At 35.9% G+C, this 144,179-nt stretch overlaps 1 protein-coding gene and 1 long non-coding RNA gene across 2 annotated transcripts; both read right to left on the minus strand.

Annotated features, from left to right (window-relative positions):
* Positions 1-12,927: 12,927 nt before the first annotated feature.
* Positions 12,928-105,692, minus strand: LOC131151766 (beta-galactosidase 9). Its single transcript, XM_058103167.1, has 19 exons — positions 105,228-105,692; positions 103,940-104,035; positions 103,707-103,819; positions 87,376-87,442; positions 76,568-76,660; positions 76,304-76,447; positions 76,011-76,099; positions 65,873-65,978; positions 65,053-65,140; positions 64,766-64,887; positions 64,000-64,203; positions 58,575-58,807; positions 44,974-45,089; positions 41,473-41,570; positions 41,170-41,280; positions 22,757-22,867; positions 14,304-14,512; positions 13,709-14,057; positions 12,928-13,384 (listed from the first exon to the last, which is right to left on the minus strand). Exons 1-19 carry the CDS (start codon positions 105,408-105,410, stop codon positions 13,244-13,246), a joined length of 2,673 nt encoding a protein of 890 aa, XP_057959150.1. The 5' UTR covers positions 105,411-105,692; the 3' UTR covers positions 12,928-13,243.
* Positions 105,693-119,350: 13,658 nt separating this feature from the next.
* On the minus strand, positions 119,351-122,315 carry LOC131151887 (uncharacterized). The gene is made up of 2 exons (XR_009135794.1): positions 122,112-122,315; positions 119,351-119,660 (listed from the first exon to the last, which is right to left on the minus strand). It is a non-coding gene; the product is annotated as an uncharacterized LOC131151887 (long non-coding RNA).
* Between the last annotated feature and the right edge of the window lie 21,864 nt (positions 122,316-144,179).

Genomic DNA, 144,179 nt, shown 5'->3' on the forward strand with positions numbered 1-144,179 from the left:
CTCTTTTTGCTTTCCATCTTTTAGAGCAATTCCGGTAGCCTTCTTGGGTGCTTCAGCTTCTGCGGTAGCATTTTTCTTTTTGATTTCATACGTCATGAGTGACCCAATCAACTCGTCAAAAGTGACCTTTGATAGGTCCTTTGCTTCTTCAATTGCTATGGATTTGGCATGCCAGGATGCCGGTAGAGAGCGAAGGACTTTCTACACATTATCTTCCATAGAGTATTCTCTACCAAAAGCTTTTAGTCCATTTGTGATATGTGTAAAGTGAGTAAACATAGCAGTAAATGTTTCACCCTCTTTCATTTTAAACATTTCGTATTCTTTAACTAACATATAAATTTTTGACCTTTTTACCTGGGTTGTTCCTTCATACGTTACCTAGAGCTTTTCCCACATCTCCTTTGCAGTGTTGCATCCATAGACTTGGTTGTATTTCACAGCACAATAGAGGAAGTTTTTTGTCTTGAAATTTAGTTGTGCTAGCTTTGCATCAGCCTCGGGAAGTTTTCCAATCGGTATGTTATCGCCTTCCTCACTTTTGAAGATGTAGTCTCCTTTGGTGATGACGTTCCACATTCGGTAGTCATAGACTTGGATGAAGATGGGCATTCGATCTTTCCAAGCCGAGTAGTTGATTCCGCAGAACTTGGGAGGATGGTCCATGGATTGTCTTTGGGCAAACATATCCACTATATTAATCTTTGCGCCTTGGAGTTACTCCGAATATATAGCAACTAGCGCTTTGATACCACTTGTTGGCCAGGATAAGCATCTAAAGGGGGGTGAATAGACGTTTTTCGCTGATATGCAAATTTTTTACAAACACAAATATCTTGCCTAGAACAAGAGTATTATATCACCATATAAAAATAAAGCAAATGGCAATAGATGAGCAATACAAGAGAGAAGAGAAGCTTAACGCAACGATGTTAACGTGGTTCGGCACCCCACCTACGTCCACGCCTTAAGACCAACTCAAGGATTCTCCAAATCCACTATACAATCCTCCTTCCGGCGGAGAAGCCTATATAAATAGTTGCTCACAAAAAGCTTTTACAATGGTTCTCACCTAGAGACACCTTACAATGGCTCACAAAGAGCCTTACAATACAAGTAGTTGGAAGAGAGGTAGATACAATCTTGAATGCTCCTCTTGAGCTGAATATCACAATGTAATTCTCACATTATATCCTCTTTTTCAATGGAGTGTAAAACAAAGGCAAGAGCAAGAGGGCAAGTGGATGCACAAAGAAACCCTAGAATAAATGCACAATCAATATGCTCAACAACCAAATAAGCTTCTTGTTCTTAAATCAATGGATAAGACCTCTTTTAAAGGCCAAAGGGGCAAGCTGGGCGCTAGAGAGCCGTTGGGCATTTATTGATATGAGACAAGGTGAAAACTAGTCGTTCTAGCGCATTAAATGGGGTCTGCAGCCCGACATTCATCGACGAGGTCTCTCCTTCATCGATGAGCCCTTTAGTTCTTTCGTCAACGAAGCCCTGTGTTCATCGACGAGTTACTGATTCAGAATTTAAGTAGGTCGCGGTTTCTTTTCGTTGACGAGTACCCTGTGTACATCGACGAAATGTGCACAGACTTCGTCGCCGAATCCCTTGTATTCGTCGACGAATGTGCTCATAACTTTTTGGTACTCTTGGTATATTCTCGTCAACGAGTACCCTATGTACGTCGACGAGGGTCTGTATTCTCGTCGACGAAGCCCTGTATTCGTCAACGAGGCCCCTTTCACTTATTTAAAAAAATATTCTAACCAGGTTTTTGTCGAAGTAAAAAGGTCCTTATCTTTATTTTAGAAGTGATCTTTGATCTACTTTAATATGTCTTAGGTTTAATAAAATATGTTTGAGGGTTTTAGACATCTTATGTAGTTTTACTTGACTTATTATATGTGTGTGGGACTGTGCCTGTGTTCTAGTGATATGTATGTGATTTGCTCATTTCTTGCTCGTTCTTTGGGTCACACCATACACAAAGGATTTACAGAATCCATCTCTCAATCTCTCATACTTAACTTAGAACATGTGCTTGCTATGTAGAATCCATGCGTTCTTTGGTTTAAGTGGCCAAAATCTGGTCATGTCATATGTTGCTTTTGGCTGATCTGAAACTTGCTTGCTTTGGAGTCGTTTTGTGCAATTGAGCTAGACTGTAGAAAAAAGGTTAGTAGCCTTAAAGAACTGCTAATGGGTTGTTGTCATCAAAACACAGTTGGAATGAAAGACCATTAACCATTTGGTCTAACATTGAAGATTATAAGGAATGATATATTTTTTATAATACTGTTGGGTTGTATAAAGTTTAAGTTTATGTTTTTATGTTTTAAGTCTGTTAAGAAATGAATGATTGTGAATACTAGTTTTGTGGATTGAGTTTTTGGAGATATGTGTATATATGGAAATGCAGGTGATGGATGGATAATATGGATTTTAGATAGGAGTACTAAACTCTGGTATTATAGTATTACATTTATAGAGATTATGTTTATGCTTTTCGCTGCGTATATATTGATTTATGGATTATCAGGATTTTATCTGGTATAATGCACCAGACCAGGGTTTAAGGGTTCGAGACGTTACATTATGGTATCAGAGCAATGATTTTGGGGATGATTTATACCAGAGTATAGGAATGAGTTAGGATGAAAAATAGGAGATGAGTAGGTTAGGTGTTGAGAAGTAAGTATGGTGTAGGGAAGTATAGGATTTTGTCTTATAGTTTGGAGGCAGAAATCCCTTGGCGGACTTATGTGATTTTCTGATTCAGTCGACGATCTCAGAAAACCATGAAAAATCCATTGACGGTGATGTCTTTTAACAGCGAGATTGGTCCTTATATGGAGATTTTGGATTTTTATTGGATTTAATTTAATGATTATGTTGTTTGGAGTTATGATATGGAATTCTTATCTCTTCTCTGTCCTATTTTCAAGATGGATTCTAGAGATGAGAATGTAGAGGCTAAAGGAAGGGAGGATTCAGTGACTTATAGTGAAGAAGGAATAGATACCTCTAAGGTATTGTCCACCTACAGGACAAGGCTGTACCATTAAAGAATTTATGAAGATGAACCCTCCAGCCTTTACCAGAGGGCCTAATCTAGTGGCTGCAGAGAATTGGATACAGGAAATAGAGGAGATCATGACTGTACTCGACTGCACGGACAAGCAGAAGGTCCGTTATGTTGCATTCAATATGAATGGAGAGGCGAAGTGCTAGTGGCTTTCTACGAAACTACTAGAGGATCAGAGTGTGGTAAAGATAGCTCTTACCTGGGAGAGATTTAAGGAGCTGTTCTTTGACAGGTATTTTCCTTCATCTTTTAGAGAGGAAAAGATTGAGGAGTTCACTAATCTGACCCAGAGGAATATAATGGTTGCAAAGTATGCGGCTATATTTGTGGAATTGTCGCATTTCACTCCATTTTTGATCCAAAATAAGGTAAGAAAAGCCAATCAATTTAAGAAAGGCCTAAAGCGTAGAATCTACAAGCTGGTGGTTGGGTTTCAAGTCTAGAGTTTTTCAAAACTAGTTGATAAGGCTTCGGTATTGGAGAAGAGTATCCAAAGCAGCACTGAGTCTTTAGAGCAGAAGAAAAGACCTGCACCGTCTAATTTTCAGTCTGAGGTCAATTAGGGATCAGCGAAGAAATGAAAAGAGACAGTGGACTCTGTATGCCCGAAATGTAATAAGAGGCATAGGGGCGAATGTTGGTTTGGATTCCGAATTGTTTCAGGTGCGGTAAGCCAGGGCATATCAAGAAGAACTGCTGGGAACCATTGCCTACGGTATCTCTTCAGAATCAGGATCGGGAAAAATAGCAGGTACCGTTGGGAAGAGGTGCTCCACCCCAATTGTATATTCTTCAGGCTGAGGAGGATGCCATCAGAGAAGCAGGTATGTGATTATATTTAACATAATGATGATTTAATTTAATGAAGAATTATTGAATGATTTATATGATGATATATATGTTAAGTTCTTATAATTGTAGTTAGCAAATGAATTCAAGTAATGTGAAAGGATGATTAGTTAGTAAAATTTCAAGAACGAAATTTCCTAAGGGGGGGAGAATGTAATGACCCGAAAATTAAAATTACTAAAATAATTAGGAAATATAATAAATGAAATGGATTAAGGGATAGTAAGGAAAAAGGAAGGATTTTAGAAGGAATAGCAGGCCTCATCGACGAATGTCCTGTCTTCGTCGATGAGTGTCCTTCTATAGATCGTCGACGAACTCTAGTTCCTCATCAATGAAGGAATCCCGAGAGAATAATTTTGAAACTCTGAATTTCGTCGACGAATGTATCTTCTTGTCGACAAAGTCTCTTTAGTGGTTCGTTAACGAATGCACGTGTTTTGTCAACAAAGCCCTACCTATAAATTGATTTTCTCTCATTTTCAACGAGGAAATTCAGGATTTCTCCTTTTCTCTCTCTAAAAAAAAGTGGTTTTCCAACTTTCTCTCTTCGATTTCAGGCCGAATTTGACCCGGTTTGACGACTCGGAACCACCACAAGGTTCATAGGATCATTCTCTGAAAGGCTGCAGAAGTTGATCGTCGGTTTGAGAGGTTTGGGAAACATCCCAAAATCAGGGTAAGTAAATTATTTTGAGAATTTCCTTAACAAATATTGTTATTTGGAGTCTAGGAAGCATTAAATAAGTATTTTTCCTAAAATTTGAGTCAATTGGAGTTTATTTTAATTAAACTACGATTTTTTATTTAAGGTCCAAGTGAACGTTGTGGGTATCAGTTTGGGAATCTTGCCAGTGTAGTTCAGAAGTCAGGTAAGGGGAAATCATATATTAAATCAGGTTTTCATAAATTAAAATTGATTATGTTTTATTTAAGTATATATATGTTTCCATGTGGGTATAAAATGTAAACCATGTAAATTATGTTTTCTGAGTTTAAGATTGCTTATTTAGCTATGTATATGTGAAAATGAACAGATGAAAGTGAAAAGTATTTCAGGATAAATTATGTAAGAAACGAAAGTATATTTTCAAACATTAAATGTTGGTTGGCTTATTTTACAGGCAACATATGAATTTTACTGTCAAAATGTATGGCATAAGTGAAAAGTAATGTTGTTGAACGTATGTTATATGTATAAGATGTAGACTATATAAGGAATGCAATGATAATGAAATATATAAGGATGATGTTGTTTGTGATTGATAATACAACCATGAATGCAGTGACAGCTAAAATGAGTTGTAGACTAATTAATGACAGTTAAAAGGAGCTGTGTTAGCAAATTCTAGCGCATATCTATGTGGACTAACTGATGTACAGCTAAAAGAAGCTGTAGTACGAATGAATGAAATGAAAATGAATGTAATGGAAATGTGAATGAAATAGTTATGAAATATGAAGTGTGAACAATGTAAATGTTAAAGGTTATGTAAAGTGAAATGTCAAGAAATGCTAAAGTTATGAACATGAACAGATATGGATGATTTAATAATGACAAAAAGAGTAATGTATTATGATATTAGAAGTATCTATGCTCGTAGAACATGTTACGATTGGGTGAGGCGTACTCTTCGCCCGAGAGCTTGCTGAGTAAAGCGAGTGCACTAGTAACTTCAGATGTGGCAGTAGCTGCATAACGTACTAGGGCAGAGGGAACCTACTTGCATGGGCAGGTAGATTTCCCTATCATTGTGGCCTTTGCTGGTAAACCTTTGTTTGAACTGTGTGAGTACAAGATCAATCTAATACTTGAGGGCTTACTGAGTAAGATGAGTGCCCTGGTATGCCTCAGTAGTGACCCTTGGGTTGCCTAAGTATCAGAGCAAATGGGTGCTACTTGTATGGGCGAATAATCACCCCTATCCTTAGGTAATCTCGAGGGTTAAATCTTCTTCATGTGTTTGGTTAAGCACAAAAAATGATTTCAGTGTTTATGATAACGTTTTGTAAATGTTATTAAAATGATATTTTTTTAATCTCATGTTAGCCACACGCTATTTTTAATATATTATTTCTTCCCTTACTAAGATGTGTCTCACCCGTATATGACTATTTCTTTTTCAGGACATCCTCAAGGTCTGGCCTAAAGAGCTCGATGGTTTATAGCATTTTAGGATTATAAAGAGGAAGGATATATTTTTTATAATACTATTGGATTGTATAAAGTTTAAGTTTATGTTTTTATGTTTTAAGTCTGTTGAGAAAGGAATGATTGTGAATACTAGTTTTGTGGATTGAGTTTTTGGAGATATGTGTATATATGAAAATGTAGGTAATGGATGGATAATATGGATTTTAGATAAGAGTAGTAAACTCTGGTATTATAATATTACATTTTTGGAGATTATGTTTATGTTTTCCGCTGCGTATATATTGATTTATGGATTATCAGGATTTTATCAGGTATAACACACCGGACCCGAGTTTAAGGGTTCGGGACGTTACAAAACATGGCTAACTCAAGTACTTAGATTTTCGAATAAAATTTGGTGTCTATAATATATATGTGCATTCTCATAAAAAAATAAAATTTTTAAATTTGATTATTGCAATGAATAGCATTTAATCCGTTCATATCGTTTTAAGAAGCATTATAAGTAAAGAAAAAAAAAAAAAAAAAAACCTAAAGCATGATAATTGTTAAAGTTGAAGAAACTAAAAAATTTCATGCATATGATTTTTGCTTAGTTCTATATGTTTGGATATTAAACTAAATTAACAATTCATTGATAGTGATGTCTTTTAACCGTGAGATTGGTCCTTATATGGAGATTTTGGATTTTTATTGGATTTAATTTAATGATTATATTGTTTGGAGTTATGATATGGAATTCTTATCTCTTCTCTATCCTATTTTCAGGATGGATTCTAGAGATGAGAATGTAGAGGTTAAAGGAAGGGAGGATTCAGTGACTTCTAGTGAAGAAGAAATAGATACCTCTAAGGTATTGTCCACCTACAGGACAAGGCTGTAGCATTAAAGAATTTATGAAGATGAACCCTCCAGCCTTTACCAGAGGGCCTAATCTAGTGGCTGCAGAGAATTGGGTACAGGAAATGGAGGAGATCATGACTATACTCTACTGCACGGACAAGCAGAAGGTCCGTTATGCTGCATTCAATATGACTGGAGAGGCGAAGTGCTAGTGGCTTTCTGCGAAGCTACTAAAGGATCAGCATGTGGTAAAGATAGCTCTTACCTAGGAGAGATTTAAGGAGCTGTTCTTTGACAGGTATTTTCCTTCATCTGTTAGAGAGGAAAAGATTGAGGAGTTCACTAATCTGACCCATGGGAATATAACGGTTGCAAAGTATGCGGCTATATTTGTGGAATTGTCATGTTTCACTCCATTTTTGATCCAAAATAAGGTAAGAAAAGTCAGTCAATTTAAGAAAGGCCTAAAGCGTAGAATCTACGAGTTGGTGGTTGGGTTTCAAGTCTAGAGTTTTTCAAAACTAGTTAATAAGGCTTCGGTATTGGAGAAGAGTATCCAGAGCAGCACTGAGTCTTTAGAGCAGAAGAAAAGACCTGCACCGTCTAATTTTCAGTCTAAGGTCAGTCAGGGATCAGTGAAGAAATAAAAAGAGACAGTGGACTCTGTATGCCCGAAGTGTAATAAGAGGCATAGGGGCGAATGCTGGTTTGGCACTCCGAATTGTTTTAGGTGCGGTAAGCCAGGGCATATTAAGAAGTACTGCCAGGAACCATTGCCTACGGTATCTGTTCAGAATCAGGATCGGGGAAAATAGCAGGTACCGTTGGGAAGAGGTGCTCCACCCCAATTGTATATACTTCAAGCTGAGGAGGATGCCATCAAAGAAGCAGGTATGAGATTATATTTAAGATAATGATGATTTAATTTAATGAAGAATTATTGAATGATTTATATGATGATATGTATGTTAAGTTCTTATAATTGTAGTTAGCAAATGAATTCAAGTAATGTGAAAAGATGATTAGTTAGTAAAATTTCAAGGACGAAATTTCCTAAGGAGAGGAGAATGTAATGACCCGAAAATTAAAATTATTAAAATAATTAGGAAATATAATAAATGAAATGGATTAAGGGATAGTAAGGAAAAAGGAAGGATTTTAGAAGGAATAGCAGGCCTCGTCGATGAATGTCCTGTCTTCGTCGATGAGTGTCCTTCTAGAGATCGTCGACGAACTCTAGTTCCTCATCAACAAAGGAATACTGAGAGAATAATTTTGAAACTCTGAATTTCGTCGACGAATATATCTTCTTGTCGACGAAGTCTCTTTAGTGGTTCGTTAACGAATGCACGTGTCTTGTCAATGAAGCCCAGCCTATAAATTGATTTCTCTCATTTTTAGGGAGGAAATTCGGGATTTCTCCTTTTCTCTCTCTAAAAAAAATGGTTTTCCAGCTTTCTCTCTTCGATTTCAGGCCGGATTTGACTCGATTTGACGACCCGGAACCACCACAAGGTTCGTAGAATCATTCTCTAAAAGGCTGCAGAAGTTGATCGTTGGTTTGAGAGGTTTGGGAAACATCCCAAAATCAGGATAAGTGAATTATTTTGAGAATTTCCTTAACAAATATTGTTATTTGGAGTCTAGGAAGCATTAAATAAGTATTTTTCCTAAGATTTGAGTCAATTGGAGTTAATTTTAATTAAACTAAGATTTTTTATTTAGGGTCCAAGTGAACGTTGTGGGTATCAGTTTGGGAATCTTGCCAACGTAGTTCAGAAGTCAGGTAAGGGGAAATCATATATTAAATCAGGTTTTCATGAATTAAAATGGATTATGTTTTATTTAAGTATATATATGTGTTTTCTGAGTTTAAGATTGCTTATTTAGCTACGTATATGTGAAAATGAACAGTTGAAAGTGAAAAGTATTTCAGGATAAATTATGTAAGAAATGAAAGTATATTTTCAAACATTAAATGTTGGTTGGCTTATTTTACAGGCAACATATGAATTTTACTGTCAAAATGTATGGCATGAGTGAAAAGTAATGTTGTTGAACGTATGTTATATGTATGAGATGTAGGCTATATAAGGAATTTAATGATAATGAAATATATAAGGATGATGTTGTTTGTGATTGATAATACAACCATGAATGCAATGACAGCTAAAATGAGCTGTAGACTAATTGATGACAGTTAAAAGGAGTTGTGTTAGCAAATTCTAGTGCATATCTATGTGGATTAACTGATGTACAACTAAAAGAAGCTGTAGTACGAATGAATGAAATGAAAATGAATGTAATGGAAATGTGAATGAAATAGTTATGAAATATGAAGTGTGAACAATGCAAATGTTAAAGGTTACGTAAAGTGAAATGTCAAGAAATGCTAAAGTTATGAACATGAACAGATATGGATGATTTAATAATGACAGAAAGAGTAATGTATTATGATATTAGAAGTATCTATGCTCGTAGAACATGTTACAATTGGGTGAGGCGTACTCTTCGCCCGAGAGTTTGCTGAGTAAAGCGAGTGCACTAGTAACTTCAGATGTGACAATAGCTGCATAACGTACTAAGGCAGAGGAAACCTACTTGCATGGGCAGGTAGATTTCCCTATCATTGTGGCCTTTGCTGGTAACCTTTGTTTAAACTGTGTGATTACGAGATCAATCTAATACTTGAGGGCTTACTGAGTAAGATGAGTGTCCTGGTATGCCTCAGGAGTGACCCTTGGGCTGCCTAAGTATCAGAGCAAAAGGGTACTACTTGTATGGGCGGATAATCACCCCTATCCTTAGGTAATCTCGAGGGTTAAATCTTCTTCATGTGTTTGGTTAAGCACAAAAAATGATTTTAGTGTTTATGATAACGTTTTGTAAATGTTATTAAAATGATACTTTTTTAATCTCATGTTAGTCATACGCTGTTTTTAATATATTGTTTCTTCCCTTACTAAGATGTGTCTCACCCGCATATGACTATTTCTTTTTCAGGACATCCTCAAGGTCTGGCATAGAGAGCTCGATGATATATAGCATTTTTTAGGATTATAAAGAGGAAGGATATATTTTTTATAATACTGTTGGATTGTATAAAGTTTAAGTTTATGTTTTTATGTTTTAAGTCTGTTGAGAAAGGAATGATTGTGAATGCTAGTTTTGTGGATTGAGTTTTTGGAGATATATGTGTATATATGAAAATGCAGGTGATGGATAGATAATATGGATTTTAGATAAGAGTAGTAAACTATGGTATTATAGTATTACATTTTTGGAGATTATGTTTATGTTTTCCGCTGCGTATATATTGATTTATGGATTATCAGGATTTTATCAGGTATAACGCACCGGACCCGAGTTTAAGGGTTCAGGACGTTACAAAACATGGCTAACCCAAGTACTTAAATTTCCGAATAAAATTTGGTGTCTATAATATATATGTGCATTCTCATAAAAAAATAAGAATTTTAAATTTGACTATTGTAATGAATAGCATTTAATCCGTTCATATTGTTTTAAGAAGCATTATAAGTAAAGAAAAAAAAAACCTAAAGCATGATAATTGTTAAAGTTGAAGAAACTAAAAAATTTCATGCATATGATTTTTGCTTAGTTCCATATGTTTGGACATTAAACTAAATTACCAATTCATTCAATTAGATGGAAAAATAATTTATAATTTTTTAAAAAATTATAAATTAAAATACATTTTGAGTTATTAACTTCGAATTAGAATACTTTGTTTTTCTAATTGTGTATAATGCATTTTCAATTTAAAATATATATGATATATCTCATAGGACCAAACTCGAGATTTCTGCGAGATTTAATCGAAGGAGGAAGGACGTTTAAATGGGCAAATTAAATCTTGCAGGACCAAGTTGTGAGATTTACCAAGCGTAAGCTCATGGGTCATCTTCAAAGAAAATCTCGCAACTTGGTCCTGCGAGATTTTCTTCTCCCACCTTGCCACGCGTCACCACTAGAAACGCTGCACGTTTAAATCTCGTAACTTGGTGCTACGGGATTTGCTTAAATTTCGCAACACCAAGTTGCAAGATTACGTAAGCATTAGATTGAAATTTTTTTTCTAAATAGAATATTATTTAATATTTTATTTTAAATTAATAATAAAACGGGAAAAAACTCCCATTTTGCCCAGCAAAAACTAAAAGGATTTATTCTGTGTCATTTTTCTGTCTAAAACAGCAACAGGCTCAAGGTGAAGTCCGCCATTGTTGCTAAAACAAGGTATTCTGGAAGAGATAATCATCTCAGGTCCAACCCTATTTTTCAAGTTCGAATAATGGGAGATAGGATTGATTGGCGTAGGCAAAGCTTATAAGCTACTTGTCCATTTCTCTCACTGTGGGAAAAAGAAGGGAAGAACAAAAAAAAAAAAAAAAAGGTTCAATCAGTGAGGAAATAATTTGCGTTTAAGTTAAAATTTTACATAAATTTATTTTCATCTTAGCCATAAAGATAATGCTAAAAAGCCATACAAACAAAGTTAAAAATTTAATTCTCTTACTTTGGAAATTTCACATGCTGGAACATCCATACATTTTTATAGCATTAAATTATTGCAAACTTTCTATGAAAATGTAATATTTTGTCAAAAAAATATCTTGTTAAATAACAATATCTTTTACTTATTTTTCAAATTACCTCGTAAATAAACACATGACAATGTGCACATCTTTTAAAGACTTATTTTGCTAGCCCACATCATATAATAGACCAATGCTTTTGAATAACTTATATTGACTTTATAAGATGTGGAAAAGCTATTTCCATATTCTACATGAAAAACACTTACAATAATACAATCCTTTTATATGGTAAGATGTTATCAAACAATTGATAGAGTCAAAATGTTATATGCAAGGATTGTTAAGTATTTCCAAGGTCTTAAATTTTGATTTCGATTCAAATTTTGAAAGCTCCAAAAGTAAGGAAATTTCAACGAAATTTTGATTTTGATGTCAATTTGGATTTTGATTTTTTAAAAAATAACAAAAATTAGTAGTAAAATATGGAATTCTTTGCGAAACTTTAGAAATGGCTCAAAAATATTATAATATAAGTTTTAGGACTAATATATTATAAATTAAATACATCAATGCTTTGTATGAGGTGTAAAAGTTGTAAAATAGTATGTGTATCAAACATATATGTAAGATAATGTATATTAAACATATTCAGTTAATACAAATGAAATTCATAAATCATTTAAATATTATTAAGTATACAAATAATGATAATTTAGACATGAATGGTTAAATAAAGTGTTACTCTATGTTTACTTTCTCATATAATTTCAAAAGCACTTGTAATAATATTTTGTTTCGATAAAATAAATAAAATTAATTAAGATAGAAATTTCTCATTTGAATTCTAATGAAATTTCATCATATAGTTAAAATTGCGACAAGTTTTGCTAAATTTCAAGATTTCAATAAATTTCAAATGATTAGTTGAAATGTTATGCAAGATGGAAATCAACTGTCATTTCAATTTTCTACAACTCCGTGAAAATTTAAGACCACGAGTATTTCTCATTTTATATTTCTTTAACTACGTGCCTTCTGCATTTAACTTTTCTAACTACAAGAGCTTTACTCATTCAATATTTCTTTAAGATATATGCTTTTGACAAAATGACTTTTTTTTTTCCTGTACAACACATTTGGATAATAGTACAAATTATCAATTTTGCATTTATTATAATTAAAATTGATATTGAGCTTTTTTTTTTTTAATTGTTTAGAATGAAATGGAATTCATTCACAAAGTTCTTCAGGTTGAATTTAATTATTTTATAAACATTATGTCTTTTAAAAGTCATCGATTTTCAATCTACAAACTAATTTACACTATTTGCATATTTTTTTTATAAAGTTTAGAAAGAGATGTAATTTTACTGTAATCCCACAAATTATGGAATACATATAAAATTAAATGATACAAATTGTAATCATAAATTAACCACAGAATATCATTTCATTAGTGCGTCTAAATATGGTATAATGTATTTTTATTTCATACAAACATATTCAAGTCAAAGCTCCCCAAGCAACTGCTCAGCCAAAAAAAGAAATAAAAATAAGAGTTCCCATGGAAAATGTTGGTATACAATATATACAACTGGAATAATTATTCAGCAGGCTAGTCCAATTGGCATGGCTTTGTTAAGAAAAAGAAAATGAAAAAAGGGGCATATATGCTGTGCCCTATGACTTGGGCTTAGGGCTTTGTATTTGCATCAGCTACTTGTCATCAATTCGTTATCATATCTGAGAGGAACCGATATATGATGAAGGCATGCACCTTGCCTCAACAGCCAACGTCTTAACAACATGTCGACAAGGGTCGCCTCCAAATACGGTATTTGAAATTTTAATTGAACATCTGCCCCTTCCTTGACAAGCCTTGAGAGGAGCCAAAAGAAAACAAAAAAGTTCGTCACATTCGGGGTAAGAACGCAGTCTTTTTATTACAGCATAAGCAGTGATCAAATAAATATCATTAATAAATTAATAATAAAGCTCTTGTGCAAAGCATCCATCCAATCCTCAACAAAATTTGAATTAACATTTGCTACCCAATGGAGTGTGGTGTTAGTAAAAAAACCATGGTGCAACTTCCAATTCAAACTAAATCAATATCCTCAAATCAGGAAGCTGTCAATTGCACATATTTCTACCATAATTGCCGAGGAAAAATACATAAAAGATTGCGAAGAAAACCCATACCTTAGACACCACAGACAATGAATTGGGTGCATGGCAATTGCCTTGGGAAAATTTCTGGCAGCTACCTTGAGGAGTTCCATAGCTAGCATAGTCTATGGAGGAAATTACATGCTCATCATCACACTGCAAGTGCATTTCCGGTGTTGTATCGTTTATTGAAATTTTGCCACCAACAGAATCTGGATGGGACCATTTCCAGAGAGGAGGATAGTGGGATTCGGACACTTGAGCACAGATGGTTTGAGTTGAGCGTGAATTGATTGAAATCTCAAATGGATTCCCACCTGTTTCCTCAAAGATGACAAGTAAATTGTTTGATGCCTTCAACCACGACCGTGGTATGTGATACCTGGAAATTGATCAGTAAGGACCACGTTAAAAACTAAACACTTAAATCCCATTTCTTTGTTGATTGTTCCTTTTGGAATCAAAGGGTGTCCCAAGACATATAAAGTTGAAGCAACATTGATGGAAAGAGTCGACATCCTTTGATATTCAACAAGGAGCTGACCTTTCTCAGGAAAATGATGGATCAAAAGTTTCAGCTTTTTCTTTTCAGCTTTTCTTAAGTACTTAAAACATGTTAAAAGTATACCAGATCTGTGTAGGCTTCCCACAATTTTTTGAACACTTGCCAGAATGATAGACTCCACGGTAATCACAAATTTCTGGACATCCATCTTTTGGAGCAACCCGAGTCCAATATCTTCCTATATGATTGCCATTAACCCAAGCTTGGCCCTTTCCCATGCTTCCCAAATCAAGAGCAACTGGGTTCACCCCATTGGGGGCATCAAAATATGTCTGCTTAAATGTGGAAAAAAAAAAAATTTTTTAAATAAAACCAGAAAACAAACCAGCAGATATTCGTTAATAGTTTTTAACAGCAGAACATGAGACAATACCAGAGGTGCATTACCAGAAAAGTTCTTTTCAGTTGAAAAACAAAAAAAAGAGAGCATATTTTGGCATAAAAGATCAAGTATTAGATTGATTTAGTAATTGCTCCATGTAGATCTATTCATCAGTAAATCTATTGACTTAAGAGTTGCAAATAATAAAACCTTGCACAAAGAAGCAAACATTTAGAACCGTATCTGTAATTTCTGCCACAAACATCAGGGTTTTTTTTGGATAAATTAAACTGAAAAGGGATAATTTTGTACATTTTTCTTTTTCTGCGATTTCCAGCTCTACTTCCATTAGCTGCATCAATTAAAAATTATTTTAAAAATCCAAAGCATTAGAATAAAAAAGGACATTTTGCATTAGAAGGGACTAAACTTCTATACATTTCTATAAGAATGACTGAAGTTCTCTTCCTCTATTTGAAGGAACAAACTTTGTAAACTATAAATTCAAATTAACCATCAACAAGCCTAATTACATAAATCACCTGACTTTAGCCCCACATTTTAAAAATATTTTTCAATAATTACATAGCACAGACCAGCAGCAGCACTATCATAGAAGCAGACGGTCAAATAAAATTCATAAATTAGTTACATACTAGTTATTATGCAAATACAAATATTTTTGACATAAAAAGTCCAATAAAACATTGTAGCTAATATGTAAGTTCAATTGTACATAAAATTTAGAAATATGAAAATAATAATTCATATCCTTCTTAGGTCTGCGAGTATGGGGGAATCTAATTTCTTCCCAAGCAAAAAGCATTTTATGTCTAGAAGGGTGCCTTTCACAAGATCACGGAGAAGAACGCATGATAGTTATTTCATTTGTTTCTTTCTTGGGAACAAAGGAGGTAGCTCACACGGGACAAAAGTGTTCCACTTTACAAAAACCAAGGTCTTAAATTTCGATTTCGACTCAAATTTCAAAGCTCCAAAATTACGGAAATTTTGATTTCTATTTGGAAAAATAATGGAAATCAGTAAGAATGCATAGAATTCTTTTATGAATCTTTAGAAATGATTAATAGAAATAATAAAGTAAGTTTTAGGACTAATATAGTAAATACATCTACGTTGTATATGAGGTGGAGAAGTTGTAATATATATGTGCATCAAGCACATTTGTAAGATAATGTACATTAAACATATTTAGTTAATCAGTTAATAAAAATGAAATTAATAAATTATTTAAATATTATTTATTATACAAATAATGATAATTTAGACATGAATGGTTAAATAAAAAGTTGTTGTAGGTTTATTTTTTTAAATAATTTAAAAAGCACTTGTAATAATATTTTTTTTCGATAAAAATAAATAAAATAATTTAGGAGAGAAATTTCACTTCACTCCTAAATCCCTCATTTGAATTCCGAGGAAATTTCATTGCGTAGTTCAAATTTCGACAAGTTTCGCTAAAATTTTGAGATTTCAAAAAATTTCAAATGATTCGTTGAAATTTTGATGGAAATTATGCAAGAAGAAAATCAACTGGCATTTCAATTTCGAGGTTCATCGAAACTGGAAATTTTGACGAAAATTTCAAAAATTCTGTGGATATTTAAAACCATCACAAAAACTACAAACCTATGGGTTAGGAGTTTCAAAGCCCGATCATTTCCTAATGATCAGGATGAGAACAAATCAAGTCGGAAGGTTTCTATCTCTAGAGAATTTTCAAGAAAAAGGCTCTATTCAATCAATTTATATCCTAGAAGGGAAGGAGGCAGGAGGTTGGAAGAAATTATTTGAGAAGGTTGGTGATAGTATAAATATGGGTAGCAAGGAGAACAATTGGACTGTTGATAATGAGCACAGAAAGATTAGGTCTTCTTCTGTTGTGCGGATTGCAATTCAACGAATGTACGTCAATGCAAACAACTTGCCATGGCATCAGGTGAGGCTGAGGACCATCAGCAAGAAGGATTTCTGGCGAAGAAACTCAAGGAAAGTTAATGAAAATATAATGATGACTGGTTTTGGGAATGGAGTGAGTCCTCCATGGAGGATTTATACGGCACCGTTGACAAAATTACAAAGGTGGGATCTCAACAGGTGGGTTTGGAAGATATGGGGAAATTATAGAATGTGCCTCCCCTCCTTGCTTTATGTGTGCCTGTTATGTTGATGTCGGACACATAGTAAGTGGGTCCCACTCATGATAAGCATAATGTTAAAAGAAGTGGGACTCGCTACATGTCTTACATCTAAATGATAGGTGGAGGGGCAGGAACACTATAATTTCTCGATGATATGGGCGCATAGGAGCTCAAAGGGCTTGGTGGCCAAATTTGAGACGTTCTGGGCCTCCTGGGGGTGGAGGGGGAGGGGTTACAGAGGCTTAAAGCCCAATAAAAGGATGCCCACATACAGCCAAACTTTTAAGCCATGTGAAGCCTGCCCAAAGCCATCTTTTACTGCACGATGCACAAGTGGAGTTTAGGCTCAATGGGTTATGGGCCTAGGTCAAGTACGTACTCACGAATCTTCTCTCTTAACTAATAGATTCTTTTTGGCTTGTAGAGAGAATGAGACAAGGAGGCCTACCAAGAAAATTGACGGTGACGAGGAAAATGAAGGGTTGGAGGGCTTCGACCAAAGGAATATAAAAGAAAATGGGAAGGGTTCACAGCACCAGTATGCCAGTTTGAACCCTGCAAAGGCTATAAGAGTGATTGAGTGAAGAGGAAGTTGGAGGAAGATAAAAGAAAAGGAGGTAATGTCTTCGGAAAGCCAAGATGTGTCATGACAATGAGGAGGAAAAATTGTTATATTCCAACAATTTATGGGTTGGCTTACTCGCATGGACTCTATAACCGGAATTGGGTGGTGGGGGTGGTTTCGATACTACCCCCGAACTTTGAGGGATAAGTTTGGGATTTCTAGGGTGAAAAATAGCATGAGGAAATTTTACTCTAGTGAGCATGCCCCCTTCCAATCATAGTTTGTTTTGATTTCAATTCCATTCAATAAGGTTTAAAAATATGTAGGTGATGCACTCTTCCTATCAGTACCAAATTTGTCATTGGTGGAAGGAGTGTCAGGTTCAATAGTGGGAGAATTTTAAGGCAATAAGCTAGCTAAAGTTTGTCAAAGGGAAGCTAATGTTTGGAATAAACGAGGAGTTTAGGAATATCAAGGAGAAGAAAAATAACAACTTAAATGATATGATTGTGTTGGAGTGCGGTTTTTTAGGAGAGGAAGATAGGGTGAGGAGAGTTCACCTTTGTAATAAATTGGAATAATTGTTGTTAAGGGAATAGAGGAGTTGGAATCAGAACTCTAGGGTTCGTTAGGCTAAGGAAGGGGACTATAACTCTAGATCGTTTCATAGGGTAGCCAGTGGTATAAGAAGAAAGAGTATAATTAAAGAACTAGAGTCAAAATTTGGAATAGTGAGGGATCTGATGCAAACTGGGGAGGGGAATGCTAATTTCTATAAAACATTTTACACTATTGATTGTAGGAACAGGGTGATGGTCATTAAGGGGCTTGCCTAGAAACCTATTAGGGAGGAGATTGCAAATTGGTTTGAAAGGCCCCTCAAGATGGAGGTTGGAAGGGCAATGTTTGATATGGATGGGGATAAAGCCCTGGGTCTGGGTAGTTTTACTATGGCTTATTTTCTAGATATGCTGGGAAACAATGAAAGATAATGTGATGAGGTTCTTTTGGTAATTGCATAGGAATGGTGTAGTGTCAAGAGTGTAACATCATAAATTCTAATTTCATCACTCTCATTCCTACGAAAGGTCTAGGAGAGTGAAGAATTTTAGGCTAGTAAATGTTGTGACGAGTATCTATAAGATCCTCACTAAGGTTTTGTTACGGACACTTAAGGAGGTGTTAGGGGAACTGTATCCATGGCCTAGTTCTCTTTTGTCAAAGAGAGATTGTTGAAGAGTTGGGTAAAATGGAATGCCTCATCACAATGAGTCTCTCCTTCCATTTATAATACATGTCATGTACATACCAATAACCATAACACCCTTACTAACTCACACATACCAAGATAACATTGACATGTACTAATAATGCTAAATAACCATTAAGAATCCCCCTAAAAATGGAGCATGTATATCATATGCTCCTAGCTTGTTATAGATGAATATAACACAAGCACCCCTCACGGCTATAGTGTGAACTAATAAGCAAGATGAAAATTATAATTTACATGAGTGTTTGTAATGAGCTTGCGAAGTTTCTTTTGAATAAAGTGGAAATCAACTTCAACATATTTTGTCCGCTCAAATAAGACCAAGTTGGAGGTAGTATGAATAGCAACTTGGTTATCCCACATCAACTCCATAGACCGAGAATGTGGAAAACACAATTCTTCCAACATGTTATTCAATCAAACAAGTTCACATGTAGTGAGTCATGCCTCTATACTCTGACTCAATGCTTGGCTACCACAATTTGTTTCTTACTCTTCCAAGAAATCAAATTACCTCAACAAAGATCTAATACCCGGTTGTGGATCTTATGTCAAAGTTGGCTCAACCCAATCTGCATATATAAATCCATCAATATAAGCTAAATAGAAGACCTTTCAAATATCTCAAGACACAAATTATTGCATCCCATTGACTAGTTATTAGAGAATCAATAAATTGACACAACACTTGATGCAAAAGATATATCCATTCAAGTGATTGTGAGATAATTCAAGTTTCCAGCAAGTCTCCAATATCCATAATGTTAGGATCCACGGGTGTATCAATAGGTTGGGTTCTCAACAGCCCAATCTCATCTAACAAATTAAGGACATATTTTCTCTGTGACAAGATGGTTCTCGTGCGAGATCTCAATGCTCATATACCTAAAAAGTACTTCAATGCCCCAAATCTTTGGTCCAAAACTTAGTAAATGCTTTAGGCCTTAGATACCTTGATCATCATCACCAGTAATTTCAATCATTCACATACACAATCAGCAAAATCCTGTTGGTTGGAGTATGATGATAAAATACAAAGTGATTTAGTGCACACCGATGGAAACTCAACTCAAGTACTACATTACTAAATCAACCAAACGATGCTTTGGGGGATTATTTTAAACCATATAATGATTTATTGAGCCTAAACCAAGCCAGACTCCCTATGAGCAATAAACCTAGATGGTTGCACCATACAAACCTCCTCCTAAAGATCACCATGTCGGAAAGAATTCTTCACATTTAAATGATGTAGAGGCAAGTGAGAGGTGGTGGCTAAGGATTTTGACAATTTTGAAGAAATTTAAGTTCACATTCCCACCCTACCAATGATTCCTACACCTCCTATGCACTCATCCATGTAAAAAAAAAAAAGAGATTTCATTGAAATTAAAAGAACGGACAAGAAGGAGCAAAAGAAATCCTCCATTGAGAAAAGAAAATAAAGAAGAAAAAATGACAATCAATAACACAGCTAGCTAGTCTCACTGCAAATCCAAGAAAGAAAACCTTTTTGAAACAACCAGCTGTAACAGCTCAAAGTGAAGCTAAATAATGAATATTATCCCAAAGCATAGAGCACGCCATCTTCTTCACCATAACAATACGAGCATTTTGTTCCAACCAAATACTGCCAAAAACATCCAAAAAAAAAAACAAAAAAACCCACACCTCCATAAGCTAATGCATCTCTACTTTCCCCAAAGCCTTTAAAGGAAAGCCAACAAATCCTCCACCAATTTTAGGCAAAGCCGGCTCTTCCCGGAAAAACCAAACAACTTGTTCTAGACTCTCCCAGACAAAGAACATGCAACAAAGATGAGATGCATATTCTGAATCGTCAAAACAAGGAGTAGCACGTCCATGGTCTGAAAAGTAACTTGGTAGCTAGCCTTAACAATGATTAAAAATAGCCCTTGGGTGAAATTATTCTCATCCATCAATTAAAACAAATTAAAAAACTGGACAAGGAAAAATTCCTTAGCCCTTACAACACTGTTACAATGGCATAAGAACCAGAGTGTCATAATAATGTGATTGATAATTTAAAATAGTGTCATTGACACCACACGTGATCTTAAGTTTCCATGAAATTGCCTAATTTTTTATCGAAAATTCCACTTTCTCATCACCCTTGTAATTTAAATGAAAAATAAATTCCATCTTACAAAATTTCCATCAAATTTTAATGAATCATCAAAAGTTAATTAAAATCTCTTTTTTTTTTTGTTGTCAAAATTTTAACTATAGAAAGAAACTTCCTTGGAATTGCAATGTAAGATTTAAATGCAAAGTGAAATTTCTCTCTCAATTGAGCTTATTTTTTATTGAAACCAAAGATTATCACAAGAGCTTTTGAAATTAAATGAAAAATTAAATCTAGATATTAACAATAAAATTTTACTTAACCATTTATGCCCAAATTATAATTATTTGTATAATAAAAAATACTTAACTATAACATTGATGAAGCCACGAAGACTATGGACTTAGAAATGGAGAGAAAATTGAAGAATAAGTTCTCCGATAATATTAGGAATTTCGTTAGCTTGAATGATTACCATGAGCATTTCTTAATTTTGAAAGGAAAAAAAGTAATGGCTACAAAGAGTAAAAGGAATAATTGATTATTTCTTTTATAGACCCAAACATGCCAATATTGAACCTGATCATACATAAATGTAATTTTTTGTTCAAACAACTATTCGCACCAATTTAGCTTATTTTTTATTGAAGCTAAAGATTATCACAAGGGGTTTTGAAATCAAATGAAAAATTAAACTTAGATATTAACAATAAACTTTGTTTAACCATTTATGCCTAAATTATCATTATTTATATAATAAGTCATATTTAACTAATTTAAGAACTTAATTTATATTAATTGAATATATTTAATATAAATATTATATTACAGCAACAAAGCCTCATACACAATAGATGTGTAATTTGATGTATTTAATTTACAAAATATCAATTCTAAATCTTGCATTATTATGCCTATCACCCATTTCTAAAGTTCATAAAATAATTCCACACTTTACTACTAATTTCCATCTTTTTTAAAAATTGTAATCAAAATTGATATTAAAATCAAAATTTACATACTTTCAAAGTTTCAAAATTTTAGCCAAAATGGAAATTTAAAACCTTGGTACCAGCTGGTCCAGCTGCAATAACTCCCTTAGAGTGGCATAGAATCACTGCACGATACCTCTAAAATGAAGTCCCCTTGCTAAATAAAGGTTATTAATAATAGCCAATACTAAAATTAGGTACACTACTAATTTATGGACCATAATAAAACTAGCTAAGTTTTACCCCATATGAATATCATTATTCACCTGTAAAGACAATCCCCTAAAGTTCTTTTTTCATCAACATATTGTTTATCGTTTTCCTTAATGTTAAGGAATAAAAATTTAGCCTTGAGTTTTTTAGAGCGTTGAAATATGTCTATGCAATGATTGCCTCTTTGAATTGAATCCTTGCCAAATGGACTCTTGCCTCCTCCTTGATGTTAGTATAATAACAAAAACAGATGCTACAGTAATAATCTTACTAATAAGGCAACAACAAACACACTATCTGATGTCATCATGACCTTCAACTTAAAAAAGCAAGGCACTCAAACTGTCATATGAAATAGAGAAAACAAGGACAGCAACTAATACTTGAATCCTTGCCAAATGGACTCTGCCTCCTTGATGTTAGTATAATAACAAAAGCAGATGCCACAGTTATAATAATAATAAGGCAAAAATAAACACACTATCTATCATCATCGTAACCTTCAACTTGAAGCAAGGCACTCAAGTTGTTATATGAAATAGAGAAAACAAGGAAAGCAACTAATACTTGCCAATCAAATAGACTAATGCAGAGATCATGGTGATCATTTCTATAGACAGGGACTAAATATATTTGGGACAAAAAGGCAAGCACAATGAACATTTTTTTTTTTAAAGTAAAACTCCAAGACAATGACTATCGGCTACCAGCAGGGGTCTTTGGTTTTTTTCTAAATTAGTTTGTTAAAACCAAGTAAACTAGTGCTGTGATGAGCAAGAACAATGTCCAACCAAAAAAAATAAAGAAAAAAATAATTAAGCAAACAGAACCTAGCCAATGTTCCCAATTTTTTTTCTTAAACAGGCAAAAAATTAATTAAGTTCATGGAAATCATGTCTTTACCTTGTACCAAGTAAATGTTGATGGAATTGCATCAATTGTCAAATCAGTCCACATTCCCTTCTCACTTTGATCAATGTCATATATCTTCAGGTACTCGCCCAAAAGTCCAACCTAAACCAAGATGAACAGAAGTCAATCCCTAATTCACTATTCTGTAGCATTACCAAGGGTAGAGGAAACAAGTACTTAATACTAAACAAGAGCAGAGTAAACAAGTATTTAATACTTGTTAGAAGAGAATACATCATCATCATCATCATCATCATCATCATCATCATCATGATTATGATTATGATTATATAAAACAATAATAGCAAAACTGAAGCTGATGCTCGAGAAAACTGCAGTGTCTTTTTTCTCTTCTTTTCTTCTTTCTTCTCTTCCTCTTCTCTTTTCCTCTCCTCCATCCATAACTTTACATAGCATGAATTATGCTCCATATGCATGTTCCAAAAGCCTTTTGGACTGATGCTCTTCTTACAGCTTGTTTTCTGCTCTTTGCCCACTAATGTTCTTTGGGGACATCGCTTCTCCTTTGTGTGCACCCAGGAACATCCAAGTTCTCTGCTGTGCCTCGTGTCTTTGGGTGTACCTGTTTTGTTCATGTTTCACATACGAGTCAGGACAAGTTTTTTCCTCATGCTATTAAATGTGTCTTTGGGCACTCAAGAACCCAAAAAGTTTATAGATGTTCTGATCCCCACATTAGAATGAAATATGTTAATGCCAATGACACCTTTCTTTGACACTCTATTGTCAGGTCCTCTTCAGATGAATCTTTTTCGAGTCCATCAACAATTTAAGGTCTCCCCCTCCTATGTTCATCCTCCTATTCCTGGCCTCATCCTTCTTAAAGAAATCTTATGCTTCTCTTCCAAATCCATTAGTTACTCACCTAGAGGAACAGTTGAGGATTTATTGACAAAAGGCAAACACAAACATCACTACCACCATGCAGCACCTCTTTTGCCCATCGCTGTTGTTAAAAGGGATAAGCTTTTTAAGTAATTGTGTGATGTAAGTAGGGGTATTTTTGTTTTTCAAGCCTTTTTTTATTATTAATGTGTAAAAGGAGAAAAATAGAGCTGAACACAAATCTCCAAGAAACTATTGCCTCCTTACTCTTTCTTTCTTCTTTTCTTCTTTTCTTCTTCTCACCTCCATCTCCAACTTTGCAACATGGTATCAGAGCATTGAGTTTTTTCTTGACACTTTGTTTTTTGTTTCCTTCTTGTCTTCTTCCCCTAATCAGCTCTCAAATCTAATTTGCTAGTTGGTTTGAGAGCCATTTAAGGTCATTTTTCATCTCAGTTTCGTTGTGCAGCATCCTTGGTAGGTTGATGTGTGTGTTCATGGTGATTTGATGATGTGAAGTGATGTGACACTCTGTTTCTGGTATCTGTTGTATTGCGTTTGTAACACCTGCATGTATGCATGTCATCACAATAATCCAATTAATCAACACATTAAATTAATTTAAGGAAAATTGTTAAATTAATAATTGTTAGAAATATAATTTATGACTTTATAGACTTCAAATAAAATTAAAATTTTAAATTTAATTTTATTTGAAGTCTATAAAGTAATAAATTATATTTTTAAATTTAACTAACTTTTTTTTATAATATTAAAATATAACTTATTAGTTTTAAACGTTTAACAAAGTAAATAAATATATAAATAATGATAATAATAAATTATTAAAATAATTGTAGAATTACTTTGTTTGTAATAGAAAACAAAATATTATTTTATTGCCTTGTTAATATGTATGTGCTTACATATATTTTATAGTATTAGATTTATTGTTTTAATGTCCTCAAAAATTTAAAATACTAGATTTAATTCGTATAAGAAGCCCTGTTTAGTATTGGTGATGGGAAATCCCCTGGACCTAATGGGTACACTGCAAACTTTTTTAAGGTTGCTTGGGATACAGTAGGGAAGGACTTCACTGATGCTGTCAAAGAGTTCCTCAAAAAAGGTAAGATTCTGAAACAAATTAACCACACAGCCATTGTGGCAATTCCAAAATCTCAGCATGCAAATTTTGTTCAAGATTTCAGACCAATATCATGTTGCAATGTTATATATAAAGTTATAGCTAAGACAATAACTAACAGAATCAGCCCTGCGCTTGATAAAATTGTTAACCCTGCACAATCGGCCTTTGTGAAGCAAAGTTACATGGTAGAAAACATTTATTTGGTACAGGAATTGGTGAGAAAATATGCTATAAAGAGGATATCTAAAAGATGTATGTTGAAGATAGACTTGAAAAAGGCATACAATTCTCTATCATGGAATTTCCTTAAAGATATGCTTGATAAGTTGAATTTTCCTGGTAAGCTGGTGAAGTGGGTGCTGGAATGTGTGACAACAACAACCTATTCAATTTCCTTAAATGGAAGCCTGCATGGCTTTTTTGAAGGTAGGAAGGGATTAAGGCACGGTGATCCATTATCCCCAATTCTTTTTGTCTTGAACCTTGAGTATTTATCAAGGCTTTTGAAGGGCCTAGAAGATGATGTGGACTCTAGCTTTCATCCCAGATGTGGTGAGTTGAAAATTACTCACCTAGCATTTGCAGACGAACTCACATTGTTTTCCAGGGATGATTATAGGTCAGTACAGAAACTGATGGATGCTCTGAATAGATTCTCAAATTGCTCAGGTCTGAAAGCTAATCCTGTGAAGTCAAATCTGTATACAGCAGTTCTTAATGTGTTTTGAGCTAGAAAGTATCAAAAGTCTTACTGGCTTTCGAGAAGGGTCCTTCCCATTTAGATACCTGGGCATACCATTGGCAGCCACAAGACTGAATGTGACTCATTATGCTCCACTTGTTTCCCAAATTAGTAATATTATTGAGTCCTGGTCAATCAAAACTCTGTCGTATGCTGGAAAACTTGAACTGATCAACTCAGTAGTGCAGGGAATGGAATGCTTATGGCTCTCCATCTTTCCTATTCCGATAGCTTTCCTAAAGCAAGTGATCAGAATTTGTAGAGTATTTCTGTCAGGTAGCAGAGCTAAACCATTGGTTGCATGGAAAGAAATCTCTTTGCCCAAGATCGAAGGAGGTCTGGGGGTGTCTGATCTGAAGACTTGGAACAGGGCTTTACTCACAAGAACTCTATAGAATATTCACAAAAAGGACACTATGGTCGAAATGGATAAACCAGATCTATCTTAGAAATGGCAGCATATGGAAGGCCACAACTAAACACGATGACTCGCCATTATTTAAAAAGATAGTGGAAATCAAGAATATGTTTTTACAGCAGTGCAGAAACAAGGACAATGCTGTACAACTCTTAAGTCAATGGGAGTTTGATGACCATTTGAACTGCTTGAAAGTTTATAATTTATGGAGATTAAAGGGTACAACAAAACCGTGGCACAATGTAGTATGGAAAAGTGGTTGCACACCAAAGCACTCCTTCATTCTTTGGTTAGGTGCCAAGAATAAACGATTGACGAATGATAAGCTATCTGGTGCAGATAGAGAAGAGCCGTGCGCACTATGTAAATCAGAAACTGAGTCAGTGGACCATCTTTTCTTCAAATGCAAGATAGCTAATGAGGTGTGGAAAGCCATGAAAAAATGGCTGGGATGCACAAGATCCATGAATACACTCAAGGCTGCCCTCAAATGGATGAAAAAAGAGGCTAAAGGGAAGATTGTTCAATCCGTGGCCATGAATGCTTGTCTAGCTACAACAGTGTATTGTCTATGGCACTTTAGAAACAAGAGTAAATTCGAAAAAGTGGACACACTGATTGAAGTTATTATCAAATTTATCCTCACACATGTATATAGAATTTTGTATGACAAATTCCCAGCTCTGGTACAGTTTGGGAATTAGTGATTTCCTTCACCCCAGTCATATGATTGTATGTATCTCTTATGAGGGTCCAATATGAGGGTCAATGTAACAAGCTTTTTGATAGGAAGGCCATTTGGTCTGTCCTTTGATTGTACTGCTTAATCAGTGTGATGGAGTAGATGCCCCCTATGGTTGTCTGGGTATGCCCAACAAATGTTGTATATATTCAGATAGATTAATACATTTACCTTTACTGATCAAAAAATAATAATAATAATAATAATAATAATAATAATAATATGAAATATATTTTTTTATAATTGATATATTTTTGTATCTTGATTATGTGATGAAGTTTTTACCTAATCTAAAAGTATTATATTTTGGAATTTTATACATATTAAGGGATCCTTATATTTATTTCAATAACAGTAATGTGAAAGAAAAAAAATTGACTTTATGGTTTAAGTCCACAGCTCTGACGTTCTAGTTATTACTGTGAATGGATGATAGAATTATTTTTATATCTATTTTAAGAAGCTTAAAATTAGTTTATGCAAATTTATCTTAAGGTTTACTTTTAAAAATCATAGTTGATATTAATTCTCTCTTTGCAATTACATGTTAGTTTGGAAAATTGACAAGAGCTACGTTATTTTTGAAAAAATGTTATTCTGTAATTATACAGCCTCTTGCGAAAATGCAAGGTAAGGCTGCGTGCTATAGACCCATTGTGGTCCGCCCCTTCCCCGGACCCCGCATACGCAGGAGCTTTGTGCACCAGGCTGCCCTTTTGTTTTTTTTTTTTTTTTTTAAGGATAAACCCAACTGTCTGATGTGCTTCTAAGATCTTGGGTGTGAGGACCTTTGTCCGCCTCATTCATTCTGATATATCTAATATTCTGATTATGATCCTTGTTTGCGCACATATGACTCTGATTTTGTATGTTCTGTTCTGTTTTTGTTAATGTGGCTCTAGCATAATTGTGTGTCCACCAGGTTCTGTACTCAATGTATTATTATGTAAATTGTTTTGAGAATATAAAGATTTATGTAATATCTAGATTTTGTATGCTAACAATGATATTTAATTGGTTTATGAGAAAACAACTACGTTTTTTTTCAAAATTCTTATTTTTTCAAAGCATATTGTAGCTCTTGTTATCTCTATTATCCATTCACCGAGCATTACCTCATCCCAATCATTTTCTTTTTGGGGAGTAGGTTGTTTATTGTTCCCATCCAGCCACACTGTTTTCAGTTTATTATTTTACTTATATTTTACTAGTGGGTCATAGTACTTTTTAAATACTCTTGACTTTGTTGGGACTCTTTTGATCAGAGTAGTTGGAATTTTGCTGATTTTTGGAATTGCATTACAAAACAATTACGAACTACATTTTTCTCCTTTATTTAGTACTTCATTATGTTATTTTTGGGAGAATATCTTTTGATTATTAACATATGTTTTAGGCTTGAAAGTTGGACTTTCTTGTAGTCCATCCTAACTCAAATAAGTGAGACCCGCTGGGTCAGGTGTGACACTTTTGTAGTATCAAAGCTTAGGTTATAGGTCCTATAGAGCCTTATATTCTAAACCTTTTGTCACTTCGTAGGTACCATGCGTACTCGTGGCCAATCCCATAGGATTCCTCATTATGAACCTCTTTCTTCTATTCATAGGGATCCAGAGGATGGTCTCGTTGCTTTTGTTGAGCATGCACCTGAGCCAGACATTAATACTACATGTCAAGCACCTGCACCTGCACATGCACCTGCACCTGCATTTGCTACACCTCGTGTGTTTGAGCTTCAACATATGGTAGATTTATTAGCTCAAACAATTGTTTCGGTTGCTGCAAGGTTACCCACCCAAGTTAAGGAGGAGAGATCTTTTGGACCCTAAGCGAGCTCATAATTGGGGCCAACAGATTTTACTAGTTCTACAAACCCACTTAAGAAAGAGTAGTGGTTTCAACAGATAGTTCAAGTTTGTGACCATATTGGTTGTATCAATAAGGAGAAGCTTGGCCTCTTTGCCACTTTTTTGCTAAAAGGCGAGGCCCTAAAGTGGTGGCAATTAGTAGCCCTTCATGCCCAGTCTTTGGCTAATTTCCAGCAGGAATTTTTCAAGGCTTTTCCTCGAAGAATCTGGATAGTGGAGAGACTGAGTGAGTTAATGAGATTGACCCAAGCTACTAAGTTGCGCAGTATGAGTAGAATTTTAGGGAGTTATCCCATTATACAAAGCGAATGGTGGAGAACAAGACTAATAGATGTAGGCAATTTGAGGATGGATTGCAACTGGATACCAAATCTAAGATATCTATATTAAGTTTGACCAATTACCGTTCTCTGATTCAAGCAGCAACAGAGTTGAAAGAGATTTATTAGCCTCGCACAATCATGTTGGTCAGCGGAAGAGGAGACATGAGTTAGCGGCAGATTCAGGAGGGCCCCAGCTGACATGCACCCAAGAGGGAATCCAATTCTTCAAACAACCTATCTTCTGGTGTGACCTGGAGTGATAGCGGATGCGTCTCGAAGGGTATAACGTTAGAGGTCACATAATGACTACAAAACCTTGTCCTAGTCTGTTGCCAACAATTCTAGAAGCTTTAAAGGAGTTTCTCAAATGAACTACACAATGGGATCTCAAGGAGTAGGATCACTTTAAGCACTCTATAGACTTGCCCTCGATGTCCTGGGTGTGGTAGATATTTATGATGGAGAATGTAGATGTTAAGATTTGATTAAAATGAATGACCTAACTTGAAGATAGGCCTCTCCCTCCATTTATAACACAAATTTAATACATTCTAATGACAATAATACCCTTAATAACTCCCACTAATTAACATACTAACACAATTAATAATAATAATAATAATAATAATAATACCAAAAAACATAAATAACCAACACTCCCGCTCAAGTTGGAGCATAAACGTTATATGCTCCTAGCTAGCTTGTTACAAATAAATTTAACACGATCATCCCCCAATGCTTTGGTAAACAAATCAGCAAGCTGCATATCCGATTTCACATATGCAGTAGTAATGAGCTTCTACACAAGTATCTTTCGAACAAAGTAATAATCAACTTCAATGTGCTTCGTTCACTCATGAAAGACCGATTTGGAGGCAATATGAAGAGCAGCTTGATTGTCACACATCAACTTCAAAGGCTAAGAATGAGAAGTACCCAATTCTTCCAACATGTTCTTCAACCAACCAAGATACAATACCCTGTTGTGGATCTCCGACTGGAAGGTGACCCAACCCAATCTGCATTTGTATATTCATGGATATAAGTGTGACCCTGATCACGATATAAAAGACCTCTCCTAGGTGCACCTTTGAGATATCTTAGATACGATTTACTACATCCCAATGACTTGTCCTCGAAGAATCTAGAAATTGACTCACAAAACTTGTTGCAAAAGATATATCCGACCGAGTGACTACGAGATAATTCAACTTTCCAACAAGTCCCTAGATTTATCTAGGATTAGGTAGCAAGTCACCCATATCTGACACTAACTTGCTACTAGGATCCAGGGATGCATCAACCGACTTAGATCCCAACAATCTAGTTTCATCCAACAGATCAAGAACATACTTCCTCTGTGACAAAACAATACCCATACGAGATCTAGATACTTCTATACCCAAGAATTATTTCAACGATCCCAAATATTTGGTCTAAAACTTAGTCTGTAGAAAAAATTTTGGGACTCTAAATACCTTTATCATCATCACTTGTAACAACAATATCATCCCCATAACAATAAGAAGGATCCTACTCGATGTAGTATGATGATAAAACACAAAACGATCCACAACACACCATCAAAGACCAAATTCAAGTACTACAACACTAAAACGACCAAACCATGCTCTAGGAGATTGTTTTGAACCATAGAGAGCCTTCATGAGCCGACACACTAAGAATGACTCCCCCTGAGCAACAAACCCAGGTGGTTGCTCCATATAAACCTTCTCTTCAAGGTCACCATGCAAGAAGGTGTTCTTCACATAAAACTGATGCAAAGGCCAATGGCAAGTAGTAACCAAGGAGAAGAAAAAACGTACTGATGTAAGTTTGAAAACCAAAGAAAAAGTATCAGAATAATCCAGACCATACACCTGAGTGTATTCCTTAGCAATAAGACGAGCCACAAAACCAATAGGGTTGACTTTCACGATGTAAACCTAACGGCAACTAAGCACAAGACTTGTTAGGAGGAAAAGGTACCAAGTACCATTGTCATGTAAAGCATTCATCTCTTCAACCATAGCATCCCGCCACCCAAAATAGACTAAGACTTCCGAAACAGATTTAGGAAGGGTAGTAGATGATACAGCACTAACAATAATAGGGTAATAAGGAGTCATAGCAAACATAATTGGAAATGGGAGTTGAGTACATATTCGTTTACCTTTCCGAACAGCAATAGGAGGATCAACATCATAGGCTGTATGATCATCAGATTAAGAAGCCAAAGGCATGGTAGTGGAAGCTAGAGGGGACTCTTCCTTGGAGATGCCATCGTGAACAAGACAATGAGAAGGATTCGAACTACGTGGAGACTCGGATGGTTGGGCAAGGGCAATAGAGTAGAATCTGAAAGACTAGGCAAAAGAAGAGACTCATTGAGCTTAGAAGCACTCAGTGACTGGGTGTAGTAAGGTGTAGACTCAAAGAAGGTAACATCGGCAAAAACAAAGAAGCAATGCAACATAAGACTATAGCAGCAATATCCCTTTTGAGTATATGAGTAGCCCAAAAAGACACATTTTATAGCACGAGGATACAACTTATCCACCCCAAGAGTTAGTTGATGAACAAAGGGCACACACCCAAATATACAAGGATGGAGAAAAAATAAAGGTGAATTAAGAAAGAGAATGGAGTAGGGAATTTTATCACTAAGAATATAAGATGACATTTTGTTGATTAGACAAGCAGTAAGCACAACATCACTCCAAAACACTTTAGGTACATGCATTTGATAAAGTAAGGTGCGAGTGACTTCAAGAAGATGTTTATTTTTCCTCTCTGCAACCCCATTTTGTTAAGGAGTGTGGGCACAGGATGATTGATGAACAATACCAAACTGAGTCATATAAGCAGTGAATTGTGCACCGAAATACTCTTTAGCATTATCACTTCGAAGTATTTGAACTGGAAAACCAAATTGAGTCTCTATTTTAGAACAAAAGGCACAAAATATATGAAATAACTCAGAACGATCTTTTATTATATATAACCAATTCATTCTTGAAAAATCATCCACAAAGGTTACAAAATACCTGAAACCCAACTTGGACACAACCCTACTAGGACCCCAGACATCATAATGAACTAGCATAAAAGGGCTTGCAACTTGTTTATTGACTCGAGAAGCAGAAGGAACACGATGGTGCTTTCCTAACTAACAAGACTCACAATCGAGACTAGACACAAAACTCAAACTAGGAACAAGACATTGTAACTTTTCTAATGAAGGATGACCATGGCGAATGAGTTTGAAAGGTGTGGCAGCAGCAGTGCAAGCGGTATAAGGAGATAGCGGTCAAAGTGGTAGTCCACCAGGTTCACACCCTTGGCCAATTGTCTCCCTTGTCTTCAAATCCTAAATAACCATAGCATCAAGGAAGAATGTCACTAAACAATTCATGGATTTAGTAATTTTTCTAATGAACATGAGATTGAAAGGAAATTTGGGAATATATAAAACCACAGGAAGAGAAATAGAAGAAGTGGGATTTACAGTCCCAATTCCCTTGACTGCAATGGTGGATTCATCAGCAAGAGTAACACAAGGTAAATTTCCTGAATATTGAAGAGTGGAGAAGATGCTAGGTATACTTGTGATATGATCAGTGGCAACAAAGTCTATAACCTAAGGATTAAGATGAGAAGTACTGGATGACAAACATATTGTGGGATTTCTTGTTTGGGCAAGAGATGCAATGAGAAGAGAATCTTGTTGTAACGCTTGATACTGCTAAAACTTGGAATACTCTTCCTCTGAAATGGATATAATACGTTGCTCCCCACTCGGCCTTTGAGTGAGGAGTTGGTGATGGCTGCATTGGCAGCCCCTAAAGATGTGAAGTTAGTGTTGGCTGCATTGCCAACATGTGAAGGTCTACCGTGAAGATCCCAACACTACTCAATAATATGATTACTCCGTCCACAATGAGTGCACTTGTGAGGAGTACCTCTACCTCATCCATCCCTACCACTACAACCACTTGAATTACCTCGATAACTTTTGTGGTTGTTTGGCAGAGAACTATAATCACCCTTGTAGCAAAAGCTGTCCTCTCAAAGCCAGATGCAAGAGCAAAAGAATGTGTGCTAAAGGAAGCATGAAGGACACAAGAATAAACATCAGCAAATGGTGGCAGCTCAGCACTACTAAGTATCTGGGACCGGACTGCCTCAAACTCGGGTCTCAAGCCTGCTAGAACATGAAGAACTATCATCTGCTCCCTCTGCTTCTACATCTTTCAAATGTTGATAGTTACAGGTTGCACAGCTATCATCTTCTCCTTGCACGTATCCAGATGCATACAAATCTGTGCAATCTATGGCTCCATTGAACTCCATAAGAGGGAAACAATCAAGGCATTTTCTTGAACACACACGTCTTTTTTTCTTCTCATCAGAAGGATCAAACTGGAGCAAATGGTCAAATTTTCCTAATCCCACAAAATAAACCCAAACAACTTTAGACCATCGAACATATTTCTTTCCATCCAAATTTTGAGTCGTTATTTGTGGCAGCAATGTAGTACACAGATTTTGGGATTCATAGATTCCATCCCAACACTCACAAATCAGCAACCACACCAATGCCAAACAAGAATAATCAAAACTGATTGGGACAATCACAAACTATGTGAAGCACTAACACAACCACGGACTAGGTGAAGAACTCACCGAAAGATATAGCATTGCCCCAACCTCACAACTGAACATACGAATGCTGCCACTGCTCCAAAAAAACTCACAAAGAAGCCTTCACAAACCCTGAACAGAGATTCGTGGAATATCGCAAGCACATGGTCGAAAGAGGTTGGATTTTTTAGCAAAAAAACAGACCCAACAGCTTGATAATATTGTCTAGAGAAGGAATAGAACATGGCAGAGGGGGAAAAAGGGGAAAAAAAAAAAAGGCAACCAGAATTCACTTATGCGCCGGCGCATGAGGTCAACATTGCTGGCATTTTTCAATTGTAGACTAGAAAAGTAACTGAACATATACTCTACAGTCATTAATTGCTTATCCTATTACTCGTTTTGTTTCAATTCAACACCTTCCTAGTCTTATGCTTTCTTTTGCCTTGTCAATGACCTTTGTCTCTATCAATTTCTCGCAAATGCTGAAGCACTTGCTAACCTTGGGGCCTAGATGGAAGCATGCAAAGGATGTAGAAATGGATGCCTTGACCATTCAAGGGACTTGGGACTTGGGACTTGGTGGATCTACCTCCTACTAAGGAGTTAGGTGTAGTTGGGTCTAGACTATCAAATATCTTCCTAACGGCTCTATTAAATGGCTTAAGGCTCGATTTGTTGCCAAGAGGTACACTCAAACATATGGCATTGATTATTTTGAAACTTTCTTTCCTGTTGGTAGACTAAATTTTGCTTGTGCATTGATATCATTAGCGGTTAATTTAGATTGGCCCTTATGCCAATTAGATATGAAGAATGCCTTCTTGAATGGAGATATGTAAGAAGAGGTATACATGAGACAACATCCTAGTTATGTTGCTTAGGGGGATGAATGGAAGATGGTAAGGTATGTAGGTTGCACAAGGCGACTTGTAGTCTTCAGCAATCTCCTCAAGCCTAGTTTGACAAATTCAATGAGGTGGTCTCTGCATTTGGTTTTATTCAGTGCTACTCTGATCATTTGGTCTTTATTTGCCAAAATGAGAGAGGCTAGTGCTTCTAGTAGTTTATGTTGATGACATCATCATCACTAGCAATGACCAAAGCAGGATTTTGGATATCAAGTAGAGGCTTCAAGTAAAATTTCAAATCAAGGACTTGGGTACTCTATGTTACTTTCTTGGTATAGAGATTGTACAGTGTAATAAAGGTTGACTCTATCCCAGCAAAATATACCTTGGACTTATTAAGTGAGACTAGTATGTTGGGAGCTAAACCGATTAATACTCCTATGGATCCCATGTGAAGTTGTCTATGGGTGTTGGACCAAACTTCGAAGATTAACGTTGATGACAGTTAGCTAGCAAGTTGATCTAAGTGATTGTCACTAGACCAAACATAACCTTTGTTGTGAGGGATGGGTGTCTCAGTTTATGGAAAGCCCCAAACAAGAACACCGTGGTGTTGTCTATAGGATTTTAAGGTATCCCAAAGGCTATCCTAGTAGAGATTTGATATATAAATGTAATACTATGAGATCATGAAGTATTTTGATGCAATTCGGGCTGGCTTAGTTGATGATAAAAGGTCAGGTAGTAGATACTATACATTTGTGGGAGGTAATCTTGTTACCTGGTATAGCAAGAAACAAACAATTGTAGCTAGATCTGGTGCTAAGCATAATACCAAGCTACGAATCATACTACAAGTGAGCTTATCTGGTTGAAGTATTTTGGCTCAAAGATGGGATTCTTGGTTAAAAGCCCAAAAATATGTTTTGTGATGATCAAGTTGTCATTTACATTGCTAGAAACCTTGTATTTTGAAAAAGCACAAAGCACATTGAAGTTGAGTGTCATTTTGTGAGGGATACTATGTCGAAGAAGGTTTTAAGGAGTCCATTAGTGATATGTGTGGGGCAGCTAGGCACTATTTCCATGAATGCTTTATTTAAGCATGGCTTGTCTAGTGGATGTAACAAGTTGCAGTTATGTGATATTTATGTACCTCCAACTTGGAAGAGAGTATACTGAGAAAAGTGATTATTTGTTGTAAAAATAGGGTAACTTTTGTCTTTCGAGCTTTTTTATTATTAACATATAAAAGGGAAGACTTAGAGCTGAACGTAACTCTCCTGGAAACTGCCACTTCCTTCTTTCCATTTCTTTGTTTTGCTTTTCTTCTCTTCTTCTCTTCTTTTCTTCTTCTTGCTTCCATCTCTAGCTTCACAACAACTGTTTTGACTTGTAGTTCTAGAGATCCATCCAATATGACTTGGATTTGCCCATTGCCCATTGCCCATTGGAGAGGTACTCAAACATGTACTTAGCAATCTTTAGTTGCTTATCCTATGGCTTATTATGTTTTAGTTCTTCACCTTCCTAGTCCTATGCCTTATTTTGCGTTGTCTATTTCCTTTATTTCTATCCTTCCCTCATATGTTCAAGCGCTTGCTACCCTAGGTGGAAGCATGCAATGGACATAAAAATGCATGCCTCAACCACTCAAGGGACATGGGACTTGGTGGATCTTTCTCTTGATAAGGAGTTGGTTAGGTGTAGTTGGGTCTACACCATCAAACATTTCCTTGAAAACTCTATTGAATGTCTTAAGACTTGATTGATTACCAAAGAGTACACCCAAACATATGGTATCGATTATTTTAAGACCTTCTCTCTTGGTGCTCAACAAAATATTACTCGTGTATTGATCTTACAAGCAGTTATTTCAATCGGTTCATATAATTTTGTATTATTTTTAATTCAAAATTACCATAAATTAAAATTGGTGTTTTGAAGGCCAAAGAAGGCTTTTTGTTTTTCTTTTATATAAATAATGTTGCTCAGGGGGAGGTTGGGGAAGTGTTTAGGTTGCAAAAGGTCATTTATGATGCTAAGCAGTCTCCTTAAGCCTCGTTTTGATCAACTTAGTGTGACGGTCCTTGTTTGGCTTTATCCACTGTTACTTTGATAATTTGATCTTTGTTCACAAAAAAACGTGATAGGTGTGGTACTTCTAGTAGTTTATTCAAGCATTTCAAATCAAGTACTTGGGTACTTGGTTTTACTTCCTTGATATTGAAATTGTACAGTGTAGGAAAGGGTTTAATCCATCTCAACAAAAAATATACCTTGGACATTCTAAGCAAGATAGGTTTGTTAGTTATATACTCTTTGTATCCCAACATGAAGTTGCCTAGGGATGTCAAACCAGACCTTGAAGCCAAAAGGTCAAGATAGGTAGTTGATTTGCGTGTTGATCTACTTGGTTGTCACTAGACCTGACATATCTTTTGTAGTGGGAGCTATTTGTTTATAGAAAGTCCCAAATAACCACACTGGGATGGTGGTTGTAGGATTTTGTGGTATCACAAAAGCTCCCTCGCAAAGTTTGATATATGAATGTAATGAAAATTCTGCTTTGATGCAAATTGGGATGGCTCTGTTGATGATTGAAGGTCTGCTACTAGATAAATTTGTGGGAGATAATCTAGTTGCCTAGTGTAGCAAGAAACAAACTACTGTAACAAGATCTAGTGCTAACGTAGAATACTGAACTATGACTCATTTTGTGAGTGAGCTTATGTGGTTGAAATATGTTAGTTCAAAGATTGGATTCTTGGTAATGAAGCCAATAGATAATGTTAAAGATTGATATACATTGTCAGACCACTACCTAAAAGCTTAAGTTTTTAAGTAAAGTGGTACGCTAACATGGTATCAAAGCTGGTAAACAAGAGGTCATGGGTCCTAGTCTTGTTGCTAGCATTTATTGTGAGGTGTATAAAAATTATTGTATTCCCTATAATGGATGTCATCTATTGACTGTTCATCTCTCCATGTGCTGTCGGGCTCCACATGCGAGGGAGTATTAAAGCTTGATATACATAATTGGCTACTTGGCTCACAACCTAATAGCTTAAACTTTTTGATAAAGTGGCATTCTAACATAAGTTTTTATAATCAAGCTGCCATTTATATTTACTAGAAATCCAATGTTTCATAAGGGAACAAAGCATGTTGAAGTTGAGTCTCATTTTGTGAGGGATGTTGTGTTGAAGAAGATCATCAGAACCTCCCTTGTAAAATAGCAGCTAGGCGATATTTTCACAAAGCCTTTATTTAAGCACACTTAGTTTAACGCTGTAACAAGCTTGGATTAGATGATACTAATATACCTCCAGCTTGAGGGGGAGCGTTTGAAGACAATATGTTATTTTTAGTAATTAGGTTGTGTGAATGGAGGTATTTTCATTCCAAGTCTTTTTTTTATTATTAATGACATATAAGAGGGAAGACCTAGAGCTGTATGTATGCTCCAGGAAAAGTGCCACTTCCTTTTTCTCTACTTTTCTTCTTCTCTTCCTCTCCTCCATCCATAACTTTACAAGAATACTGTTACAGACCATTTAGATATTAAATTTTTTTTTCCTCATGTTCCATCCAACCATTTTTATTTTTGAATCTTTAAACTTTTAACCTAAAATTGAGTTTTGTTTTCTTCCATAGAATTGATGTTGTGTGCACTCAGTACTTGAACAGGTCTTTAATTCAAAAACACACATAAGGCAAGGAAATGGAAGCCAAAAAGGACGTAAAGCGCACATATTCCTGGAATATTTTATGAAGTTTTAGAAGAGCAAAGAAGAAGAAGACTTATTGTTTATTTTGTATAATGCATTTTGTTTCATTATTTGGTTTGTAATATTGTAGTCTGTAATAACTACATCTCATGCATGATAGGTTTTTGCTCAAAGGTCATAGTCTGACCATATGGAACTCAATGACCATAGAAAAGACTTCGATCGACCTTCGGTCAATCGACACCAGATTTTTTGGGCTTAATTTAAAAGACTAGGCCTTAGACTGACCATAGGTCCCCATACACATAATGAAAAATACCTAGAAGATTAAAATCACACTTACAATTATAGGGACGAAACTTATGAAGCCAATCAGAACATAACTTGAATTTTGAAAGGGCTTCGGGCGACCGAACCTAGAGTGTTAAAAATGGTTCGGGCAACCGAATGTGCAAAGAGTCAACAAATTGACTGAGGCCCGGGCAACCGAACTTAAATTGAACTAACTATCCCCGGTTGACCGAATGCTTAAAAGCTACTTTTCCACTGTCCCTGGGCGACCAAACGTTTAGTTCAAAATCATCCCAAGCGACCGAATTGTGAGGTTCGGCGAACCGAACTACTCACTAGGCAACCGAACGTCGAACGTTTGGGAAATTGCCTTGGCTCAGCCACCCAAACTCACCCTCGGGCACCCGAAGTCAAAAAGTTCACTTTTCTCTGTGTCTATTCAGGCGACCAACCCTAAGAACCGGACGACCGAAACTATCAGGTTGCCTTATTTTTACCGTGCATAATTAAGGGTATTTGGGGTTTAAAATTTAATTAAACTTTTTCAAAATACCTAATGTGTCCCCAATGGCTATTTTTTGAAGGTACTCTATGTCTACCCCTCATTTTCCTTGATTAGCGAAGCGATTAGCAAAAGTAATTAGCAAAAATTCCTCTCAAATTTTTATACCTCTTTTGCTATATACTTTACATTCCAAGCATATTTTTTTAATATTCTCTCTTACACTTACTTGCAAATATTATTTTTGAAGTAGAGAGTTTCATATAATTCCTCTCTTGCAAATCAATTGCAAGTTTGTAGGGATTTGATTGTGGTTATTACGTGCATCTTTGAAATCATTTCCTTGGCATTACTCTCACATATTCATACATATATGAAAAATCTTTTCGAGAGTTTTGCTTGATTGTTTATTCCCATAATATTTTGTATATAAATATTTGATTGGGAATAACTTGTTTTAGCTTCCTAGTCTATACATTTAAATTGCAAGACTTGAGAGCTTGCTTACTTTATTTGATAAATCTTTTGCAAGCTTAAACCCTAAGTGTCTGTTGTGATTATATTTGATAAAATATCTTTGTGATACTTGATTAGGGTTTTGAGGAAACCTTGAATATTCATTTGTTGAATATATTGTCTTGAATTAAATTTTCAAGATCTCACTTGAGCATTAAATCTATATCATCTATGAGTGCATATATTTGGATCATATTATTGTACAAATCTGTTTGTGTTGGAAGCACTTTTAATTGTACGAAAAACTTAATTGACTGTAATTACAGGCGTGGCCTGATGGGGTGCAAATCTAGCCCGTAAGGATTGGTTGTAAAGGTTGAGGTCAGCCCTGATAATTTGACCTGATGTTGTAAACAATGTCGCTCCACTCAATAAGTGAGCATTAGTGGAATCCTCAGGCTTGCGAGCTGAGGTAGGGACGTAGGCAGTATTGGCCAAACCCCGATAACATACCGTGTGTGCACTTTATATTTCCGCAATTTATTTATTGCACATGTATGTTATTTTCAATAGACTGTGAATGTTGCGCATGATTTAATTTCCACACATTATATTTATCTGCGCATTTGGGATTACATAGACAAGCCCTAGGTTGGGTTATACTGCTGCTGATTAGATTGACCTAGGTAGAAAATTTTTAATACCCAAATCACCCCCCTCTAGGAATACACCAATTCCAACAGATGTGTCTTAACCATCTAGGCGTTCTTAACATTGCAATGAATCAAAAGAAAACCTCGAGATACAAGCAGAAACTGGTTTAGGATTAGTATGAACAATTTTCCCTAAATTGCAAAAAATTCACAGCCCAACATCCAACTTAAGCATGAATTTTTTTGAACAAAAAAATATTAAAATAAGGAGTGAAGCAGTGAGATAAATGGCAAATACCTCATCAAACAATGCGTTAAAGTAAGGAATGAAATGAAATCCCAGCTTCAGGTTGGGTTTAGTACAAAGTGAAATTTCTTTAAACAGCTGTTCAAATGATTGAGATGGATCATTATAGAGTTGGACTTTTTCAGTGTTTGATCATATTTCATGGAATACCCACTTGAAGTAAAAAAAAATAAACATATTAACAATCCAAAGAAAACAGATCCCAGCTTCCAACAAAATACAGAGTGCCACTTTCTGCTTTCTTCTCTGCTCGATTAAAAACTGCTCAAGAGGGAATGCATAAAATCTTCCCCTTTCTCAGCTTACTCCATGTTCGTGAAGTACTGAAAATCATCCAAAACTTGAATAACCCAATCTTTGATAACTTAAACAGGAAAATGAGAAAGATAGGGAGGCCTTTAGCTAGTCGACCATGTGCCATAAGATAACGACATTTCTATAGGTTACATAAGTCTGTTAGCAACCCTGGAGGCTATTAGCTTCTTCCTATGTCCCCTATGAGGACAAGCTATAGATTCCATTAACGGGTGAGCCTTAGGGCTTATTTCTGTTATTGGACATTGCACTGGTTAAATTTCTTTTGCAAGGCAGATGATGTGCTAAAGAAGAGCCAAAGCATAAGCATTTGTAATTCTGTGGTTTCAAAGCCCTTAAGTTTGCCTATCATATCAAATATGAAATAGACAAAGACATGCTGTGGATAAGTAGTCTATATGTTCAAAAACTAACACACTGCAAATTTTTGTGCATCAACTAAGTGAAAAAACATTGGGGAAAGGGGAAAAAATTGTTAGGGAGTGAAGAAGAAAAGCTAACATGGTGATTGCATTTATTATCAAAATTCACCATTGAAATTTGAAACGTTACAATAGTAATATACCTGGTAGGTCCATAATGACTCTGAGAGATCAATATCCCCACTTTTAAATCCAGTAAGCTTAATTTGGCCTTTAAATCCAGCTCCATCTTTCTCCAAGAAGGCACCATAGTTCTGTATGGTAAAATAGAAGTAAATGACATAGAAGAGTTAAAAATGTTCTTTATAGGCCCTATGACAAAGAAAACTTTGTCAACTAGAAACCACAAAAATTATGGGTAAGTGCACTAAAGTAAACTTAGGCATACACTGGTTTAACAAAAGGCATTATAACCAGCAAAATCCAATGGTATAATAAAATATTACCTGCAAACCCACAGTCTGAGATAATAAAACCAAGTCATTGTAACCCTGGAAAAACTGAAGAGGCTCCAGCACCTTGACCCAGTGACCAACCACGCTGCCTTCATTCCCAAAACACAATGTAGCATACTTGTCAGAGAGAGAGAGAGAGAGAGAGAGAGAGCAACAACCATTTTAGGAAACTTTCATTTAAAGAGATATAGAGTCTTCCTGCTCCAAAACATTGCACTTATCATAAAAGGCTATTTCTAGTAAGAGTAAAATTTTTTGGACAGTCCACCAGAAAGTACATGAGAAAATTCTGGCATATTTAATTACCCAAGAAAACAACAATAAAATAAAACAATATCTGTAAAATATTTAAACACGCGACTTTTCAATAGTTGAGTCTTACACGTTTTCCATGACACACAGTACGGAATAGGAATTCTTTTAGAATCTTGCACATTAAAAGACCAGGCATTGCATCCTCAACCAAAGAATGGAAGGATATTCTAAAAGGAGGATACCTATTACTCAACATTATGCCACAGCAAAGGTAAACTCCAGCGTTAGTTCATTTCTCTCCTCTGTCTCAAACTTCAGCGGTCATTCTATTGACCCCTTATTTTTTCAAGTCTTCCTCACTTGTGCTTCAAGATGATGGAGCTTAATGCACATTAGAAAGTTTTTGCTTTGCTCCCCCTCCTCCCCAAAACACACACACATACTTATAAATTGGCAAGACCCTTTTGGGATCTTCCTTCTCTCAATAATATTTTTCTTTCAAATTGCATTAAACATTTCTCTTTCATGGTTTTCAAGAAAAGATGAACAATTTTTTTTGAAGTAACATTAGAAAAAATAGAAAAAAAAAAAAAAAATTAATACTATTAGCGGCTTAAAAGCATCCACTCATGTTTGTAACCATTTGACACCATTTATAGTTAGTCATATCTAATAAAATAAAATAAAATAAAACTACTGAGTTTAAGTTACGTGTTAATACTTGCTCGAGCATAGTGTACGCTTAACCTCTAATATAGGGACAGAGAAAGAGATTTACTACTCCTTGTGCTCTTGTCAATCATACATAAACCAGCATATTTCTCAACCTGCAGAATAAAATTGGGCTAAAGGTCAAGTTGGAGGAGCTTTTTCAGCATATCTTCGATTGGTCTGACCTAACTGAAGATCCACTCATCATAAAAGATTGAGTTATAAGGCCCAAGAATATGTTTTATTTATATATACTTATTTGATAAACAAAGAATAGTGTTAAAGCTTGATATTTGTTGTTGGCCCACAACTTAACAACTTAAACATAGTAGTAAGATACGTCTTCAAAGTGGAGGAGCAGACCCAGTTTTCTTCAAAAATACTAAACAACATATCCCAAAGAGCCAAAGTAAACGGACACTGTAAAAATAAATGTGAAAAATTCCTCCCACTACTATAGAAAATGACACAAATATCAAGCAACAGGACCTTTAGGTGTCCTATTTTGAAGCAAGCCATTGACGTTGATTTTCTCAAGGATTGCAGTCTAGGAAATAAAAACCTCGATTTTTAAGGAATCTTAGTGCCCGTTTAGCTATGAAAACAGTTTTGTTTTCCATTTTGGCTTTCCAAAAAAATTAAAAAAGAGTTTCGCCACTATTTACATGTGTAAATAGTTTTATTTTTCATTCCTAATTTTTCAAATAATTATGAAAAAACCACCTTTTCCAAATTTATATAGAAAATTTGGAAAACATCTTTTTATTATTTTCCTAGATTTCTAACTCTTACTTTGCATATAAGAGCATGGAATTCAGATATTTGACTCTAATTTGTGTGGATTATGTAGTGAGTTTCTTCCACATCCACACAAATCCAAATTCAAGCCCCAAAATCCATGATCCTAAATAATATCTTATATAATTTTTGGAAAATTGGAGAACATGTTGTCTTTTTTGTAATTATTCTGAAATCTAGAAATAAAATCTGAACTGTTTTGCACATTCAAAAAAATTCTTTATTTTCTACCCTTTTAATAGAATCTTAAAAAATTTAAAAATAAGCTAAAATTTTTATAATTCTTTGGAAAACTAAAAAATGGAAAATGTTTTCCACACAAACCCTTAGTTTTCCAAATCAAAGAGTAAAGGGCAAGAGGAGTAACGGTAGGTTCAAGAATCTAATTAGGAAAAAAAAAAAAAGATTTGCAAAAAGTTCCCCGGAAGAATCTAAGCTCCAAACTCTTTTATCGCTCCCCAAATGAACATGAAAAGAATCAAGCACAGCAATCAAGGGGGCCAACTCATTAATTTTTCTTCTTAAGGTTCCTCACAAAATGGGAATCCCAAGAATGTCCATCATTTTGAAAAAGGAGGGAAGCAAACATAATGGTTTCATAAGAGTAGATAAACAATAAGAATACGCAGAAGCCAAAGGCACCTCCCCCACCCAAAAACCCTCCCAAAACCAAATTCTCTCCCCCATTACCAACTTTATACCAGACACTAGGAAAGAAGTAGTTATAAATCTCACATACAAATTTCCAAGGACTCAAATAAGTGATTTCCCACTTTAGCATCACATCCATTTTGTATAAGTTGAGATTTACTACAAATTACCTTACACGCAAAGGAAGTGCCATAACCACTTCCTTGGAATATGTTTTTAATATCTAACATGCCCACTCATGTGCAACTCAACTGGGCTTGGAAGTTTTGATAAATAAAAGACTTATTATTCCATCTTGAGATGAAATTAACGCAGGAATCAGACCCCTCTCATGTACACTGCTGCTAGAGCTTTCCAGCTCTGAATGTGCTGCCAGTAACTCATGCACTATCCAACATCCTGTCCTAGGCAATCCCATGTCACATATGAAGAAGAAAACAGATTGAACTTGAAAAGGTGCAGAAACACAAAAGAACAGTGCACTATATAAGACATAATAAGGGGAAGGGCAATACTAAACCTAAAATATCTAACTAGAGATCTGACACCATGTTAAAATCACAAATTATCCAACTTGATTTTATGAAAATTCAGACTGGGGCAATAAAACATTCTTGGGGTGGTGGGGAGGGCAGGGGTGGTGGCCAGTGCAAATTACCCTCACAGACAGGCTTTACCTGTTGTATGGGGTATGTTGGTCATGATCCAACTCACACACACACACACAGATGTGGGTGTGTTTGTGTGTATTGAATCATGACCAAAAATACCTTTAATAAAAGTAAACCCAAGCCTGCCATCACTTAACAAAATCAGTGACCATATATCAGTATATGATATATCAATGAAAGTCTTCAAAAATTTCATGGATCTCACTAAGACATTTATACTATAGAGATATCAATAAAACAACAAATAAAAATCAAAACCATATTCAAGGTGATATTCTGAATTTTTTTTTTCCCCACTCTAATTTTAATGTTCGGAAATTATAACATTTATAACCCAATGACCAAAAATTGTAATAGATAAAGATTTGCACACAGACTGAAGCAAGGGGGAAAAACAAACAAATACCTGTAAGCTGGCCGTTAATGAATACTCGCACAACATCACGCATGCTACCAATCATAAGTGCAGGATTAACTTTGTTGTTCTCCCAAAACGAAATGTCATCATCAGAAACATATATTCTACATTCCATTTAAGTATGATGCAGAGGAATTAGTACGCATTACACACACATTATAAACTGTGTTTATTATTTAAATCAAAAGAAAAAAGGTAATTTCATTCAAGAAAAAAAATGACATGGAGTTGCAATAAAGAAAACTTCACCATTTTCAGTAGCATGCTCATAATCAATGGTGACTACAGAGGGAATGCGTTTTAATTCTAGTGGCTACATCAACCTTTAAGTATTTATGTTCTGTGAGATCATGACAAGTTGCCATTTTTTTTATTAACACAAGAAGAAATTCCATTCAAAAATTAAGAATATACAAAGTGGAGAATAAGAGATCCTCCTAGAAATAATCTAGAACAAACCAGAAAGTCAAAAAAAAAAAAATAGAACATGAAAGAAAAATGTAACACAAAAATTCACGCCAGCAAAGCGAAGTCAATCCCATTGAATATCCAAGAAGCTCACTCCTTTAGGGCCTGTTTGGCATCATTTATGCTTTCTACTATCAGTTTTCATTTTTGTGCACTAAAGAAATAGATTATGAAAGCATGTTTGTTTCTCGTCTGCTTTCCGTTTCTGCTGTCAGTTTTCACTTGTTTGCGAAAAAACTGAAAACATGATTTTATGGTTTTCAGTTTTTCCACAACCTACTGCTAGAATATTTTGGTGCCCAAAATTATACTTTTTCCGATTAAATCATTTATTTTATACATATGTTTTAATTGAACTTAAAATTAAACAATCACATGAATTAAAAATATAATTAAAATTAAAATGTCCATAAAATTTGAAAAAAAAAACCATATAAGAAATATCTTTTACTATTTTTCAATATTACGCGCAATAAGATTGCTCCTATAAAGTGAATTTTGAAATATAATAATTAAACTACGATAATTATAATAATTTATATTTTTATTAAAGTATTTTTAATTTGAATTATTTTGTACTTTTCATATTTTAATCATATTTTTATATACTTTGTTTCAAGGACAAAAATGAGCTTTTTCTTAATCAAGTTCTTAATTTGTTTTGACTTTAGAAATATTAACCAAACAATTAGCTAGCTTTCTGTTTCTAGGTTCATTTCTGGTTTTAGTTTTTGTTTTCTGGTTCGTGTTTTCATAATCTTTGACAGTAAGATCAAATGACCCCTAAAAGCACTCATAGCAAACACACCAAATGATGCCAGGTAATGAATCTTCTCCCAAAAAGATTCAATTTCTTCCCAAAAAATACCACAATATGTTCCAATCACAAACCCCACAGCGCTGCAAAATAAGTGCATTTTCATAATGCTGCCCGGTCCTTTCTCGTTCCACAACCAACATAGTAAAATTACCAAGAAGTCCACTGTCTCTGGGCAAACCCAACTTTCTCCCATTAAATCAAAAAACTTATTCCACACTCTCCAACAAAATCACAAATTCTCAATGTAGAAATGATTGAGATTTGTTTCTATACTGTTATGGCAAAGAACGCAAAAATTTGGAAAAAGCACTTTCAACGGTCTCCTTATCTTTAACAAATTATTGGTATTGACTCTATTAAGTACAACCAAGAGGACAAAAGTCTTGATTTTGGGGGAAATTTTGGCTTTCCATATAGTTTTATAGAACCGCAAAGAATTTGAGCAGGTCAAGGATTCAGAGAAGGATTTGCATGAATATGCCCCCCCAAGGATGCAAAGACAACAACCACTCCCAAAGAAATATGACAGTTCTTCAACAAAATCAACAAAGAAGAAAGCTCATCCATCTCCCTACCATTGAGAGATCTCTGAAAATGAAAATCCCAAGAAGGCAAAGGACAATCCAAAATCAAAAACAAAAGAAGAAATAACGCTATCCCGCCCTAAGCTCAAACAATAAAAAGAAGAGGACAAAACAACATTCCCAACCAAAGATCCTTCCAAAAACAAATACAGGAACCCCCTCCCAACACATACTTAAAATGGGGAATGAAGAGAGGATAAATCTGTGAGATAGATCTCCATGGATTTTCTAAAGAACGCCTAGATCCTAAATCGGTGTCCCACCCATTCTCATTAGCCGAAGCTTATTTTTTATGACTATGCCAAAGGGAAGAATCCCCTAAAGGGAACCACCAAAGCCATTTAGCTAGGAGAATTGTGTTTTTAGACACCAAATTTCCTAGAGGCCCAACCCAGCCTCTAATTTTGATCAATGCACGTCACAATTCACCAAATGGTCCCTATTACCCCCAATCCAAAACCAAAGAAAGTCACTCATAATTTTCTCAATCTTACTATAAATTCCCATAGAAATGTTAAAAATAGACAGATAATACAATGGGACACTAGCAAGGCAAGCCTAAATAAGAGTAATTCTACCCCCATGAGGAAAAAATGCTTGGGCACCATTGCCACAACTAGATCCCAAAAGTTCATTGACTGAAGATTTCCCCCAAAAGGGACCCCTAGATAAGAAATTGCCAATCCAAAGTACCACAACCCGCTACTGAGGTCAACTCCCTAACTCGTTTAGACATGTTAATAGCAGCAAGACCACTCTTCCCTATGTTAATTTCAAGGCTAGAAACCATCTCAAAAATAAAGAGAGGATATCCTAAAGGAAGAACTATGGTCATCTAAAAAGAATATGGTATCATCAAAAAATTGAAGATATGAACCACCACTCCCTCTTCCCTGCATCCAAACCTTTTACCAAATCCTTGTCTTTTGCCCTCTCAACCATCCTACTCAAAACATTAGCCACTAAAACAAACAATAAATGGGAGAGTGGATCACATTGTCCAATGCCCCTCAAGGCACTAAACCAAGACTTAGGTTCACTTTCACTATAACCGAAAAGAACACATTAGACAAAGAACCCCTCATCCAACGATGCCTTCTCTCCCCAAACCCCTTTCTCACAAAAATCTTAACAAATAAATTCCAACTTACAATGCCATAACTTTCTCAAAATCCAATTGAAAAATGAGGCCCTTCTTTTTTCTCCTCCAAAGTCCTCTACTACCTCATTACCAATCAAAATGGCATCCACTATCCCTCTAATCCCAAGAAATTTGAGCCTGTTAGAGGATATTTTTGTCTTTTAGTATTATTATTAAGATTGTAAGTATGTTAATTAGTGAGTTAGTAAGGGGATTATTGTCATTACAATGTATTTGAATTGTATTATAAATAGAGGGAGAGACCTATCTTCAAGTTAGGTCATTCATTTAATCAAAATCTCAACATGGTATCAGAGCGTGATCCAACCTAAAACCCTATCATACTCGGTCACCACTAGAAAACATCTTCCCGTCGCTGCCCTTCTCAAATCCACCTCCACCCTTCATTGTTCCACAAAACCAACCATATATCCAAAAACAAAACCCTCTGAAGCCTACCCCCACAAAACCCCATTACCGGAATGTGCCCCACGCGCTGCCACGTGCCAATAGTGCCAACCCCATGCGTCTACACATGAAAGTTTCCGGCTACCTTTTTTTTATTTTTTTTTTCTACTGCCATGTTCAGATTCCTTCTATAAACCACATTGTCAAGTTGTTGCGCATGTTTTTTGCTTAAAGATGCAACCTATTTTTATCATGCACTTGTGTGATCCGTTAGTTGTTGTTCGGTGCTCGTAAAGGCTTCTTTGTGAGTTTCTTGTAGCTGTCGCACTGCTATATCAATTAGTAAGTCGTTCACCTCGTCCATGGTTGTGTTGGTGCTTCACATTGTTTGTGATTGTCCCGATTAGTTTTGATTGTTTCTTCTTGTTTGACATTGGTGCAACAGCTAGTTTGTGAGCATTGGGATGGAACCTATGAATCCAAAAAACATGTTTCCTTCTTCGCTGCCACAAATAACAACTCAAAAGTTGGATGGAAAGAATTATGTTTCAATGGTGTAAGGCTATTCGAGTTTATTTAGCAAGATTAGGAAAATGTGACCACTTGCTCCAATATGATCCTTCTGATGAGAAGAGAAATGAAGTGTGGATTCAAGATGATGCCTTGATTGTTCCTTTTTGTGGAATTCGATGGAGCCGCACATTGCATGAATGTGCATGCATCTAGATACGTGCAAAGAGATTTGGAATTATGCCAATCTTCTATAGTTTAGTAACATTACACGTATGTATGATTCATCCCAAAAGCATTTTCAATCACAACAAGGAGATAGGAGCTTGTAGATTATTCTAGAGAGATAAGACATATTCATGAGGAGCTTAATGTCCCGCAACCTATAACCACTGACATTCGTAAGATGCAGAAGCAGAGAGAGTAGATCATAGTTCTTCAGGTTCTAGGTGGCTTGAGACCCAAGTTTGAGGTAGTTCAGTCCCAGATACTTAATAGAGCAAAGTTGCCATCATTTGCCGATGTTTATTCTCTTGTCCTTCATGCTTCCCTTAGCACACATTCTCCTACTCTTGCATTTGGCTCTAAGAGGACAGCCTTTGCCACACAAGGTTGACTACAATTCTCTACCAAACAACCAAAAAAATTATCGAGGTGGTTCAAGCAATCGTGGTGGTAGAGATAAATGAGGTAGAGGCGCCCCTCACAAGTGCACTCATTGTGGATAAGGTAATCATACTATTGAGCAATGTTGGGATCTCCCCGGTGGACCTTCGCATGTTGCCAATGCATTCACCACCAACTTCACACCTTTGGGGGCAGCCAATGCAGCCACCGTTGACTCCACACCTTTGGGGCCGAGTGGGGGGCAACACATTATATCCATGTCAAAGGAAGAGTATTCCAAGTTTCAGCAGCATCAAGGGTCACAACAAGCTTCTTTTCCCATTGCATCTCTTGTCCAAATAAGTGATCCCATAGCATGCCTGTCATCCAGTACTTCTCGTCCTACTCCTTAGGTTATAGACTCCATTTCCACTAATTATACCATAGGTATACCTAATTTCTTCTCTACTCTTTAGTATCCTACAAATTTACCTTGTGTTACCCTTAATGATCGGTCCACCACTACCATCAAGGGAAATGGGACTGTAAATCCCACTTCTTCTATTTCTCTCCCTTCAGTTTTGTATATTGCCAAGTTTCCTCTCAAATTTTTGTCCGTTATCAAGATTACTAAAGCCAAATTGTTCAATAACATTCTTCCCTAATTCTATGGTTATTCAAGATTTGAAGATGAGGAAGATGATTGGCAAAGGGCATGAAGCTACTGGACTTTATCACTTTGAGCCGCTATCTTCTTCTACCGCCAGCAGTACTGCTGCCACACCTCTCCAAATTCATTGTCGCCTTAGTCATCCTTCACTAGAAAAGCAAAAACGTCTTGTTCTTTATTTGAGTCTTGTGTCTAGTCTTGATTGTGAGTCTTGTTAGTTAAGAAAGCACCATCGTGTCCCTTTTGCTTCCCGAGTCAATAAACGAGCTGCAAGCGTTTTCATGTTAGTCCATTATGATGTTTGGGGTCCTAGTAGAGTTATGTCCAAATTGGGTTTTCGGTACTATGTAACCTTTGTGGATGATTATTCAAGAATGGCTTGGCTATAATTAATAAAAGATCATTCTATGTTATTTTACATATTTTGAGCCTTTTGTTGTAAAATAAAGACTCAATTTGGTTTGCTAGTTTGAATACTTCGAAGTGATAATGCCAAAGAGTATTCCAATTCACAATTCACTACTTATATAACTCAGTTTGGTATCATCCATCAATTATCCTGTGCCCACACTCCTTAACAAAATGAGATTGTGGAGAGGAAAAATAAACATATCCTTGAAATCACTCGCACCTTACCTTACCAAATGCATGTACCTAAAGTGTTTTACAGTGATGTTGTACTTACTACTTGCTATCTGATCAATAGGATTTCATCCTTTGTTCTTAGTGGTAAAATTCCTTACTCCATTCTCTTTCCTAATTCACCTTTATTCTCTCTCTCCCTCATATATTTGGGTGTGTATCCATTGTTCATCAAATTAACTCCAGCCGTAGATAAGTTGGATCCTCGTGCTATAAAATGTGTCTTTCTGGGCTACTTAAAAGTGATATCGTTGTTATAGCCTTGCGCTACATCTCTTCTTTGTTTCTGCAAATGTTACACACCTTACTACACCCAGTGCCTGAGTGCTTCTTAGCTCAATGAGTTTCTTCCTCTACCTAATCTTCAAGATTCTAGTTTGCTGTCCTTGCCCAATCAACCATTTGAGTCTCCATGTAGTTCAAGTCCTTCTCATCATCTCGATTGTCCTAATTTGTAGAAGTATTCACGATGGCAACTCCAAGGAAGAGCGTTCCCTCTAGCTTCTACTACCACGCTTTTGGTTTCCTCATCTGATGATCATAGTTCCCATGATGTTGATCCACCCATTGCTGTTTGGAAAGGCAAACACACATGTACCCAACATCCCATTTCCAACTATGTTTGTTATGACTTTTTATCACCCTCCTATTATTGTTTTGTTATTGCTCTATCATCTACTGCCCTTCCTAAATCTATTTCGGAACGCTTAGCCCACTATAGGTGGAGGAATGCTATGGTTGAAGAGATGAATGTTTTATAGGACAATGGCACTTGAGACATGGTATCTCTTCCTCTTGACAAGTTTGTTGTGGGTTGTCACAGGTATACTCTATGAAAGTCAATCTTGATGGTTCTGTGGCTCGTCTAAAGGCCCGTCTTGTTGCTAAGGGGTATACTTAGGTGTATGGTTTGGATTACTCTGATACTTTCTACGGTTGCCAAACTTACATCGGTATGTTTGTTCATCTCCTTGACTCCAGTTGTCATTGGTCTCTGCATCAATTAGATGTGAAGAATGCCTTCTTGCACAGTGATCTTGAGGAGGAGGTCTATATGGAGTAACCATCTCGGTTTGTTGCTCAAGGGGAGTGAGGCTTAGTGTGTCAACTCAAGAAGGCACTACATTGTTTAAAACAGTCTCCAAGAGCATGGTTTGGTTGTTTCAGTGTTGTAGTAATTGAGTTTAATGGTGTGCAGTGAACCATTCTACATTTTATCGTCATACTTCATTGGGTAGGATCCTTCTTGTTGTGTATATGGATGATATACAAGTGATGATGATAAAGGTATTCAGAGTCTCAAATATTTTCTACACACTAAGTTTTAAACCAAAAAATTTGGGACTGTTGGAATACTTCTTCGGTATAGAAGTGTCTAGATCTCGTATGGGGGCTATTTTGTAAGAGAGGAAGTATGTTCTTGATTTGTTGGATGAAACTGGATTGCTAGGATCGAAACTAGTTGATACACCCATGGATCCTACCATCAAGTTAGTGTTAGATATAGGTGATTTGTTGCCTAATCCTAGATGACATTGGAGACTCGTTGGAACTACCTCATTGTCATTCAGTTGGACATACCTTTTGCAATGAGGGTTGTGAGTCAATTTCTAGATTCTCCAAGGACAAGTCATTGGGACGCAGCAATTCGCATCTTGAGATATCTTAAAGGTGCACCTGGGGTAGGTCTTTTATATCATGATCAGGTCACACTTATATTCATGGATATACAGATGCAGACTAAGTAGGGTCATCTTCCAACCAAAGATCCACATAGAGCTATGGCACACACTACTTGTGAACTTGTCTGGTTGAAGAACACGTTGGAAGAATTGGGTTTTTCACATTCTCAACCTATGAAGTTGATGTGTGATAATCAAGTTGCTCTTTATATTGCCTCCAACCTAGTCTTTCATGAGCGAACGAAACAAGTTGAAGTTGATTGCCATTTTGTTCGAGAGAAACTTGTGCAGAAGCTCATTACTACCATTTACATGAAGTTTGATATGCAGCTTGCGGATTTGTTTACCAAAACTTTGAGGGGGTGCTCATGTTAAATTTATTTGTAACAAGTTAGGAGCATATGATATTTATGCTCCAACTTGAGGGGGAGTGTTAAAGGTTATTTATGTCTTTTAGTATTATTATTAAGCTTGTTAGTATGTTAATTAGTGAGAGTTAATAAGGCTATTATTGCCATTAGAATGTATTTGATTTGTATTATAAATAGAGGGAGAGACCTATCTTCAAGTGAGGTTATTCATTTAATCAAAATCTCTACAGAGCCTTAGAAACCGTCTTACCAAGCACCACATTCAACCTAGTCACTAGTACCTTAGTGATAATCTTATACATGCTAGATAGTAAACTAATAGATATGTAGTCTACAATCTTGATAGACCTACTCTTTGTTGGCACCAAAGTAATGAAAGTGGAATTCATACTCTTACTCAGCATCTCATTCCCATAAAATTCATTAAATACCTTAAGCAGGTCCCCCTTAATCACTTTCTAGCAATCTTGAAATCCAGCCCCAGAGCCCTAACCCCCCCCCCCCCCCAAAAAACCCGGGGGGTGGGGCACTTCCTGCTCCTCAAAAGGTCCTTCCGACTAAGACAATATGATCCTTCTAGAAATGCGACTCCATTCTAACCCTTAGCTCATCGGTCTACAAGCATCCTCCTTAATATAAAGTTCTGTGCTTTTGAAGCCAGATTAGTCAAACTTGAAATTTAAAGCCTTGGATGCATGATAATCAAATTTCTATTCATCACTTTAAATCTTGTTTTTCATGAGAAGATAAAAGACAATGAAGTTGATTGTCACTTTCTTTGTGATAAACTATTGCAATTTATTAGGAGCACAGACCACCCACTTGAAGTAAGAATAAATTAGTTAGTATATTTACAAAGTTGTCAGCGGATTACTGAGCTAAGTTATCTTTTCTTCTTCAATGGCATCTTATGACACTTATTTTATACTCCTTTTAAAAATATTGAAAGAGAGAGAGAGAGAGAGATTAAGGAAGAATGGAGGACACGAAATCCTCAGGAAAAACTAAAACAATAAGAGAAAAAATAGAACAAAGGGAAAGGGAAAAAAAAAGTAACATGACCTAACTAAGCACTTTAATCCCTTGCCATCATAATTCATAGAACAGTGCAAATTAGCTAATTCCCACTGGCCTTTTTTCACTTTTTTGGCCCCACCATCCAAATGAACTTCATTTCCTCCAAGACCATACAAACATAACCCCATCTTATCCAAACGGTGCCACGCTGGTACATCCTTCCCATCACTTTCTCCATAGGGATAAGCAATATCTCTTCCCTTTTTTCCTCAAAAAGAGGAATCCACGCCAAGCCCTCCAACAGAGATGGAGGCATGTATGATAGCTCCTCAAGTAAATAAGATGATCAGACTTATAACCACGATGTTCTTGAACTTCGTCCAATAACAATCCTTTGTTCTCGCTGTTCCGAATTTCACCTAATAACAGACCTTCATCACAATCAAACTCACTAGATAGTAGAGACATCACTTTCATCCTCCAACATATCTCCTCATTGCATTTTCTCCTTAATATTAAAATCATTTTCTTTCGAATCCCTCTTTTGACCATTAATATCCACCTTCATCGCTGCCCAACAAAGATAAACCTTACTCTCCTTACACTTATCTTAGTTAATTCCCTTGTCTATAGTTTGTTGCCCCCCAACATCAATATTTATTTGAGCATCATCCCCACAAACTTTCTTAGCCTCTATCTACCTATCCCTATTGATATTGGGCAAAGGATGATCCTGAGCCACTTTCTCTTCATACCACTTTTATCACCGCTATAGAATTAAAAAAGTCACATGAATTCATCAATCTACTAAGTCGTTCCTAGCCTTTGCCACTTGCCTTATAATGCCTTTATATCCATTAGCTTGTCATGAAGATGAAACCACCTCCTCCTCCTATTTAAAGTCAACCTTTTAGAAAGATTTGCGCACCTGCAAATTTTGGCCCTACGTCTTCTTCATCTCATGATCCTAAATATTTGAGACATAATTGGCTGCAAATATTTTGGTGTTTTGTGCTCTGGACTAGCTCCAGAAAGCCCATTGTATACATCAAAGCCTTTTGTTTTTTAATACCCATGCTTTGCCAAATGCAAAGTAGTATTTATAATGCTTCGCTCAACCCATTTTAAACCCACATCATTTCCATTTAACTCATCAAGCCCACTTTTTGCAAGGCCCAGCACTTTCCTATGCATCTTCTTCACACAACCATTTTTAAAAACCCTAGCTGCTTTATAACAATCACCATCACCCTCAGACAAAATAAGGACCAACAGTAGATGATGATTGTCTAGGTGTCAAAATCTGCACTGCATACCCACCCAAAATTCCTAAACAAACCCTAGTCACCCATTTTATTTAGCCCTACCAGAAACAAAAATTGAAAATCTTTTACCCTTCCATCCCAAACGTAACTCCAAAAATTTTCCCATCTTTGAACAAATAGATAGCCAATATCTAACGCTTTCAACACTCATGCTTCAAAAACCACTTCCTAATCTTCCAATAACCGATGATATCCCCTCCAAAAACCATTTCACCATCAACAAAAACCCAAACCATCAATTTCAATTAGGAGTATGCTCAGGCATAAATAGAAACTCATTCTTTCCTACTCTATTCAAAGTGGTGTTAACACATATCTAGAGACAAAGCTTCTCCTACTCTAAAGTAGATTTTTGGTGTTGACTCTACTAAGGGCAACCATGAAACAAAAGGCTAAATCTTAGAAGGAGCTTTATAGTATCCCTAGCCCTGAAAATGAGGAAAAGACACATCAACCGTAACCATATAAAATAAAAAACAAAAATATTTGCACAAATAATCCCCTAATGAATCCAAAGTCCAAATTCTTGTGTCACTCCTGTTGGAGATAAAGCTTCCATCCATAACAATGAATAAAGATGCTCATTCCTCCAACTCTCTATCCTTCAAACCCCTCCTAAAATGAAAATCCCATGAAAAGGAATTCTTCTAAAAAAAATATAATAGGAAGAAATCAAAACATTGAAGAGAAAAAATACGATACAAATGAGGAAATGAACGATAGCTTACGCACTCAAACATCTTCCCGAAATGCCTTTATTCAAATGAAACTTTTTATGAGGAAGAAAGAAAGGGGAAAACTATGGTTTTTTTAATACACAAAAAATTTACTGTAAATAAGAAGAATGTACAGCAGAAAAGAAAAAGAAAGAAGAAAATAAAAAGGAGAAAATAGGGAAAATAAAAAAACCTCCCTTCACAACAAAAGAAACTAGTTACAAAGATCATAGCTTAAACCCAAAAACTAAAACTCAATGTAGTAGAGCCAACCAATCCCACTGCAGGTCTTCCAAAGAAACACAACAAAAAAAATTATTTTGCTGATACCCACAACTTCACAAGATAAACCACTCTACTGCAAAGCAAGTTGTAAGTAGTAGACACAACTTTGAAAGATCTAGCATTCCTCTGCAACCAAACACACCAAATAATGGCTATAACAGTGCATCATCCTAAACCTTTCTTATCGTTTTCTTCACCAAAACCCCTAAACATGATGATACAAAACATCTTCAATGTGGAGGGACAAACCCAATTTTCACCAAATGTACCAAATCATTTATTTCAAATAGCCACCCTGAAATGGCAATGAAGAAAAAGATGTGCTAACCATTCTTCAAACAAAGGACACAAACACTAGGTGACAGAGCTTTATTAGGTTTTCTCTTCTGAATTAAACCATTGGTGTTGATTCTTTCAAGTATAGCAGTCCAAATAAAAGCATTTAATTTTTGGGAGAGCTTTATATTTCCAAATTAAAGGATACAAAGCAAAAGTATCTGTAGTAAAGTCACAAGCCAAGTAGAAGAAAAAAGATTTACAAGACAATTCCCCAGAAGGATCAAAGCTCCAAACCCATTTATCATTCCCCAATTGAACATGAAAAGGTAAAAGTGTGAAATGAATGTCCAAAATTTCTATGAGGAACTTCTAAATCCCATATTTGCATCCCGCCCATTCTCTTGTAATCCCAATTTATTCTTTTTTGTGTGAAAGGAACTTTACCTTAATGGAAAAGCACCACAACCATTTTAGCCCAACAGGGCAGTGCTTTTACACACCAAATTACCCGGACCCAACCCCGCCTCCTCTAACCTAAACAGTAAACACCACCTCCTACTGAACTAATGAGGCACTTTGGAAAATACTACAACAGATGATTATGATAATTTAGAAACAAAATAAAAGACCACAAATTTAGCTGTTACTTTTTTTCCCAGTTCTTCAGTTAAACTCCCCATTTCAGCCGCTATCCCCAAAAATTTGGCTGAAATTAGAATTTTAACCTTCATTTTTTGTTCCAAGCCCTACCAAAATTTGAAATTTGACCATAATTTTAGTGAAATTAGAGAATTTTAAGACATTATGACTTGTGAGATACTGCTAAAAGGGCAATTTCTGATAAAACTCTGCAAAAAAAAAAAAATACAATTGAGAGGAAGGGATATTTGAAAAGATTCCATTTACTTCAAATGATTCACCCTATAGAGATATGTTCACATTAGTTTAAAAAGAAATAATCAACGACTGTGATGCCCATTATGGTGAAAATAGTTCACTGGAAGTTAAGAAACCCTTATGTCCTTTCATTAGACATTTTTAATTTGTAATACTAATTAATTTTGGCAGAAGAAAATAAGTAATTAACATTAGAGCGGAAGTAAATATGTGTTTTAAATTGAACATTCATGGTGGCATCCCAACCATTCTGCAATCACACTAACACTCCTGTTTCAAAACCTACATTGCTACCCCTTCTCAAGGAGTTCCAATCAACGACCTTAATGAAATAAACAATATAAGTCTATGCCATAACTTTGTTGACAAAGTTATATAGAATAAACAGCATTATTTTATTGGTTTGAAATATAAAAAAATAGATAAATAAAGAACTTGAGCTCTCGATTATGGCCAAATGGCAGCAAACTAACACACATGTATTACGTATGTACATTAACATGTTGGCACAGAATGATGCCAAAATCCCAGAACTGGTCTTCGTAGTCTATGAATTCCATTAGCCTAATCAAGAAGCGTAAAGATCAGGCTATTTTGGAACTTCAAAGTATGCTAAACCTGAACATTCCAAGTTCAAGACATCGAACAATCTTACCACAGAGTTCATATTCCAACAGTGATGAAATGGATGTAATCCAACAGACTTTGGAGAATACTAAACAGAAGCAAGGGCAATTTTAGCAGCATTTGTGACTCAGTCCGTGCGTGGGAGGGAGGATAAAAGTCAAAGGACCACACATTCATGTAACTGAATTGTAGTGTCAAGTAGCACTTAATACAAGCACACCATGCCTACCTACCCAATGTTGGATAGAATAACATCCCCTGCTCATTTATTATTTCAGTTTCTAAAATAATTTGGTTAAAACTGACAAAGCACCATAATGTATAGATGTGTTCCTTAATGGCATATTAAGAAATGGAGTCTTAATTAACAAAGTACTAAACCTAAAATTGTGTTGGTGCTGTTTCCGAAATGAGAGTATCAGCGTTATTATGCAAACCTACGAGGTGTCGATGCAACTTACCCAAAGGGATAAAAAAAAATTCTGTTATTTAAGAGTCTGACCCTACTTTAGACAGCTGTGAGAATAAGAGAATGAAGTACCTAGTGAAATGCCATAGATAATCAGAATGGTCCTTCGTAACATTTAAATGCTCCAATATGCCATGAACCGTGAAATTGTTCTCACTCCATAGGTCAATTGGCTCTTTTACAGTCATCCACGTTCTAGAAATACAAGAACTTTCTTTCTGAATCTGTAGTTGTTGAGGTACATGAATATGGGGAAAAAGAGGCAAGACAGGTTCTACAGTTTTAATGGAAGTTTGTGCCCCAACCTGCTCCAAACATGAAAGAAAGAAGGAGACTTGAGCAATTTGCAAAGAATTAAAAGGCTTACACCATAAGTCGAAAAATGATCTCAAGCTCATTTACTTTGTATTCATTTCATTAAGTATGAAAATCTATTATTTACCTAATATGGCATGTTTTCAAGCAAAGGTAACAACAAAAGCATTGTACAACTAAATGCTCACAATTTATTTTAAAAAAATACTAGGAATAAAATGGCCTCAAAATATTAATATTTTTCAAGGCAAGGTTTTCAGCATGACATTGTAAATAGACAAAGGAAAGGAATACAGTGGAAGTTTTCAAAACAGAAGAGCGAAATAAGCACATTCAATATATATATAAATACATTTTGCTTCGCAAGGTTTAGTCAGATAAGCATATTCGGACGTGCATTAAATGATGTTGTGTATCACCCATTTTTAAAAAATTCTTAATTATGCAAAAGAAAAATAACTTTTTAAGGAAAATTTGCACAGATATAGTTCTTCTAAAGAGAGCCGAACACCCCCCCCCCCCCCAACCCCAAAGGCCATGTGCACAATAAATAATAAATTTCACACATCGTGCCAAAAAGGTTTATCAAGCAAGAAAAGCCAACCTTCAAACCTAAAGTAACCTTCAAACCTATTCTGCCATCCCTTCTCTGTAACTCATGTAGACCAAAAATTCAGAAGTAATAATAGAGATTCTCCATGAACAAGAAAAGCCAGCAAATTTAAAACCTTTAAAGTAATTCAAGTGCATCAAGCGCTGAAAAACAAGGAGAGAGTGAGGATCCACCTTCCAGTGTGCATTACTAATGCCCTCTTCAAAAGTAAATCTACAAGTTTAGAAAGGAGGATAACAACTGACAAAGAAAGCTGACTAATGTAAACTAAAGGATAAATAGTGAAGGATGGGACGTTCCCTTAATACACAACCTCCTCTATCACCTTGACCACCACTTAAAGTAGTAAACTCAGATCTCTTTGGTTGATTTACTAATAGGGGTCCAGTCTGTTCAGTCAAGGTTGCTCTACAAAGATGAGAGAAACAGGGGCCAAAGAAAGAAGTTTTGGGCTCCCAAGAATTTGGTCACAAATGGGCTCATATTCAGTTCTTGAGACCCCATAAGAAGCATACTGCATTAAACCCATCACAGCTTAATCATCTTCATGGCACCAAACTAAATAGGCTAAAATATAATTCATCAAAGGTCCTCCACATCTCAGATAGTCTTCTGGACTCTGTTCCTCCTGCTCAATGATTCCGTCTTAAATAAGGATTGGTATGCCCAATCCACACTTTGTTATCGGGTTATGCCTTCGAATATTCTTCATATCCCTTTTAATGTTTTATGGCATCTCAAGGCATGTATCATTTTCCATCTTTCATCTATACTCCATAACAAAATAATCTAGCAATTTATTGGAAGTTTCTCTTAATCTAATGTTTCAGATGTCTGTGACCAAATCTATTGGGAACATGCATTCTTAGTGACTGTTATCTCATTAATCAATGATGCTATTCTTACTGACTGTTATCTCACTAACTACCAACCTTTTTTAAATCTTCATAATCAGATTCATTATTTCCATATCAAGATCCTTGTTCCCACGGTTTGCATACATTTGTATACGTATTTATGTCCATTAGGACCCCTGTATAGATAAACTTGATCCTAAATCTCTCAAATTTGTGTTTTTGTGTGTTGTTACCCTCCTTGTCGCCAGCTTATTAGTAAAGATGTCACATTCTTTGGATCATCTCCTAACTTCTCCAATGAGTCATCCCATTTGTCCTCATTCGTTCCTCTTCCTTCCTTTCACATCTGAATCAAGCATACAGAACTTTCCACTCCTTCCATCACTGAAGGATACCAGCACCGGAAGACCCTTCAATCCACACCTCCACCACGAGCTAATACATCTGATGGTCCATCTCCATTTGAATATTCTAATGATTCTCCAGGTAATTAATATTTTTCCATCTAGTAATCATGTAGCTACTTATAGCTCTTCAGAGACGAATTAGGTCTTGTACTCACATCCCATTCAAAGATTTTTTTGGCTGTTAAATCATTAAATTTCTTGTATTGTCACTATCTCATATCATGGTTTTCTTGCTTAGCTTTCATCACTGCCTCTTCCAAATGCAGGATGCTATGTTTGATAAGGGCTAGAGGATATCAATGGATAAATAGATGCATACTCTTCATCACAATCATACATGGGAACTTGTACCTCTTCCTCATTGAAAGACAGTTGTTGGTTGATGATATTTTTATGCCATTAAATATTTGCCACATGGATCAGTTGAACCGATGGAAGCTAGACTTGTATTTACGAATTTACATTCAAATTTACAAAATTGATTACTTTATTATAGAAAAAAGAATAAATTCATTAAAAGAGAATAGGAGAGTACAAAGTGAATGAGAAATCCTCACTTTACAAAATAAAAGAAGTACTAAAACTACTACAAAATAAAGAAACCAAAAAACTAGGCTAAATGGGCCAACGCCCCCAACCAATTGCACTGAATACCATAGAAAGCCATATTACCAAGCCAACCAGAAGTGAACCACCACAATGAAGACAAAAACACAACTCTATTCCAGATAAGATCTAAAGAAGCAGACCATGGAAAATCCTATCATTCCTCTCCAACCATATAAACCTTTGAAATTGGTTGTCCTAACACATTTTTCTCCAGTTGCCAAGATCGTGTTTATATGAGTTCTCATTTCCTTGGCTCCTAATCAGAATTGGACCTCATCTAAGTTAAATGTTAAAAATGCTTTTCTTCATTGTGAATAACAGGAGAAAGTTTATCTGGAAACACCAAGGTTTGTTTCACAAAGAGAGTCCAATGGATATGTTCTACAAAATACTATATATGTTTTGAAGCTGTACTGGTTAACAATGTCAATTATTGTGCATTGGATATATTATAATGAGAATAGGATATCTAACTACTCCCTGGTACTTCAGTGATTCCTCAACATGGTATCATAGCAAAGACCCAAGACCTAAAACACTACATGGCTGCTGCTACCGACACCAAACTCTACCTCTCTCAGCCCCAGGCCTCAGGCAAGTCATCTGTACCCAAGGATACTGGAATGACTGTTAGTCTCACTTGAGAATCATCTGGCGTTGCTGCCAGTTTGATTTGACAATCTCCCATGTTCTTTCAAAAAATTGACACCAGAGTAACCCTCAAACCTTGTCAATCAGATGACCCATCAAAAGACTTTCTCCAACAAAACTGCCCCATGTGACCTCATACATTGGTAGGCTGGCAGCTTTGATACCGTGAGTCAAAAGATGAGGCTTCATTGATATCCTTATTTAGGCCTCAATCAGGTCTGTAATTGTTTAGCTCTCAATGTGAGCCATGCTGAAATGTCAGTTTATATGTTATCTTGTCTAAGAATTAAGATCTAGTCGGTGATGCACCTTGTTTGCTCAAGATTTTGTAAACTGAATACTGGTAAGAGCAGGGAGTCACAGTTATATGACTGCCTGCTAGTCTTTATGTCTCCTTGTCTGTTTTGGGTGGGTAGTTGGTGTGTTGTTGGTTTCATTATGTCTTCTTGCTGGTGACTGAGAATTGTTGGCATGTTGTTAGTCTTCTTGTTTTTTATTTTCAGTTTTTCCTCTGGGATGGAGTCTATGAGTCCCAAGAGTTTAGTTTCCTCTTCGCTACCACAAATCACAATAGAAACGAATGGTAGGAATAATTGGACTGGTTTAAGGCTATCGCAACTTATTTAACAAGCCCAGGCAAGTCTGAATATCTCTCTCTTGACGAGTGATGACGAGGAATGAAATATGGATAAGAAGATGTTTTAGTTGTCCCATTGCTATGGAATTCTTGGAATCCTAAATTGCTAGAATGTGTATGCACCTTGATAGTTTTAAGGAGATCTGAGATTACGCTAGGCTCTTATATTCTAGTAGCCCAAAGCATTTGTATGATCTGTCCTTACCTAATGTTTGGGAGCTTGGAGTTCGGACCCTCAATTTGGATCTGTGTGGACTCGAACAAAATGAAGTATAAAATTGTATTAAGTCCACATCAGCAATTATCCAAATCCAAGTTTTGAAATCAGTGCTCCACTGCTCCCAAACACAACTTTGGAGTTATTTCAAGTACAATAGGGGAACAAGAGTGTTCCTTAGTACTTTGAGCTGAAATGTGTTTATACTATGACAATCAGAACTTGGTTTTACCCTGCCCTACTAATGAGATTATACTGTGACTATCAGGCTGCTATTCATATAGCTTCCAATCTAGTCTTTCATGAATGCACTGAACCTATTGGTTGTGTTATCTTATGAATGAGCTATTAGTAAGGATAGAAATGTAATTTCCTACATACATCAATATGAATGCATTTGTGAGAGAAAAATCGTTGGTCTCTCTGGAGATGTAGAAATCAAAGTATTCAGTTCAAATTTTTACAGTAGAAGTTTATACATTGGCGCTACATACTGTGGTACATCTGTGCAAATAATAAGCCAAAAAATAAAAAAATAAAAAACCGAAACAGGTAAGTTATCTTCAAGGTTTATATATTACTTGTACTATCAAAGAAATATATTTAGACATTATTCTACAACTTAGATTGAGTTCCCTGTGACCAGAAAGAACTACAGGCTCTGCTTAAATACTCCTTAGTTCATACACCACATCAATTTCAACTACACAAAAAACCCATTGCCAAGGCCTCCCGCCAGAGAGGAAAGGTGCAAAGAAGGAGGGTGGCTAGCAGGTTAAGCACGGGTACATGTTGCAGTTTGACATAGTATCACACAGCTAAAAACCCAGACATGATGACAATTGTAATATAAGGATCCTTGATAAAGTTCTACACCAGGTTGATTAAAAACCCAGATGTGATGACAATTGATGACTATCCACAATAAGACAGTGAAGAATAAAACAAAATAATATTAGGCAGTGGCAATGCATAACAATAGAGAATTTATAACGGGCTATAAATCATCAACCTCGAGAAGAAAACAAAATTAACTCTACTCAGGTAATAACTTAAAAGCAAATAAAGATGGATACACTGATAAATTTATAGCTGTTCAAACAGGTGTGGCTCAAATGTGCAAATGCTATGACAGTAATCTCTCCTACACTTCTTGAAAAATCAAGTATCCTACATATGATACAGACAAACCTTTGCTGTATTGAAAGCTGTATTCCTGCAGTCAGGCAATATACTAACTGACCATGGTGGCAAAGTATATACTTGACCATGGAATGTCACCACGGCGGTTTCATTTTCATCAATATTTGCAAGAAATGCTGCGCATTTGCTTTCATTTACAGAGTAACTTGAATTAAAGCCTCTGGCCTGAACATCTTCACTATATACATGGGCCTGAAAGCAGTCACAAACAGTTCAAAATTAAAATGTAAGGTACAAGAAAATGAATACCAATTTGCAAAAGATGCTCTTGACTGAGCTCGTGGAACACATATAGCACTGCCAAACCACTTTTCAGATTGATAAATAAAATGAGGTTTTAAGACAGTGTAAGCCAGCCAACTTTTTTATCTATATGAGCAAGAGGAAGGACTTAAGAGAGATTTTCTATGTGGGGAAATAATGAAGTGAGGTTTTAAAAGGCAAAATTAAAAAAAAAAAATGCAAAGAAAAAGAAGGAAAGGCAAAGGGAGAAATACTTTTTTTTGAAGATTTTGGTATGTGGGAAATAAAACCATAGAACAATAATCTTCTAAAACTTCCAGGTTTCGGTTGAGCTAGAATTGGAAGCTGACTTGCACAACACACAAGTGAAAGAAAAAAAAATAAACATCGAAACCCAAAAATAATGGAAAGGCAAAGAGAAATTTTACTTTAAGCCCAAAAAATTATAAGGAAAGAGGATCCCATGATATAATATATCATAAACAGTGGATAACTTTGTCTTCAAACAGACCTCCTGCTTTGGTCCCAATTTTATATACAGAGGAGAATCAACAGCAACTAAAGCAGGTTCACAGAGCTTTATGCCAGCATGCAGATCCTTGAAATGCCCCCATTTGGGCTGGTTCAGCATACCTACGAAAACAAAGCATGTCATTTTCTACAAGGACTTCCATGAGAATGTAACACTGGTAATAGTCCAAGAGACATTAACGACTAATATGAAAATTACTAAGACTTCAACTGACAGAGTTTCCAACTGAAAAATAAGTTTCATTTTTCCAAAACAATACAACCTACCATACTCATCAATTGGAGCATCATAATCATAACTCGTTATATAGAATGGGCCCCCAGAAGTCCGGCCAAAGTTCGTCCCGCCAAAAAACTACAAAGGAGCAGAAGCAGTAAAGCATCAGGTCATCAATATGTAGCATTGGTATGTCATATAATGGAGATCCAAATTTTTATGCTAGAAAACATGCTTTGAATCTGTCAAACATTTCATTATACTATATAGACAGGGAAGACCTTTGGTCTGTCTTTTTATCTCTCTCCAATTTTTTTTCTTCAAAACCCTTAGGTGCCCCTCTTTTATGCTTCTAAACCAAAAAGAACAAGGGATAAAGCAGTTGAATGTCACACTTGATAGCTTAAAACTACCCACTCACATTTGTAACTGCCAAACAACATACAACTACCTATATTTTTCTAAAGTTTTCAAATTATTTTTTAAGATCGTCTAGGGTCAAACCTAGACTAGCATAGCAAATTTTTGACCCGTGGTTGTTATTTAAAAAGAAAGCAGAGGAAATAAGTGTTTATCTACTACACTCTCGATATTTGAGCTCAAATATTTCCTACTACTTTTCATATCCCATTTGAGGTTTGGCCACAAACTATTAGGACGTGAAAGAAGCAGCAAGCCTTTCTGGATAGGAAAATGTAAACATCTAATTTGCTATAGAAGAAGCAAACTGGAATTTTTGAACCATGTAGCTTTCATAAGCAAAAAAACTACACACTGCACTTGCAACATTCTGAAGCCACGATGCATCACAAATTAGTGCTTATGCCCTATTTAGACAAGAAGGCAGTTTTTTTTAGCTTCATATCATACCATATAATAATTCTGAAAACTTCCTCCACGTTGAAAAAAGCGAGCAACTGCAAACGCATTATCTTCAGCAGGTCTATGTGGAATTCTTCCCCCCCAAGATGAATACCTTCCAAAAAAAACACACACACACACACACAAAAGCAATCCAAATGTGATTCTATTATACATTACCACACATGCCCACGCATGATAAGTTAATAGTCTTGGGAATTACATAAAGACACAACAGTTGTGAAAGAGCAGTAAATTAATGTACCAGATATGGAACAGGTAAGCAGAAAATTCCCTAGAGAGGTATAAATGGGATTCCTTATTAACAAATAAATTTGAACCAAAACATAGTGTAAAGAAGTATTCAGAGTACTCAAAAATATGATCTTCAGTGTAAAAACTGCAACAGAAAGTTAAAAATGGAAATGAAAAACATTGCATTGGACAGAAGCAGCATAGAGCTTTAAGCCTTTAATGTGAGCCAATCTTTGCATGGAAAAACTACAGAGATGTATCCTTGGAAAAAGAAGAATTTTATGGTTTCACATAATTAGTGGGGCTAATTATGAATCATCAAAAATTATTTATTAGTTGAATACTAGGATTATTAGGTCTTATTTAGAATAATAATTTATCAACCATGTAACCTTGAAGATGTTTACAGCAGTGGGAAAATTTGGGCAATTTATTTACCTCCTATGGAAGTACTTGTTAGAAAACCACTTAACCTTAAAACTTAAGCTATTAGGTTGTGGGTCAAAAGTCTCTTGCCAAGGGTGATTCTAATGTTGACACTTCAAGTGCAATTGGCCACTCCACTATGGGGTTGAGTACATCATCCATTGTGTCCCAAGAGAAGTACAATAATCTTGTCCACATGGTCCTACAACTCCAACTCAATCTTCTATATCTAGTGCTACCTAGCCATTCCAATACATGGGTTGTTGATGGGCATCCTCCATATGACAAGCAGTCCTAAATTTCCCTTAAACCTCTTACCAGTTAGTTAATTAAATATACTCATATTCCTTCCTTGATTGTGTAATTTAGGATCTCCAAACAAAGAAAAGTATTAGTTGAGGGCTTTAGAAGGACGGCATGTACTATTTTGATTGTGGCGGTGGTCAATCCAATTTCTGTCATACAACTACTTCAATTTCTACCCATGATGTTTCTATGGATCAGTGGACTGCTCGTTTGGATCCACCCATCTCGTCAAATTACAATAATGTTTTCCCTATGCTCAAGTCTATTTCTCATTTTGAGTGTTTTATGTGTCAATAAGGAAAGCATATTAGGAAATCTTGTCCATATAGAGTCGACTCGTGTGATAAATCATTGTTTTCTCTCATTCATTCAGATTTTCAGGTCCATGTATAGTCAAGAATTTTACACATCATCAATATGTTAAGCCTGTTATGGATAATGTTTTTGCACATCTGTCTAGTAAATAATAGATCTAGATTTCTTAATGTATTTTCACAATTATACCAAGAAATAAAAACTCAATTTGGCATTAGCATTCAAATTTTTCAATATGAGTGTTGAATTTGGTCAAACTGAGTTTTAGTCTTTTTCCTCGGCCAAAAGGATTATTCATCAAACCTCATGCATACATGTCACTCCTCAACAAAATGGAGTAGCTTAATAGAAAAATAGAAATTTACTTGATATAGCATGCTCTCTGCGTTGTCACATGTCTCACATCCATATTCCTAAAACCTTTAGGACTAATGCCCTTCTTATAGCTTGTTTTGCTTAAGAGAATGCCCTACAAGATTCTAGGAGGGCAAATTCCCTTCTCTATCATATACCCAAAAACATCCATGTTAAGTGTTGTGCCTCGTGTGTTTGAAAACATATGCTTTGTTCATGTTCCACATACTGGTCTAGACAAACTCCTTCCTCGTGCTATTAAATGTGTCCTTCTTGGATACTCGAGAGTTCATAAGGGATATAGATATTACAATCCCCAAAATCGCAAGAAATAAGTTAGTGCAGATGTTATCGTTCTTTAGGGTGAAGCATATTTCTTTAGTGCGGGATCCTCCTTGGACGAATCTATTTTGAGTCCCATCAACCATTTCTGGTTCCCCTCGATGTGTTAGTCTGTCAATTCCTACCCTTATCCCTCTTGATAAAACTTCCACTACTCTTCCAAATCCATTAGTTACTAACCTAAAGAAACAATTGGGTGTTTATGAAAGACAAAAAGTATAAACGAACATCATAACCACTGTACAACTGCCCCTACACTTCACTGATTCGACTTCAAGTTCTAAGGATCCATCAAATGTGACTTGGATTTACCAATTGTTTAAAATAAAAGTACGCAAACATGTACTTGGGAGTCATTAGTTGCTTATCCTATTTCTCATTATGTTTCAGCTCTTAACCTGCTTGGTCCTGTTAAAGCTTGATATGCATTGTTGGCCCAAAACCTAATAGCTTAAACTTTTAGGTGAAGTAGAAATCCAACATGGTATCAAAGCTGGTTACTATAAGGTCCTAGGTTCTAGTCTCGTAGCTTGCATTTAATGTGTGGTATTTAAAAATTATTGTATTCCGTGTAATGGGTGTTATTTATCATATGTTTATCTCTCTAAGTGCTATTGGGCTGCACATGCGAGGGAATCTTAAAGCTTGATATATATTGTTGGCCACAACCTAACAGCATAAGCTTTTAGGTAAAGTGTTAATCTAAAAATTTCTATGCGCTCTTTTTCCTTGTCTATTTCCTTTGTCTTTTGTTGAAGCACTTGCTAACCCTGGGTTGAAGCATGCAACAGATTTGGAAATGAATGCCTTGACCACTTAAGGGATGAGATTTGGCGTCTTCCACCCTATAAGGAGTTGGTTAGGTATCATTGGGTCCTAACAGCCCTATTGAATGACTTAAGGCTTGATTAGTTGCCAAAAAGTATAGTCCAATCATATCCTATTGATTATTTTGAGACCTCCTTCTCTCATGTTCCAGGGCTAACAATTAATTTGATTAGCCCTTATACCAATTGGACGTGAAGAATGCCATTTCGTATAATGATGCGAAGAAAAAGACACACACGAAGATGGAGCAACCTTTGGGTATTTTGCTCGAGAGAGGATGGTAAGGTATATACGTTGCATAAGGCCATTTATGGTCTTAAGCTATCTCGAGCCTATTTTGACAAATTTAGAAGGATGGTCTCTACAATTGGTTTTATCCGGCACTACTATCAGCCCTCATCCGCAGAAAGGAGACAAGTTTGGTACTTCTAGTAGTTTATATTGATGCTATCATCATCACTGACAGTGACAAAGCGGGATTCTAGATTTGAAGCATTGGCTTCAAGTGGAACTTCAAATCAAAGACTTGAGTACTCTGCATTGCTTTCTTGGTATTGAGATTGCACAATGAAAGAAAGGATTGATTATATGCCAAGGAAAATATATCTTGGACTTGCTAAGTGAGACTAGCATATAGGGAGCTAAACCAATTGATAATCCTATGGATCCTAATGCAATGTTGTCTCAGATTGTTCAACTAGATTTCGAATGTGAACATCAATATTGGCAATTGGTTGGCAAGTTGATCTACTTAACTATCAATAGATCTGAAATATCCTTTGCGATGTGGCAAAGAGTCAATTTATGAAAATTTTCAGGCAAACACACCAAGATGTTATTTGTAGTACTCTACAGTATCTCAAAGGCTCTCCTAGCAAAGGTTTGGCATATAAATGTAATAGAAACTATGAGATCATGGGATACCCTAATGCAGACTGGCATGGATTAGATGATGATCAAAGGTCTACTACTAGATAATGTCCATTTGTTAGGGGTAACATTGATACCTAGCATAGCAAGAAACAAACTATTGTAGCAAGATCTAGTGATAAAGTAGTTTCTTATATTGTGAGTGAGCATGTGGTTGAAGTCTCCGAATGGGATTCTTAGTAACGACACCCATATATATGCTTTGAGATAATAAAGCTAAGTTTCATGAGAGGGAAAAGAAAATTGAAGTTGATCATTATTTCATGAGTGATTCTATGTTGAAGAAGGTTGTGAGAACTACATTTGTGATATCTGTGGACTAGTTAGGAAAAATTTTCACAAACACTTTATTTAAGCTTGCCTCGTCTAGTTGTTGTAATAAGTTGTGGTTAGATGATATTTATACACCTCCAGAGAGTGAGTATTAGAATAGGCTATTTTAGTATTCCATGTTTATTTGTTCCTAATATATGAAGGCAAACTTAAAGTTGTATGCAGAGCCCCAGGAAACCGCCACCAGTCCTTTTCTATCCTCTTTCTCTTCTTCTCTTATTCTTTTCATCTCTTCTCCATATCTAACTTTACAACAATATGATTATGAGTGGGATTCAAGGTATGACTCTAGATTTAAGGTCGATGGGGTTCAGTTGAAAAAACAAGTGTTGATATAGAATTTTTGTGTGCAATGATGATGATTGATGAAATCCAGCAATGGAGTTCATCCATGGAGAATATTGATGAAAATCGGTGCAGTTTATCATGAAGTTCATTGGTGGAATCAACCACCTCTATATCCTGTAAATATTTTTTTTTCTTAGTTTGTACATCACAAAAAACCTTCACATTCCAAATTTTAGTTTCTCTCTTTCGCCAAATTCAATTTCTTCATAAAATAGAACTCCCGCCCTTCCACATTAAACTCACCCCACTACTCCTTGGCCAAGCCTTGAAAATAAGAATGTGTCAAACACATGAACTCAAATCTGTTGGGCCCCTCTTCACAAGATTAGACTCGAGCACCAAGGAGCAGCGATTTGACATCACTTTAGAAAGGACTTCTTGATATACTACGAAAAGAAACCTTCCAATCAGCAGTGAACAAGAATCTATCAATGCTAAAAGCAACCATCCAAGAATGATGCAGCATCTGTGGTGCAAATAGATTCCAGAATCCATCAATTAGAATTATACCAAATTAGGATTAGTTGGCAGGGATATTTTTTAGTTAGCAAAGAGAGAATTCACACAGAATAGCAGCATTGTAGGGTATGGAAGGTGACAGTGGGGATCTTCAACCCTGCTTCGCGATCTTAGCAAAGTTCAGAACTGGTAAACAAATGGAAAGAAGATATTATATATTTCTGCTTCATTATCTAGGCTAGCATAAACGGAAATACATGACAGCCTGGGGCAATGTGCCTGGGAAAATTATTATTACCGACTGCAGCTGATTTGACTTCTCTAGATTCAATGACCTCACAAATAAGCTTTGGCACTATAATCATAGATAAACTTTGTAGATAATAAACTTGAGCATGGGAAACGACACACTTGAGCAGACCATCTTAGTGACACTATAGATACAAATAATTAATAAATTTTATTGCAACTAACAAGGAAAAGAGTGGAGTAGCTTCTAGCTCTAGAGAAAATTAACTTCTACTTGACTTGTTCAGCTCAGCATCATCCCCCCCTGATAGAAATGTGCCTCAGTGGGAGTTGCCATCTTTAGTCATTCACACCTTTCAGCATCACTAGCATAAGCTCATGTTTTCTCATCCATAAGGTCTCATGGTCGGGCTTTTCTTTCAACATGGCTAGAAATCAAAAGTGAGTATAATTTTTTGTTAGATTTCCTGCACCTTGATTACCTTTTTCAACACATTCTCTCCTTTGTGGATAGCCATTCTGGAGATCTTCCCTTCAAGAATTCATTGTCATGCCCGCAGTTTGTGGCCCTAGTTCTCAGATGATCCTCTCTAAACCTGCAGTAGTGATTCAGCAGAAACTTTTTGGCTCATGTTTGTAGATTTCACTTGAGCTCCTTAAATATATTACGTATTTCCAGCATTCTTGGCTTCTGAAAACTTGTTTTTGTTGTTCTACTCTTGATTTGGCTTTGGTAGCAGCAATTACTTCTTCAATTTGTTGTTCAATATGTCGATCATCAAAAAGCAATGTGCCAACAATTCACGGGAACAGGGTCAACATCAGTAGGCAGCATGCTTTTGTTGTCACAACACTCATTGTTGGCCTTACAAGGTTTAAAATCTTGTTTTGATGATAACAAATAAGATGAACTTAACATATTTGGTCAAGTGATGATATTTCAGTACTCATGCATGTGAATACAAAGTCAAATGCTCATAAGAATCATTCAAAGCTTATACTTCAAAGAAAGATGATCAAATGAAGTTTAAAGAGTCAAAGCATGGATTTAAAGATGTCCTAATAAAGCTTGAAGATCATGAGAGCATGGATGTTAAAGAGGACTTGCTAAAAAGCTTAAAGAATATTAAAGCTTAAAGACAAGATGGAGCCAAAGAAAGACAAAGCAAGGGAGCCTAAAGAAAGGCATGAAGACTCAAGAGCTTAGAATGTCAAAAGTCATAAGAAGTCTTTATGTAAGTACTTCATATTTAAATATCTTATCGAAATATTATGAAAGCTCTTCTAGGGTTAATTATGGACTTAGAGACCTTATTTCAAAACCCGGAAAATGTTCTATAAGAAAGCAAAGCAAGAGAGCAAAAAGGATTTTTGAAACCAAAAATGAAAATTCTGAAGTTGGTCTGCTCAGACGACTAAGGTGTACCCTCAAAAGTCTGAAGATGCACCCTCAAACGACTGAAGTTTTACTTCAGACATCTGAAGAATTTCTTTAGAAGACTGAAGAATTAGTTCAATCAACTGAAAATTTATTTGTTGAAACACAGAACAGGCAGAACACCCTCAAAAGACTGAACCTTCAGTTTAGTCGTCTGAGCTGGGACTTCAGAAGTCTGAACTTACAGTTCAGTCGTCTGACCCTATGTCCAAACTATAATTTTTAGTGCTTTAAGGGACATTAGAAGACTGAACTCGATAGTTTAGTCGTCTAAAAACTGTTTAACGGCTAATTTTTTAAATGTTTTAAAAATCTGAATTAAGGTTTTTGGTGCCCCAAAATTAATGAAAACTTGGGAAATACTCGAAGTAAACTTGGGCAACACAAATCACTTTTAAAAGCCTATAAATACATGGTTTTGCAAATCAAATTACAGACCAAGAACAAAATAATTGAAAAATATGTTTGTAAGCTAAAACTATTTTGCTGCTCTCTTTTGCTCAACTCTTTGCTCAACTGAAGTGCTGAATTTCTGAGTTGCTAATTCTCATCCAGAAGGAACTCGGTGATAAATTCACTTGAGCTTCATGGTATTTCATATTGGTATTTAATATTGAAGTACATAATGATTGAATTTGTACTAATCTGCTCATTGTGAGAGTATCATTGTACGCAATTATTTCTTCTTGTTTCTTGACGATTCCAGGTTGTTGGATCGTTAACCGAGTGTGGGGTATCACTTGGAGAGGCACTGCTCTAGCCTATTGAAGGAGTGACCGAGTGTGAGGTATCACTTAGAGAGGCGTTGCTCTGGCCTACTTAAGGAGTGTTTGAGCATGGGGTAACGCTTGTAAAAGGTTTGTTCCGCCCAGAAAGGAATGGTATAGTGGAATCCTTTTGTGGTATTTGCCAAAGGCGAGGACGTAGGCTGGGGATAAGCCAAACCTCATAAAAAACGTGGTGTCACTCTCTTTCCCTATTCTCTTTAATTTTCAGCATATATCAACTGTGTGGATGATTTAAATTTCCTAATCATAAAAACTATGTGGATTGGATTTTAAATAAACTAAAGATTAATTTGTTTTTGAGACTTGTGGAAACCGAAAGGAAGTACGTTGGTTGATCAATATTAATTGCGGAAACCATAAGGGAGTACGTTGATTAGTCAACACCCAAAACCTATTAACTGAAGGTTTATTTGAAATCTGAATTTTGGGAAGAGTGTGGATGTCATATTGCTTATCATCTTGAAAGACCAATTTCATTCTCTACAAGGCTTGAATCAAATTCACATATACAAGGCTACAAAAGCTAAAACTTGTATAAAAGCTGGATTTCATATCTTGATTGAATATTTTGTGATTGATTACTTTGAGTTATTAAAGTGCTGAATCTTGAAAGCATTGCTGGAATCAATCTAACTTATATATCTTGTTTTGATAATTTTGGTTGAATTGGATTGTTGGAAGAATATCTGAAAATCTACTAAAGTGACCATACTTACACTTATTTATAAAGGTTTATAACTTAATTAATTTTCCACTAAACTTGTGATTATAAACCAATTTTGTTTGTGTTGAAGTATTGATTGATTGTCCAAATAAGGTTTGGTTGTGTGATTGCTAGATTAACAAGAGGTTAAGAATTCACGAAAGGAATTAAAAGAAATTTTAATAATCCAATTCACCCCCCCCCCCCCCTCTCTCTCGGGACAACTCCTTAACTTTCACTCATATCTTTAGAGTGAGTAAATATACCAAGAGTTTTATCTGCTATAACTTGTTTTCAGTTAAGCAGCTCCATTAAGCCCTTCTCATTTTGACTGGTATTGAGGGGCATGATTGTTTGTTCTATCAAACTACTAGCCTGCATTTCATCCTTCCTGTTTGTCACATCAACATCCTTTATGGGCTTTTAAACTAGCTTCCTCTTCTTGTCACCATTTTTGAGATAGAAAGAGTAAGAATTGCTACGTTCATCATGAACAGCTCTTCAACCAATTTTCCAACTACAACTAAGCAGAATATGACAAGTCCCCACTGTTACTATGTCCGCAACAAACAGACTCTTTATTAGAGATTCTGATTGAAAAATTGACCATGCACCTAGTTGTCACAAATACTTCCTTCCCTTTATTGAGCCAAAAACAAATGTGATATGGTTGCAGTGTTCCCACTTCAAGCTTCAATTTTTCCACCGCTACTTCAGAAATTTTTCCAACAGTTGTTGTCAATTACTGACTTAGAAAATTCTCTTCCTCTGCATTTTGTTCTAGATAAGTCTTCTGCAACCAACAGACAACCTTCATTTGAATAATTTCAAGATCTGTCCTTCCCTCTTCTACAGAAATTTTTATTGCCACAATACCCATTTTATCAACCAAGTTCTTCTTCTAATAGCAATTACTAAAGGTTTACTTGAAGCCTGAATAATTTATCTTTGAAATAGAGATGGGCAGCCATATTTAATGACTGAAGCTTGAATACCAGCATGCAAATCAAAGAAACCAACCCAATGGCCTCATTTTAAAAGGACAAGAAGAATGACTAAATGCGATACGTGAAGAACACAACTAAAACAACCCAATATGAAACATGGGAGCAAGCAGAAGAAACAAACCCAAGGAAGGAATTTCTCTGATACCAATTTGATGCAGCCTCCGTGGTGGAATATAGATTCTAGGGTCCATCAAATTATAAGTTTGACAGATTAGGATTAGTTGCAGAGACATTTAGTAGTTAAGAGAGATCCTTCTCACATGGAAACAGAAAGGTGGAGAGTATGGAAGGTGAATCCTCAGTCCACACTTCCAGGCCTCAAGAAAATCTGAACAGATCAGAGTTGATAAGGAAAGAGAAAATTATGAACTGCCTCTTCATTATCTAGACTAGCATAAATATAAGTAGATGACAGCCTTGGGCAATAAATGTGGCTGGCGAATTTACTTTTACTGACTGCAGCTGGTTTGATTTTCTGCTAAGCCTACTTGAGGAACATAAGCACTAATGATATTTATTATCTTTTGGCCTAATACTATCTTGATTTTTATAATTCTATCCCCTACTCTGTTTACATCAACAACACTATCTTTTACGTTTTTGTTTACAATAATTCCTACTCCATTCTTATGTTTTTCTTTTCCATTGTACCAAAGTTTATTTAATTTCTCTTTCTCCCCCGCCCACTTAGTTTCTTGAAGGCAAATTATATTAATTTTTCTTCAAAAAGAAAAAGATTAAAAAAAAAAAAATACTTCATCTAATAATGCAAATATTGGCTCTCAAATGCTTGAGAAATATTTCTCACAGAATACGAGACAAGTTTCTCCTATTAGACAGCTACCAATCTCTATAATTCCGTCTATTGAAATTGCCTCCAGTCTTATTCTACTTCTTCCAATATTCCAGTCACACATCAATTAATTCTATGAATAAATTTTCATTTTCATAAAAAATTCAAATGATCAATTATTTTCCTAAAAGGTAAGATCAAGTAGCACTAAAGGCGAAAGTGCCAATAGAATCTGCTGTAGTGAACCTGGTGAAATTTAAGATGTCATCTTACCATCCATTCCAATCCTCTGTCCAAAATATAGGTTTGTCATTAGAATTTGGCCCAAAACCATCACAATAAAATCCATTGCAGGTGTTTACCTGTGAAGCAAAATCAATAAACAAAAAAAAAAAACCTTATATTTAAGGGTTTTATAATGGTACTCCAAAGGCCTTAACATTTAAAAATTGAAACAGATGCATTCTGATAAACAAACCTAGCCAGCAATCTTGGCTGTTTCTATAAATGCAGGACTACAAGTGCAAAGGGACTTCAACACAAGATACACAAGGAAAAGAGTTTACAATAACATCTGGAGCATCATCCTGCCTGCACATAACCCATGGAACACCAGCCCCCAGCCCAAGAGCCATTCCAGCAGCCCATTTAACATAGTCCTTTCCCTTCTTGCCAAATGAGCTTTCAACATTGCCATACTCATTCTCAATCTGAAAAAACTCATTCCAATTATATCCTATCTAGCTATCAAAAAAATCATCATTCAAAAAGATAGAAGGTTTTGTTTATGCAAGTTGTAAACCCATGTCAGTTAAAAATTCTGCTACAACCTGCAACATAATGATGGGACCACCCTGCCAAGAAAAAAGCATCTCCTCTCGCATCAAATCCACAATCATTTTAACAAAGCGCTGCATCTCCTCCTGGAAATTATCGAACATAACAACCAAGATAAAATTTTAAATCAATTATCAGCAGGCAGCAGTTAACTCTAAGTACTCACTAACATGAGTAAAGAAGTGTAACATGCATGTTTATCTGATGCCAAAACTGGAAATTCACAATGACTTTTATAATCCAAAACCCCCACAGGATCCTGATTTATGGATCTCTCGGTTCGAGAAATAAAAATAAGAAGATTGAACCATTTCTTCCTACCTCAGGGCAGCATATGTGAAAAGCAAACAAACAAACAAGCAAACAAGATAATTCGTATCTCGAGATAATGACCAGAAAATAAGAAATGAAAAGTGAAATGAAGATCTAAAGCTCATATAGGATCAGATAATCATTAATCATTTTAGTAGTTCTTGTTTACAAAACACTCAATACCACTAGAAATGGTATTCAAAAGGTTCAGAAAGCTAGTTACTTAATAAGCATTGCTCAAATGGACCTCCAATCCATGCATGCAGACACATTTATACAACTGAAAACAGAAGGATCCTAAACATGTGAGAGATAATCCGAAGATGCAAAAAGAAAGCTTAAAAATTCTAACATTCAGCTAAAAACGCCTTCAAATATCTGATGGAGATACCCATGTCTGTGCTCAATCAATCAAGATCCTATCCCAATTGATCAGATGTACGTCCTCTCACCAAACTGAGAAACAACCCTATGCTTCATTTTTCAGGTACCTCAAATAACTCCAGAGTCATGGCTCATCAGATTTGATGTTTGATCAAAGTAGCATGAGCATTTTTTCTGAAAGTATGAAAGGACATCCTTGAGAGAGAGATCTTAATTTTTCCCCAGATCTTTTGTCATTCTGAGTTTTTTTCATATTTGAACTGTTCCTTGTTTGTATGAAAGTTGGCAGCTCTTGCTCCCTTAAATGTTTATCTTTTACACTTCATTTATAAAAGAAACTCCGAATAACAACAAAACTTACATAAACACTCATGATAATATCCATAAATCCTTAATTTTTCTCCAAATACAGCATTATGATCAAACTGAAGCCACTTTGTCAGCTTGACTTGGTATCACAGAAAGACCTGCTCTTTATTTTTACTTTATTTTGTTAAAAGAAATTTCTCAAACCAGATTGCTAACTAATTGGATCCAATCATAAATCTTTGTTCTCTAATTTTGTATTAAAAAATCATCGATATCATTTTAAGGAACATATTTATGCATCATTTGTCGAATTTGAAAATCAAATCATATAGTAAGAGGTTCAAGTTCATTTTGTTCCATAAACTCTGATTGCTTGGTGCATAGGCCTCCAATGTACTATATTATTCATTGACTATTCTCATCATTCCTGTCCAAATAGATTTGTTTCCAAATTTTATGATGTCTCCATTTTTCATTTCCATGATGCTACTTAGTAAGCATTGTCCATTTTTCAGCCAACAAAATATGAAACTTAAGACCTTCCAGGAAATTGTTCTGCTACTGTTTCTTTAAGCACAAAATGATATAACTCATGGATACTGATCATTACTTTTAGTAGTGTATTTCTACATGGAACAAGTTTTTATGTTTTTCATGGTTGTGTTTAATTTTTAATTGATCATCCCCTAATGGGTTTTTTTTTTTTATTTTTTTACAAAATTAGGGATTTAAAGGTTGAAGCAAGCAGAGTAAGCAAAAAACTATTAAAAATTGATTTTCTTTCTAACATATCACAAGTCGTTCGTATGTGTGTGCATGTGTGTGTGTGTGTGTGAGAGAGAGAGAGAGAGATCAATGGTATTCTTCTTTTCTCCTCTATATTTATATACAATGACAGGGATAGCACAATGTGCAAATATGCCCTCCAATACTCTCCAATCTGCATAACACTCCTCCTCAAGGTGGGCTATAAATATCGAATGGTCCAAGCTTGCTACGTAAAAACTTAACATGGCCTCAAGCTAACCACTTTGCATAAATCAGCTAGTTGCTTCTCCACAGAGATAATGAAGAGTGCAAATATCTCTACTCAAATTCTTTAGATAAACAAAGAATTTTAGTAGAAAGAGAAAAAGGAAAGAAGTGTGACAAAAGAAAAGGACTGCATGGAGAACAAGGCATCGTCCAACATGCCAATAAAACAATAAATGAAAAGGAAAGGAAAAAAAAAATCTAAAATACAGGCATACAGCTCTAGAGAACGAAAGCAATACTAACTTCTCTACAAATATTCAGGAGAAACATTTCTGAAAAAAAAAAAGTATTTGCAGAAAACCAAAGCAATGCAAGAAAGAGAACTCTTCTCCCAACCAAATTATGGGATGTAACAACACCCTTAAAAGTTCTGCATTCCTCTACCCAAATACACTGAATGGGAGCAAGAATCATGCATCTCCATAAAGCTTTACTCTCCTTACCCTTCCAAAATTTCAAAAATTAACAGCACAGAAATCATCCACAGATGAAGGCGCGAACCCAATTCTCATGAATTCCAAACAGTCTGAAGCCAGGAATGCAAGAACAGATGTGATTGCCCTGGTGAGGGAGCAAAAACATAAGACAGATACATCTAATGATAAGGCTTTATTTGGTCTCCATTTCTTAAGCAAGACATTACTAATGATTTTGTTTAAGGATCACAATCCAAGTAAAAGCTTTTATTTTTTAAGGAACTTTAGCTTTCCCAATAAGAGTACGCTAGAAGAAAGGATTACAATAGGAACATGAATCAAGCCAAAAAAATAAAAAAGACTTGCAAGAAAAATCCCAGAGGAATCTAGAATCAAATTCTTGTATTTTTTTCCCCTGGTACGAAAAAGAATCAAGCTCATTGAACAAAAGGACAAGACATTCGTCACGCTCTCATCTAGGATTCTCACAAAGTGGAAATCCCAATATTGCCCACCCTTGTGCAGGAAAAGGAAATCAGATATCAGAATATCATGAAAGGTAGCCAAAGGAGCCTCCCCAATAAAATGAACTTCCAAAAACAAATTCTCTCTCAATTATCCACCATACACCGAACCAAAGGGAGGAAAAGGTTATCCCTCAATGCAGATTTGCAAAACTCTGTAAATAATATTGGCTCCAACCTAACATCTCACTCATTCTATTAAGAGTGTTAGGCTCTGAAGGAAAATGACATAACCACTTCCTCACCAAGAAAATGTTTTTGGACACCAAATTAGCAAGACCAGAGCCCCCTGCCTCTTAGATCTTCACTAACTGTTTCCCATCCTATAAGATGATCGCTACCACTCTCATCCACAGTGGCCATAAAAAAATATTCACCAATATGTGCTATGCTCGCCAAATTTAAAATAAAAATAAAAATAAAAATAAAAAAGACAAATAACACAATGAAATGAGAAGAGACAGGCTTGGATAAAAATAAATAATATGAAAGAAAACTCCTTTCCACTCCCCCAACCTCTTAGAAACACTCTTTTAGTATTATTAAGTGTGTTAATGTTCTGTCAATTAGTGAGAGTTAGTAAGGGTATTATCACCATTGGAATGTATTTGATATGTATTATAAATAGAGGGAGAGACCCACTTTTGAGTTAGGTCATTCATTTAATCAAAAATCTCAACAAGGTATCAGAGCTATGGGTCACACTACATATGAACTTGTTTGGTAAAAGAACATGTTGGAAGAATTGGGTTTTCCACATTCTCAATCTATGGAGTTGATGTGTGATAATCAAGCTACTCTTCATATTGCCTCCAACCTTCCATAAGCGTTAAAAACAAATTGAAGTTGAGTGTCACTTTGTCCGGGAGAAACTTAAGCAGAAGCTCATTACTCTCACTTATGAGAAAGTCCGATTTGAAGCTTGCTGATTTGTTTACCAAAGATTTGGTTCGGGGGGTGCTTCTGTCATATTTATTTGTAACAAGCTAAGAGCATATGATATCTATGCTCCAGTTTAAGGGGAGTGCTAATGGTTATTTGTCTTTTTGTATTATTAAGTGTGTTAATGTTTTGTTAATTAGTGACAGTAGTAAGGATGTCATGGTCATTAGAATGTATTTGATACGTTGCATCATAAATATAGGGAGAGACCTATCGTTGAGTTTGATCATTCATTTAGTCAAAAACCTCAACAGTTTGAAAGATTTGTGTGCAAATCTACTGAAAATGCCGATGAAGTTGAACTCCCTCAAGACTTGGATGCATCACCAATCTTTAATGTGGCTGATTTATACCCGCTCAATGGTGATATACAAAGTGTTGAGTGCAAAAACTCCAACAAAATCACTTCTAGCAAGGAAAAAAAAAATGAGGCTGTCATACATGTGCAAGAGGTGAAGACTAGGGCTGGAATTGATTTCAGTTTCTCGGTAAAATGGGCTGGCAGACCTGATTATGAGAATTCATGGATCAATGAGGAGGAAATCATGAATATTGACCCTGATGGATGTCAGGCAGCCAAGATGACAACTTGCATGGAGGCGACTCCATTCTAAGAAGGGGGTAATGATGCAATCAGCAGCCCGCATCTAATTTTCTGCTTCTATCAAATGTTGGTATTGTTGGGCTAGGGGGTATTTTTGTTATTCCGAACTTTGGGGTCCATTTTGGTCAATTAGCTTTGGGGGCTCATTTTGTAATAATCAGGGGTATTTTTGTGATTGTAGTTATTTTTTTATGGGGATAAAGAGGATAAGTGGCTTTTAGGGGGAGTTATGTGTAGAATAGGAGTTGGCTTTTCTTGGAAGCTTCAGGCCTAGTAAAAATAGGAGTCTTCAGCCACTTTTTGAGTTTTATCTTTGAGAAGATTTTTCTCCAGAACTCAACTCCAGACCAGCTAGGGTTGTGAAGATTTGGAGGCTAGGGCTTTTAGGATTCGACCCTGCAGTGCCCATCAATCCCTCCATCGCAGCTAAAGGCACAAGAGGCTAGCAGAAAGCCGCCATTACCATTCTGAAACAGTGTAAAAACAGGCACTGATTTGAGGATTAAGTAGCTGTTGTGACTAGAAATTGTCTTATTTGCTTAACTGAAAATTCACAGCAGTCATCTCTTTATTATTTTACGGATTATGTAGTTATTTGAATCAAGAAAGGTTGCTGAAATCCTATCCTGAAATCTCAGTCTTTATTTTTGAATTTCTTTTTCTATTTCTACACCTATTTGCATCAACCTCTATCAACTCCTCTCTCAAACATCCTATTCAACTCATCTGCCACAATAATGAACAAAGAAGTGGGCAACAGATCCCCCTCCGCTCAAAATTTTCTCACACACAAAATGACAACCGACTTCAATATGAAACACAGAATTTGAAGCTACACAAAGAACAGCTCAGTTATGACAATGCAGCTTCAAGGGAAGAAGCAGATAAAAACCAAATTCCCACACATGATGCTTCATGCACGAGTTCACAAGTAATACCACTGCTTTCTATAACATTAAACTGAATTTTTGGTTTACTAATTTAGAGATTCAAATAATGATTTGTGATCATAAATTCAAGATCCAAGTTTCATGACTGGTGTCTAGAAATCCCATCAAGCAAAAAGGAAGTACAAAAAGAACAATATGGGGGCGTATGATAAATTTAAGCATTAAATGCTGAAGGCTGAATGCAATTCTACCAGGTTCTAAATATAACTAGAATGGGTCTTTGAATCTGAATGCTGTATTATTCTAGTCGTTTGGAAACTAACATCTAATATAAGTGTTTTTCTTGTTTTAACCATCTTGAACTCGCAAGAGAAAAATTATTTGTAATATAAGGCATTTTCTGAAATCAAAATAAGATATGCAACTCACAACACTAATGAAAACGGCCACAACTGTTTCAATCTCGGAATATGTCAAATAAGTTTGAGAGCCTCCAGCACCAAAAATTATTATCTGGATGAACTTAATCAATTTAATGTTCCCTACATAAAAGATACATTAGAACAAAACTGACTTTGTAATGAACAATGCATCTAAAACAAAACCAGTTTTGTAACACCTAATCCTATTAGTACCATAATTATCAGATTTCCTCATCAATCTCGTGTTTAAATTTCAATTTCAATTTTTGAAAGGCAGTTAATTAAAGGGTAGGTAGAGAAGTAAAGATAAAATAAAAATGAGAGAGATAACAGCTATGTAACTCAGCTAGCACCATTTATCACAAACCAAAAATAAGCTATAATGAAATGTCGTGCACCATTGCTTAACTCAATTTTTCCCTGTTTTAAGAATGCAAGTAGAACATATTAATCACAAATATCCAAACTGATTTTGGTTGACTTATGCAGAATTTTAGAACAGATGTTTCTTGCAGCTTCACTGAGGACAGGTATTATAAGAAAGTGAGTCCATATGTTAAGGAATCAAAATTAAAATCCAGTACATATGCAACTGGGAGGGGGGTATTCAAAACCAAAGCTTCCTCTATAGTCGATACACAAAATCAACAGTTGCATAACCATATTTTAAGATGAAATCCATAAAAAAAAGGGGGGACGAAAGAAAAGAAACAACAGGAACAACCTGCAATCCGCAGCATAGCAGCTGCTTGAACCTCCAAGCCATTTGTTTTTTTCTTTTTTTCTTTCTATACAAATCACAACATAGGCAGCCCCAAATATCTCTCTACAGCTATGTCACTCCAATACAAAACTCCCCACTACCTTTAAATTGTAGGCTGACAGTTTGCAAGTGTGAGGTGGAATTATACACAAAAGAAAGAAAACACACATACACAAAAGAAAGCACAGGAAAAATAGAAAAGAACACACATAAAAATGGGCACAGAATAGAGAGCCTATACAAATATATTTTCTATCCATTTTCTTTGTTCATTAGCACCTTCACTTCGATACATAAATCACACATGATACCCAAAATACAAAGAAGCTCCATATGTTTTTGAAGGAATAACTGATTTCAATTCCAAATGGAAGGATATACTTCTTCAAATATTCAATATATTGAATATTTGTGCTGGGAAAAAGGAACAATAAATGAAATGAGCTTCTCTTGTTTTACAGGATCATACAGAAGCCTTCAAGCAGCATTGCACATACAGAACAAACTAGAAATATGCCCCTTACGTTGCATAATTCTCTGACCTTGATCTGCATGGATGTGCAGTAAACCCACGTGGTTCCCCGATTTCATAAGCCACACGGTTCCCCTAACCCATCTCTCCAAAAAGAGAGCTGGGGGCAGGGAGGGGTGGATTTTGGAAAAAAAAAAAAATTGCAAGAGAAAGGAGCTAAACCATGTTTATCAAACAACATCATCAACATTACAATGTTCTGAAATCCCAGAGAGAGAGAGAGAGAGAGAGAGAGAAGGTGAAGGGGAAGGTGAGCTTACCAGTAGAATGCTCAAGGAGCAGGGAGGCTCTTGCATGAAGAGGAGAAGGTATTATTGTTCGGGGATTTTGTATAAAATTTGGGCTTGCTTTAGGGGCGAATGTGTCATAAAACAAATATAAATTGGTGCTGACCAAATGATGAAGGTGGCAAATGCAAAATTCCAGCTCAGTCAGAGCACATTCAGCACCCATTCAGAGTCCAAACAAACGTTGGTTCACTTAGTATAGACCATTAAGAGCCGAGTCTCCTTCTAAGTGCACAGCGATGCCATATAATTTATCCAATCACAAAGCAAAGAATGCAACATCTTTTTTTCCCAATAAACAGGCAAGCACTATGTTCCAATCAAATAGCCCAGAACACTACCAACAAAAAAAAAAAAAAAAAAAATACCTCCCTAATCCTGATCCATCCCTTCTTCTTCCAAAATAAGTCATGGAAATAGCCAGCAAATCCTCCACCAACATCGGACACACCCACTCTTCTCCAAACACAATAAACAACTTGTTCCACACCCTCCAAGAGAAAAAGCAAAGCCATCCAAAAACAAACAAGAAACAATCCAATAAAAGCCTTAATCTTACAGGGGATTTTTGCCTTTCAAATAACACGATGAAGTCGAAAGTACATATTAGCACAAATTAAACGTTCAAGAACACTAGGACTGATAATACCAGCTATTGGAAGGACAATAGCGCTCCAACAACAACAACAAAGAAGAAAGCTCCATCACTTCCCAGTCATTCAAAGCCACACGAAAATGGAAATCTCAAGAGAAACTTTGCTTGTGTGAAATTAAGAAAGAATAAATGATATCATTATGCACGGAAAGTGTTACAAATGAGGGAAAGAAGAAATGAAAAAACGATGACTCTCCCATCCAATTATTTTCTGAAAACAGACAGAACCATCCCCTGCAACAAATCTGGTATAAGAAATAATGAGGAAGCTGATATCTGAAATACACCTCCAAGGTACCACCAAAATTTGTATCCCACTCATTTGCCTGCATGCTAAACTAACTTTTAATAACTTTATGCCAGAGGGAACCACCTCCAAGGGAAACTGTCAGCCATTTTGTTTTAATAAACTTTTAATAACGTTATGACTAGTTTCTTTACTATTCCATAAAAACAGTTGGAATAAACAATAATTTTTTTTGCTAGGCAAAGGCAGGAATGGAGCAACCAGCACAGCAACAACCGCCCCCAGCATAACCATAGGAGCTCTCACCCTCTGTGAAATGTCCAGTTTGGGCTGTAGGTACTCGGCGTAAAGGCCGAACCCATCACCACAGTCCCACCAAAGCTCTAGAGATTTAGAAAGTCCTATAGTATTTAATCTGTAAGGTGATTAGATATTCTTGTCGGGAGTCCAAGATGTTAATTCAAGATTGAGCAAATTTCCTCTGCAAAATATCTCTCATGTCACAAGAAGCTAAGAAAGACACTAACTCATATTATAATACAGATCTTCTTAGAACCCTAATATTAGTGCTCTTATAAACGCACCAAAGCCACTGAATACGGAAGTGTAAACAAAATTGGAAACCAAAGGGCCATCTGGTATCACTGCCAAAAATTATGAAAATGAAAAATAGAAATGAAAACTAAAAACTGAAAACTAGCACTTGTTTGGTTAATTCCAAAACTATAACAAATTTAAAACCTAATTGAACTCTTGTTAATTTTCTTCCTTCATTCAAATACCAATTAAAAAATATGGTTAAATAATGAAATGCAAAAAAATGCAAATTAGAAAATTAATTTTAGTTAATTATAATATTTCTAATCTCACTCTTTAGAGCCCTAGAAAAATCCTGGTGTACGTGACAATTGAAACAAACATATTTTCATAAGCAGAAAAATGTGGATAGAATAGGCTTAATACAGAAATGTGAATTCTACACTGAAAACCAGAAAATCTGTTTCATTTTTTTGCCACAAGAGCTGTAAATCAACAAGAGAGACAAAAATAGCAACCTAAACAAACATATTGTCATAAGCAGTTGCAATGAAAACAAAAAAAAAAAATACCAAACAGCCCCTAGATCAATATAAATCAAACACATAAAATTCCCACAAAGATCCTACTTGACTCCCAAGAAAAATACAGAAATAATGCTGCAAATCTGCATTCACTATGATCACATATTAGCCTAAATTCCCCCCCCCCCCCCCCCCCCCCCCCGCAAAAAAAAGTTGGAGAAAACTCAGCCTTGAGTTGTTCAATTAAGTGTCAAAAATCACGAATGCCTATCTTATTCAAAATTAGACGTCTAGAAGTTGACTAGGCAAGAACAGATGCAAGAAGATAATCACAAGTTGGAACTTGTCCATTGCATCAATGAATTGGTTGGGAATGATGAACTCAGCAGTTCAAATGCCTTAGGGTTCTAAGAAATCCACAATTGCATGCTTGCCCAAATGTGGGGGGCCTTCATTTTTGGCAAGTTCGTACTTGCTTCAGTATTGATACTCTCTAGCCCATTGCAATCCCCATTGCCTTCTCAACATGCTCAACCTGACATACCTATCCTCAACCTCATCAATTTGATTGTCTTCCACGAACTTCATTCTCATCTTGTTAAAAAGCTGCACCAGTTGCCATTTGACAACACAAACACAGGTTACTTTACAAACAACTTCAGGAATCTAGTCTGCAAAAATGGCTTGGATGAGGGTTGTCAGCAGCAATAGGCTACAACTCTCACCAAACTACCGTAAGATGATTACTCATGCTAGTGCTGCAAAATATATTGAGGATGACAGTATGACACTGCCATGATGAGAAGCCTCGAGGGGTTAGGCTTTTTCAGCAATGAAGCTTGATGGTGAGTAGTAGTGCGACAAAAGAGTAAGTGGATGATTGAGAAAGGAGCTTCATCTTATGATTCTGCATTCGCAATAATGTGCAATCAACAAGGAGACCTGTGATGATTTGCAACTCTGGAGATAAAGTATTTTCAAATTTCAAACAATAAGTTTGACACTCTGATAACGAAATCGATGCAGAACTTAGAAGACAAAGAAACGGGAAAGGAGATAATATGGACAAAGAAATGGAAGAGAATATAATATGCACAAAGAATAAATCTCTAGGGCAGCAGTGAATTAATTCATTATTTAACTCTAATATGGATGCTCTTACATGCTAACCAAAAGATATCAAATGAGGAATTAATTCTAAACAAAGTAGGAAACTACAAATCATCCTAATCCAAATCTCCAAAAACCCCTAATTCCTTATCTACTTGACCTCTAAGAAAATCAAAATTACCAAATAATGCAATAAACCTCCAACCATTAAGATGCAACAAACAATGTATTTGAAAATTCTTCATTTGCAAATCATTAAGCAACAAATATATGTAGTGCAAACATAGATGCTCATATGCAAGGCATACCTTGAATGGTGCATTGTCAGTCCTAAATTCAATTCCAGGAATATCACGCAGCCATACAGGAAAGCCCCTGCATAGTTATTGGAGATTGTAAGACAAGAATTGTAAAGAAACCATAGCTTATGTTATTCATTGACCTCATTTAAAAATTTTAAAAAAATAATTAAAAAACAAACAAACAAACAACACACACACACACGTGTACATATACACTCTGTACATTCTTGACAACTTTCTACAATGATAATAAAAAGTTAAGGAATCATTTTTTTTATAGGTAATAGAAGTTTTTTATTTTTATTATTATTATTTTTAATTTAAATAAAAAAAATACAACACATCTGTGCGTGTGCGTGTAATGTATTTACACACAACATTACACACACACACACCAAAAGCCCTCTCAACAATTGTAAGATGGTGAGCACATTCAAAAATCGCTCTTTAGACCTTCTAGGAAAAAAACAATGTCATTTGCAAATAGAAGATGAGGCACCACAACCCCCTCACTCCCCACCCCAATCCCCCTGATTAGCCCTCTATCTAGAACACTATGAACCAATCTACTCAAGATACCCACCACAAGAACAAACAAAAAAGGAGAAAGGGGATCCCCTTGCCTAACCCCTCTCAAAGCCCTAAACCACAACTTAGATTCTCCATTAATTATGAAGGAAAGAAAAAAAAAAGCATTAGATAAACACCAACACATCCAACCCCACCACCTCTCACAAACCCCTTCCTCATGAAGACTTTATCGAGAAAACTCCAAGTAACGGTCATAAGCCTTTCCAAAATCCACAATAAACACAACCCCCTTCTCTTTCCTCCTCCAAACATCCTCAACTACCTCATGAGCTATAAAGTAGAATCCACAATCCATCTACCTCCTGCAAAAGCAGTTTTAGCCTCAAAACTCAACCTAATTGCAAAAACCTTAGCAATTAACTTATAAACACCGATAACCAGACTAGTAGGCTAATAATCTATTATTCTTAAGCTCCAACTGATGAAAGTAGGGTTAATACTCTTACCCAAATTCCATTAAAACAAAACTCATTAAATATCTTCATCACCCCCTAACCACATCCCATCTATCTTGAAAGAATGCCTACCTAGTAAACCCATCTGACCCATGCCTTGTCCCTATAAATCCCACACACAATCACCTTCAGCTCACTCTCCTCAAAAGGCCTTTCTAACCATGATTCCTAATTTTCTTAAATGTCACTCTGCTCAAACCCCTTAAACATAGGCCTACACACATCCTCCTCCACAAACAAACTAGCAACTATCAAGCAAGAATCATTACTAATCTCACCACCATCTCCCAAATCGTATTCTTCCTCATCTTGACATTAGCCAACCTATGGAAGAATTCAGAATTACATACCCCACCTAACCCATTTATATTTACTTTCTTGTCTCCAACTCCTCATTTTCATAAAAATCACCTCCTTGAGCTCATTTTTCAACAACACCCTTTTACACTTATCACATTCCACAAGATCCCCCTTTATTCCCTTCCTATCAAACATATCAACTCGTGAAGAATACTAATCTTCTTAACCATAATACCCCCAAAAACTTCAATATTCGACATTTGTTAACACTTCTTTAAGATGCTTAAGCTTTTTCATAAACCTAAAAGCTTTCCAAAAGAAAAGATTGAAAAGACTTAAGACCAAGCGACATATTTTCAAACCTGCACAGGGGCCTTCGCTAAACACCAAAAAGGTAGGAAAATGGTTTGACACTATTACCACCTGAGATAGATTAGAGAATTCCTCTCCCACTCACTGCAAAACAAGAACCTATCTAAACAACTAGCAACAAATATCCCCTCCAACACCCCCCCCCCCCTATTGATCAAGAAAATATACCATTACCTAAAGGAAGACCTCTAAAAATTTTACAGCCTCACTGAAATCCTACCTTCCCCTTTCTTCTCTCTAGGAAATCTCACCACATTAAAATCCAACCCCCCCCCCCCCCCCCCAAAAAAAAAGGAACCCACTTAGGATAGAAAAAACCATACACAACATATAGCTCATCCCTAAAATGGGACCTCTGAGCAGGCCTAGTAGGACCATAGACCAACAAAAACCACCGCTAACCCCTACCATCAACTTCTAACAGGACCAACAAAGAAAAGAAACCCATGAGGTTATCAATTTTAAAAAATAGAGCAAGTGCCCAAGAAATAAGAGATTAAGAACCGCCTTATGAGGGGGCAGAGCCTCCCACTCCTTACACCTACCCTTCGATAAACAACAGACCACAACCCCCACCCCCCAAATCTACCCTTTTAAGTTTGGTTTCTTGAAGACAATATTTGGGGTGCTTCTATAAGAAATTTCTCCAATAAGGTCACTTCCTCACATCCCCTAAACCTCTCACATCCCAATTGATGATCCTCATAATTTAACCAATTTACCCCCCTTAGCGCTCCACCTTCCCCCTCCATAATAATGCAGAGAAACCTTTCTAGTTTCCAGAGGGGAGTCCTAGAAGCCCTTGGATGAGGAGTGCTTGGTGCTAATTCCAGCTTCCTTCACATGTTCTGTTGACTTGAAGAGCTTGCAGGACAGCCTCCCATCTTCCTGTTTTAAAGAGCTTAAAGAGATGGATATTGACAGCAGCAGCTTCAAGAGCAGGTGTCTGACAGGGTTCTCCACAAAATGAAGCTGGTTATTAAGACAATTGTAGCATCTTTTGAAGATTTTGAAGACAGAGCCAGGTGTCTATTTGAATAAATAGAGAAGAAAAGAGAGGACGGTAAAATCACATGTAAAAACCCTCAAGGCAGCGGCCGGATGAATGATGCAAACAGGAAATTAAAAGATTGGAATGTCTCTAAAGTATAATAAGATTGGAGGGAATTCAGATCTGGTGGAGGCTGGAAGCAGCCAGATTACTGAGATGAACCTATGTTTAGGAAACTGATATCATGGAATGTAAGGGCCCTTAATACAAAGCTAAAAGGACTGTAATCAGGTTGTTTCTCATAGATTGGAAAGGAGATGTTATTTGTTTTCAGGAAGCAAAGGCTGATCCTTTAAATAACTGTACAATAAGAAGTTTATAGGTATCAAGACTGCAAGTGGGTTGCCATTGAAGCTGCTGGTAATGCAGGAGGAATTCTCATAATGTGGAATGATAATGTTGTGGAATTGATGTCATAGAATATAAGAGGGCTTAACGACAAAGCTAAAAGGACTGTAATCAGGTTGTTTCTCAAAGATTGGGAAGTAGATGTAATTTATTTCCAGGAAACAAAGGCTGATTCTTTAAATAACTGCACAGTCGGCAGTTTTTTATTTTATTTTTATAAGCAAATAAATTTATTAGAATAGATAAGAATGTACATCAAAAGAAGAAAGAGGAAAAATAAATAAATAAATAAATAACCTGGTAAATAAGAAATCCCTCCTTTACAACAAATACAAAAAAGTCATCATAATCTGAAAGCCAAACTCAATGAAGCAGAGCCAACCAGTCCCGCTGCAGGTCCTCCAAAGAAACATGGCAAAAAAAGCCATTAGCCAACACCCACAATGACGCAAGATAAACCACTTACTCCAAACCAAATTTATTGTAAATTACCTTATGCCAAAGAAAATTAGATTCTAAAGGAATGCGCCATAACCATTTCCCCACCAATGAAATGCTTTTGGACACCAAATTTACCAAGATGTAGACCTCCCTCCCTTTAGAACTACACAGAGTCTCCCAACCTACAAGGTGATCTCTATGACTCTCTCCCCCACTTGACCATTAGAAATCCCTCAATAATTTCTCAAGCCTGCATGCCACTCTCACAGGAATTCTAAAAAGAGACAGATAATACAACAAATCGGAAGATAGACTGCCATGGATAAGAGTAATCCAACCACCTAAGGTGAAGAACACTCCTTTCCACCCATCCAATCTCCTAGCCACTCTCTCAAAAACAGGATCCCACAAAGAACGAGCATTAGGATTACCACCTAAGGCAACACCGAAATAGATAATCATCCAAGTCAAAACCACACAACCCACAAGCCTAATAAAAGGGTCAATGTTAATGCCAAGGCCCACCAAACCACTCTTAGGAAAGTTAATCTTCAAACTGGAAGCTTTCTCGAACACCTTAAGGATAGTTACCAAACTAGAAAAACAACCCATGTTATCTGTGACAAAGACAATACTATCATCTGCAAGTTGGAGATGCGAAATGGTACGCTCCTCATACCCTACCTTAATCCCCTCCACCAGCCCTCTCTATACTCCTCTATCAATCATCTTGCTCAAACCATCAACTGCGATAGTAAAGAGAAAACATGAGAGAGGATCCCCCTGTCTTAGACCCCTAGATGCATGAAATCAGGACCTAGCTTCATCTTTAACTAAGATAGAGAAGATCACAGAAGATAAGCACCCCCTAATCCATTTCCTCCACCTCAGACCGAAACCTTTTCTATCATAACCTTGCCCAAGAAACTCCAGTTCACCTTATCATAAGCTTTTTCAAAATCCAATTTCAGCACTAGACCCCTTTTTTCCTGTAAACAGCATCTTCAACCACCTCATTAGCTATCAAGGCAGTGTCAAGGATCTGTCTATCACCTATAAAAGCGCTCTGACCAAGAGAGAGAGAGAATCCTCCAGCACAGTAGCAAGTCTCTTAGGTAGCAACTTAGACAAAATCTTATAGACACTCGTGACTAAGCTAATTGGTCTATAGTCCTTGAATTTAACTGCACAATCTTTTTTGGGCACTAGGGTAGTAAAAGTATAATTTATGCTCCTTCCTACTACTCCATTATTAAAAAATTCATGAAAAACTTTGAGATCTCCCTTCAAAATATCACAACAATTCTTAAAGAAGGCCATAGTAAAACCATCCGGCCCAAGGGCCTTCTGTCTATCCATTTGAAAAACCAAGTTTTTAATCTGTTCTTCCTCAAAGAGTCTCTCCAGCCAAGTTGCCTTATCAGCTGATATAGCATACCAATCCAGCCCCTTGACCATAACTCTCCCCTCTTCCTCCTTTAAAAAGAAATTCCTATAAAAATAAGAAACTATCCCCGCAATATGATCCGAATCCCTAATAACCTCACCTCTATCATCCTCAAGCTCTTTAATGAAATTCTTTCTTCTTCTGCCATTTTTTTCAAGTAACAAAAGAAGAGATTTCATTGATAGGAGGAGAATTTTAAAAAAGGGGAAAAAAAAAATCTCCCATCAAAGTTCCAGAAAATCCAGAAAAAAAAAAAAAAAAAAACAAAAACAAAAACTTGGAATAAAAAACAAAAAAAAAAAAAAACATAATATTCAGAGCAGAAGATTCCTCCATTCTTGCTGAACCTCTGAAAAGCTCACTCCCTTATAGTTATAGAAACCAAACCCAACACACCATAAAGAAGCTAGGTAATGAACCTTCTCCAAAAGCAGCTGCCAATTCATATTTCTCCCTGAAAAAACCCATGCTTTAAACTCCAACCATCATCCCCAAAATACTGCAAAAATACCACATACAGTGCAACCCTCTCCTTCCTTCTGTCAAACCCCTAAAAAAAAGTAGACAACAATTTCTCCACCAATTCCGGCAGACCCAAGATTCTCCCCGTCACACCGAATAAATTATTCCAGATTCTCCAAGTGTAATCACAGTGTAAAAATAGATGAGGTGCCGTTTCAGAATTCAAATAGCATAGCATGCAAACATCTGGAGATTAGGTCTTCAAAGATCTTCTGATCTGCAACAGGTTATTAGTGTTGATTTTATTAAGCACAAACAGCCATATGACAGCCTTAATTTTTGGGGGAGCTTTTGCCTTCCAAATAAATGAATATAGGGGAAAACAAGAATTGGAATGAGTCAAAAATTAAAAAAATGATTTACAGAAGTACACCACCGAATGATCCAAAACCCAAGACCAAGTATCCCTAGTTGGAGAAAAGCAACATTGTTCAATAACGACAACAAGGATGAAGGTTCCAACAGTTCTCTATCGTTAAGAGATCTTCTGAAATGAAAGTTCCAAGAAACCCGAGAGGCGCCCCAAGTAACCACAAAGAAAGAAATCATACTATCTTGCCCTGAACTCAAACAAAAGAGACAGGGAAAATATGTGGCTAGAATATCATTCCCCAATCACAACTTTCCAAAATTGAATCTGAGAATCCATCCTTGCCACAAATTTAATGTGAGGCATAAACAAGGGATAAATTTGAGAAATTTATCTCCATGGGCTCTCCGATGAACATCGCAAACTAACATTGGTACCCCATCCATTCTCACCGACCCCATACTTGCTTCTAAGCACACTACGCCAAAGGGAGTGATCTTCTAGGGGAAAACACCATAATTATTTAGCTAAAAGGGCAATAATTTTAGACACCAAATTTCCAAGACCCAGCCTTTCCTCCAATTTAGACCTACAAACCTCACCACCTCACTAAATGATCCCCAAAACCCCCAACTCCAAACTACAAGAAATCCCTCATGATTTTCTCAATCTTCTTAGCAATCCCACTAGAATCCAAAAAATAGAAAAATAATATAACAGGATACTAGATAAATAGGCGTAGAGAGGGTGATTCTACCCCCTAAGGAAAAAAAAAAACCCCTTCCAACTATCAAGCTTCTTAGCTACTATCTCCACTACCGGATTCCAAAATTCTGCACATCTAGGATTGCCCCCCTAATGGGCCACTCCAATGTAACACACCCACAAAGAAAACTGCGCCCTAACTCCATCAACAAGCACATCAATATGAAGAGCGTAGAATTCAACCCCAACTCCTGACCTAATTCATCCTAGATTTTTTTCCTCCAGCTCATCTCTTCACTTAAAACAACCAGCTCAAACTCATTGGACAACTGGATATGCCTTTAATGTCCTCAGAAATAAGGCCCTCCTCAGTTAATCTATCAATCACCCCCAATTCCTCAGGAATAATTTTTTACCCTAGATCTAACATCATTGAAGGTCTCAATATTCCAATTTTTCAACTTCTCTTTCAAATACTTCAATTTTAATATAAGCAAAATCCTTCCTACCCTTCTACTGTGCACTCCCCCCACCAACTCCTAACCAAACTCCAAAAAGCAAGATGAGAAGGTCACGTGGTTTCAAATCAAAATAAAGTTAGGCCCTATTTAACAGGATTAGATTCAAGAATCAAGGGGTAGTGGTCAGAAACAACTCTAGGGAGTACTTCTCGAGCAAGATAGGAAAAGCATGTTCCCAATCAATAGTAAACAGGAACCTATCAATCCTAGTAGATACTAATCTAGAGCCATCAGCAAACCAAGTAAAATAAGCATTTAAAAGAGAAATATCCCTCATGTCACAATCGCTAATAAATATATCAAAACCCCTCATGCTTGAGGTATTCTGGAGCCTCCCAATTTTTCATTTGCAGATCTAATGACATTAAGATCCCCCACCCCTCCCCTCCCAAAAAAACCAACTGGGGGAACACATTCCATGACGACAACTAGTTAATCCCAAAAAATACCTCTCGGTCAAAGATCATTAGGACCATACCAAGGAAACATGGTTAGCAATTTATTGGGGATCAAGAACTACAATTGGGTTGCCATTGAAGCTGCTGGTAATGCAGGAGGTACTCTCATAATGTGGAATGATAATGTTGTGGAACTAATGGACCATTCTCTCAATGCCTTCTCGGCTTCCTATCTATTCAAGGACTTGGAAGACAATTTTATTTGGACTTTCACTAGGATTTACCACCCAATTCAAGGCTCTTCAAGCATCTTCTGTGGAATGATGGGATGCCCCTTGGGTCATCTGGAGGGGGGGTTCACAACTTGGTTTTATATCCACAGGAAAGAAGGAGAACCTCTAGCATACAGGAGTTCTCTATGACTTCATCAATCACTGTGCCCTAATCGACCTTCCCCTCGTCGACGGCCCTGTCACGTGGTCAAACTCTAAGGAGACTCCCTCATTCTCAAGGATTCACAGATTCTTAATTTCCACAGATTAGGAAAAACATTTCCATAAAGTTGCGCGGTTATTGCTCCCCAAATCCATCATGGACCACTTCCCTATCCTTCTTGACATGGGAGGAATTAAGTGGGGGCCAACTCCTTTCCATTTTGAGAATATGTGGCTCAAGTATGATGGGTTTTGATGAACAGGTCAAGTAATGGTGTCTTGTTCTGCATTTTGAAGGAACGGAAATCTTTATGGTTACCACAAATTTGTAGCTGCTGGAAGAAACTAAAATGGTGGAAGAGGAATACTTTTGGTGACATAAACTTGGAAAAAAATGTGATCGTCAAGAGCATTAAGGATCTGGATGCAGAAGATCTTAGACATTGCCTTAATGGTGAGAGTAGGTCTAGAAGACTTACACTCACAAAAGAACTTGTTGGAGGGGATATCAAAAGGGGCATTCGCAATTTTTGCAAGAACCTTTATAGAGACATAGAGATCAACAGTTCATGGCATTATTTTCAAAAACCTCTTCCTTTCCACAGTGCAATGGCTTAAAGAACCCTTCGAGGAAGAGGAAATTGTTCAACCTATCAAGGGCTGCAATGGAAATAAAGCTCCCAACCATAGTTGTCAAAATCTTACAATTTGCAATTCGATTTGTTAGTTGTATCAGTGCCATGCCAAATCTATTCAAATCTTGCTAGAAAATCTAAAAATAATTGAATCTTTGCCATATGTATTGATTTGCTTTATGAATCTAACAAATTGATCTTAACCCATCAATCACACCATTCTAGACCTATCATATCCTGACAGGCCTAAGGAGTTTAAAAACCCAAAACAAGATTTCCTTTCTTCTTCTTCTATTTTGTCATTGATATTTCTTTTACACAATCACCTCCTATTCCTTGTTTAATTCAATTTTGGGCTATAAAAAAAGAGTAGAAAATAGAACTTTCGGTCTTATGTTGTCTACTTGCCTTCACAAAACCATTCTTCCCTGTTGGAGGAATATAGTGTTCTGCCACTAAGAAGAGGCAAAACACTCATCAACTAAGGTGGTACTCATGTTTCATCGAGTTGTTAATATTCAAAAGTTAGCTTCTTTTTTTTTAGTAGTTTGTTCAATTATTATCATTTTTTTAAGCTAATTATTTTTTTAATTATTCAAGAGAGAATACGCATTAAATATTTCTTTAATTGTTGATTAACATGAAAAGTTAAGTTTTTTATTATTTTTTCTTGGTACTTTCCCTTGAATAGCATAAAGATCATTTTTTATTAATATTTCTTGACTCCTTCCCTTACTTCTCATTTGTTTAGGGAAAGCATACACAAGAAATATGACTATTAGTATTGTCAAAATTTAAAATGCATTTTACCATTTTGCTTATCATTTGTGTATCAATATATGCATGTCATTCAAAATTGATTTTGGACATGTGTACCCAATCTTAAGATTTGATTCAATTCTCAATTCCCAAAATTGGAGTTTTGATTCGCAATTTGAATCTCAATATGACAACTATGCTCCCAACCTTGATGGCTTGACTTTGACTTTTTCTTCGAAGGAATTTTGGTCTTCTCAAACAGGATATAATCTATGTTTTCTTTTGAAGATTTTCACAGAACAGGCAAATTCATGACTAGCATAAACTCAACCTTTGTCTCCTTGATTCCCAAGAAAATAGAGGTTTGCAAGATCAAAGATTTTTGCCCAATTAGCCTGGCTGGCCACTTGTATAAGATCCTTCCCAAATTCCTCACAGCAAGGCTTAAAATTGCAATTTTCGAAGTTATCGGGAGGCACCAACATGCCTTTGAAGCAGGCAGGCAGATCATGGACGCAGCCTTCACTATTGTGGATGCCTATATTAAGGAAAGGAAGGGAGGGTTGTAAGCTAGACATGGAGAAGGCGTTCAACCATGTGAATTGGAATTTTCTGAAGTATATTCTCATAGGAATGGGTTTTGAGGAACTCTAGTACAGCTGGATATATCAGTGGCCATTTGGTATTACTGTCAAAAATTACAGAAATTGAAAATCATAAACAAAAAACCAAAAACTAGAAACTAACAACTTGCTTGGTTAATACTTGTAAAACTAAAATAAATTAAAAACTTAATTCAAAATTTATCATTTTTGCTTTTAAATCAATTAAAATTATAAAAATATGATTAAAATAATAAAATTTCAAAAGAATACACATTAAAAGATACTATAATTAAAATAGAAATTATTATAATTATTTTACTTAATTGTTATACTTTCAAATTTTACTTTACAATAAAAATTTTATTGGACATGACAATTGAAAAATGGTAAAAATATTTTGTAATTGGCTTTTTATTATTAGTTTTTGAAATTTATGTATAGTTTTATTTCAATCATATTTAAATTCATACGATCATTTTATTTTAATCTTCATTTAAAATTGTAAAAAAATAATAATAAAAAATAAGGCCGTACCCAGTGCACAAGGCTCCCACTTTGAATTATTTAATCCAAAAAAAACTATTTCTGGATATTAAAATTTCTGGCAATAGGTTGCCAAAACAATTTAAAACCATAAAATCTGGTTTTCATTTTTTTTTGCCAACAACAGAAACCAAGAAAAACTGGCAACATAAACAAATGCGTCTTTATAATTTGTTTCTTTACTGTGTAGAAACAAAAATAGGAAACAAAAAACAACAGCAATACCAAATAGGCCCTCAATGTATTTCTAACCCCTTGCTCTCAATGCTCATTAATGGCTGCCCTATGGACTTTTTCCCCTCATCTCAAGATCTAAGGCAAGGGGACCCTTTCTCCCCTTTATTGTTTATCACGGCTATAGAAGTATTAAGCCTTATGATAAAGGAGGCCTTCTCAAGAGGTTTTAGTATCAGAAAGAACTATACAAATCTAGTTGTCTCTCGTCTCCTTTTTACAAATGACACCATCATTTTCTACAAAGATGATCCTAAGAAAATCCTCAATCTCAGGTGCATTTTCCTCAAGTTCAAAGTATTTGCAAGCTTGAAAGTGAACTTTGACAAAAGTGAAACTATTCCAACAGGACTTATAAATGTGGGCCTCTGCTTGTGGGCCTGTTAGGGTGTAAGCTGAGGGCTTTTCCTATTACCTATCTCGGTTCTCCTCTTCAAGTCAAGTTTAAAGATAAAGGGATTTGGGAACTCATCATTGAAAGATTTGAAAGAAAACCATCTGGTTGGAAAAGGAACTACCTATCAAAAGGTGGAAGACTCACACACATTAGAAGAACTTTAGCCAACTTGCCAGTTTATTTGATGTTTCTTTTCCCTATTCTTAGTTCAGTAGCCAGGAGATTGGAAGGTACTCAAATGAGGTTTCTATGGGTGAACACAAGTGAGGATTTTAAATATCATCTTGTCAAATGGGGGTGGTTAAAAAAAAAATAACTATGTAAAAAGGAGGTTAGGTCTAAAATCTCTTCCCACTTCAATAAGGCCATCCTAGGAAAATGGCTCCGAAGATTCATCTAAGACCATTTCTAAAGGAAAGTCATTGCCACTAAATAAGGTTTACATCATAATGACTGGGCCTCTAAAGAGATGAGTGGAGCTCACCGTGTTGGTTTTTGAAAATTCATTGGGAGGTGATGGAATAAATTCTTCTTTTATTTTCAAGTGGGGAATGGGGGGGAGAATGTTTTGTGTTGGCATCATATGCGGTGTGGCAAGACCCCGCACAACCAAAAATACCCTGCTACCTTCAAGCTGACCTGCAACAAACATGCCCTTATTAGCCAGCACCTTGAGCTCACTGATAATGGGATGTTATGGAATATTACTCTGATTAGGAATGCCTTCGATTGGGAAATTGATAATTTGACACAATTCTACTGCAGCCTTTATAAAATCCAGCACCAGAACACAGTCAAAGAGCCCAACAGGATGTTGGATAAAGATGAGAATTTATTATCTATAAACACCTCATCTCTCCAACAGAAAACAACAGGAAATTCCATTGGAAACTCATTTGGAAAACCGCAGCCCCCACAAAGTTTGCTTTCTTCATGTGGGAGGCAACTCTTGGAAAAATTCTTACCATTGACAACCTTTAGGAAAAGGGCTTGCCTCTTGTAAACAGGTGCTACTTATACCTGGATCAGGCAAATCAGTTGAGCACATTCTCCAGCACTCCTCGTGGACTAGAAGATTCAGGTACGCCCTTGCCCTAATCAAGCAGAAGTGGACAATTGCCAGAACTGTGGAGGGTGAGCTATGGGCTTGGAAAGTGTCCACTCCAATTAAGTAAAGACGGAAGGCTCTTTCCCTTATCCCACTTGCCATTTTTAGGCCATTGAGGAGGGAAAGAAACAGGAGAGCTTTTGAGGGATCAGCTTCGCCCCTTCATGTTGTCAAGGATCCTTGTAGGCTGGTTGTAAGGAATATTAATGTAATCTTGATTTTTATTTTATTTTTTTAACACCCTACAATGAGAGGGTGTTCATAGCATTCATACTGTTGAACTTCCATTGTAAATGGGTGGCAGCCCTTGATGCCCTTTAATAATTTTTTTTTTTTTTTTTGCTGATATAAATAAATAAATCACAGAAGTAGCTAATTCATTCAACTCCTTTTGCACTCTTTTCTTCCCTCTTAGTAAGTTATTGGAGGAACAACCACATTTAACACTTTTACTGAAAGGAATCACCAACTTAATTCCAATCCCTTTTAGGAGTTCTTGTGGGTCTCAATTGTCTCTCTCGCCCGCCAATGAATTAATAGCAATGAGCTCGCCCTAACGACAATTCTCCTTTTGGCACATATAATATCAGTACGATTAGACAACAAGAGAGGAAGAAGTATACCTTTAGCATTAAGGCCCCCTTAATCCTTTGTGGGAAGCTCACTCCCAGCATTATCCTCCCATATATGGAGGGGACTCATTAAGGAACTCAATGAGAAGACACTTTGAAGGATCAATTGCCAAAGCCCCTGTCGATGAAATCTTCTCCCGATCCCAAGTTTTATGTGTTCCTCAACTGGCAAACACTAACCTATTGTCGACACTGCACCTATCCAGGGGTGCTAGCGAAGGGGTTTAGCATGGCGCTCTCAAATGAGAAAACTAAAGGAGGGGGAAACAACCAGACCCAACAAATGCAGAAAAAACACACAAGCAAAGCACGATCTTATTTTTTTGAAAATGGAAAAACAAAAAAAATAAATTAATAAAATAATAATAAAAAACTCTACAAAATGGAGATTAGGTTCAGGAGTACAATTATGCATAGAGAAGGTGGTTATCTAATCATGTCAAGGATGAATACTAACTAACTAGCACCTTATTGTCACCCATTCAGAGAACAGTTTAATATGATTGATCTTGGGTTTAAAATAGCTTTCTTCTTTAACTTCTCCACTGGTTCGGGAAAAGGAGTAACGCACTCTTTTTCTTCTCAAGGGTTGGCTGCACTACCCCTGGATGTCCATAGCCACAGGCTTCCTCATGGCCCAGCCTCCAGCAGCTGAGCTGAGGCCACCACCACCTCTGGCAGCCATCCTATACCTAGCCAGAGCTTCCAAAGCTCCAATAAATCTGAAATTTAGCTAAAAGGTCTATTTCTCTCTCTTCAACCTCTCTCTTCTGCCTTTTCTTTCTCTATTTTCTTTTCTGCGCTTCGTCTGCTTCACTCTCAGCCTTTGCTCTGTACAGCAGCCATGGCTACTGACCTGCTTTTGCCTCTATCTGTGTCTTTCTATGCAATGTTTTTCTTTCATGCATTCCTCTGCTCATCCTCCTTGCAGCATTTTCCTCTGTATCTGCTCCTCTCTGCTCTGACAACCACTTATACACACAGGCAAACCACTCTTTCTCCTCTATCTCTCTTTGAAACTAATTCTTACTTACTCTCCCCTCTATTCTCCCTATTCTAGCTTCTTGTTGCTCTGCATTGCATCCCCTCACTGCATATTAGACGCACAACCCACCCCCCCCCCCCCCGGCCCTTTTCAAGCCTTACCATGCCCTTGCCTCAACTCGTAAATACAGCCCCTAAAACAGAAAATGATAAGCAAGAAATCACCTGGATAAACCACCTACATGCTGGACATCAACAAAACAGAGCACTAGATTCATTTTTTCATGGAACTAAGAGATTACAGCTAGATACAAGAATAGGGAATCCCCCCCCCCCCCGGCCAAAAAAAAAAAAGAATAAAAATAAAAATTACATGCATTTTCCAACATGAATCCCTTCAACTACAACCAACAATACACTACCTTGCACTGACTTTTAGCAAATTGTCATCTAAAATCAAGCTTTCAAAACACATAACCAGGGCTTCTTAAAGTTGTATTCACACATATGATCATACAATCCACAAAAACAAAGTTAAATGCACACTAATAACAGCTAGGAAAGTAAGGGAGCATGGCTCTTACCTTAGCGAGGAATCTATGAGAAGGAATGGTAAAATGGGGAAGAAGAATTGCAAGATGGCCAGACAGGAGGGGGTTGCTCTCCAACCTCTAGTCTCTCCCCAATTTGAAAGCCAAAAAGTAGATTTATAGGAGGGATTTGGGGGTTATTCAGCCATCAAGTTGGCACCAAGGGAAGGGGGAATCCTCTTTTAGACAGGAGCAGGTTGCTCTCCAACCTCTAGTCTCTCCCCAAATTGAAAGCCCAAAAGGTAGATTTATAAGAGGTAGAATTATAGGAGGGATTTAGGGGTTATTCAGCCATCAAGTTGGCACCAAGGGGAGGGGGAATCCTCTTTGGGGGTTCCTCTTCTTCTTCTTCTTCTTCCTCTTTGGGGGTTATTCAGCCATCAAGTTGGCACCAAGGGGAGGGGGAATCCTCTTTGGGGGTTCCTATTATGTATGCATCAAAATAGGGTGTGGGGGAATCTAGGGTAGGGCAAGGTGTTCCAAGTGCATCGGGGGGTTGAGGGGGGTGGGGGCAGCTTATGAGTCCATGTGGCCCAATGGGGAAGTGAAATTGGTTTTTCCCTTCAAGGAAAAGGATTTTCAGGATTTTAGGGACTTGTTAGGGGCATGTGAGTGTAGGGAGACTAATGTATGGAGGAATATAAGGTTAGCCTATGGTGGGTGCATGTGTATGGAGTGGAAGAGTATGAGTGATATGAGTACCAATGGGCAATTGCCAACAAAATAAAGTGATTTTTCATTGATTTTTCATTTAAAGCAAGATTTGTTGGGGTTTTAGGACTTTATTGAGTGCATGTGAGTGTAGTGGAGGTTAGAGTGTGAGGTAATATAAGGTTTGCGCATGTGCATGGAAGGGGAGTGTGAATCCCAAGTGGCCCAATGGGCAAGTACCAACAAAGAGAATGATTTTGCATTTACAAGCAAGGTTTGTTGGGATTTTAGGGATTTGAGCTGAATGTGTGCATGTTGAAGGCAAGGGTGTGACTGTGAGGGAATATAAGGTTAGGTTAGAGTGTGTACGTGTAAATGGAGGGAGTCCATGTAGCCCAAAGGGCATATGCCACATGGCAAAATTGAGGTTTTTATTGAAAATCAAGATTTTGGTGGGATTTGAGACTTGATTAAGAATATATGAGTGCACTGAAATCAGATGGGTGATGTGAGTACAGGGGTGATGTGGGTACAAATGGGGAGGAAAATTTGACCAAGTTGGCCACTAGGGAAAGGAAGTTCAAAAATTGTACCATTTTTTTCAAATTATTTAAGAAAAAAAAAAAAAACAGCCCAGTGCACAAAGCTACCGCATATGTGGGGTCCGGGGAAGGGGTGAACCACAATGGGTCTATGGTATGCAGCATTACCTTGCATTTTCATAAGAGGTTGTTTCCACGCCTCAAGTTATTTATGAAGACAAGATTTATTTCAAGCGTTGAAACTCCGAATAAATTTGAGTGACTAGTGAAAACAAAGGGGTAATTGAGTAGAAAAGGGGCAAAGACAAAAAAAAAAAAAAGGGGTAGTTAGGAGCGTTTTGGTCATTTGGGCAAAACGACCATTGACACTTGTGCTTCTTCAGTGAACCTTCTAGGATCCACATTTCCACTTCAAGCTACCCAAACAACTAACTTTCGCTTAAATCTACGATGATATGAGAAGGAACCTCACACCATGAGTGAGATGGAGATTGCATACATCATCAACTCCATGTTCCACACTTCCACCATTGTAATCAATATGTTTATTTGACTATTTTATGTGAACCAAATGCAACAATTTGTGTCATAACATATGTAGAAATACACAAGATCTAACACTGAAAACAATAATTACAGTAATAAAACTTTCAATGAATGCGTCAATATGATGCGACAAATGATAGAGACTCGTCTTTCATGGATGGTCTAAAAACAGAAGGGGGGGAGGAAGTAAAATCAGGATTGAAAGGGAGGCAAGACCCGAAATTCCACTCAGCACAGACATATGGACCAATGCGGAGAAACAGGTAGAGTCCACTTGATCCCACTAGCTTCGCAAACTTGACGATATCATATCTCCCTTCAAAGTTGTACTGAACAAGGAGTCAAAAGTGAAAACAACATTTCATTATAAAGTAGAAACAATAAAGCATTATCAAGATAAACATGCAAGGCTACCACCTCAGACTTAGGGAGGCAAAATACTATCGCACCTGTCCTCTAGCTGGTTCATGCACATTCCAAAAAACATAGGTTTCAATCACATCCACTCCACCCTCTTTGCTTTTTGCTATTAGATCAGGCCACATCTGAAAACATGTTAAACACTAAGGAGACATTCCAGCAGCGCAACAAACAAGCATAAAACAGGAAGCTTGAAGAACCACAAAATTCTAGAGGTACAGAAGCCTACACAAAGAAAATCAGTTTCTAAAATGGCAAAAAGTGAAAAGAAACTCTTTAAAAGGAGTTGGTTATTTGTTCCATCGTATGCAGCCATTCAGATTGTGCTTAGGTCAATTGCTAACCCAACTCCTCCTACAAGAATAGCAGCATTAGCTTAAATTCTCTGAAATTGGATGATAGGTTCCATACAACAGATTGACAGACAGCCCAAAAGCAATATGATCCCATCATAATGCTTGAAATTATCACATCACTGAAGTAGATCAATTAACAATGAATCAGCGAACCAGTTCCTATGATGAGCAGATGCCATACAATATAATCTAAATGTAACGGCTGCGCATTGTTTGTGACCTGATATCATGCTTAACTACTTATATACCTATTTCTCACTAAAGCAAAAAAGGCACTTAATCATCACGACAAAATTTATTGTATTCAATAGAAAAAAAAAAAAAAATTAGAAAGTTTGCTGGAGCATTCAGATATCTCATGCAATGCTGGTATGTATCACTTTTGTTAAGAAAAATAAATCAAAAAGTTGATTCATGGAAATTAAAATTGTTATCTAAGCAACGAAATTCCATGAAATGAAAAACCAACGAAAAACTAACATTTTATTTAAAAAGGAAAAAAAATTACATTTTCTTTTGTTTTCCCACAATTTTTAAGCAACCGAAGGAGAACACCGCACACTGTTACAAAACAAACAACTGCAAATCGCATTGACAAACCCACAGAAACAACCAATTGAACAGCACAAATACCAAACAACTGCAAATCGCAACCAATCACTCAAAAGAGGACCAACACAAATAACAAACAACTGCAAATCGCATTGACAGACCCACAGAAACAACCAATTGAACAGCACAAATACCAAACAACTGCAAACCGCAACCAATCACTCAAAAGAGGACCAAAGTAACAGAAACAGACAACTGGAAAACAAAAAATACCACAATTCTCTAGTCAGTTGATAGGAGACCAAAAAAAAAGAAGGAAAAGCGATGTTGATTTCTCCGGCTTTCGGTGATTGTGTCATCAACATAAGGGCAGGCAAATTGAGCAGAGAAATGAAGGAAGGAGAGTAACCTCGGGGGTGGCGCGAGGGTAGTGGATGCCGGCGGAGATAAGCATGCGGCGGTGGCCGTCGATGATGAGAGCTCTGTGGTCGTAGCTCACGTTGAAGGGTTCGAAAAAGCGAGCAGCGACCACCGAGAAGCGGACGGCCAGAACCAGAGAGAGGCAGTGAAGCAAGCTTCGATTCACAAACATTTTTTCTGCGGAGGAGGGAGTGCCTGTGACTGATAGTGTGTGCGTGCGCGCGCGCGCGAAGCTAATAAGAGGAAGGAAGTGAAAAACAATACGGAGCGTAGCAGTGGAATTCACTCCACGATGAGTGCGGGAGAGCGACTTGGAGTCTTGGAGGCAAAGGCTGCGTGAGGGGAAATGGACGGTTCACCAGCACGCCGGGCACGTGCTATACACGCGCTTATCGGTTTTCCTACATTTTTCTTTTGGTATTCAGAGAAAAAAACCAGAAGAGTTCCCATTATTAGGGAAAAAAGCCAAAAGAGTTCCTTGGGTTATTATAGATTTGATTCAATATGAGGAAATGCATTTGTAATACTTTATCTTCTTTCTTTCTATTGAAAAAAAAAAATTTTTTTAAATCTAATGCCAATTTTTAAATAGAAATTTCAATCTAAAGAGAAAAAAAAAACTATAATGCAACAATTCAAAATGCACTAGTCAATAAAAATGAAGAGGATAGGAGATCTGCAATAAAGAACACAAGTTCCAACTCATAAAATTGATGAACTCACTCTTAATGTGAGCTATATCTAATGGTATTAAGCCTAGAACTTTGTATAAGTGATGTCATAATGGACACGTTTGAGGATCCAACCCCTTTCTGGATGGAAATCTTTTTTCTTTCTCTTTTAAGATTCGACGTACCCACCACTAACTATTTTTTGTCTTATGTATGGTTAGAATTAACAATCATTTTCAATGAATTGCATGGATAAGCTTGAGCTTGTGAAAGATATAAAGTCTATGTAGTTAGAGCTATGTTTATGAGCAACTATACAAAGGGAAGGTATTGAACCCCACAAAACAAGCTCCACAAATAATAGCCATTAACCTTGATTTATCTCAAACTCAACAAGAATGGTCCTTTATTTTATTTTATTATTATTATAAATAAGCACGTATGCAACCTCTCTCACATTAGGAAATCCAAAGGGAGTACTCTTTACTACTCGCCATGGAAGAACATGAAATGGACATCTAAGCATGTGATAGCACTGAATTCTATCCAAGATAGCCTTGGGCATTACACTGAAAGTTTGGACAAACACAATATTTGCCTCCTCTCCCCATCTTATTTTGCCATTTCATGGTCTTCTTCACCATTTCTTTAATCATTTCGTGTGGTTTAGGGTGATTTGAATTGTACGGGAAAATTCGAGCTTCTTTGCACAAGCATCAAGAAATCTCCTAATTATTTATGATTTCTATTCTCAATTATTTTAGCCTCTAGAAGATTTTCAATATTTTTTGGTATTTTTCTTGATCCTTATTTATAATTTTATATACCATTTAAAAATATAAAAAATTTAATAATTTTAAAATAATAATAAAAAATAAGTTAGTGTGTGAGTGCATGCATCAACGCATGGCCACCCACGAACACATATGTGCATGTGTCAAGTTGGTGCATTCAAATTTAAAATGAAAATTAGACTAGCGCATGGATGCAGACACCCGCACATAACATCCACTAGTAAGCAAGTGCATGCACATCTTGGGGCACCCTGAAATGGTTTTGTTCCACTAAAGCTTACACACACACACACACACTCGCATATATATATATATATATATATGAAGAGGGGCAAAATAATGTCATTTCAGTCCCTCCCAAGTCTTCTTCCTATTTCTTCCTGTGTGCTTGTAATTTGGCCCCATTACCAGTGGATCCTCTACTATAGATCTCAACAATAGTCCTCCCATGTGTCCTCTGCAACCCTTTTTCATACCCTAACATCCCACTTCGTCTGTATGGTCCTCTCCCTCTTCTTCTCCCTTTCCGAACACTCCTATAATGGTGAAAGCCCCTTTGCTTGAGGCCGCCATGGCAACCAAGCAATGGCTAGTTGTCTCCTAACCCATCGTCATCATCATCATCATCATCATCTCTCTCTCTCTCTCTCTCTCTCTCTCTCTCTCTCTCTAGATTGTTCCCTAAGTCCACACTAAACCCAAAAGCAAGTGGGAAGACTAGAAGGACAAGGAGGACTCTAGAGCCCCATTCGACCATTGGCTCTCTCTCTCTCTCCTCATGCTCTACCTTCCATATTTCCACCCTATCTTTCTTTATAATGTGTGTCATCTACTTATGGGTGAGTAAGTGCACAACACAATGTGTTGATAAGCTTATGTGCATGTATGAGTGAATAAGTACGTGCATGTGAAGATGTGTCATGTGCATAGCATGCATGTGCCTACATGTGTATGTGTTTTGCATGTAAATGTGAATACTTATGTGCATAAGATCATGTGTGTATGTATATATAAGCATGTGTGTATGCATGTGTGGTGCATGTAAGTTTGTATGTGTATATACATATGTTATTATACACACATGCATGATGTGTTAGCATGCATGCAAATGCATATGGGTAGGACTACAAACAAACCAAGTTGCTCACGAATGGCTCCAAAGCTTAGCTTGGTAAAAGCTCGTTCAAACTCGTTCATTGTATAAATGTGTGATTCTAAAGCCCAATTTTATAAACTTTTTAAATAAAAAAAGCCTAATTTGAGCATGAATGCGTTCTCTCATTTTGACTCATGAATGACTCAATTATACACTTTGTTTGGGCTCATTTAATAGGATTGAATTAGAATCATTTATGGGTTAGTTTAATAAGATTGAATTAGGCTAGATAGACTATAGTGGACTTTAAAGTAGGGATTTTTTGTGCATAAGAAGGATTATTAGCACCAACCTTTTAATTCAATATAACTTGATTAATTCTTTTTTCCCTAGCCATATAAATGTCTAGTCTCTAAGTGTATATCCATCTCTTGAATGAAGACATTTTAAATGCTCCTGGGAGAGGGGGGAGAGAGAGAGAGAGAGAGAGAGAGAGAGAGAGAGAGAGAGATGTGGACTAACCAGCAAGTACTAGCTTTTGGCAACCCCTTAGCTCGAGTTATAGTGTGGTGAGGACGAGAAAGTGAAGAGACAACACTTGAGCCTCAATAATGCTAATGTAAAGTATGGTTTAATTATCTTTCATTGTTCTATTCTACCTTTATGCATCTTATGCATTTAACATATTCTTTCTTCTTAACTGTATTTTGCTTATTTTTTGTGTGCTTCATTTGGTTCATTCGAAATTTAGTAATGGGTACAACAATATTAATTCCTTATAAATGTTTTGACTAGATCACCTAATTAAGCTTAATTAGAACACATTCTAACTCCCTGAAATCATATTAAGATTTTCATTATCTATGAGTGACCCCTAACAGCAAACCTCAACAATCTAAATTGAATTAAAATATATAGAACTATATTGTTATATTTACCATATGATACAATTAAAACAGATAGAACTATTTTTGTTATACTTACCATATGATACATCAATATACCAACTAGGTGTCCCTAAATTAAATTAATAGAGTTGAAATTACATTCAAATCCAATACTTGCATATAAATATATATAACCATAATGAGTATAATTTTCTAATGGGATTGGAAATGCTTCTTTGATCATCATTTGATCACCTTAGCCAAGGATTTATCTAAGGCATTTCACAATCATTGACACAAAACATTCCTTCTTTTTAATGAGAATGATATATCCTAGCTCATCTACCTCCATAATTAAATCACCATACCCAACAATCCATTCATGCTTAAGTTTCTTGTTAAGAATATAAATGCATTAGAAGTTCAAATATAAGTTATTTATGCTCACTAAACTATTAAAAAAATCCTATTAGGATCACTCAACTTCAATTCATTTAAGATGAATCGCTAAACTTGAGCATGTGTTATAACATACCACCCACAAACATCCATTAAGCATGACTAAATGATGATACAGTTGCCAAATCACTTCTATGGCCCTACAAACTCTTCTCCTCAATAGTCTCTCTCTCTCTCTCTCTCTCTCTCTCTCTCTCTCTCTCTCTCTCTCTCTCTCTCTCTCTCTATAGAGACCCGAAAATTATAATAATTAAATAATAGAGAGGAAGGAAAATTAAAATGGGATTAAGCAAGGTTCGTCGACGAATGCCCTGGTTTCATCGACGAGCTCCCATGTAGTGTTCGTCGATGACTTTCAGTGTTTTGTCGACGAAGAGATACCGAGAGAGGGTATTTCATACCTATTGGCTCGTCGACGAGCTCTTCACCTTCATCAATGAACTCCCTTCTTCGGTTTGTCGATGAGTCCACGTGTCTTGTCGACGAAACCACGTGGCAGCAATTTATATATATATTTACAAAGTCAAATTTTCAGCGAAATTTAATTTCCTATTTTGCTTTCTCTCTCTACCTACAGTTTCTCTACTCGTCAATGCAATGGAGGACCATCAGTATTTTCTCGATCTCCTGCATCCAATTCTCAGCCACTGCAGGATCGAATCCTTCTGAAAAGGCCGGAGGATTCATCTTCGCAAACTTTTCAATAGTACAACCTTGTTTTGTCGATAGTCCTCCTTGCTCTCTAGAGCTACATGCAAACTCAGCCATAACCTGCTGAACCACACTACGTAAGACTACGTCTGAATCCCCACCACCTGCACTAGAGGGGCCTGCCCCATCATCCCCACTGGCATGAGCACTACTCCCTTTTGGGCCCATCCTGAAAAGGAAAATAAACATAATCTGAGGACCCTTCCTGCATAACATAACTAACATATGCATCTACTTGAAATCTTATATCGCCAATTAATCTATCGTTCTTAGTCTCAATTTAAGATTCAGTCTAATAATTGAGAAACACAACTCGACCATAGCTTACTATGACTTTCCTAAAATTGTCACCCTATGAAAGACACAGAAACCACAACGGCAATTCTGCTTCTTGATCACTAAACAAAACCCTAACACTTATCTTCATTCCCCAATAATGACTCACTAAATTCCTGATTCATTCCTACTCTGGTATTGTTTTTGCTGCACTCTATAGTTTACAGAACCTAGCAACCTAGGCTCTGATACCAAATTGTCACGACCTGAAATTTCCATCCATTTTTTTTTTCTATATTAATAAATGATTTCTGATACCTTGCATGAGCATAGTTGACATCATCATGGCCCGAAGTGGGACCGTGGAATCCTGTTTGTTTCACATAACACCTAAGCAACAGAAGTATATACATATCCAACATATACCAAAATACCATACCAGAGTATCATATACCTAGTTGTACACATACACCCATGTACATAACATTTCCTAAAAAGTCTCAAAACACTGTGGGCTCCACAAACCAGCCTAAAACTCGCCCCAAGGACTATGCCGACTCTACATCAACTCTACCTTTGAGCCGACCCTGCTCACCTCTCTAGATTACCTGAAATGTTTAATAATTTTGGGGTGAGACACCTCTCAGTAAGGAGAAACATGTTATCACCAGTGTGTGGCATATGAGTTAGTTGGCAACATATTATTTAATCAATATTGTATACTATCTACACTAAGAAAACATCTGTATAATAGCATATGCTTAAGTCATAGAAAAATATGAAAATTTCTGAGTTATGTATTCAAAAGTACTTCTATCTATAATACGTAATCTTTGCTTTCTGTGTGTACTATACATAACTATGTATCTGTAAACTTTCCCCTGGATGGCTATATGTCATGACTTACCACCTCATAACTAGGTTGTGTGGCCTGAAGGTGGGGCTAAACACTGGTTGGCCCTCCCATGTTAGGCTAACTATATGCATATCTGGATGCCTATAGCACGAAAGACCCGCTCCACCTGGTCCGGACACCAGGGAGCACACAACTCTACCTAAGGGCACAATCAGTTGTACCATACTCTATTTAAGAAGTATGGTTGCACTGTCTATGCTATAACGCAACGGTGCCTTGCTCAGTAAACTACTATATTCCATCGGGGTCTGATACTGTATAATAATATTTATATATAAGTCTACCTATTTTACCATGATTCTGTATTTCTGTATTAACCATGATCCTGTATAAACTGTATAGCCATGAGGCTATAATAACTATATATTTGTATATTCTGTAATTCTATAAATGTAATTCTGTATTCTATATGTCATGGCTCCATATTCCATACAAAATGTATTTCTATATATCATGGTTCTATATTATGTATATCATGGTTTTATATTTATGTATAATCATGGTAATAAAACACTATATAATCACTCTGTAAAATATTGTACAATCTTATACTGGAAAATTCTACCTAATCGTAATTCTATAAAATACTGTATAAGCATGATTCAGTAAAATCCTGTATTTCATATAAACTGTATTTCGGTATAATTTTGTGTAGCCGTAACTCTGTGTATAAAACTGTATAAGCTATATTTCATGACTCTGTAGACTATATAATCATGCTTCTGTAAAACTATATAACATATTCTATAATATTCAAGTATTTCTCATGCCACACAATTCAGTAAAACTTTATAAACATTTTCTCTAAAATTGTATAATTTTCATGCTTTGATCAAATACTATATTATACTGATAAAATGTCTAAAAAGGCTGGAATAACATGTAGTCCTCGTACCTGGCTATCTAGCTCTAAATTACCTTATACAAAAGATTTTATAGAAGATAAAATAACCTACAAAAGCAAGACCCATTCAAATGAACAAAGAATTGCTTGTATACTGCAAAAAAAAAAAAAAGAAATACAAGATTTACTTAATAAGAAATTAATTCAAAAAAGTAGATCTCCTTGGAGTTGTGCAACTTTCTATGTTCGAAATCAAGCTGAGATAGAAAGAGGAGCACCGAGACTTGTCATTAACTACAAACCATTAAATAAGGCACTACAATGGATTAGATACCCAATACCTAACAAAAAAGATTTACTCAATAGACTAATTACAGCTTCAATATATTCAAAATTTGACATGAAGTCAGGTTTATGGCAAATTCAAATTGCAGAAGAAGACAAGTATAAAACAACATTTACAGTGTCATTTGGACATTACGAATGGAACGTAATGTCCTTTGGATTAAAAAATGCACCTTCGGAATTTCAAAATATTATGAATGAAATTTTCAATGCTTATACAAAATTTACCATTGTTTACATAGATGATGTCCTTGTATACTCTGAATCAATAAGTCAACACTTCAAACATCTCAATATTTTTAATGATATTGCCAAAAGAAATGAATTGGTTGTTTCTTAACCAAAAATTAAATTATTTCAAACTAATGTAAGATTTTTAGGTCATCAAATTTATCAAAATAAAATCACTCAAATACAAAGATCATTAGAATTTGTAGATAAATTTCCTAATGAAATCAGAGATAAAAATCAATTGCAAAGGTTTTTAGGATGTCTCAACTATGTTGCAGATTTCATTCCAAATATCAGATTTTAGTCAAACCACTATTCAAAAGACTTAGGAAAAACCCTCATGCATGGTTTGAAGAATGTACTAAAATTGTTATCAAGGTTAAAGCTTTAGTTAAAACCCTTCCTTGTCTTAGTCTCCCATACCCTAAAGCTTTTATGACTATTGAAACTGACGTCTCTGATGCTGGATTCAAGGGTATTCTTAAACAAAGAGTAGATTCAAAAGAAACTTTAGTAAGGTTTCATTCAGGAGCATGGTCAAGACCTCAAGTCAATTATTCAACCATCAAAAGGAAATTTTATCAATAGTATTATGTATTCAAAAATTTTAAGATGATTTATTCAACAAAGAGTTTTTGCTAAGAATTGATTGTGCAAGCGCCAAAAACATTATTGAAAAGGATGTTAAAATTTTGGTTTCAAAACAAATATTTGCAAGATGGCAAGCAATATTGTCTGTATTTGATTTTTAAATAGAATTTATCAAAGGAGTTTCAAATTCAATTTCAGACTTCCTTAGAAGAGATTTTTTGACAGGTCAAAATGCCAAGAATCACAGCTAAAAACCTTTATTCAAAACCTCAATCTTCAAAAGACTCAAAAGCCCAACCTTCGAAAGAAATTCCTATTCATAATAGGTTCTATACCCTTTTAAGGCCTCAAACTGCTCAAGTTCCTTCTTTTAAAGATCTTATAGAGAATCAGACTCAATCCTCTTTGGCCCAAACTCAAAAGGTATCTGTTACAAAAGGATATTTTTCAAAATGCTTCGAAGATCTCATTCCTATTGAACCTGAAAGGGATGATTCCACTCCCTTTGAAGTAATCAAGAACTATTTCTCCACTGGGTGCCATTTTACACTCCCGACCCATTGAAGAATAAGAATTTTTATGAATTAATTCTAGTAGAAACTAATTCGGTCATAATCGATCATAATTACGATCTTCAGGATTCTACTAAAATTAACTTTTCAAAATTCAAAATTTTCAAAATTATTTCTCCTTCTAAATAAGGATCTCATCCAATAAATTCAAAACGTTTAAAGGGGTTTTTATTCCACAATCCTATGACTACAAAAATTACATTGACGCTTGGTCAAATGTATTATCCTTACGCAATTATTCTCATTTTTGGTTTATGCATTTCGACCAAAAAATTTGTAAAACTTTCCCAACTTGGGTTCTCAAATGGTTTAAAAATTTTGGTCCTGAAAAAGAAATTTTCCTAGAAACAATTCAAGATGATCATGATTTGTTTCAAAAGAATTCAATTTTCCTTCAGGATCAATCTGACACTTCTTTCAAGTTCCTACAATTTTGTTCAAACTTTGGTATTACTTGGATTTTCTGCAGGGATTACTTTTTTGTTTCTCTAGAAGAAAGTGTAAGAACCCGAACCGTGATATATGGATTGTTTATGAAAAAGAGGGGTAAAAATGGAATTTGCAAAGACTTCTTCGACAAGGCCATAATTTGTCGACGAAGGTTGAAGGCTTCTCGTCGACAAAATTCAGAAGCTCATCGACGAGTGAATGCCGAGAGGTCTAGGAAAATTTGGAATATTTGGCCCGTCGATGAGGCTGCCGATTCGTCGACGAGGCTAGTGAAGAATTCGTCGACATGGACCTCAATTCGTCGATGAATCCACTCGGGTCAAAAGTGCTATAAATGAGATTTTGGGTTGCTTTGGGACTAAGTTTCCCTAAATTCTCTCTCTCTCTCTCTAGAACTCTCCCTACACTCTCTCTCTCTCTCTAGTTTTTCTTGCCGATCGTTTCTTGGTTCGTAAATCCAAAGTTACTGCGAGGATCAGTGAAGGATTCTCTATGTTTCTAGCGGATCGGAATCTCATTTCGAGCGATTTTGGGTTTTGGGTAAAAATCGAGGTTAGACTCGGTTTTCGTTTCTGATTCAGAATATGTGTAGTAGTACGGATTATAAGCATGTATTGTACTGTGGTTTGTAGGTTTTGGAGTCTCGGTTCGTAATTTTGAGGACCGTAGAGTTCGTAGTTGGAATTCGGGTTGAGGTAAGGGGATTCTGTTTATATCAGTTTATTTTCGAAATCATGATCGGTAAGCTTGTAGGCTACGATCGTATGTATGTTTTGGCTACTTATTTGGGGAAATCTATCAGGTAAAAATACAGGATTTTTGGGTTACAATTTTTGGGAAAATTGGGGATTTCGGGCATCATCTCTACTTGGTTTGGAAAACTGTTAGCTTCGTTAAAACTGTATTTTTGAGGTGATCGTATTCCATATTTGCATAAACTGTATACTTGAATTTGTAAACGATATGATTTGCCGTAATCAAATAAGTGTGGTATATATGGTTGTATGTATTTGTTCCAGGTATTTGTAAAACAGCTATGCGGCGGCTAATTACGTACACTGAAATGTATAGGAACGTGAGTTCCAAAATGATTCCAGGGATTTGTAAAATAGCCATGTATCGGTTAACTATCGTGGGTGAGAGTGGCCGACTCTATATCCGGGGTGTGAAATATCACCAGTATGTTCCAACTGGTCACCGAAGGGTGTGCTCTACACCGTATGTAGCAATGTAATCACTATTGGGCCTGGGTCGTCGCATCGTAGTTGCGTATGTAGCAATGTAATCGATGTGATACTAGGTGACCTTGTGTAGTTGCGTACGTAGCAATGTAATCACTATTGGGCCTGAGTCGTCGCATCGTAGTTGCGTATGTAGCAATGTAATCGATGTGAGACTAGGTGACCTTGTGTAGTTGCGTTTGGAGCAATGTAATCACTATTGGGCCTCGGTCGTCACAGCGTAGTTGCGTATGTAGCAATGTAATCACTGTGAGATGAGGTGACCTTGTGTAGTTGCGAACTAGTGTGACGACACTGACCATATGTTTTGGGTATCGTATGTACTGGAATGGTTTTTGTGAAAATACTAGAACTGTATGTATCTGTATGAAACTGTATGTAAATGTTTCAAACTGTATCGTATTTTGTAGTGTTATGAAGTATGTAAAATAACACCGGTATGCCACACATTGATATAACCTGCTTTCTTTCTTACTGAGAGGTGTCTCACCCCGAATGTACGTACAATGTTTTTCAGGTCCTTCAGGTAGCCATAATTAGCATACTAGCATCTGGGAGCAAGGGTGTCATTAGCTACTGCTAGTATCTACTAGGTATGGGTTTTTGGTACCCAGGTTGTTGGGATGGTTTTTGTAGACACCTGGGGTATGTTTTGTATTATGAGAATGTATATCCTAACTTGTATAGACTCTGGTATGATATTGTTATTGTATAAAAGACCGTATTCCGCTGCGTATATTTGAATGAGTATGGATGGTTATGCGTATGTATATAGGGCATCCGTTCACCCCACGTGGTCGGACCCTCTCTTTGGTATTGTATCATGTATGGTTTAATTGATACAAAGACAGGTTAGGTTACTTTATTCACACCTGGGACCCACCTGCGGGTTCGGGGCGTGACAGAAAGTACTTTATGTTTTTCAAAAACTGTAAGAAGAGTTTTCAAGGTTCGTTGGCGGGAAAAATTTACTTTGCTTGAAGGACAAGTCCAGTCATGGCTTATCCAGCAAATTAATCAATCTCCAATTTCTCAAGGTTCTCTATTAAAATCAAAGGATAGATTAAAAGTTCTCGAAGACAATGACACCATTTCAGTCTCCTCCTCAAGAAATTCAAAATCTTTAAAGTCAGGAAAAATGAAAGCTCAATTAATCAAAATGATCAAGTAGTTGAAAAAAATCAGAGGACTCAGATTCTGATAATAATCAAGATTCAAACAGAACCATTGATCTTGATCTCGGTTCAGACTTTTATCAAATACTTCAAGATGATCCAAGAACTATCTCTTCAAAGAAAAGCCGAAGAAAAAGAAATAATTCTTTGCCCTCAAGTCAAAAACTGTGGCTATCGCTTCAAAGGCTTCGGCCACCCTTCAAGAACTGACAGGCCATCCTATCTTTTATTCAAAAGCTTCAGATATGATTTACCATCCACCACAAGCCTCCTTCAAAAATTTTAGCTGGTAACCACTTGGCTCAACTTGTAATTTAATTTTTGTATTTCGAGTGTGAGTTTAGTGCTTTTCTAGCTGTCCATCTTTCGACCAGCTTTGTAATTTTTATGTCATTATAAGCTTTTCATGACATCTCTATTCCTTCCATCACACACGTTTACACATGTATACTCTCTTGATTGAAAAATGTATAGGAGATGAGGGAATGCCTATCTTTTCTAAAAATCTAGTGTGTGCGTGCGTGTGTGTGTGTTGTAATTTAATCACGTCAAGCCTCCTCGGTGATTGCATTAGACATTTGATATATTGTGCACTTGTCTATTATGTTTTTGTTAAAATTTTCAATAAAAAAGACTACAAATAATTCTAACTATGGAACTCAAAAGTAGAACAATGACATATTTTCAAGACTTTAGAGGTGAGATAGTTTTCACAATAACATGACTATTCAATATTAAAAGGTTAGTAAATTAAATAAACATAAAAGTCATGAGTGTTGATTGATTAAATTTAAAAGATAATCATAAACAAATCAGATATTCGTTGGATGGGTTTTGTAAGGAGCGCTAATACCTTTCCCTTGCACTAACTATACTCCCAAACCCTGTTTTGGTTATATAGATGGAGAAGGCAGGTTCCCTAGACCTAGATTGGTGGCAACTTCAATAAGCTTAAAAGACTCATTCTTATAATCACACTCTCTCGAGTTCGGGTCCTTACATGTAGGAACTCACTCGGGTTCAGGTCCTTACATTTTCATATTAATTGCACATTAATTTTTTTAAGGGTTTGATTACTTCCATATTATTGTATATTATTCTTTTAGGGTTGGGTTGACATTGTATACTTGTTTTAGGGTTTGTCTTAATTTTGTCTTATTTGTTTCCATATTTGTCCATATTACATTTAACTCTTAGAGTTTGATTTATTGCCTTATTATTAAAAGTTTCCATTATTGTTAATATTAGGGTTTTGTTATTGAGGTTTTGACAATTTATTGTTAGGGTTTTTTTATGATATATTTTTATCATACTATATTATTAAATTATGATATATATATATATATATGTATTATTATTCTGGTAATGCTATTACGGTATTTACTAGTATTTTCGTGTTATGATATATAATAATAATAATTATTATTATTATTATTATTATAGTGCTATTAAAATATTGTATTAGTGTTTATGTGTTGTTAGATGTATATGTGTTATTATCATAGTAGTATTTTTATTACAGATAATGTATTATTATGATATAATTACTATTATTATCACATATTTTTGGTATTTTCTACTATATTCTATGTTCATATTTTGTATTGCGATATTTGTTACTTCTAGTATTCTTGTATTATTTTATTAAGTATTTTTGTGTGTGTATATCCCTATGATTGTAATAAACGGGTCTGAACTTTTCAAACTTTGAGTACCCCGGTTATGAGGGAAGGTTTATATTAAATATATCTTGTGAATATATGTTGCATGTACATTATAATTTCGTAATTTTTCAACAGGAGTAAGATAGAATACTATTAAGTTTATTTTTGGATAATTCTCAATAAATTAGGTACCGTTCGTAAGAATAGGTGTATAGGGGGTGTGTGTGTGTGTGTTGTAATTTAATCACGTCAAGCCTCTTCAGTGATTGCATTAGACATTTGATATATTGTACACTTGTCTATTATGTTTTTGTTAAAATTATCAATAAAAAAAGACTACAAATAAATTTGACTATGGAACTCGAAAGTAGAACAATGACATCCAATCAAGACTTTAGAGGTGAGGTAGTTTTCACAATAACATGACTATTCAATGTTAAAAGGTTGGTAAATTAAATAAACATAAAAGTCATAAGTGTTGATTGATTAAATTTAAAAGATAATCATAAACTACTAGACATTCGTTGGATGGGTTTTGTAAGGAGCACTAATACCTTTCCCTTGCACTAACTATACTCCCGAACCTTGTTTTGGTTATATAGATAAAGAAGGCAAGTTCCCTAGACCTAGACTGGTGACAACTTCAATAAACTTAAAGACTCATTCTTATAATCACACTCTCTCGGCTGCCATTTGTGTAGAGATGGTTCGGACTAACCCTAATCTAAATATGTTGACAATCACAATATAACTTTATAAAATTGAGTTACCTAAAAAAAATTAAAAATTTAATGAACTCCAATGATACTTACCTTAGAGGCTTTGATACACATGATACAATATGTATACATGTTCTCTTAACTTGTATATATTTTTTTGTGTTGCACGTATAATTGTCACTCTTGCCCTTTCTTCTTTGAAGTATTTTAGGCATTATTGCAATGCACATGCATTACCATAATTTTTTAACTCATAAATCAATGAAATAATTTAGAGAAATTATAAATTTGAGTTTCTGGACAAATTTTAAAATTTAAAAACCATTTTACCCGGATTAAAATTCACCATGAAAAAAGAATGACAAGATAGAAATCTAAAAATTAAATGAATGGGCAAAAGTACAGTGTACATTGAATACAATAAATAACTAAATATAAACATAAATATTGATTCAAGCGACAGCATTGAATTTGTTAGAAGTAGTTTATAATTTTACTATATATGCATTGATAAGAATGAAATTACACCATCCATAATTTTTTGAACATGATAGACATTCATGAAACGAAAAGATTAAGAAAATGTCTAAAAAGGATTTTCATCTAAAATGAGAAGTGATTTGATGGCCTCGACATGAGCTAAGGAAACTTAATACAATGCAGGAGCTTTAAAACTAAGATTTGACAACTAGTTCCACTTGATTTTGAAATCATACTTCGTTGGTCTTAGTACGATAGACTTTGCTACGATATTTTTAAATTCCACTGTGTGGAACTACCCTGCAAATAAGAAAAATAAACAATATTAAATGATGTTTGAACACTTATAAAGTACTTGTAATGCAATATATATACATGCACATACATATATGTGAGTCTATGAGTCTGTGTGTGCATGTGTATGCATATAGTGTATGCATTTAGTCACTTGGCAAAAATGTAATGTGACATATGAAAAATGAGTCAAGAGACTAATAAAAGTATGTTACGATATCATATTAATATCTATTAGCGATTAAAAGAGTTTTAGGTCGTCTTTAACATGCATTTTTCAGTCATAATATTTTAAAAGTCTTTCAATATTCACACACTAGCCATGGGCACACCCGATGTATGTGCTCCGTTGCTTTTGATCAACAGTAGTAACTTACAATGCTAACTTACACTTTCTTAAATAAATAAGGATTTGAGTCATTTTGATGCTTTTGTAGTTGAGAAAAATATGTAGTTTTGAAAGGAAGTTGAGCGAGTATATATGTATTTTTTCAAATATAGCTAGCCTCATTTTTTTTTTCTCACCATTGTACCTTTGTTGTTTAAGAGAAGGAAGACTATATTTCTTATTTCACAATTTGAAAGATAAGGATGGTAGTTAAGAATAAGAATAGTTGTTTTAAAAAATTTACATTTTGAAAAAAAAAAAAAAACATATATGACATTCATAACCTTCCCTTGGATGTAGTTGGCTTTTGAAGTTGTGTAGGAGGAAGGACTTTGTGGGGGTAAATTTTGGTCAAAAGATGCAGGCTGAAAACTAATTTTGGGTTCCTTTAATAAATAGTAATTTACACTCAAAATCAATGGATAATTTTAAAAATTAATATTTAAAAATCACACATTTAACTATTTAAAACTATCCCCAAACATTTGCAATCACTTAAAGCTACTCTTGATTATAATTTTTTTAAAAAAATTGAAATTAAATATATGAATACATACTTAAATATTAGACAACACATATTAGACAACACAAGAATTTGAATATTATATATCTACATTGTTGGTTTTTTGTTCAAGAAAAAAATTAGATTCTTCGGGAGGAACAACTGGATCCTCTCATCAACTCTCCGGTAGGGTTTGTCGAACTATATGTGGACCTTAATAAGTGACACCTACTACTCCTCTTAAAAGATTTAATTTTTTTCCCCTTGTTCATTGCTTTTAACCCATAAATCTTCAAATAAAAAATGATTTCATTTCTATATTAACCTTCAAACAAAATTTAATGACACTGCAAGGAATTTATTTAAAAAAAATCAACATATATATATTTTTTATCTCTTAGTCTTTACTAAAATATTATGTATCTTTCATCTCATAACGTCCACTCTTTCGAAACAAAATTCAAACTTGATATTTCATGATGTTAAAGCTTGATATACGTTATTGGCCCACGATTTAACAGTTTAAATTTTTAGGTAAGACGGTAACCTAACACATGAAATTCTCAAAAACCTCAGCATTAGTGAGGATGTCCCCTTAAGGACATCGAGAGTATTTGTTTCTCGTTTTCTCGCCTAACAAATGAAATTTAAATATTTAGCCTTTTTTTAATTTTATTTGAGAAAATGAAACTTATATGGTTAATTATAATATTTCTCTAGCTTTTCCTTTCACTTCGGTGTGTGTTAAAATTAATCATTGATCTTAGCATTCATTACACTATGCATAAAATCATAAATTAGAGATTTAAATACTTCATGCAGAAAATAATCCCTAATACTACTTGGAAACCATAAAATTCAAAGTAAATTCTACTGTTCTCTCTCTCTCTCATTTGCAAATGAGGAACTTTTGTTTACTCTTTTTTTTTTGTATTATCACTTATTTAAAAGTGCATTTAAAAGAGAACTATGATCAAATATTAATTTTGTATTTGAAAATATACGATTGGGATCTCAAATTTGGACTTACGTGGATAAGTAAGAAATTAAATCAATACAAAATTGTATTATATTTTAATCAAATTCACACAAATTTAAATCTAAACTCCGTCGTTATAATATTTTATTTTTCAGTTCCCAGACTGTCATGAAATCAGTGGTCATTTTTTAGACTAGCAGTCCCAATTAACTACTCTACTTCTAACATTATAATCGGCCAGAGATTTAATTTTAAAAATGAAAAATCAAAGCAAACATTTTGAGAAATAAAAACCCATTTCTTTTCTTCCATTAATTTATTGCACAGGAATAAGATGCTTTACCAGCCATTTCTCTTATGAAATTGGACCGTGAAACTTCTAAGAACTACTCCAAAACAAGAGTTATAAATGAAATACTAAAATAACACGGCATCATGGCTTCAAATTAAGTTTAATAATTATAATAATAAGAGTAAAGTAATAATAATGGACAATGATAAATCATAATAACAAAGAAAAACAAATTAAAGGAGGAGGGTGGTGGGCGGAATTGAATTGAAAGGAGGTAGATGATTAGATATGCATACCTCTTAAACCAGAGCTTGAGAATGAGACCCATGGCATAGGAGAGAGAGAAAGGAGGAGTGGGAGGAGAGGGGGAAGGGGAGGGAGGAACATAGTAAGATATATATATCCCAACGTCTCCATTAACCACTGCTTCTACCTCTCTGATCATTCTCTATAATTCCCTGGTTGATTAATTAGTGAGCTAAGGAGAATATGTATGAACTGGCCTGCTGCATGGAATGCGTTATATATATATATAGTGAGTCACGTAATAACTGGAGGAAGATGGCAGGAAGCTTCCTGCTGGTAGAGTTTAAAATATATATATTGACGTTTACACCTTAACTCCCACCACCAGCCAATCCCCCCTACGTACTGCAATTTTAGCTAAAGAAAAATTTAATTAAGTCATCCATTTAATATTTTTTCTTTGGTTGGCATGGTAAAATCTTAAAAGATATATACGAAATTTATATGCTGATGTTCAATTCAGTTTAATTTGTTAAAGCTTGATATATATTATTGATACACAAACCTAACAATTTAAAATTTTAGGTAAAGTGATAATTTAACATGGTATCAAAGCTAGTTATTAGGAGATTTTGAGTTTTAGTCTTACCAACTGAATACTCTTGTTTTGTGGGGATATTTTATTCCTATAAGGGGATGTTTGATTCGCATAATGGGAGCATCAGTAATGCATTATTCCAGTAATCTAAAACATGACCATGTTTGGTTCAAAATAAAAATGTTAGAATCCAACCATCTTATACCATCATTTTGTGTCCATGTTATGTAGGAATGGGACTGTGTGGGCGGTATTATAACCAAGAATGTGGCAATGCTCCCAAAAAAAAATCATAAAGACCAAAATACCCTTATCCTTTCTTGAAAACTTCATGATTATGCCCCCAAATATCTTGACCTGTCCCCACCCACCCCACGCCGGACCAGCTTCTGCAAGTCCCATTTCATCAAACGGGTGAGATCACAATTGCTCCTTTCATCATCATCTTCTCTCTCCCTCTCTCTAAATTCTAGGGATTTAATTTGCTGATCACATTTGGCTGGGGATTTCAAAACGAGAAGAAGATATCAATCAGGTTCCTCTCTTGTCAATTTTTGTAGAAGGTGTGATATGATGTGCATCTCTCTCTCTATTCTCTCTCTCTCTCTCTCTCTCTCTCTCTCTCTCTCTCTCTCTCTCTCTCTCTTACTAAAATTCATGAAATTGATAAACTATACATTTTTTAAATGTGACTCATGTGTGAGGGAGATGTAATGCGCATTATATGCTCGAGAATGTTGAAAGATGTAACCAACCAAATGTCTCTTAAAGTAAGGTAAATGATGTTGATCTCTACTAAAGTCTCAAATATTTGACAGACCTCACTAAAAGTTCATCCAAAAGACATAAGGTTTCAAAAATCTTATAGACCTTGTAGATATTAAAAATTTACAATGCCTAGAATTAAACTAATTGATCAAAAATACGTAATATTAGTGTTTGACTAAATATTTTAATGAGCCTAAATAATAAATTTATCAATTAGGGTCTACTAAAGATGATTGCTTGTTGCTTTCACTAAAAAAAGAAATGTCTTTTTTTAGTGACGAAAGTATTAGTAACGTACCAAAAAGCACCACTAATATAATAATGCACTTTTAGTGACAAAACAAAAATTCGTCACTAATACGTAAACTATTAGTGACGAAAAATTACATTCGCCACTAATAATGTATTATTAGTGACAGATTACAATTTGTCACTAAACGTACGTTTTCTGCTCTAGCCATGACGCCAATATATTAGTAATTATTTTTAAATTATTTATGACGAAAAATATGGATCACTAATAGTCTACTTTTAGTGACGATTTAAAATCATCACTAAAACTGTCTGTAGAATATATTAGTGACAGATTAAGTTCTATCACTACTGTTTATTTTTAGCGATGGATCTGTTCCGTCACGATTAGTTAACAATTTTTTTAAATAAAAAATGTATACTGAAAATGCATTAGTGACGACTTTTAAGTCGTCACTAAAAAGTTTCCCAAATATCCCATTCTTCCCCTCCCCTAAAATCGTGTTTTTATTGCTTTTCTTTATTCTCTTTTGTGATTGATTGTTTACGTATTGTTCATCTCGTTGGTTGCTGCATTGCACATTTTGATTCAATTTGTGTTTCCACTGTGCATTGGTATACTCTTTGCACAATTGTTAATGATTACTGCGCTGATCTTGTGTGTGTGTGTGCCCCTTAAGAAAAATCAATTTTCTATAAAAATAGCAAAAAAGTTCATGAAAAAGGAAGCAACAGGGGTTGGGCGACCACTTGCGAAGCCATTCGACTGTCTATAGTAAGCTTTTCCAACTTTTTAAATTTTAAAGAAAAGTTTCATTACCCAAACCCCCCTTCGAAAAGGTTTGCATTGTTGTGCCGGGCACCCCACTTGTGTCAAACATCAATACTACAATTAATGCTATTGAATAATTAAGAAACTAAAGCAATGCAGAAACTAATAATAAAAGATAGTAAAAAGAACAAGATAAGATTTTAATGAGGTTCAGTATAGAATTATCGACGTCCTTGGGCTCCGACGATCAATACACTACTTCTTGACAAAGTACAACTTTGAATTGTGTTTTACAAATGGAGAGTTAAGCTCTTTATATAGCTTCAACCTCAAGTCCAAAAAACACTTCTCACCAATGTGGGACAAACAAAGAAAAAATTCAAAACAACTTTTTTCTACCAATGTGGAACTGTTGTACCAATGTAGGACAAAAAACAACAAATCTCCATCTTGACGATAAATTCAATAAAATTTTCAGTCACCAACATTTTTTGGAGTTCCACATCATCAACGCCTTCCAAGAATATTCAAGCTTGCAGGATATTGATCAAATCCAAACAATGTTTGAACTTGATTGTTGTTACAATCTTGGTCAACATATCTATGGGATTTTCAATTGTAATAATCTTCTGAAGAAGTATTTTGCCTCCATCAATAATATCCCGCATAAAATGAAACCGAACGTCGATGTGCTTCGTTCATGCATGGTAGACTTGGTTCTTTGCCAAATGAATAACACTCTACCTATCACAGAACACACCAATGTGCTTCTGAACAACTCCCAAATTTTCAAGTAAAACCTGCAACCAAATAACTTCCTTAACAGCCTCTGAAATTGCCATGTACTCTACTTCTGTTGTCGACAAGGCACTAGTAGACTGTGAGGTAGACTTCCAACTCACTGGACCATTAGAAAATGTAAAAACATATCCAGTAGTTGATCGACGTTTGTCCAGATCACCTACAAAATCAGAATCCACATATCCAACAACATATTGATCAATAGTATTATTTTTCTCAAATACTATACCAACAGTAATCGTATTCATAATATATCTCAAAATCCATTTCACAACTTGCCAATGTCCTTTACCTGGATTATGCATATACCTGCTCACCATACTAATAACTTGTGAAATATCAAGTCTAGTACAAACCATTGCATATATCGAACTACCAACAACACTTGCATAAGGAACTTGTGACATATTTATGTTCCTCGTCTGATTTAGGAGATAAAGCTGCACTAAGTTTGAAATGAGGAGTAAGAGGAGTGCTTACTAGTTTTGACTACTCAGACATGCCAAAACTCTGTACTACCTTCTTTAAATACTGTTTTTGAGACAAACTAACTCTTCCTCTCATTCTGTCTCTGCGAATCTCTATACCAAGTATCTTATTTACTTCACCAAGATCTTTCATCTCAAACTCTTGATTTAACTGACTTTTCAACTTGTTGATTTCTTCCCTGTTCTCTTAAACTATCAACATATCGTCAACATACAAGAGTAAATATATTAAAGATCCATTTGGTAGTCTGCGAAAATAAACACAATGATTATGTTTATTTATGATGTACTTGTGACCCATCATAAACTAATGAAATTGTTTGTACCACTGTCTTAGAGACTGTTTTAAACCATACAACGATTTACCCAATTTACATACCCAATTTTCTTTTCCAGCAATCTAAAATCCATCTAAGTCATATAAATTTCCTTTTCTAAATCACCATGTAAAAATGCAATTTTTACGTCGAGCTGAACTAGTTCAAGATCAAATTGTACTATCAAAGCCAACAAAATTTGAATAGAAGAATGTTTAATAATTAGAGAAAATACCTCATTATAGTCAATGTCTTCCTTCTCTGTGTAGCCCTTAGCTACCAACCTAACTTTGAAGCGAACATTATTTGCATCTGGAAATCCTTCTATTTTTACATAAACTCATTTGCAACCAATTGCTTTCTTACCCTTGGGCAGCTGGGCTAGCTCCCAAGTCTAATTCTAATGAAGAGACTTCATTTCTTCATCCATTGCTTTATTTTACTCGTCTGATTCAGAGTTCCTCATTGTTTTTTTTGAAAGTTTAAGGACCATTATCATCCACAACTGGAAGTGTATAGGCCACCATATCAGTATACCGAGCAGGTTTTCGAATTTCTCATTTTGACCTCTGAGAAACAATTGATTCTTGTTGAGAATTCCACTTGTGAAGTTTGTCCCACATTGAAAAAAGTGAGTATTTGATGGGTGCTTATATACATGGTGTAGCCCAAGATCCAATAGGCTTAAGTTTTTTGGGTCAAGTTAGTGCTCACACATGTGTATCAAGCACACTTTTGGACTCCTCCGGTTTTAACATTCATAAGGTTGATATAGAGGATTTAATCTCATGGAGCTCTTACTATTTTAGTACCTTTCCGAAATGGACAAACATTCATAGAAACTTAAAAATAAAAAGAGAAGAAGAAAAAAAAATTTCTAAATTTATCAAAATTGGACTGCATATATATCCTTAAAAGAGTAATCAAACCATTGTCTGATATTCATCAAAACAATTTCAAGTTTTAATTAGAAAATGTTTTGATAATTCTTGAAAAGACTTGAAGTCCTTGGTTGAAAAATCTCTATTTTATTTAAAAACATTGATTTTTCATAAAACTCTTTCAAGAGTAAGGGCTTGAAACCAAGTTAAAGTTCATTTCTCCACCCTCAAGACACACCATAGGTGATTACTTTGAAAAATGTATTTCTCTACTTTTAACGAAAAGTTGATTTTTTAGTGGGAAAATCACAAACCCGCCTTAAAATCTTGAAAGAAAGCAAACTTAAAAAATTTTGGAAAATGTTCAAAAGCCACATTATAGCCATTCATTGCATAATTTGTTAAAACACTTCAAACATTTGAAAATAATTAGAAAAATGAAAATTTGATTTTTCTAAATAAATAAAAAATCAGTAAAAATTAGGGTGTCTACAAAGATAAGAGCAACGACACCAGGAATTACATGGTTCGACAAAACCTACATCCACAGGAACAATCGGTAAGAGATTCACTGTAAAAATTAAAGATACACACTTAATGATCTTCTCTCCTTCTCTTACCCCTCTCTTACTCTCTTACATGTCAAAATATGCCCAGAAGAACATATATAACAAGCCTTCAGAGGTTTCCTTTCGAATCCCCAACTGTCGCAACGTGTAAATTCAAAATTTCAAATAACTTCTCGCAGCCCCAGGCACACTTGTTGACGAGAATAGCGGATTCATCGACGAATCCAAGAAGCCCACTCGTCGACAAGTCTATTCTTTCGTCGACGGGTCTTTAACTCTAAGATTTTCTAGCCCTCGTTATCCACTAGTCAACGAGCACGGGGCACTCATCGACGAATAATCAATCAAAATAATGGTAGTGATAGAGAATTTAATTCAATTAAAATTTACTTATGGTATAATACTTTATTTAGTTCAATAAAATATTTAAAAAGAGTAAGGAAGGATTTGATTTTAAAAGAATTTTCATTAAGTTGTATTTGGAAAGAGGTATTTTAGATCATGTATAGATTTAGACAAAATTAAAAATAATTTGACACAATACTTTGTTTAAAATTAACACAAATTCAAATTTAAGCTTCCGAGCCTGAGATTGATTTTTTTTTTAAATATTTAATTTGTACATTATATAGAATACATTGATGTCGAATGGCATGGATTTGAGAGATTATGTACATATGGATGTGGGTGTCCTATTCTAATTAAACAAATAGTATTGCTTAAAATCTACACATACATTATTTGTTCAGGCACACAATGACAATGACTTTACTCAAGACAATGGGATCAATTACTTGTAATATAAATTTGTTTTCAAGTATTTATTTTCACATACTAGCATAACATCAGTTATTTAACTGTAATACTCCTATAGTCTAAATAAATATATATATCACATTGAATATTTTTGTTATTAGAATTTTAAATGGGAAAATATAATTTAAAATCTTATATTCTCACAAGTTTAAAACAACTAGAAAAATTATAATTAGAAAATGACGATTTTATTATTTCTCCGGCGGTGCTAAATAATTTTCTAATCATTGGGCAAAAGCCAATGCAAGAGTAATATTTTTAAATTTTATTTTATATACAATTAATTTTTTATTTATATTAATATTTTTTGTAATTAATTAATAAATTTCTATAATATCACAATGAATCTCTAGTTAACCATGAATTATATTGTATTTGTTAGGCAAACAAGATCAAGTATGAATACATTTTGATTAAAATTTAGGATATTTTAAAATATTAAAAATTAACATAGTAAAAGAAATAATAAGCACTTGTGAGCTTGTTACGATATATTTATATATTAATTTTATGTACTTATGAGATGTCTAATATTTTCCTACATTGTTCTTAACTTTATTATTTGATTAATATTTATACAAACTTAGTTTTAAAAATAAACCGTGAACCCTTAAATGGAAAAATCCCTTTCACATATTTAATAAATTTATAAAAGATGTTAATGGAGTTTCTCCCGGGTCAATGTGAGTAGTGAAATGGAGATAGGGTAGAGGAATGAATAAAAAGAAGACTAGATTATAAAAACTTTGGTTATAACAACTTGACTATAAAACTAGGATCTTCATTTTTTTTTTACAGTTAGCTGAAAAATCAATAATAACAATGTAAAATTGATAGTATAAATAACTACATTCCATAATTTATTTTTTTATTATAAAGAAAATGAAAATAAAAGATAAAAAACATAAAAGATACTAAACATGCCTTAAGTATACATCGTAAGTTGGGACGGCAGAGATCAAATAAAAAATTTATACTCTTGGCCACTGCATATTTTATGTGTAAATGGTTTTTGATTTACTTGAACTTAAAATAATTTAGATAATTTATTTTGTTAGAAATAAGATAGTGTTTGGGAGTATAAATTGAAGGTCTTGTATTTGAATTTGTGTGAATTTTTTTATTTATAAAAATACTATAATTTTATTTATATTTTTCTCTCAAGTTGAATTTTAATGACCTTTTATTTTTACTCCTTTCAAACAAATTGACAAATGTGAACACTTAATTAGTAAATACATATACACACTTTATAAAGTATATTTAAACAGCATGTGATTTAAGAATTGTCTAATAAGACCCATGGACATAAGGATCTCTTTTGACAAACCCCCCCTCAGAGTTAAAATAAGTGAGACTTGAAAAGGCCATTGCCCTTTTTGAAATCATAGGGGAACACCCCCATTAGAAATCAAGACAAGATTTTTTTAAAAATAGCTCCCACATTTATTTTAAAATTTTATAGGGATTTTTCTAAGTATTTTATAATATTTTCAAAATTTGTGGGAGGATTTGTAGCTTTTTTTCCAAGTGAAAAACGAATTAAAATATTTTTCTGACCTCAAAAATATTTTTCAAAATTTTTTCTGATTTTTCTTGATTTTTTGTAATTTTTCTACCATTTTTTTCCAATTTTTAAATCAAATAAATAATATAATAACAAAATAATTAATAAAATAAAGAAACCGGTTTAAACCGGTTCAAGAGAAACAAGGTCGAGTCAACGAATTGAGCCACGTGTCGTCACCGGGTGAAGACACGTGGCCTAGCAAATATATATATCATCATCATTTAAGAAGGGGGCCAAGGTGGTGACGTCAATGTGTCGTCACATGGTCACATGTCAACAGTCGAATGGATGAAAATGTGAAGGCATGGTTTGGTGACGTGGTGTGATCTACGCCATTCTGAGGAATCACAAATCGGATGGCTAGGGATCGGTGACGTGGCATGATTCACACTATTCCGAGGAAACACACATCGCACAACTAAGGATTGACCATGCTTTTGTTGTATGTGCGGCAAGGGTTTCGCCACATGTCAACAATCGGTGATGACACGTGGCATTTGGGGGAGGTTCATATAAAAATAAAAAATTTCTTTTTTGCTTCATTTTTTCATTTCCTTTCTCTCTCTTCTCCTAAACAGTCTCTCTTCTCTCTCACTTTTTCTCTCTCTAACTCTTCCTACGAACTCTTTCACTCTCCCTATGAAAGCCTAACTTTCCTCTCTTTCTTCAACCTGAAAACCCTAACTCTCTTTGAAACCTTGTTCTTTCTCTTATCCAAACCCTCTATTCTATCTCCTATCTTGTGAAGGCTTTCGAAACCCAAAGCCTCGCTCTCTTTCTTTCTCCTGACTTGAAAAACCCTAACCCGCCGCTCAATCTCTCTCTAATCCCACAAACCCAAACCCTCTCAATCTCTGTTCTCTCTCTCTCTCTCTCTCTCTCTCTCTCTCTCTCTCTCTCTCTCTCTCTCTGTGAAGGCTCTTGAGGCCTTCTGATTTCTATGTCGATGGCTTGATTTAAGATCTGAGAGGGACCTGATCGAAGGTCTCGTGATGATAATTACCCTTCCTTGGGGTTTGAGCATGAAGCTCACAGAAGACAAGTATCCCCCCACCCACTCTTTTTCTTTCTTTCTGCTTCATGTGATTGTGTGCATGTGATTTGACTTTTGTTATTTTGTGACGCTATGATTCAAGTGTTGTTGTTCTAGTGTTTGTGGTTCAAGTGCTGTTGTTTTGTGATGTCGTGATTCGATTGTTATTGATTCTAGGGTTTTGGTGTCCTCTATAACTAAGATGAGTGATCATAGAGTTGAGGGATGAGTTAACTCATCCAAACTCCCACTGAGTCTTTCTGTTCAAGTCAACCCCATAGACCCATATGGGCTCAGATATGTTTCGGGTTGGGCTTGTTCCTTGGGCCTAGTTGGTTTTAAAAATGATTTGGGCCTGATTGGTTTTTAAAAATGAGTTGGGCCCGATTATTTTAAAAATGAGTTGGGTTGTCATGCCCCAAACAAAGAAATGGGACCCGGGGGTGAATTTAAATAACCTAACATGTCTCTGTATCAATTTAAAACATACATGATACATCATACAAAGAGGGTCCGACCCCGTGGGGTACACGGATGCCCTATATACATACATACAAACATCCATACTCGTCGACATACCCAGCGAAATACGATCTTTTATACATAACCAGTATCATACCAGAGTCTATACTAATTAGGATATACATTCCCATAATACAAAACATACCCTAGGTGTCAACAAAACTATCATGACAACCTGGATACCAAAACTCGTACCTAGAAGGTACTAGTAGTAGCTACGACACCCTTGCTTCCTAATGCTAGGATGCTACTTACCGCTACCCGAAGGCACTGAAAAATATTGTACGTACATTCGGGGTGAGACACCTCTCAATAAGGAAGAAAATAGTTTATATCAGTGTGTGGCATACCAGTGTCATTTTACATACTTCATAACACTATATATACAATACAGTTTGAAACAATTCATACAGTTTCATACAAATACATACAATTCCAGTATTTTCACAAAAAACCATTCCAATTCATATGATACCCAACATACATACATACATACATACATACAGTTAGTGTCGTCACACTAGTTCGCAACTACACCAAGTCACCTCGTCTCACAACGATTACATTTCTACACACGCAACTACGCTACGACAATCAAGGCCCAATGGTGAATCCATTGCCTCATATGCAACTACACAAGGTCACCTAGTCTCACAGTGATTACATTTCTACACATGCAACTACGAGGATCTATGACTCAGGCCCAATAGTGAATCCATTGCTAGATACGCAACTACACAAGGTCACCTAGTCTCACCCCGATTACATTGCCACGTGCCAAACTACGCTGCGACGACCTAGGCCCACTATGAATCCATTGTTACATATGGTGTAGATCACACCCACCGGTGACCAGCCGGAACATACTGGTCATATTTCACATCCCGGATATAGAGCCGGCCACTCTTGCCACGGTAACTACCCGATACCTAGCTGTTTTACAAACCCCTAGAATCATTTTGGAACTCATGTTCCTATACATTTCGGCGTACAGTAATTAGCCACCACATAGCTATTTCACAAATATCTGGAACAAAATACATACATACATACAAACATACCACACTTATTTGGTTTACGACAAATCATATCGTTTACAAATTCAAATATACAATTTATGCAAATATGGATTACGGTCACCTCAATAATACAGTTTAAACAAGACAAACGGTTTTCCAAACAAAATAGAGATGATACTCGAAATCCCCAATTTTCTCGAAAACTGTATCTTGAAAATCTCGTGTTTTTACCTGATAGATTTCCCCAAATAAGTAGCCAAAACATACATATGATCGTAGCCTATAGGCTTACCAATCCTGATTTCAAAAATGGAATTATATAAACAGAATCCCTTTACCTTAACCCGAATTCTCACAACGAACTTTACGATCCTCAAAACTACAAACCGAGACTCCAAAACCTACAAACCATAGTACAAAACATACTTATAATTCGTACTACTACACATATACCCAATCAGAAATGAAAATCGAGCCTTACCTCGATTTTGGCCTGAAATCTGAAATCCTTCAAAACGAGATTCCAGTCCAGTAGAAACGTAGAGAATCCTTCATTGATCCTCGCAGTATCTTTGGATTTGCGATTCAGGCGACAAGCAGTTAAGAAATCGAGGAGAGAGAGAGAGAGAGAGAGCTTCAATCCTAGAGAGAGAGAGAGGATTTCCAAAACTTAGCAATAAAGAAAACACAAAAATATCTTATAAAGACCTTTGACCCGAGAGGCTTCGTCGACGAATTGGTGTCCTCGTCGACGAGGTCTTCAGAGATTTCGTTGACAAGGCAACAATTTTGTCGACGAACCTTGATATTTAAATTTTCCTGAACCCCTCGGCTTTTTCTTGTCAATAAGGCTCTGAATTTCGTTAACAAGAATAACACAGGCCTTGTAGACGAAATCCGGCTTCGTCGACGAACCTGCTCTTTTACCAAAATTTCCCTTTCTTTATATATATTAACCTATTATCACGGTTTGGGTTCTTACATGGGCCTGGTTGTTTTGAAAATGAGTTGGGCCTATTTGTTTTGAAAATGAGTTGGGGCCAGTTGTTTTAAAAATAAGTTGGGCTTGGGTATTTAAAAACGAAGGTTGGGCCTGGGGGTTCTCAAGTTTGGTTATGTCTGGTTCTATTTGGTTTGGTTTTTTTTTTGGGTTCTAGGGCTTGGCTATGCTTGGTTTTGTTTGGGTTCTGGGGCTTGGTTCTGTCTGGTTCTATTTGGGTTTGGTTTATGGGGGATTGGTTGAAGGTGTAGGTTCAGTTATGGGGGGTTTTGGTTACAGGTTCAAGTTTAGGGGGGGGGGTTTCGTTACAAGTTTAGGTTCAAGTTCTTAGGTCAAGGTTCAAGTTTAGTTTCAGGTTTTAGGTTCAACCCTTGCTTTCAAAATATGCACTAACAGTTCATTTAGGCAAACTAGAATAAAGAAGAGAAGCCAAATTTACCTGCAGTCTCTATCTCCTTCGGTTTTCTTTTCCTACTTTGAGTATGTTTTGTGTTAGTCTAGAGCAACCTTATAGGGGGTCTGCTTCTGCGTATTGGACATATGCACTTGTGTGGGTAGTTAGGCACAAGTGGGTGTGCCTGCTAAGGAGATGACTCCAACCTTCTGGAGTAGTTGGGATTGCAGCTACTTTGAAATTTCTTCAGAACCTCCTTGTATTGCTTATGTATTCTCCAAGTGTGCCTTCCTTCTTCTGTCAGTCTGCTCTTTTCTCTCTACCTGTGTCTGCCCTCCCTCTCTTCTTGGTGTGCTTTGCTCTGTGCGAGACTCCTCTAGTTATAGGGTTAGTCTTAAGTCAATATAGGCAAGGTATTATCTTTCCTTCTTCCTTCTTTCCTTCTACGCAACGATCCTATCACTAGCTTTCCTTCCTATATCAATACAATCCCTAATTCTTGCGATATGGCCGATTCTCAATTCATTGGAGAGTCTGGCCGAGAGTTTGAGAGGAGACAGTCCAAGTTTTGATTGATTTTTTGAATATTATTTTAAGGATTGTTTCCAAATTGATTTGAAGTCAAGGTACCTCTGTGCATGTTTCTTTTGATTTCTTTATTTTTCATTTAACAACTTTGATTCATTCAAATTTGTTTTTGAATTGGTGAACAAGGATCCTAGAGATGCCTCAGAATATTCCTTCACACATGGGCGCAGTTCGGCTCCTCTGCAGATTTCTTTTTTTTTTTTTTGTATTTTCCTTGCATTTTGTAGTGTGGTTTTCCTATATTTCTTGGTGTATTCTCTCCACATTTCCCTATATTTTGTAGTGTAGCTTCCCTGTATTTCTCAGTGTATTTTTACAATGTATTCTCTCGTATTTCTTGCCCCTTTACCGTACCCTATTGGGCATGTGCCCCCTAAAAAATGTAAAATTTATTTTAGACAGTCACATTGGCTTTTAATGGTATTCCTAGGAATTTCATTTAAGTACAAGGATTGTTCTCTAAAAAGACTGTTGACCTTATTGGTCACGCCCGGTTTTGATTAGGACAAATACTCATTGTATCTAATGAACGTTTGAGGTTTTGTGCAGGAATCAAGAATGATAAGATCAAGATGTGCACAAAGCAAGAAAAGCTTGAAGACCAAATCATATTCTTTGTAATATATTTATATTGGTCTGTAATAGTAATTAGGGCATTTGGTTTGTAATAAGCTCACGCACATCACATGTATGATTTACTACGTAAGCTCAAACCGAATAATGAATGAGAAAGGACCGTAGAAAGACCTTAGGGTGCCCTTCGGTCGACCGACACCGGATTTTTTCGGTGCTTTCAAATTGGACCCCAAGTGACCCTAGGACACACACATATTCACATATATTTGTTAGGCACTTGAATAGGAATTATTTGGGTCGATACGGGACCGAAATGCACACTCGGTGCACTTTCGGTCGACCGGCCAATTCAGTTCAATTTGGCTCGATCGATCGAAATCGGTCCGAGTCAACTATTTGACCCAGGCCCGGTCGACCGAGCCCTTATAGGTCATTTGACCTCTGTTGACCGAACCACCTGGGAGTCAACGGTTTGACCTCCCGGTCGATCGACCAGATTTGTACTCCAACTACCTGGTCGACCGAGAGGTCTTGGGAGGATTCCCAACGGTTTGGTTGACCGAGCCATGCAGTTCAAAAAGGGGCCGGTCGACCGAACCTCGGAGTTTTGGAAAATCGCCCTTGCTCGATCGACCGACCACTCAGTTCAAAATGCCCCTGGTCGACGAGCCACTTGAGTCCTGGTCGACCGAACCATTGCTGGTCGACCGGACCTCTCGGGTTGCTCCTATTTTTACCGCGGTTAATAATTTTTTAAACAGGGTTAAAATGTCTTAAATGTCATTAAACTTTCCTAATAATACCCAATAGGTCCCCAACGGTCATATTTTCTCCCTTGCCTATATATATGAGTTCATTTGGGATAATTAGCAAGGGGATTAAAAATATTGATTAAGAGAAATTCTCTGAAAATCCCAAATCCTATAATACTCATATCCAATCCCCATTCACTCATGCTTACCTTCTTCAATCTCTTAAATCCTCTGTAAGTCGATTGAGTGTTTATATTCAATAGGTTTGCTCTCCCATTCATATTTGATTGATTTATTTTCATTGAGAGCTAAACCTAAGTATTCTTAGGAGACTTTGTTAATAAGTGTTTCCTAAGAAGACTTTGATAGATCTTCTAAGATTTGCACCTTCATTGCAACATCTTAAGAAGATTGTATTTGTTTTTGGTTGCAAAACATTTTCAAAATACATTCAAATATCTAGTGTGCTTTGTCTTGATAAATCTTTAAAGAGATATTTGTTTGTGTGAGAAAAATCTTTGTTGCAATATTCATTGATTTATATCCATAGTTGAATACAAAGATTAAACTCTTTTTGCAAACCAAACTTATACATTGCTAGAGCTTCATATACATATATATATATTGAGAAAACTTGTTGATTGAAATATATGAAGTTTGGATAATATCTTTGTTTGAGCACTTAGATTGAATAGCCTGTGATACAAAGATCATTTAGGTTTGCACTCTCACGCACTCATTACAACGATAGTAAATCTATTTGAGAGTTGACATCTTAGACCACATTGAGCTTACATATTGAATCATATTTGTGGTGTATATTATTGCGCGAACTTGGGTTCATATCTGCTTTACTTGAAAGCACAATCACTGTACCATTTCATTGTAATACACTTTGGTTGTATTTCCAGGCACAGGCCTGAAGAGGGAGACTAGCCCTGGAATAGTCCCGGATTGGTTAGACCCGGTTAGGAAAGCTAGGTGCGTCGTCCTGTTAAGGCATGTAGGTTGAGGTCAGCCCCGCTAATTGACCTGGTGTAGGTTGAGGTCAGCCCTGTGTTAATTTGACCTGGTTGTAAACGGTGTCGCTCCACCCTTAAGTGAGCCTTTAGTGGAATCCTCCGGCTTGCGAGCTTGAGGCGGGGACGTAGGCACGGTTGGCGGAACCCCGATAACATATCGTGTGTTCATTTATATTTCCGCACTTTATATTTACCGCACATGTATGTTATGGGTGAATGATGCGTATGACTTAAATTTCACATTATATTTATCTACGCATTTGGAAATTAAATAGACAGACAATAGGTTGTGTATATATTGTTGTAGGATAGATTAACCGAGGAGAAAAAGTTTTAAATTCCAATTCACCCCCCCCCTCTTGGGAATACACCAATTCTAACAAAGACTCTCATAAAACAAAACTAAAGAGCAAAAAAAGACCAAACACTTAATTTTAAAAACAAAGGAGACCACCTGGGCATATCATAAAACCAAATTTCCAACATGTGAAAAAGGACTTTATGAACACCTTAATAAAAATTAAATTCCAATAATTTGGTTAAGGAGTTAACAATATAGGCTCAAGGACATAAGGACTTGACTCCAAAATTTTGAAAAGAAGACTAAGTATTCAAATATGATAAAAGGACCTATGGAAGAAAAAAACCACAAAATGATTTAAATGGACACAACAAGATGATTACTGACTTAGATCATGGTGTAAGGATCTATAGACCCTAACTAAACAAGGCAATTACAGACTTGGACTATGGATTGAGCCCAAATGTCAGGGACTTTCACATTCTATAGATGAGATCTTGTTTTCAGACTTAGGGTTCAAATGACTGTTCTAAATAGGTGCCTTAAAATTCCATTGACCTTAATGTGATTCAAAAATTAGGAAGACCTAGTAAAAATTATGGTGTCTACAACTGCCCCCTCTTTATAGGTTTTGTTGCTTTAAAATGACAGCAGACGTTGACTTAGCAGGAGACCCCAAAAGGTTGACCTAGTAGTAGACCCCGAAGGGTTGACTTGGTAGGAGACCCAAAGGGTTGATTTAGCAGGAGACCCCATAGGGTTAACTTGGTAGGAGACCCCGAAGGGTTGACTTAGTAGGAGACCCCGAAGGGTTGACTTCACAAGAGACCCCGAAGGGTTGAGTTCATAGGAGACCCCTAAAGGGTTGACTTAGTAGGAGACCCTGTAGGGTTGACTTGGTAGGAGTCCCCGAAGGGTTGACTTTGTAGGAGACCCCGAAGACTTGACTTTATGAAAAACCCTGAAGGTTTGATTTGAATAAGGTCACTTATATAACCAGGTTAATTAGTACAGGGGAAAAAGATCTAATACCCCAATTTCAAAGTAGGTAACACAATTTTTGGAATCTGAAGGCTGGTGCCCCCATTTCAAAGTTGACAACTCAATTTGGACCTGAGAGGTGATGGCCCAGTTTAAAGGTAAACAACACTAATTGGACCTGAGGGCCAATGCCCCACTTTCAAAGTAGATAACAAAAATTTCAGATCTGAGGGTCGTTGCCCTAGTTTCAAAGTAGACAATATCAACTTTTGGAACTGAAAGCTGGTGCCCCAGTTTCAAAGTTGATAACTCAATTTGGACTTGAGAACTAATGCCCTAGTTTCAAGATAGACAACACTAATTGGACCTGAGGGTAGCTGTCCCAATTAAAGGATGTACCTAGACTATACAACAAAATGAGTATGAATGAGTGATGCGGTGTTCTGTATGCATGCCTGTTGTAGGATGAGTATGCATGCCGCTACTTGGTAGGCTTGCCAAGGCTTGGGTCCTTAACTACCAAAAATAATATTTATAACCTAACTAATCCCAAGGTCAGTAGAACATGGAGAGAGTCGGGTGTTGATCTTAGGGACTCTAGTGTAGCGGTGCACCAATTCTAATATAGTTAACCACACTTTGAACAAGAATGGAAAATGAGATTTTTTTTTTGTCCACTAAACTATGAAAGCAATTAAAATGAATTAAAAGTACTTATGGAAAGGCGATTCCCTGGTTATGAGTCCACCCTAGTCTTTGTTGAGCTATAGCTAGGTTCAGTCAATTATTCCATAATAGGGTATCAAATATAAGTCATTCACTCGAGTGGCATAGTGTAGCAAGGTTTACACCAATCGTCCGGAGCACAATCGGGAGAACAAAGTATATCCTATCCAGTAAACATGAATTCCTTTTCAGTTTAATCCACTTGAGTGGCATAGGGTAGCAAGGTTACACCACTTGTTCAGAGCATGATCAGGAGACATATTATATCCTATCCAGCTAACATTGATTACTTTATAGCACCAACCCTATTATGCACAATTTTATGAATCCTAACTATGTCATTCTTAGGCTAGGGTTTCATCACAACCAACAAATCAAACTAAATTAGCCACTCATGGTGCATGAAAGTAAAAACTGGGTATTGAAAGATATAATTAAAAGTATGAATTTTATTTAAATTTCAATTGAATGTAAACAAATCAGTAAATTGATAATGGGATTGAAATCTAGCACCAATCGGATTCGAGGTTTGTCACTGGACCTTCAACGAATCAAGAGGGAACCAACTACTTTAAATTGTGCCCAATGACACTTAAGTTGTGTTACTAACCAAAGAGAAATCAAAGGAGAACCAATCTACACTACCACTACTCTAGCAATAACCCAATAACTCTCTAGGGTTTGTCATGGACCAAAGAAGAACTACGGGTGACCACCATTGTAGATTACAACTTGAAATTGAAGAAAGTAGTAAAACTAATCTAACTGGCTCCAATCGGCACTCAAGGTCTGTCACAAACCAAGGAGACCCCAAAAAGGAACCCTAATCACCTATTCAAAGTTTAATTTTATACCCAATAGGGTTCACAAGTGATTGAATTCAAATTAGGAAAGTTTCGCCAAAAATCTCGTGCAGCAATTTCTGAATTCGATCACAGTCAACCTAGTTGCACCCTAGACTTCTCCTGGTCGCACCCTAGTCGAGCTACTCTAGAAAATCTTTAATTAATTATTTTTCAACTAAAGGCTTCTTAGACCTAGTTGCACCCTGGACTTCTCCTGTTCGCGCCTTCGTCGAAGTATTTTGGAAAATCTTCACTTAACTCTTTGCTTAGGAATTGGCTTCCTCGACCTAGTCGCACCCTCAGGATCTCTCGGTTGTGCCTTGGTCGAGGTATTTTGTGATTCTTCAATTAATTAGCACTTTGGAGTCTTCATTGCATGACCTGGTAGCCCCTTATGATTGCCTGATCGCACCACATGGTCAAGTAGGTACATGTTGCTTTGGATAGAACAAGGCTTTGGAGACTTGGTCGAGCACTTGGTCGAGCCTTGTGCTTCCCAATTGATTCCTTGGCTTCTTGCATTGCTTAACTCCTCTTTTTTAGCTCTAATTTCTTGAAACATAACAAACCATGTGTAACTCTGAACAAGGATAAAAAGGGATAATTACAATGAAAATGAGAACAAAACATAGGTAAATGAGGGTCTAAAATAGCATATTTTAGGAACACATCACTACTTAAGATGCAAGGACATGTATGCATATTGTATGATGAGTATGCATGTTGTTCTCTTTGACATATCCATGCTCCAATCTCTTCTACCATCCCTAGTACTCTTTTGAAGGGAATCCTAAGGAAAATTAACTTAGTGCATCGAGTCTGATCTTAGTGCATCGGGTCTGAATCCCTTGCAACTTATAGGATGTCTCTTTGGTTGATGATTTTCTATTTTTATTTCTCTTGATGCTTCTAAAGGGTGAGAGAGTTTTTTTTTTTCGAATGATTATGTATTTATGACACAAACTCACTAAATCATAGGGTTATATGCACAAAATAGATGTTTGACTTGGTTCACATATCGTCTTAAGGAAAAAAAGTTATACCAGTATTCTAAGGGTATGATTTAGATGTTAGCTTAGAAAACTAAAGATCTAAATAAAGAACCTTAACTTTTCCGATGGTTGCCTCAATTTTCACAAAAGAACATCTTGCTTTCAATATGATACTGTCGTAAGTCTGGTACTATTCTAAATGTTATTCTCCTTTTACTCCCTAAAGTCAAATAAAGGTTTTGTCCATGTTCTGATCTCAAGATGGTCTTTGAGACTCGAGACAAAATATAGGCCAAGGATATGGGTTCTTGGAAGAAAAGGAAACTTTGGCTCAAAAATAACACTTTTTCTACCCTAATTTCGCCATTTGTAGCAATCTATTGACCGAACTTGTTTACTAAACAAGATGCTAGCTTTACTATAATCCCAAAAGGGGGGGGGTGAATTGGTATTTTAAAAATTAATGCCCTAGGGTAATCAACTGGCAACAGTATTACATAAACTTAAGATAAATCTAGTGCAGATAAAATAAATCAATGTATATTCAGCGAAAATTAAACTGCACAAGTAATTTAATTAAGCATGCACAATAAAGTTGTAAAGAGAGATAACACCAGATATGTTTTCGAGATTTGACAAACTGCCATTCGTCCTCGCCTTGGCTCACAAGCACAAGGATTACACTAAAGCTCACTTCACAAGTGGAGCGGCACCTAAATACAATTAGGTCAATTAGCATAGGGCTGACCTCAACCTTTACAACCAATCCTTCTGGGCTGGATTACCGCCCCCTCAAGCCATGTCTGGAATACAACAAAATCACAATATAATTTGCGTATAAATATTATGCTTGTTAATCAAGCATATTTGCACCAGTAATAATCAAAGCACACCAATAATGTATGAATAATAAGCTTAATGGTGTATATATGCAATCAACATTCAAAGTAAAGATTATCTCAAATTTAAGCACAAGAATGTATCTAAAGGCTAATCTTTGAAACTATGTTTAGATAAAAATCTTAATCACAGTTTTAGGGTTTCAAAGGTTTGTACCAAAAGTAATACGAATATCTCAAAAAAAAATTTCTCAATATCAAAGCACAAAGAGATATTCAAAACTAAGCTTGTAAAATGATTTTTGCACACACAAAAATATGAGTTAAGGTGTCTTGCAATATGAGTGCAAAGACCCACAAGCTCTAAGTTTTCCCACACAAAAGATTTATCAAATTAAATCTAGAGGGAAAACTAGGCACAACCCTCAATCCAAAAATCAACAATGTAATGAACAAATGAGGGTTTCTAGCAATAGCACACAATGAATAACACACTCACAAACCTAGATTTCTCAAAGGAATGGTAGTATATGAGTGTATAGGACTTGTATGAGAAAATAGGACTTAGGAAATTTCAGAAAATTTTTTGCTAATCAAACTGCTAATCACTTGCTAATCCAAGCAAATGAACCCCTATATATAGAGAAGGTTAATATTATAACCACGGTAAAAAAATGAACAACCCGAGAGTTTCAGGTGGCTGACTTGATGTTCGGTCGCCTAAACAGACACATAAGAAAAAGTGCATTCTTCAAGTTCGGGTGGCCTAATAAAAAGATGGCTTGCAAAACCAAGGCAATTTTTCAAAAGATCGTGGTTCGGTCGCCTGGTATCAAGTTCGGTTTACAAAACTCATTTTTGAGTCTAAAATTTCATTTAAGACAAAAATACATACCAATCTGGTCAGCACTTTTATTCAGATTGTAATGTAGGCTAAAGGTGTAGGTTAAAGAGGAGCAGAGTTCAATAAGACTCAAAATTGTTGACTTCACCAAAGACGACATTGGTTAAAGGTCACATATGAAGTATGCCCATCATATTTCTTTTTGTTTCTTTTTCTCCTTTTTCACTGAAGAACCTTTTGCCTTTCCTCTTATGAAGGAATCTTAACTTCTTTTTATCTGGGCTTATTCTTTAGAAACTGCCCTAGTGTGGGGTGTGACCCTTTGACGAGTTTTTCAAAAATTTGAATTTTTACGGCTCAAAAGGGCTTAGCAAGGGATTTTATTTTTTTGATTTTATTTTAGGTAGTAGAAATATGGTCTATCGTACTTTTGGCAAATAATTGTTGTCTCATATGAATTGTTAAACACTTAAAATCCCAAACCTAGTTAAAATTTTGGAGAATGACTTTGAGGAAAAAATGGTTTTATAATTCGAGCTTAAAGGGGTTAACAAATGGCAACTCCATATTTGGTTCTTTTGAGAATACTGATCGACCAAGGATAGTCATCTATCATTTGATCATAACAGGAGCACAAAAAGAAGCACAACCCACGGGAGTAAAAACATGATCATTTTATTGAATTTCTTTGATAAGTACATGATTTCTAGGCAATGTACTTCTTTACAGCATCTAAATTTGTAGGGTATAGAAGGTCCGTCCCATCCATATCTGCTGATAGCAAGTCTCCTCCTGAAAAGGCTTTCTTTACCACATAGCATCCTTCATAATTCAGGGTCCATTTACCTCAGGGATCACTATGAATTGGTAGTATCTTTTTCAAGACTAACTCTCCCTCTTGGAACCGTCGAGGACGCACCTTCTTATTGAAAGATCTCATCATTCTCTTTTGATACAGTTGCCCATAGGCTATGGCTGACATCCTTTTCTCTTTGATAAGATTAAGTTTGTCATACCGGGATTTTATCCATTTAGCTTTTATCAATTTTGCCTCCTTTAAAACTTGTAACGAAGGGAGTTTGACTCTATCGAGATTACGGCCTCCATTTTGTATACCAAGGAGTAAGGGGTAGCTTTTGTGGATGTATGGATAGTGGTCTTGTAGGCTAACAAAGCGAAAGGCAACTTGTCGTGCCAATCCCTATAGGTTTTTGTCATCTTTTCCAGGATGTTCTTGATATATATATTAGCTACTTCCACGACTCTATTCATGTGAGGTCTATAAGGGGATGATTTGTGATGTTTGACTTTAAACTAAGTGCATAGTTTTTTCATTACATTATTTAGGTTTTTGGCATTATCGAAAATTATTCTTTCTGGTATCTCAGACCTACATATTATCTTCTTTTGTATGAATCGGTATATCACGTTCTAGGTAACACTCAAATAAGATGCTACTTCTGCCCACTTGGTGAAGTAATCAATAGCCACAAAAATGAAGCGGTGCCCATTGCTGGCTTTTGGAGTTATTGGTTCAATCACATCCATGCCTTAAGCTGAAAAAGGCCAAGGAGTAGATAGCACTTGGAGTTGGGCTAGAGGGATCTATATGCGATGTCTATAAACCTGACACTTATGGCATTTCCTAGCGTATTCTATGCAATCCTTTTCCATGGTCATCCAATAGTACCCACTCCTTAAGATTTTTCGAGCCAACGAATGACCACCAGCATGGGTACCACAAACACCTTCATGAACTTCCTACATAATTTTTTGTACCTCTTGTGACTCTACGCACCATAGGAGTGTCATGTCATGGTTCCTCTTATATAGTATTTCTCCTTCCAAGAAG

This window comes from Malania oleifera, chromosome 3 (assembly GCF_029873635.1).
Source record: "Malania oleifera isolate guangnan ecotype guangnan chromosome 3, ASM2987363v1, whole genome shotgun sequence".
Lineage (NCBI taxonomy): Eukaryota > Viridiplantae > Streptophyta > Magnoliopsida > Santalales > Ximeniaceae > Malania > Malania oleifera.

Coding starts and splice junctions, on each gene's coding strand:
- LOC131151766 (XM_058103167.1), bottom strand. CDS start 105,410: ATGTTTGTGAATCGAAGCTTGCTTCACTGCCTCTCTCTGGTTCTGGCC. Junction 45,090..58,574: donor TATCTATGGCATTTCACTAG/GTACTTCATTCT, acceptor AATGGAATGTAG/AATATATGTTTCTGATGATG. Junction 13,385..13,708: donor CATTGTCTGTGGTGTCTAAG/GTATGGGTTTTC, acceptor GCTCCTCTCAAG/GCTTGTCAAGGAAGGGGCAG.